This window comes from Urocitellus parryii, chromosome 9 (genome assembly GCF_045843805.1).
Source record: "Urocitellus parryii isolate mUroPar1 chromosome 9, mUroPar1.hap1, whole genome shotgun sequence".
NCBI classification, from domain to species: Eukaryota; Metazoa; Chordata; class Mammalia; order Rodentia; family Sciuridae; genus Urocitellus; species Urocitellus parryii.
The window spans coordinates 21,802,749-21,943,816 of record NC_135539.1 but is presented as its reverse complement, the minus strand read 5'-3'; the positions used below and the strand labels follow the sequence as shown (position 1 = coordinate 21,943,816).

General features: G+C 45.3%; 7 protein-coding genes and 2 pseudogenes across 10 annotated transcripts; 4 read left to right on the top strand and 5 right to left on the bottom strand.

Moving 5' to 3' along the window:
• Positions 1-32,666: 32,666 nt before the first annotated feature.
• Positions 32,667-33,528, top strand: LOC113190834 (uncharacterized; annotated as a pseudogene).
• A 1,523-nt stretch (positions 33,529-35,051) lies between these two features.
• LOC113190835 (forkhead box protein I3 pseudogene) lies at positions 35,052-38,811 on the top strand (annotated as a pseudogene).
• A 5,999-nt stretch (positions 38,812-44,810) lies between these two features.
• On the bottom strand, positions 44,811-53,436 carry Ahsp (alpha hemoglobin stabilizing protein). 3 transcript variants are annotated; one of them, XM_026400389.2, is made up of 4 exons: positions 52,913-53,436; positions 45,606-45,727; positions 45,354-45,432; positions 44,811-45,120 (listed from the first exon to the last, which is right to left on the bottom strand). In XM_026400389.2, the coding sequence occupies exons 3-4, from the start codon at positions 45,426-45,428 to the stop codon at positions 44,887-44,889; spliced, it is 309 nt and encodes a 102-aa protein (XP_026256174.1). In that variant the 5' UTR covers positions 45,429-45,432; positions 45,606-45,727; positions 52,913-53,436; the 3' UTR covers positions 44,811-44,886. The 3 variants fall into 3 exon arrangements, with proteins under 3 accessions (XP_026256174.1, XP_026256173.1, XP_026256175.1); XM_026400388.2 differs by lacking the exon at positions 52,913-53,436 and adding an exon at positions 52,180-52,522; XM_026400390.2 differs by lacking the exons at positions 45,606-45,727; positions 52,913-53,436 and adding an exon at positions 52,180-52,536.
• Rusf1 (RUS family member 1) lies at positions 52,551-64,085 on the top strand. The gene is made up of 13 exons (XM_026400387.2): positions 52,551-52,933; positions 53,356-53,470; positions 57,247-57,292; positions 58,400-58,432; positions 58,523-58,628; positions 59,612-59,713; positions 61,592-61,662; positions 61,742-61,926; positions 62,008-62,065; positions 62,477-62,547; positions 63,172-63,315; positions 63,411-63,488; positions 63,971-64,085. Exons 1-13 carry the CDS (start codon positions 52,637-52,639, stop codon positions 64,066-64,068), a joined length of 1,404 nt encoding a protein of 467 aa, XP_026256172.1. The 5' UTR covers positions 52,551-52,636; the 3' UTR covers positions 64,069-64,085.
• A 310-nt stretch (positions 64,086-64,395) lies between these two features.
• Slc5a2 (solute carrier family 5 member 2) lies at positions 64,396-70,866 on the bottom strand. The gene is made up of 14 exons (XM_077802468.1): positions 70,741-70,866; positions 70,133-70,204; positions 69,948-70,052; positions 68,929-69,093; positions 68,513-68,618; positions 67,676-67,756; positions 67,306-67,535; positions 66,848-66,983; positions 66,508-66,615; positions 66,211-66,361; positions 65,905-66,073; positions 65,617-65,832; positions 64,710-64,839; positions 64,396-64,623 (listed from the first exon to the last, which is right to left on the bottom strand). Exons 1-14 carry the CDS (start codon positions 70,864-70,866, stop codon positions 64,397-64,399), a joined length of 2,022 nt encoding a protein of 673 aa, XP_077658594.1. The 3' UTR covers position 64,396.
• Positions 70,867-74,692: 3,826 nt separating this feature from the next.
• Positions 74,693-80,267, bottom strand: Tgfb1i1 (transforming growth factor beta 1 induced transcript 1). Its single transcript, XM_026400443.2, has 11 exons — positions 80,203-80,267; positions 78,837-78,952; positions 78,671-78,723; positions 78,420-78,562; positions 78,168-78,255; positions 77,946-78,051; positions 77,641-77,835; positions 76,300-76,473; positions 75,940-76,021; positions 75,541-75,689; positions 74,693-75,366 (listed from the first exon to the last, which is right to left on the bottom strand). The coding sequence occupies exons 1-11, from the start codon at positions 80,213-80,215 to the stop codon at positions 75,100-75,102; spliced, it is 1,386 nt and encodes a 461-aa protein (XP_026256228.2). The 5' UTR covers positions 80,216-80,267; the 3' UTR covers positions 74,693-75,099.
• Positions 80,268-82,135: 1,868 nt separating this feature from the next.
• Positions 82,136-88,886, bottom strand: Armc5 (armadillo repeat containing 5). Its single transcript, XM_026400424.2, has 6 exons — positions 88,045-88,886; positions 86,582-86,689; positions 85,695-86,481; positions 84,112-84,611; positions 83,286-83,418; positions 82,136-83,185 (listed from the first exon to the last, which is right to left on the bottom strand). Exons 1-6 carry the CDS (start codon positions 88,511-88,513, stop codon positions 82,387-82,389), a joined length of 2,796 nt encoding a protein of 931 aa, XP_026256209.1. The 5' UTR covers positions 88,514-88,886; the 3' UTR covers positions 82,136-82,386.
• Positions 88,887-107,931: 19,045 nt separating this feature from the next.
• Positions 107,932-111,160, top strand: Cox6a2 (cytochrome c oxidase subunit 6A2). 2 transcript variants are annotated; one of them, XM_026400378.2, is made up of 4 exons: positions 107,932-108,065; positions 108,283-108,419; positions 108,518-108,630; positions 111,059-111,160. In XM_026400378.2, exons 1-3 carry the CDS (start codon positions 107,993-107,995, stop codon positions 108,596-108,598), a joined length of 291 nt encoding a protein of 96 aa, XP_026256163.1. In that variant the 5' UTR covers positions 107,932-107,992; the 3' UTR covers positions 108,599-108,630; positions 111,059-111,160. The 2 variants fall into 2 exon arrangements, with proteins under 2 accessions (XP_026256163.1, XP_026256162.1); XM_026400377.2 differs by lacking the exon at positions 111,059-111,160 and adding an exon at positions 108,932-109,154.
• Itgad (integrin subunit alpha D) lies at positions 109,253-138,996 on the bottom strand. The gene is made up of 30 exons (XM_026400376.2): positions 138,966-138,996; positions 137,100-137,205; positions 134,427-134,530; positions 134,221-134,291; positions 133,982-134,096; positions 130,862-130,992; positions 129,439-129,584; positions 124,935-125,088; positions 124,699-124,849; positions 124,443-124,516; positions 122,662-122,791; positions 122,431-122,573; positions 122,126-122,266; positions 121,821-122,030; positions 120,864-120,994; positions 120,584-120,741; positions 119,319-119,473; positions 118,972-119,100; positions 117,760-117,833; positions 117,394-117,535; positions 115,188-115,304; positions 114,998-115,077; positions 114,819-114,902; positions 111,802-111,880; positions 111,536-111,643; positions 111,344-111,421; positions 111,023-111,136; positions 110,785-110,886; positions 110,412-110,522; positions 109,253-109,883 (listed from the first exon to the last, which is right to left on the bottom strand). The coding sequence occupies exons 1-30, from the start codon at positions 138,994-138,996 to the stop codon at positions 109,770-109,772; spliced, it is 3,483 nt and encodes a 1,160-aa protein (XP_026256161.2). The 3' UTR covers positions 109,253-109,769.
• Positions 138,997-141,068: the final 2,072 nt, after the last annotated feature.

The window sequence follows — 141,068 nt, the reverse complement described above, 5'->3', positions numbered from 1 at the left end:
TAATTGTGATCAAAACTGTATAATTTTCCTGAACTTACTGCCTTATATATTTTAAATTTACTGGTCAATAGTGTTCATTCAAAATTTTTTTTGTAACATTTTTTTCTAGAAACTTTGTATCACATAAAAAGTAAGTTCATTTTTCCTCCAAACAAGTACTCCTTTGTCTCACCTTTTTATCTCTGATGCCATTCCTTTTGGTCAGTATATTTGGCTACAGTAGATATCTCTCATAAGTAGAATTACCTGGTACTTGTTTTTTATGAATTACTATTTCACTTGATACACTATGCTAAAGTTGATCATTATAAATATTATATAATTTCTTATCTTTGAAAAGTTTGAAAATTTTTCATAGTTCATTCCAAATTGCCTTCATGTAGTCATGTGTGATGACATTTGATTGGCTTGCCACATTCTCATTAAAACAACATTCTATTGAATGTTGTTTTAATGAGAATAGATCTGTAAATATAGTTTGATTTGACCATCAAGTTGAGGGCTAATTAATGTACTTTAAGTTTTATTACTCATGGCTTTCTCAACTACCCTTAAAATCTATTGAATATTGTAGCTTTTATTATTTTTATATCAGAAAGCAGTTTTTATAAAATGTGTATTTATTGATGCACCCAGGATATTCCATAGAATTGTTCAAATAACTTATTTGTTTATACAAAAATAATATTGATTGTATGGTATTACATGAACTTCTTAGATTATTTTGGGTGCTCTAGGATTTTTTTTAACAGAGGTTCTTAACCACTAAGCCACATTGACAGCCCTTTTTTGGGAAGGGTACTAGGGATTGATCTCAGGGGCACTTGCTCACTGAGCTACATCCCAAGCCCCATTTTTTATTTTATGTAAAAACATGGCTTCCTTGATTTGTTAGCACCTTGCTTTTGATGAGGCTGGCTTGGAACTCACAATCCTGCTGTCTCAGACTCCAAAGCTGCTTGAATTACAGGTGCGTGTTACCATGCCTGGCTGGCAGCTGTTTTAATATTTCTTTTTGTGACGGTGTCTATTTAAGTTGCTTAGGGCCTTGCTTAATTGCTGAATTTGGCATTAAACTCATATTCATAAATTTTGAATATGACTTTCACTTTTGCTTTCCAATTTATCATGTTATGTTAGAAAGCAACTTCAATATTTTAATATCTTTAACATTTGTTTTGTGCTTTTAACCTGATCTCATTGGAATAATATTCCATACACTTTAGAGAAGATGCCTCTGTAAACCTAATAATTTTTAATGCTTTTTGAAGTTTTTTTATTCCCTGGATACTAATGCAATGCTATTTTTTTTTCTTTGCATTAATTGGAGATTGATTTCTTCTACTATTACTTTGTTGATTTCTATGATGTTGAATTTTTGGTTTGCTATATATGAAAAATATGATTTGTGTTACAAATATATTCACTATGATTGTATTCCACTGATAGGTCATATTTATCTTTATATAATAATCTACTTTGTCTCTTATTTATATAGTATTATCATCTTTGCAATTTTGAATGTAATATTTGTTATATATTTTTGTTTTTAGTCTTTTTGTGACCTTATATTTAAAGACAATCTTCTGTAGATTTACATCTGAAATAGTTAACAAATTTTTAGATTTAATCTTGTTAGTCACATTGTGTTCTGATTAGTGTTTTTCAAGATAGTTTATTTGTACTTAAATTACTGATGAGGAAGAACTTACTTCTATAGTTTTCAAGTTTTGTTTATTATAATTTTTTCTACTATTAAAAAAGGCCTTAATTTGTAGTTCATAGATTTTTATAGTGATATTTTATTTTTTCCTATTTTTTATCTTTGATGTTTATTTTGTCATTATATGGAATTACATAAAAGTACTTAAAAACAGTATTATAAATTGTAAATAACATTCTTATGTTTTTATGTGAATACACAACCAGTGTAACTCCACAATATTTACCACCACAAGAATAGGTAGTTATACTTTATGAATGCATGATATGTGAAGGTATGTTCTACTGTAATTTTTAAATTTCTACTAAAGAAGAAATTTTAAAAAATAATAAAGTCCTTAGTTTGCACTATGTTTTAAACTGCATTAACTTTGGTTTTCTAAGATAATCAGTCTTTTTACATGTGTTGCCATGATGTGTTATTGATTTCATACCTGCTTTTATAACGTACACAAATTAACAAAGAATTATGATAATTTTTAGGCTTTAGTTTTCCAAATTCTATAGTAGAATGAAATATTTTATGTACAACAATGAAAGTAAAATAAAATATATATTTGTATATATGTTTCTTTTTCACATAAGCTTTCAAATTTTATATCATTTCTGTTGTGCAGATTTATTTAATTAGAAAGATTCCATTGATTATTTCTCTTAGAGCAGGCCAAAAAGTAAAGAAATTTTTGAATATGTATATATCTTGAAAGCCTGTATTTTTCTTAAAGTTTAAAAAATGGTATTGGTGGATAAAGTATTATAGGTTCATTTTTTTCTTTCATCCACATACCTAATATACTCCAGTTCTTTTCTAGAAGCCTTCTGCAAAGAAATCAATGGTTAACCATAAAAGAATATTTTTGTAATTAAAAATTCCCTTTTCCTTAGTCATATCAAAATTTTTTCTTGAAGAATTTTAAAAGTTTAATTATAAATTTATTAACTTGTGTCTTTTATTTATTCATTCATTTTTTTGGTACTGGGGATTTAACTCAGGGACACTCAATCATTGAGCCACACCACCAGCCTATTTTGTATTTTGTTTTGAGACAGGGTCTCACTGAGGTGCTTAGTGCCTCACCATTGCTGAGTCTGTCTTTGAATCATAATCCTCCTGCCTCAGCCTCCCCAGAAGCTGGGATTACAGTCATACACCTCATCGTCCAGCACTACCTGTGTCTTTTAATTAATTCTAGCCTTTAATATATTCTTCAAATTTCTAATATATGAGACTGTGTGTGTGTGTGTGTGTGTGTGTATGGTGCCAGAAATTAAGCCCCACTTTTTGCATGTGAGGCAAACATTCTACCATCTGAGCTGTATCCCCAGCCTGAGACATTGTTTTACAAAAATATTTTTGGTGTATAATTTCTACTTTTTCTGTTGCTAATTTTTTTCTGAATTTCTTTCAACTTTCTTCATTGTAATTTATTTTATTAAATATACTTCAAGTGGTTATTTGGCATTCCTTAGATATTTAACAACATCAAGTTTCTAACTTTTAATTACTAGTGTTATATTCTTTGTTTGCTTGAGTTGATAATAACCTTTACTGTATGAGCTATTATTTTCATTTAAAATTTTATATTTAAAATCTGTTAAACTAGATCATTATAGTCATTTTGAAAAATATTTGAAAGTTACAAACTAAACAAAAACAGTTTATGTGCAATGATATATCAATTTAATTCCATATATCTGGGAAGCTGAGGCAGTGGAATGCCAGTTTGAAATAAATTTCAGCATCATTGTGATAAACTGTCTCAAAAAAATTATAAATATAGAAATGTCTTTGGATATATATTTTAGTGATAGAATACCCCTCTGTTCAATCTTAAAAAACAATCCCCAAAGAGATAAAAAATAAATAAGAAATATTCATTTCCTGCAACATTTGAGTCACATGTGGAGTTTGAATATGTTGAAGTGAAGGGCTGTGATTTGACATTGTTGGGGTAATAGAAGTCAGTTTAAATGTTGTCCTCATTGTGGTGCTATAAATTTTTAAGATAATTTTCAAAGTTTTCACAACTTGTGACAGCATATTGTAGTAGACTCTATATATTTCTTGAGTAACAATGGCTTTGAATCTTACTGTTCTGGCTATCCCCCCCCCCAATTTATAAAGTTTTATATATTTGCAGAATATATTCATCATAGTGTAGTAAGTGGAATAACTTGCTATTTTAATTTTTTCAGGTATGATTTCTAATCAAAACCAAAAATTTTAAGGAGAGCAAGAAATAAAATGTTTTTGGCAAAACTTGATAAAGAGAAGGTAAAATTAAAAGTAAGCAGTTGATGCTTATTTTTAAACAAGGAATAGAAATTGAAAGAGATGGAAGTTCAGAAAATTTGTTTTAATGAAGAAAAAGAATGAAAATTATTTAAACAGCAAATTACACAATCAGCAGTTTATATTATTACAAACATCTCAAGAAGACTGGCTGCTCAACTTGTGCCAGTCACTTTTTCTTCAGTTAAAACTTTTAATTACATTATTGTAATTGTAAAATTTTTACTACTCAGTATTTTGTGTAAAATTACTTACAATACACAATATTTTCAAATGCAAAACATGTATCAAACTACATATATATGTGATATTTACAGGTGATTATGAAGCTGCACCTTAAAAATATCTTCAGGAAAATAAAGATTCAATGAGTTTGATCAGCTTTAGAAATAGAATTAAAGTAGAAATAGGCATTTTAATGAAAAAAAATCAAGACAGTAATAAAATGCTTAAAAATCAGTTTTGTTTTTAAAACTTTTAATAACCTCTACATGAGTGCACATTAGATAAAAGTCTACAGGTCATTAATATAAAGTTGCAGTATTTTAATCTGTCTTATAAAGTAATAAGGAAGTGATTTTCTATACAGTACAAATTGTCTTATCATTTAAGCCTTAACAGATGTACATACTCAGAGAGACCTCTATATTTATGATAAATATTTCAATACCTATAGACATGTCTCTACCCTAGGTAATTTGCAGTATATTTATTTTAATGTAAAACAATATGAATTCTGTAAAACTCATTAAAATTTACTTCTTTTTTAAATCCTAGAAAACACCCATGTGATCATGTAAAATAGCTTTACAATGGTAAAAGTGAGAAAGTTTTTAACTCATGCCCAAAATTTATTTATCCAAGCATTCATAATCAAGAAAAAAATGACAACTATAAGGTATGTGAAAGCACTTTTAATAAAGCAGCAAGCATTCCTGAACACCAGAGAATTAATATTGGAAGGAATCCCTACAAGTTAAAAAATATGTGAAAGCATTTACAGATTCCTCAATTGTATATCAGAGCAATGATAAATCCTCCATAAGTAAAGGATGTGGAAAATATTTTACTCAAAATTCATTCATTACTAAAAACCATAGGCTTTACAGTGAAGATAAGCCTTACAAATATAAGAAATGTGAAAATGTCTTTAAGTGTTGTTCAAACACTTTTAAAGACTACAGTAATTATACTGGAGAGAAAACCTGGAAATATATAGAATGTGGCAAAGCTTTTAATCAAAAATCAAACCCTAGCAAACACCAGAGAATTCATACTGGAGAAAAACCCTACAAATTTAAAGAATGTGGCAAAGCTTTTAATCGAAAACCAAACCTTAGTGCACACCAGAAAATTCATACTGGGGAGAAACCATACAAATGTAAAGAATGTGACAAAGCTTTTAATCAAAAATCAAACCTTAGTAAAATACCGAAGAATTCATACTGGGGAGAAATTATACAAATGTCAATAATGTGGCAATGTTTCTAATTGAAGATCATTCCTTATTCAACCCCAGAGACTTCATATGGGAGAAAATCCATACAAATGCAAATAATGTGGCAAAGCTTTTAATCAAAGATCATGCCTTATTTGACTCCACAGAATTAATACTGGGGAAAAGCCATACAAGTGTAAAGAACATGGCAAAGCTTTTCATCAAAGATCACACATTTCTTAACACCAAAGAATTCATACTGGGGAGAAACCATACAAATGCAAAGAATGTGGCAAAGCTATTTCTGTTAGGAAAAGTCTCATAGTTCACCAAAATGTTCATACTAGATAAGAGCCATATAAATGTAAAGAATGTGGCAAAGTGTTAAGTATGCTTCAAATGTTACCAAGCAACAGATCATTCATACTTGAAACAATCCTCACACATCTCTAGACTGTAAAAGTCATTTGTTGTGAGATCACATGCTGTGCCCCTCCCCTGACTCCGGCAATGGCAAGGCCCTACTGAGGTGGATGGTGCAAGGAGTCCATCCTCTGAAGGAGCACAGTATGTTTCTGGAATGGGCTGGTTTGTTTTTGTATCCTTTAATAAATATAGTTGTGACTTCTCACATGACCATTAAGTATGAAGGAAAAAACATGACTTTCCCAATTAATGCAACTACTTCTAAAGAATAAATCTGTTTGCTCTAAATGCAATGATTCAGCTGTAGAACATAAATTGTTAATGTTTAATGAGAAACCCCCTGTAGGAAAAACAGTCAGGAAGTTTTTGAGAAATTAAATTAAAATCTAGAAAAGAAAAATTAATGTTAAGAAGACAGATTAGTGCTTAGTACTGGAAAATTGTTCTTCTTCTTGTGCACAATGGTTTGGTGCTCTTACTCTTGTTTGATTAAAAGTAGCCTCTCTTTTCAAGTTAACCACTTGCCATAATTGTGGTGCTGGTTCTAGTCAGTAAGTCAAGAAAGAATAGTCAAGGTATAGGCCAATAGTCTGGGACATTTCTAACTAGTATTAAAAGCTAACTAAGCACAAACAGCTCAAAGCAAAACGCGAACTGAAAGGAAAAATGCTTGCTTATGCAGAAGCCAAAATACATTCTTCTTTTCTAATTGTAGCTACATAATATTTTGTTTCTTTGAATAATGATTCCTGTTTTGTAACCATAAAATACTGTGAGCCTGCCAAAATGAAAAGTATATATGATTAACTTCACAAGTAAAGATTGGGATTCAGCACCTTCAATTTTGTGTCTGTGTTGTTTCTCCACCCCCTTTCGCCAACTCCTCACCATCTGTTCCTCTCCTGAGACCTCCTGCCAGAGCTGGACTCCAACATCTGGTGCCCCGAACAGGGAAGATGGGTAAGTCTGTAAGTCTGATACATTCATTTCATTGAGAAGTTTTCAGGTGAGGATAGGATTCTTACCTAGGGCATGAGACCCCTTAGCGAGTGAAGGGTAAGTAATCAGAAAGCTTATTTTGAGAAGTCATGGGCCATAATGAGTCTAAAGAAAGAGGACTCTTTATTGAAATAGCTAAGCATATGCTCCATAAATGGGGCATTTCAGTTTCTTCTAAGCAGTTAAGACATTTTTTCCATTTTGTTCAAGAATGCTCTTCTTGGTTCCCTGAGGAAGGAACCCTAAATTTAGAAACATGGAAAAAACTAGGTAAAGATATGAAGGTCTACTATGATCATCATGGGCCAGAAAAGATTCCTGTCAATGCTTTTGCATTATGGAATGTTTTTAAAGACAGTTTGGATCCGACCCATGAGGCAGTTTGTTTGGCTCGTCAAGTGACCGAGTCTGAACAAACCCCCTTAATTGGGGCTGCTGCTACATCTAGAGATTATAGAACTACATCCTCTCAACATTCTCATTCTGATGATGAACAGGGGGATGAACAGGAGGACGAACGACTTTCTCCTCAAGATCAGGAGGACTTAGAGGGGGCTGCAGCTCAATATCATAACTCTGATTGGCTACCCAATTTGTTAGTTTCTATGTCTCCAGAGCCTCCTTAGAGCTATAAATAAGACAATGGAAACTATGGGAGCCTTACAACTGTGTCTCCCATCTCCTACTGCTATACCTAAAGATCATAACATAGTGGTGATAGACTTATAAGATTGCTTATTTACAATTCCTTTAGCCAAACAGGATTGTAAAGGTTTTGCTTTTAGTCTGCCTTCCCCAAATTTACAAAGACCTTATCAAAGATTTCAATGGAAAGTTTTGCCTCAGGGAATGAAAAATAGCCTCCACCTTATGTCAAAAGTTTGTTGATGCAGCCTTAGTCTTCACAAGAAATAAGTTTCCATTTGTATATATAATTCATTATATGAATGATATTTTATTAGCTTCTGCTGATTATTTGATACTCCAACAAATATTTAATTTTATGATTACAAGTTTACAAGACTGGGGATTAAAAATTGCCCCTGAGGGCTGGGGATGTGGCTCAGCGGTAGCGCGCTCGCCTGGCATGCGTGCGGCCCGGGTTCGATCCTCAGCACCACATACCAACAAAGATGTTGTGTCCGCCGAGAACTAAAAAATAAATATTAAAAATTCTCTCTCCTCTCTCTCTCTCTCTCCCCTCTCACTCTCTCTTTAAAAAATAAAATAAAATAAAATAAAAATAAAAATTGCCCCTGATAAAATTTAAACTCAAGCTTCTTTTTCTCACCTAGGAAGATTAATTAATTCCAACAATATAACTTCTCAAAAAATACAGATTAGGGTTGATTCTTTATGTACTTTAAAGAAATTTCAAAAACTTCTTGGAGATATTAATTGGATTAGGCCTTACTTAGAATTAACCACTGCAGACCTTAAACCTTTATTTGAAATTTTACAGAGAGATTCAAATCCAAATTCACCTAGACAATTATCTCCTGAGGGAAAGAAGGCTTTATCTAAGGTGGAAATTGCTATTTCAGATCATTACTTACAACAAATAGACTATAATAAGCCCTGGATATTAATAATCTTACAGACTTCACACACTCCTACTGGATGCCTATGGCAGGATGATCCTTTAGAATGGATTCATTTGCCTTCTACTCCATCCTCCATTATTATTCCATATAAAAAAAGAACAATTAGATTTCCTATTAAATGGTAATGATGAATGGCCTATAGCATTACAGGGATTCTATGGAGAAATATTGTTTCATTTGCCTAACCACCCATTATTACATTTTGTGACTTAGGTAAATACTATTTTTCCTAAAAACTTTTCTCATGTGCCCCTCAATCAGGCTTCTCTAATTTTTACAGATGGATCCTCTAATGGAATAGCTGTTACTATTATAGATGACCAAGAGCCAATTGTCCAACAAACAACTGAAACCTCTGCTCAAAGGACAGAATTAATTGCTGTTATAACTGCTTTTGAAAAGGTTACACATCTTTTTAATCTTTATACTGATTCCCAATAAATAGTTAATCTCTTTCCTGCCATAGAAACATCTTCCATGTCCTCTCATTCATCAATTGTTAATATATTACCAAAATTACAAAAAACAACATTAGAGAGATCCTATAAATTTTTTATTGAACATATTAGAGGACATTCTAACTTATCTGGACCTTTAGTGGCAGGAAATGCTAGAGCTGATTTATTAACTAGGAGTGTTTATAACATTATTGAACAAGCTACTAAAGATCATCAATTACATCATCAAAATTCTGCTGCTCTTACAGCACAGTTTCATATAACGAGAGAAAAAGACAAATTGTTAAACAATGTCAAATCTGTCCTACTCACTTTCCTTCTCCACAGATGGGTGTCAACCCTAGGGGTTTATTACCCAACAAATTATGGCAGATGGTTGTTACTCATATTCAAGAGTTTGGAAAGTTATCTTTTGTTCATGTTTGTGTGGATACTTTCTCACATGTTATTTTTGCTACAGCCCACACTGGAGAAGCTTATAAGGATATTGCCCAACATCTTTTTGCCTCCTTTGCATATATGGGATTACCTCTTTATATTAAGACAGATGATGCTCCTGCTTATATTTCAAAAACCTTTAAACACCTGTGTCAGACACTTAACATAGTTCATTCCACAGGCATCCCCTATGACCCACAAGGACAAGCCATAGTGAAAAGAGCTCATAGGACCTTAAAATCTCAAATTAATAAATTAAGAGAGGGGGAACTACATTATTCCTCTCCTCATCAAATTCTTCAACATGCTCTATTTGTCATTAATCATTTAAATGTAAATGATTCTAAATTAACTCCAATACAACGAAATTGGTCTGAACAAACAGTAACTCAAAAACCTTTAGTTAAATGGAAAGATCTTCTTACTGGGGCTGGGGGTGTGGCTCAGTTGGTAGAGTGCTTGCTTAGCATGTGTGAGGCACTTGGTTCGATTCTCAACACCACATATAAGTAAATAAATAAAGGTCAATCAACAACTAAAAAAAATTTTAAAAAAAGATTTTCTTACTGGACAATGGAAAGGACCTGATATTCTCTTAACATCGGGCCAAGGATATGCTTGTGTGTTTCCACAGGATGCTACTTCACCTTTGTGGATTCCAGATCAACTCATCAGACATTATGACTCACCCATATCACAGGCAGAGGTTCCTCCTCCAGCCATACCCAAGGACGTCATTGACCAAGGATGAAAAACTTGCTTAAGACATGACTAATCTTCACCTTCATTCTCCTCAACAGGCACGAGCAACATTGACATCAAAATTACCTTCCTGGGGTCAAATAAAACATCTGACCAGTCAGGCATAAAACTTGGTTGTTAGCCAAGGTGCCTTTGCCTCTCCTGAAAAAGTATTTCTTGCTATGCTAGCACTCTTATCCTATCAGGTATCACTGATTTCTGCTAATCAATCTTATTGGACTTATTTTCCTGATCCTCCACTTTTAAGAGTTACTGATTGGGGAAAACTTAATATTAAGGTGTTTACTGATAATTCTGATTTGTTAGGAGGGATTTCTGAATCCCTTATTCCTCATAAGATACCTTATAATATTAACTTAAAGGGTTTAATAGAAGAGACTCCTATTTGCTTTGTTATTGATAATAAATTCATCCCTCAAGGATGTATGCCTATTAATTATAGGCAATATTTTACTGATTGCCCTCCTGGCTTCCCAGACATGTATAATAAAAAGAGGAGCCTTTGGCTCCTTGAAATGATTTCTTTAGGATATTATATAGTTAATGAAACCTATGTTAATAAGACATTACCCAAAGCCATTGATCCATGTAGATTTAAAAAGAACAAAAAATATTTTTATTGGAATAATATGATTCATCCTTGGGAAGAATTTCCTCATTGGTTTCAAAGTGGATTTATGCAAAGGGCACAAGTCTTTAAGCCTATGTCTTCAGATGTTAAGATCTATGATTGGTCTGCTTCTGCCCCTCATTTTGATTATAAAAATTATTTTAAGACTAAGTCTCAAAAATTTAATCATACTGAAGGAATGTATACAAGTTTTCCTATCCATAGATTGTTCTCACCTGGTTGGGTCACTCTCAAGTTTCAAAGTGAGCTCCCTAATGGAAAGGTTTCATACTTCCCAGATCTCTTTAGATTAATTGCAGCTACTAATATGATTCTTTTAACCAGACCTGGTAAAACTCCAGAACCTTTCAATATTCATGCTTGCATTAATGCTCCTCCTGCTATTTTAGTAGGTAATAATAATACCTTGATAATTAATCATAATAATACTGTTTATTTTATTTTCTGTGATCAATGTATGTTAACTAATTGTATACATGCTAATCTTCAAAAAAACTGCACTATTTTTATAATTATACATCAGCCTTCCTATGTAATGATTCCTGTCCTTCTTAATGATGATTGGTATGATGATGAAGGGTCACAAATTCTTAAGAAATTTAACGACCTAAGTGATTTGTTGAGGCATTAATTTTAGGAATTACAGCATTAATAGGAATTATTACTTCTTTAGCTTTATCTACTACAGTTTTAGTTAAAGAAATTCATACTACTCATCATGTTAATGATTTATCTCATAATGTTTCATTAGCATTAGCTATTGAAGAAAAATAGATAAGAAATTAGAGGCCCAAATTAATGCCTTAGAGGAAGCTTTATTATATGTAAGAAACCAGATTCAAAATATAAAAACTCAAATGATAACCAAATGTCATGCTAATTTCAAGTGGATCTGTGTTACTCCCTTAAAATATACTCAAACTAAATATGGATGGAATCAAGTACAAACTCATTTATTAGGGATTTGGAATAAAACTGAAATAGGACCCAATATATAAGATTTATAACAACAAGTAAAATATATAAGTAAGGCTTATTTATCTATTGACTCTACAGCTGATTTTGCTGCAGATTTATACAATAATGTACAAAAAACTATTTTTAATAGTACTTGGTGGTCATATAAGATTAATATTGGTTTTGGCTTTTTATTCATTGTACTTGTTTGTCTCATTCTTCCAGTCCTCTACAGACTTGTCTGGAAATCAATCAGAAGCATCTCCATCCAAATCAAACACCTTAAATTAAAAAATAAAAAAGGGGGAAATGCTGTGCCCCTCCCCTGACTCAGGCAATGGCAAGGCCCTACTGAAGTGGATGGCGCAAGGCATCCATCCTCTGGAGGAGCGCAGTATGTTTCTGGGAATGGGCTGGTTTGTTTTTGTATTCCTTTAATAAGTATAGTTGTGACTTCTCATATGACCATTAAGTATGAAGGAAAAAACATGACTTTCCAATTAATGCAACTACTTCTAAAGAATAGATCTGTTTGCTCTAAATGCAATGATTCAGCTGTGGAGCGTAAATTGTTAATGTTTAATGAAAAACTCCCTGTATTCCTGTCAAGGAAGTTTTTGAGAAATTAAATTAAAATCTAGAGAAGAAGAATTAATGTTAAGAAGACAGATTAGTGCTTAGTACTGAGCAACTTGTTCCTGTGCACAATGGTTTGTGCTCTTACTCTTGTTTGATTAAAATCAATAACCTCTCTTTTCAAGTTAACCACTTGCCATAATCATGGCACCGGTTCCAGTCAGTAAGTCAAGAAAGAATAGTCAAGGTATAGGCCAATAGTCTGGGACATTTCTAACTATTATTAAAAGTTAACTGAGCAGAAACAGCTCAAAGCAAAACATGAACTGAAAGGAAAAACGCTTGCTTATGCATAAGCCAAGAGACATTCTTCTATTCTAATTGTAGCTACGTAATACTTTGTTTCTTTGAATAATGATTCCAGTTTTGTAACCACAAAGTACTATGAGCCTGCCAAAATGAAAAGTATATATGATTAACTTCACAGGTAAAGATTGGGATTCAGCACCTTCACTTTGGTGTCTGTTGTTTCTCCACCTCCTTTCGCTGACTCCTCACCATCCGTTTGTCTCCTGAGACCCCCTGTTGGAGCTGGACTCTGACAGGCAGGGCTATGTTTCCCACTGGGAGCATTCAGGTTGCAGAGACCAGCCGATTCTGCTCCTCTGCCCCAGGTGAGTAGATCCTCAGAGAGGGTTCTGGACCAAAGGAGGGGCAAAACTGGCACTGTGAGGTGATATCTGTGGTACAGCGTTTGGGGTCGAGTCGGTGGGCAGCCAGGACCCATTTGAGAAGCCCAGGCTAGAAAGAAGCGGGAGGAGCAGAGGGTCTGTGCAGTGCCAGGATACCTCAGCATAAGGGGAACAGAGGGGATCACAGCAAAAGGGGCCTGAAACCAAGGGACAGGGACAGGGTCCTCAAGAAGGGCAGCCAGGGGCTCAAGAAAGGAGCTGGGCCCAGTAATGGAGAGCCAAGCGCTAGCACCTGGGCCTGGGTGAATGAAAAGGACATGGTTGTTTGTGGGAGCTCTTATACCTCTGTAACCTCGGTAGAGCAGACTGGCTCCTCCAGGCAAGAGACCCTCCCATCTTGGTGTCCAGACTAGCTTATATTCTGCCTCAGCCGGGGTAGAGGGGACTTGCCACTCCAGGCAAAAGACCCCTCCCACCTGGGTTTGTAGGGGGGGGAGCTCCTATACAGCTGCAGCTGGGGTAACAAGGACTCACCCTTCCAGGTGGGAGACCCCTTTCACCTGGATGTCTGAGGGAATTCACATACCTCCACATGCAGGGTGGAGGGGACTCTCCCCTCCAGGTGGGAGACCCCTCCTTCCTGGGTGTATGGGGGAATTCCTATACCTCCGCAGGCAGGATAGAGGGGACTTGCCCCTCCAGGCAGGAGATGCCTCCCAACTGAGTGTCAGAGGAGCTAGTACACCGCCCCAACCAGGGTAGAGGGTACTCACGCCACGGGGCGGGGGCTGGGGGGGCCCTCCCACCTGGGTGTCTGGGGGATCTTGTATACCGCCACAGCCAGGTTAGGGGGGACTCGCCTCTCCAGGTGAAGACCCCTTCCACCTGGGTGTCGAGAGGAGCTCATATTCCACCACAGCCAGGGTAGAGAGGACTCGCCCCGCCAGGTTGGAGACCCCTCCCACCTAGGTGTTGTGGGGAGACTTGTATATCACTGCAGCCAGGGTTCCAGGGACTCGCCCCTCCAGTCGGGAAATCCCACCCACCTGGGGGTCTGGGGGAGCTCCTATACCTCCCAGCCACCTCGCCCCTCCAGTCAGGAGACGCCTCCCACGTGGGTGTCCTGGGAGCTCTTATATGGCCCCAGCTAAAGTAGAGGGGACTCACCCCTCCAGGTGGGAGAACCCTCCCACCTGGCTGCTGGGGTGAGCTTGTATACCACCAAAGCCAGGGGAGAGGGGACTCGCCACTCCAGCCGGGAGACCTCTCCCACCTGGGTGTCTGAAGAAGCTTGTATACCTCCACAACTAGGGTAGAAGGGATTCGCTGCTCTAGACGGGAGACTCTTCCTACCTGGGTGTCAGGGGGAGCTCCTATACTGCCACAGCCAGGGTAGAGGGGATTCACCCCTCCAGGCGGGATACCTCTCCCACCTGGGAGTCAGAGGGAGGGAGCTCTTTTACTGCCACAGCCAGGGTAGAGGGGATGCGAGCCTCCAGGCAGGAGACCCCTTCCATCTGGGTGTCCAGGGGAACTCCTATATCGTCACAGGAAGGATAGGGGAAACTCGCCACTCCAGGCGGGAGACCTGGGTGGGGGGAGTGGGGGCGGGGAGCTAGTATACTGCCCCAGCCAGGGTAGAGGGGACTCGCCCTCCAGGCGGGAGGCCCCACCCACTGGGTGTCGGTGGGGGAGCTCATGTACCACTATAGCCAGGGTAGTGGGGACTCGCCCCTCCAGGGAGGAGACCCCTCCCACTTGGGTGTCACCGGGAGCTTGCAGAACACCTTAGCCAGGGTAGAGGGGACTCGCCCCTCCTTATTGGAGACCCCTCCCACCTGGGTGTCAGGGGAAGCTCATGTACTGCACCAGCCAGGTAGAGTGGACATGCTCCTCCAGGCAAGAGACTCCTCCCATCTTGGTGCCAGGAGGGAGCTTGTATTCCGCCTTCGCCAGAGTAGCATGACTCGCTCCTCCAGGCAGGAGACCCCTTTCACCTGGTTGTCAGGGGGAGCTCTGATCCCGCCGAAATCATTGTAGAGGGGACTCGACACTCCAGGCAAGAGACCCATCCCACCTGGGTGTCTGAGGAAGCTTGTATACCTCCGCAGCCAGGGTAGAGGGGACTCACTGCTCCAGTCGGAAGACCTTCCCACCTGTGTGTCAGAAGGATCTCCTATACAGCAACAGACAGGGTAGAGGAAACTTGCTCCTCCAGGCGGGAGACCCTTCCCACCTGGGTTTCCTAGGGAGCTCCTATACAACCACAGGCAGTGTAGAGGGGACTCTACCCACCAGGCGGGAGACTCCTCAAACCTGGTTGTCATGGGAACTCCTAAACTGCAGCAGCCTGGGTAGAGGGGACTCGCCCCTACAGGCGGGAGACCCCTCCCACCTGGGTGTGGGGGGCAGCTCCTATACTGCCACAGCAGGGTAGGGGGAACACGCCCCTCCAGGCGGAAGCCCCTCCCACCTGCGTGTACTGGGAGCAGTTATACCGCAAGAGCTAAAATAGAGTGGACTCGCCCATCGAGGCGGGATACCCCTTCCACTTGGGTGTCAGGTGGAGCTCATATACCCCAGAGCCAGGTTAGAGGAGAGTTGCACAGCAGGCGTGAGACACCTCCCACCTGGGAATGGGGGAAACTCCTATACCGCCTTAGCCAGAGTAGAGGGGACCTGCCCCTCCAGGCGGAACACCCCTCCCACCTGGGTGTCAGGTGGAGCTCATATACCCCAGCAGCCAGGGAAGAGACAACTCGCACCTCCAGGCCACAGACACCTTCCACCTGATAATGGGGGTAACTCCTATATCGCCTTAGCCAGGGTACAGGGAGGGACTCGACCCTTCAGGCAGGAGACCCCTCCTATCTGGGTATGGGGAGGGATCTCATATATCACAGCAGCCAGAATAGAGGGGACTCGCCCTTCCAGTCAAGAGACCCCTCTAACCTGGGTGTCGGGAGGAGCTTCTATACCACCTCAGCCAGAGTAGAGGGTACTCGCCCCTCCATGCTTGAGACCCCTCACACCTGGGTTTCTGGGGGAGTTTATACACCGCCAAAGCCAGGGTAGAGGTGACTCACCACTCTAGGCGGGAGACCCCTCCCACCTGGGTGTCAAGGGGAGCTCCTATACTGCTGCTGCCAGGGTAGAGTGGACTCGCTCCTCCAGTGGGAAGACCCCTCCCACGTGGGTGTCTTTTGGAGCTTATGTTCAGCTTGAGCCACCGTAGAGGAGACACGAACCTCCAGGCAAGGGACACCTCCACCTGGGTGTCAAGGGAGCTCATATACTCCAGCAGCCATGGTAGAGGCGAGTCACCCATCCAGGCGACAGACGCCTCCCACCTGGGAATCGGAGGGAACTGGTGCACTGCAGCCGGCTTAGAGACCCCTCCCACCTGGGTGTCCTGTGGTGGGGGCTCCTATACCGCTCCAGCCAGGGTAGCAGGGATTTGCCTCTCCAGGGGAGAGACCCCTCCCACTTGGGTTCGGGGGAGCTCCTATACCTTTGCAGCCAGGGTAGAGGGGATTCGTCCTACAGGCGGGAGACCCCTCCCACCAGGGTGTTGGGGGAAGCTCCTATACTACCAGAGGTGTTCGCCGCTCAGGCGGGAGACACCTCCCACCTGGGTGTCCAGGGAGCTCTTATAGGGCACCAGCCAATGTAGAGGGGACTCCCCCCTCCAGGCGGGAGACCCCTCCCACCTGGGTGTCAGGGGGAGCTTGTATATCACCAAAGCCGGGGTAGAGGGGACTTGCCCCTCATGTCGGAGACTCCTCCCACGTGGGTGTCCGGTGGAGCTCCTATACCACTGCAGCCACCATAGAGGGGACTCCCCTGACCAGGCGGGAGACCCCTCCCACCTAGGTGTCGGGGGAAGTTTGAATTCGGCCAAAACAGGGCAGAGGGGACACCTCTACCTCCAGTCGGGAAACCCCTCCCACCTGGGTGTCCAGTGGAAGCTTGTACACCACTGCAGTCAAAGTAGAGCGGACTTGCCCCTCCAGGAGGGAGACCCTTCCCACCTGGGTGTCAAAGGGAGCTCTTATACTGACAAAGACACTGTAGAGGGGACTCTCCCATCCAGGCGGGAGACCCATTCCACCTGGAGTCCTGGGGAGCTCCTATACCGCTGAAGCCAGGGTACCGGGGACTCGCCCTTCCAGGCGGGAGACCCCTCCCACCTGAATGTCAGGGGGAGTTATTATATTGCCAAAGCCAGGGTAGAGGGGACTAGCCCCTCCAGACGGGATACCCTCCCACCTGGGTATGGGGGGAGGGCTCCTATACAGCTGCAGCCAAGGTAGAAGGGACTCGCCCCTCCAGTTGAGACACCCACCTGGGTGTCGGGGGGAGCTCCTACACCGCCCCAGCCAAGGTAGAGAGGACTCACCAGTCTAGGCAGGAGACCCCTCCCACCTGGGTGTCAGAGGGGGCTTGTATACTACGGCAGCCAGGGTAGCAGGGACTCTCCCCTCCAGAGGAGAGACCCTTCCCCTCCTGGGTGTCTGGGGGAGCTCATACACCGCCAAAGCCAGTAGAAGCTTGTACACCACTGCAGTCAAAGTAGAGGGAACTTGCCCCTCCAGGCGGGGGACCCCTCCCACCTGGGAGTCATGGGAGCTCATATACCCCAGCAGCAATGATAGAGGCAACTCGCCTTTCCAAGCGGGAGACCCCTCCCACCTTCATGGGGTGGGGGGCTCCTATACTGCTGCAACCAGGGTAGCAGGGACTCGCCCCTCCAGGGGAGAGACCCCTTCCACCTGGGTGTTGGGGAAGCTCCTGTACCTCCACAGTCAGGGTAGAGGGGACTTGCCCCTCCAGTCAGTAGAACCCTCCCACCTGGTCGACAAGGGAAGCTAATACCTCCGCAGCCAGCCTAGAGGAAACTCGCCCCTATAGGTGTCTGGGGGAGCTCCTATACTGCGACAGCCAGGAGAGAGGGGTTTGCCCCTGCAGGCGGAAGACCACTCCCACCTGGGTTTCCAGGGAGCCCTTAAAGTCACCAGCCAAAGTAGAGGGGACTCGTCCTTCCAGGCTGGAGACCCCTCCCACCTGGGTGTCAGGGAAAGCTGCAATACTCCTGCAGCCAGGATAGAGGGGACTCACCCCTCCAGTCAAGAGAACCCTCTAACCTGGGTGTGGGGAAGCTCCTATACCGCGCAGTCAGGGTAGAGGGGACTCGCCCATGCAAGCAAAAGACCCCTCCCACCTGTGCTTTGGGGTGGGGCAAGCTTGTATACAGCCTTAGCCAAGGTAGAGGGTACTTGTTGCTCCAGGCCTGAGACCCCTCTCACCTGGGTATCAGGGGAGCTTGTATACCACCTTAGCTAGGGGAGAGGGGACTCGCCCCTCCAGATGGGAGACCCCTCCCACCTGGGTGTTGGGGCAAGCTTGAATACTGTCACAGTCAGAGTAGAGGGTACTCGCCCCTCCAGTCAAGAGACCCCTCTAATCTGGGTATAGGGGGTAGGTCCTATACTGCCTCAGCCAGAATAGAGGGGACTCGCCCATCCATGGGGAGACCCCTCCCACCTGGGTGTCTGGGGGTGATCATACACAGCCACAGCCAGGGTAGAGGGGACTCACCACTGAAGGAGGGAGACCCCTCCCACGTGGGTGTCAGGGGAAGCTTTTATACTGCTGCAGTCAGGGTACAGCGTACTTGCCCTTCCAGGCAGAAGACCCCTTTCACGTGGGTGTCGAGTGGAGCTCTTATACCTCTGAGCCACAGTAGAGGGGACTCGCCCCTCCAGGGAGGGACCCCTCCCACCTGGGTGTCATGGGAGTTTGTGTACCCCAGCAGCCATGGTAGAGGCAACTCGCCTCTCCTGGCGGAATAACCATCCCACCTGGGAATCAGCGGGAACTTCCATACCACCACAGCCAGGGTAGAGGGGACTACCCCTCCAGGCGGGAGACTCCTCCCACCTGATTGTGGGGGGAGCTCGAATACTGCTGCAGCCATGGTAGAGGGGACTCGCCCCTACAGGCGGGAGACCCCTTTCACCAGGGTGTGTGTGGTGGGGGGGAACTCCTATACTGCCACAGCTAGGGTAGAGCAGTTGGCCCCTGCAGGCGGGAGATCCCTCCCACCTGGGTGTCCAGGGAGCTCTTATAGGACACCAGCCAAAGTAGAGAGGACACGCCCCTGCAGGCGGGAGACCCCTCCCACCTGTGGCCCAGGGCGAAGTTGTACATCGCCTTAGCCAGGGTGGAGGGGAATTACGCTTCCATGCGGGAGAACCCTCCCACCTGGTTGTCTGGGGGGAGCTGGAATACCGCCTTAGCCAGGGAGACCCCCCCACACCAGTGTGTCCAGGGAGCTCTTATATGCCACCACCAAAGTAGAGGAAACTCGCCCCTCAAGGCAGGGGACCCCTCCCACCTGGGTGTCCTGGGAGTTCTTATATGGCACCAGCCAAAGTAGAGGAGAATCGCCCCACCAGGCGGTAGACCCCTCCCACCTGGGTGTCTGGGTGAGCTTGTATACCTCCTTATCCATGGTACAGGGGACTCGCGGGAGACCCCTCCCACCTGGGTGTCTCGGGAGAGGGGCGGCGGGGAGCTCTTATACCACTGCAGCTAGGGTTGAGGGGAATCGCCCTTCCAGGAGGGAAACCCCTCCCGCCTGGGTGTTCAGGGGGAGCTCCTTTACCGCCGCAGCCAGTGTGGAGGGGACTCGCCCCTCCAATCAAGAGACCACTCTAACCTGGGTGTCAGGGGAGCTCCTATACTGCAACATGCATGGTAGAAGGGACTCACCACTCTAGGCGGGAAACCCCTCCCATCTGGGTGTAAGGGGGGAGAGGCTCATATACCTCAGCAGCCAGGGTAACAGGGACTCGCCCCTCCATGGGAGATACCCCTCCCACCTGGGTGTCAGGGGAGCTCCTATACCTTCGCAGCCAGGGTAAAGGGGAATCGCCCCTCCAGTTGGGAGACCCTCCCACCAGGGTGCGTGGGGGGGGAGCTCGTATACCACTACATTCATGGCAGAGGGTTTCATCCCTGCAGGCGGGAGACCCCTCCCACCTGGATGTCCAGGGAGCTTTGATAGGGCACCAGCCAAAGTAGAGAGGCTCGCCTTCCAGGCGGGAGACCCCTCCAACCTGGGTTTCCGGGGGTGCTTGTATACCGCCTTAGCCAGCATAGAAGGGACTTGCCCCTCCATGCGGGAGACCCCCTCTTACCTGGTGTCTGGAGGAGCTTGTATATCGTCGCAGCCAGTGTAGAGGGGACTCCTAACATCAGGCCGGAGGCCCCCCCACTTGGTTGTTGATGGAGCTCATATACTGCTGCAGCCAGGGGAGAGGGGATGTGTGCCTCCAGACGGGAGACCCCTCCCACCTGGGTGTTGGGGGAAGCTTGAATACCTCTGCAGCCAGGGTAGAGGGGACTCACCCCCCAGTCAAGAGACCCTTCTAATGTGAGTGTCGGGGGTGCTCCTATACAGCCTCAGCCAGAATAGAGGGGACTTGCCCCTCCACGCGGGAGACCCTCCCACCTGGGTGTCTGGAGGAGCTCATACACAGCTGCATCCAGGGTAGAGGGAACTCGCCCCTCCAGGTGGGAGACCCCTCTCACCTGGGTGTCGGGGAGCTCAATTACCACAGCAGCTAGGGTAAAGGAGACTGGGCTCTCCACGCGGGAGACCCCTTCCACCTGGGTATCAGGGGGAGCTCCTATACCGCTACAGCCAGGGTAGAGCGGACTCCCCGCACCAGGCGAAAGACTCCTCTCACCTGGGTGTTGGGGGAGCTCGATTACCGCCGCAGCCATGGTAGAGGAGACTCACCCCTCCAGGCGGGAGACCCCTCCCACCAGGGTGTCAGGGGGAGCTCTTATACCTCTGCAGCCAGGGTAGAGGGGACTTGCTCCTCTAGGCGAGAGACCCCTCCCACAGTGGTGTCAGGGCGACTTGTATTATGCCTTAGCCAGGGTATAGGTGACTCACCCCTCCAGGCGGGAGACCCCTCCTACCTAGGTGTGTGTGGGGGGGATAGTATACCCTCTCCATGAGGGAGACTCCTCCGACTTGGGTGTCTGGAGGAAGCTCTTACATCCCAGAATCCAGGGTAGGGGGGCTCGCCCCTCTAGGTGGGACACCCCTAGGCGGGACATCCCTCCCAACTGGGTGTCGAGGAGAGCTCATATACCACTGCAGGTAGGTTAGAGTGGACTCGCCCCCCCAGGCGGGAGACCCCTCCCACCTGACTGTCTGGGGGAGCTCCTATACAGCGGCAACCATGGTAAAGGTGCTCGCCCCTCCAGCAAGAGACCCCTCCTACCTGGGTATGGCTGGGTGGGGGGTCGTATACCACAGCAGACAAGATAGAGTGGACATGACCTTCAAGGCGGAAGACCCCTCCCACCTGTGTGTCGTGGGGAGCTTGTATACCACCTCAGCCAGGGTAGAGCCGACTTGCCCCTCCAGATAGGAGATCTCTCCCACCTGGGCGTCAGGGAAAGCTCCTATACTGCAGCAGCCAGGGTACCAGGGACTCGCCCCTCCAGGCGGAGACCCCTCCCACCTGGGTGTCCTGGGGACCCCCAATACTGCTGCAGCAGGGTAGAAGGGATTCTAGCCTCCTGGCGGGAGACTCCTCCCAATTGGGTGTCAGGAGAGCTCCTGTACCACCGCAGCCAGGGTAGAAGGGACTCGTCCCTCCAGGCAGAACACACATCTCACCAGTTTTTCAGGGGGAGCTCTTATACTCCGAAGCCAGGGTAGAAGGAACTCGCCCCTCCAGTCCAGAGACTTCCCACCTGGGTGTCAGAAGGAGGTCCTTTACTGCCACACCAGTGTAGAGGGAACTCATGCCTTCAGGCGGGAGACCCCTCCCACCTGGCTGTCAGGGAAAGCTAGTATAACACTTCAGCCAGGGAAAAGGGGACTGGCCTTTCAGTCGGGAGACCCCTCTCACCTTCGTGTCACAGGGAGCTTGCAGACCACCTTAGCCCGGGTAGAGGTGAATTCGCACCTCCAGGTGGGAGATCCCTCCTTCCTGGGTGCCCTTGAGCTTGATACTGCATTAGCCAGGGTGGAAGGTACTAGCTCCTCCAAGCAGGAGACTCTTCCTATCTTGCTATGGGGGGGGGGAGGGAAGGGGACGAGCTTGTATACCGCTGCAGCCAGGAGAGAGGGGACTCGCCCCACTAGGCAGGAGACCCCTAAACCCTGGTTGTCAGGGGAGCTCATATACCGTAGAGGCAGGGAAAAGGGGACTCACCACTCCAGGCAGGAGAACCCTACCACCTGTGTGTTGGGGGGAGGGAAGCTCTTATACCACTATTGACAGGGTAGTGAGGACTCACTCTCCAGAAAAGAAACCCCTCCCACCTGGGTGTCGTGGGGAGCTTGTATACCACCTTAGCCAGGGTAGAGAGGACTCACCACTCCAGGCGGGAGACCTCTCCCATCAGGATGTCAGGGGGGAGCTCCTATACCGTTGAAGCCATGGTATAGGGTATATGCCACTCCAGGCAAGAGATCCATCCCACCCGGGGGGTTAAAGGGAGCTCTTATATAGCTGCAGCCAGGGTACAAAGGACTAGCCCCTCCAAGCTGGAGACGCCTCCCACTTGGGTGTTGGAGGGGGCTAGTTTACCCCCACAGCCAGGGCAGAGGGAACTCGCCCCTCCAGGCTGGAGAACCCTCCCACCTGGGTGTCAGGGTCGGGGAGCTCTTATACTATTGCAGCCAGGGTAGTGGGGACTCGCCCATCCAGACAGAAAACCCCTCCCACCTGGGTGTCGCGGGGAGCTTGTATTCCACCTTAGCCAGGGTAGAGAAGACTCGTCCCCCCAGGAGGGAGACTCCTCCCTCCAGGGTGTCAGGGAGAGCTCTTAAACCACAGCAGCCAGTGGTGTAGAGGGGAATCGCCTTCCAGGTGGAAGACCCCTCCCACCTGGGTGTTGCAGGGAGCTTGTAAACCAAGTTAGCCAGGGTGGAGGGGACTGGAGGTGCGAATGCCCTCTACCCTGGTTGTGGTGGTATATGAGCTTCCCCAGAAACCGAGGTGAGTGGGGTCTCCCACCTGGTTGTGGCTGTTTTGAATTCCCCCAACACTCAGGTGTAAGGGATCTCCCGCCTATAGGGGAGAGTGCCCTCTACCGTTGCCGTTGAAGTGTAGGAGCTCCCCACAAAACCCAGGTGGGAGGTGTCTCCCGCATAGAGGAGGGAGTCCCTCTACCCTGGCTGCTGGGCTTTAGGAGCTCCCCCGCCCCAAACCTAGGTGGGAGTGGTCTTCTGTCTAGAAGGGCGAGTCCCCTCTCTACTGGCTCAGGCGGTATATAGGGAGAAAGGGAAGTGAGGGGAACGGGTAGTGCAGGAAGAGGAGAGATCATGGCCCAGATTCACTGCAGGGTGTCAGGATTGAAGAGCAGGGCCCAGGCTGAAGGAGGCCAAAGCCGCCAGGAAAGGGTCAATGCTACATTTTCCCAAAGTAAGACTGCAGGGCCAAACATCCCAGTTCCATCTCCTGGCTCTGGTGAGCATCCTGGGAAAGGGATCTAGAAAAGGAACCCAGCAGGGACAAGGACAACAGGAGGGCCAAATGAGGGCACAGCGTGAAGTGCTGGAAGAAGGGTGTTTTGTGGAGTACAGGTCAGGACCAAAAGAAGCCCAGGCTAGGGACCTATGGGGGTCCCAGGCTAGGGGAGAGCAGGGAAGGGCGGGGCCAGATAGGCAGGGGCTGCGCTAGGGTTCTGAGATAGAGGGAAGACAAGGGGAGTGGGGAAGCAGCCCCAGCAAGGCCCACAGTTCAAGCCCAGTGAAGCATGGAGCAAGAAGGACCCCCAGAGGCTCAAGAGAGGAGCCGTCCAGGGAATGGAGAGCCAAGGGTCAGCGCTGGGGCAAGGGGCTCAGGACAGTGGACAGGGCTGGGGAGGGAAGGCAGAGGAGCCAGCAGTGGGGAGGCAGGCTCGAGGCCCAGCGCCACTGCCAGGTGTCAGGGATCCTGGTGCTGCCCCAAGGGCCTAGGGAGAGCAAGTAGCCCAGTTGAGGGTCAGGGTTCTGTTTCCCATAAGGCGCCCTGGCCCAGATGAGGATCAAGGGCCCGGGACCAGGCCAAAGGGCCTGGCAAGGGACAGGGGCCAGGAGGAGTGCGATGTGAGGGCACAGTGGGGGGTCACAGTGGGTGCAGAGAGGGGCAAGAGCCAGGACCCAGTCAAGGAGCCCAGGTAAGGGACTGACCCTACCAAAATTTATTAGGGACCCAATGGTCAGGAAAAAGCGGTAGGAGAAGGAGAGTTAGGATTGGCGCTAGGCTAAGGAGACAGAGGGCTGCGCAAAGGGCACAGATGGGAGCAAGCTTGCAGGCCAAATCAAAGGGCACCCAGGTCAGACACGACAGGAAGAGAGACCACAGAAAGCAACCCAACTCGAGTAATGCAGTAAGGAGCTCAGGCTGGCAGCCAGACCAGGGGACTGTAGGGTGAAGGGTCAGAGTAAGGAATAGCTGGGTTTGCTTAGGGACAACTTGCAAGGCTAGAGGGAAGGAGAGGGAAGGCAGGGGATCGCCCAGGGCAAGGTCATCACTCGGCCCATGTCCACTGCCAGTTGTCAAGTTTGGACAGCAAAGGGGGCCCAGGCGTGGGGCAGGGCTGTATTGCCCATAGGGATCCTTCAAGGCCCAGAGTCCAGCCAATTCCACTCCCCTGCCCCAGGTGAGTAGATCCTCAGAGAGAGACCAGGACCAAAGGAGGGCAATGAGAGGGATACCTTTGGTCCAGTGTTAGAGTCTGTAAACAAGTCAGGATGGCACCTGGCAAATGTTAGAGTTTGTAAACAAGTCCGGATAGCGCCTGGCATTTTGCCAGAGGGAGTGGTTTGTGAAGTTACGCCAGCGAGCCATTAAGTGTGGAGATTCCTTATTGGTTGACTGCTGTATCTAGTTTATGTTAATTAAGATAAGCCGTGTGGAATGTATATATACCCCTCCTGTCCTACAATAAACGGCTCCCACTCCTGCTGTATCAATGTATACAAGTTGTTCGTCACACCCCCCCCCCCCGCCGTTAGTTTGCTGCAGCCAGACTGTGGCAGTCCGGGATTGGGGGGGGGTGTCCGTGGGGAGCCAGCAACCATTGGAGGAGACCAGGCTAGGGAGAAGCAGGGGGAGGGCAGGGTCCTGGTAATGACAAAATATCACACTACAAGGGGAACAGAGGGGAGGGACAGGAGGGGAGGCAAGCAAGGGACCTGAAATCAAGGAACAGGGACAGGGTCCTCAAGAAGGGCGCCTGGGGGCTCCATTCAAGAAGCCAGGCCCAAGAATGGGGAGCCAAGTGCCAGGACCCGGTCCTGGATGCTATGAAAACAGACGGGGCTGGGGAGGGGAGAAAGGGGAGCAAGGGTAGTGGGTGGCGCAGGGAGAGGAGGGCTCAAGGCCAAGGTTCACTGCTGGGTGTCAGGATTGAGGAGCAGGGCCTGGGCAGAGAGAGTCCAAAGTCCCAGGCAAGGGGCACAGCTATGTTTTCCCAAAGGGAGCCCACAGGGCCAAACACCCAGTTCCAGTCCCCTGGCTCTGGTGAGCATCCTGGGAAAGGGATCTTGAAAAGGGGCCCAGCAGGGACAGGGACAACAGGAGGGATGAAGGAGGGTACAGCGTGAAAGGCCAGAGGAAGGGTGCTGATGGGGTGCAGGCCAGGACTCCAGAAAGGAGCCCAGGCTAGGTACCAACAGGAGGGTCCAGGCCAGGAAAGGGCAGGGAAGGGCGGGCCTGGGCAGTCCGGTGACAGTAGGATTCTGATGTTCAGGGAAGCCAAAGGGAGTAGGGTACTGGCCCCAGTGAGGCCCGCAGTCCAAGCCCAGGGAAGCATGGAGCAAGAAGGACCCCCAGAGGCTCAAGCAAAGAGGCAGCCCAGGGAATGGAGATCTAAGGGCCAGGGCTTGGGCAGGGGGCTCAGGGCAGTGGACAAGACTTTGGAGGGATGGCAGGGGATCCGGCAGCGGGCAGGCAGGCTCCTGGCCCACGGCGACTGCCAGGTGTCCGGATTCTGGGTGCAGGACTAAAGGCCCAGAGAGAGCAAGGGGCCCAGGCAAGGGATAGGACTCAGTTTTGCATAAGGCGCTCTGGCCCAGATGAGAATCCAGGGACAGGGACCTGGCAAAGAAGGCCTGGCAAATGAAGGGGGCCAGGAGGAGGGCAATGAAATGGCATGGTGGGGGGTTGTGGAGGGTGCACTGTAGGGAAAGAGCCATGACCCAAGACAGACCCCCAGGCAAGGGACCCACCCAATGGATTGTGATGAGGGACCCAAGGAGCAGGAGACCTGCAAGCGCCAGGAAAAAGCAAAAGGGGAAGGGAGGTAGGGGCTGCGTGAGGACCAGGAGACAGAGGAAGCCCAAGGGGCACCTAGGTGAGCCCGCTGGGGGGGCCCAAGTTAGGGGCCCCCAGGTCAGTTGCAACACGAAGAGACTCCATGCTATGCCAAGGGACATGAGGGACGCAGTCAGGGGCTCAGGCAAGTGCCCAGGCCTGGAGACTGGAGCACAAAGGGTCAGGGTGTGGGTTAGGGAGGGCTGAATTGGGGTAGGGGCAGCATGCAAGGCCAGAGGGCAGGGGAGGGAAGGGAGGGGATCACTCAGGGCTGGGTTGGAGCAAGTCCCATGTTAACTGCCAGGCCTCAAGGTACAGGCAGTGAAGGGGACTCAGGTGACTGGCAGGGCTGTGTTTCCCACAGGGAGAATTCAGGGTGCAGAGACCAGCCAAATCCGCTCCTCTGCCCCAGGTGAGTAGATCCTCAGAGAGGGACCTGGACCAATGGAGGGTAAAAGAGAGTACTGTTTGGGGATACCTGGCTTGTGCAGGTTGGTGGGGGAGCTCTTATATGGCACCAGCCAAAGTAGAGTGGACTCTTGCCCTTCCAGGCGGGAGACCCCTTTCACCTGGGTGTGGGGAGCTTGTATATGGCTGCAGCCAGGATACAGGGGACACGCCTGCAAGGTGAGAGACCCCTCCTACCTGTGTCAGGGTAGCTTGTATATCGCCACAGCCAGGGTAGAGTGGATTCACCCCTTCAGGCGGGAGACCCCCCCACACCTGGGTGTCAGGAGGAGCTCTTATACTGCCTCAGCCAGGGTAGAGGGGACTCGCCCCTCCAGGTGTGAGACTCCTTCCACTTGGGTGTCCGGGCGAGCACCTATACAGCCACAGGCAGGGTAGAGGGGACTCTACCTTCCAGGCCGGAGACTCCTCACACCTGGTTGTCAGGGGAACTCCTATTCCTCAGAAGCCCGGGTAGAGGGGACTCACCCCTCCAGGCGGGAGACCCTTGCCACCTGGATTAAGGGATGAAGCTTTTATACCCCCGCAGCCAGAGTAGTGGGGATTTGCTCCTCCAAGCAGTAGACCCCTCCCACCTGGGTGTCAGGGGGAGATCTTATACCACCGCAGCCATGGTAGAGGGTACTTTCCCCTTCGAGCGGGAGACCCCTCCCACCTGGATGGCTGGGGAGCTCCTATACCACCGCAGGAGGGGTAGAGGGAACTCTCCCCTCCAGATGGGAGACCCCCTTCCATCTGGGTATCCTGGGGAGCTCCTATGACACTGCAGCCAGGGTAAAGCGGACTTGCCCTTCCAGTCGGAAGACCCCTCCCACGTGGGTGTCTGGGTGAGCTCTTATACCTCCGAAGCCAGGGTAGAGGGGACTCGCCCCTCCAATCGCGAGACCCCTCCCACCTGGGTGTCCAGGGGAGCTTGATTACTTCAGCAGCCAGGGTAGAGGGGACTCGCTCCTACAGGCGGAAGACCCCTCCCACCTGGGTGTACTAGGAGCTCTTATATGGCAAGAGCTAAAATAGAGGGACTCGCCGGTCCAGGCGGCATACTCCTCCCACCTAGGTGTCAGGAGAGCTTGTATACCACGAAAGCCAGGGTAGAGGGGACTTGCCTGTCCATGCAGACGACCACTCCCACCTGTGTGTAGGGGGTTGCTTGTACACCACCTTAGCCAAGGTAGAGAAGACTTGCCCCTCCAGGCGGCAGACCCCTCCCACCTGGGTGTCTGGGAGAGCTTGTATACCACTACAGCCAGGGAAGAGGGGACTCATTGCTCCAGGAGGGAGACCCCTCCCACCTGTGTGTAGGGGGGAGCTCCTATACCCCGCAGACAGTGTGGAGGGGACTCGACTCTCCAGTTGGGAGACCCCATATTCTGAGTGTCAGGGGAGCTCCTATACAGCCAGAGCTAAGGAAGTGGGGACTCACTACAGGTGGACGATCCCTTCCTCCTAGTTGTCAGCGGAGTTCATATACTGCCATAGCAGGATAGAGGGGACTCGCCACTGGAGGCAGGAGGGGACCTCCTATACCACTGCAGCCAGGGTAGAGGGGAGACCCTCCCACCTGGATGTCAGGGGGAGAACCAGGGTGGAGAGGACTCGACCTTCCAGGAGAGAGACCCATCCAACCTGGTTATCAGGGAAAGCTAGTAAATCACTACAGCCAGGGTAGAGGGGACTCCCCACTTCAGGCGGGAGACCCCTCACATCCGGTTATGGGGGGAGCTCCTAAACCAAAGCAGCCAGAATAGAGGGAACTCTCCCCTCCAAGCAGAAGACCCCTCCCACCTGGGTGTCTGGGAGAGCTGATACACCGCCTCACCAGGATAGAGGGGAGTCACCCCTCTAGGCAGGAGACCCCTCCCACCTGGGGGTCAGGGGAAGCTCCTTAACTTCTGAAGCCAAGGTAGAGTGGACTCACCCCTCTCCAGGCGGAAGACCCTTCCCACCTGGGTGTCAGGTGGAGCTCATATACCCCAGCAGCCAGGGTAGAGGCAACTCGCACCTCCAGGCCAGTAACACCTCCCACCTGGGAATGGGGATAACTCCTATACCGCCTTAGCCAGGGTAGAGGGGACTCGCCCCTCTAGGCGGAAGACCCCTCCTACATGGGTGTCTGGCAAGGGTGGGTTCTTATACAGCTGCAGCTGGGGTAGCAGTGTCTCGCCCCTCCAGGCAGGAGACCCCTCGGTACTGAGGGTAGGAGGGGGCTCTTATACCCCTGCAGCCAGGGTTGAGGGGACTCGCCCCCTTCAGGCGGGAGACCCTCCCACCTGGGTGTCGCCGGGAACTTGTATACCACCTTAGCCAGGGTAGAGGAGACTCGCCCATCCAGGCAGGAGACTCCTCCCACCTGGGTAATCAGGGGGGAGTTTCTCTACCGCTGCAGCCACTGTAGAATGGACTAGCCCCTCCAATCGGGAGACCCCTCCCACCTGGGTTGGGGGGGGGAAGCTTCTATGCTGCCACAGCCAGAGTAGAGCGAACATGTCCCAGTGCTTGGAAGACCCCTCCCTCCTGGTTGTACTGGGATCTCTTATATAGCAAGAGCTAAAGTAGAGGGGATTCACACTTCCAGGTTCTTCCATTTACAGCACAAGTTTTCTTAACTCTGTATATAAAGTATGTTCACGCCAAATTATGCCATTATACATGCACTCTCTTTTATTTTACATTACAATTCTTAATACACATATATACCACAATTTTTCATATCTCTGTTTGTATATAAGGTATGTTGACACCAACTTCAAATCTTCTTACATATATTTTGTATAATGATGACCATCACTTTCCCCCATCCTTGCTATTCCCCTTCCCTTCCCTTTCCCTCCCACCCCTCTTCCCTATCTAGAAATAATCTTCCTCCCATGCTCTCTCTCCCTACCCCACATTGAGTCTCTCCCCCTTATATTAGAGAAAACATTCAGCATTTGTTTGTTTGTTTGTTTGTTTGTTGGAATTGGCTAACTTCACTTAGCATAATCTTCTCTAACACCATCCATTTACCTGCAAATGCCATGATTTTGTTCTTTTTTAGTGCTGAGTAATATTCCATTGTGTATAAATTCCACGTTTTTTAATCCATTCATCCACTGAAGGATATCTAGGTTGGCTCCACAGTTTAGATCTTATGAATTGTGCTGCTATAAACATTGATGTGGCTGTGTCCTTGTAGTATGCTGTTTTTAGGTCCTTTGGGTATAATCTGAGAAGAGGAATAACTGGGCTTTTTTCACCTGCTTTTTCACTTTGTTTTATCTTTGAAGTGTTAGAATTCATTGGGCTTTTTTTGTTTGTTTGATTTTATACATATAATATTATAATTATATAGTATGTAATAATTATAAATAAGGGCTGGGGATGTGGCTCAAGCGGTAGCGCGCTCTCCTGGCATGCGTGCGGCCCGGGTTCGATCCTCAGCACCACATACCAACAAAGATGTTGTGTCCGCCGAGAACTAAAAAATAAAAAATAAATCAGTTATGAGCTTTTAAAAAAATAATAATTATTATTATTATTATTATAAATAAAATATTATAATGTATAACTATATATTATAATTATAATATTATAATTTACACATATTATAGTATATTATATAATATAGTTATATAATATATATGTTATATATATTATGTTATAATTATATAATTATATTACACGTAAATACATAAATTATATTATGTAAAATTATTATTATATTTATGTAATATGAAATCATTACAAATATACAATCATGCACAATTACATACATAATCATATGTAAATTATAGTTATACATAATATAATTTTATCTAATTATATATTACATATAAAATATATTATGTAATTAGTAATTATTAAATATTACATAATATAACAGTAAATATATAAATTATGCATAATTATATATATATATAACATAATTATATATTAGATTTAGATATAATTGTACATGTAATTATAATATTATATATTATATATAATTATATATAGATAACTTTATATATAATTTTATATATCATTTTTGGTTTTCATCTGTTATTTCACTTTGTTTTATCTTTGAAGGGTTTGGGGTTTTTTATTTATTCAATTTTATGCATATAGATAATAGTATAATTTTATATATATATGTATCTCCAAGAGTCAATCAGCACAGATACACACATAATGGAAAAAAGCAAAGACAAATCTTAATGGAAAACGAAGAGGTTATTTCCTAAGAGGTGGCCAAAACGGTTGATAAGGATGAATATTCACTACCTCTCCCACACCATCTTTCTTTCCCTTTGTTCCTGGACTGTGTACCCCTTAGAGAGAGAGCAAGGGTTGGGGAGTTGTTAAACTGGTCTTCTTACTGCACCAACCTCTTGCTCTTAGTTGGTGTGCCTGGGCCAGGCCTCTGCACTGTTCTTATGCTGACAGTACCTATCCTGGTCCTGAGAAGAAAATCAAGAAGAAAAAACTTTTTTAAATTTGTTTTAATTAGTTACACATGACAGTACAATGATCTTGACATATCATACATTTGAATCAGATGGGGTATAATTTCTCATTTTTCTGAGTGTATGGGTTGCAGAATCACATTGGTCATGCAGTCATGTATATACATACAGCAATAATAATGTCTATTTTATTCTGCTGTCCTTCCTTTCCCCCCTTCCCCTCCCCTCCCCTCCCATCACTTCTCTCTACCCAATCTAATGTGACACACTTTTTTTTTCCCTCACAGCGTCATACATGTATTCTGTATAATGATGAGGGTCTCCTTTCATCTTCCGTGCAATTCCCCTTCTCCCTCCCTTTCCCTCCCACCTCTGTTTCCTATTTAGTGGTAATCTTCTTCTCATGTTCTTCCTCCCTACCCCATTTTGAGTCACCCCCCTAAGAAGAAACTTTTGAATTTAAAAGATTAGAAGGGGCTTGACCTTTACTGGGCATCCCCTCACTATAGGAGATCTGCTATGCAGACAAGATGATTATGGAATTGAGAGAGGTCATGACCCCAATGAAGGTGAAAAAGGAGAAAGGGGAGGACAATTTCCTAAGTCAGACATCCAACCAACAAGCACATTCTGAGAACATCAAAGTTGGGACCCCACAGGAGGGGGCCTCAGACAGGCCTTGATATATCTGAAGAGGAGGAACCGGTATTGAAACTAAGAACCTACAGTTACAGTTTCCAAAATCTGAGATATGTAATAAAACTGAAAACCCCTCACAATATCAGGAAGAATCCAGAAATTTGACACTCAATGACCTGAATTAAGAGAATCATGTGAAACAGGAAATAGGCAAAGAGATGGAAAATAAAGAGGGAGAAGAAAGATTTGAGACTGTTATAGGGAGCTGCTTCAGAAAACATTCAGTCTGAATTTAAAACAACTTAGAGGGCTTTATTGCCTGGCCAGGGATGGTCACCCCTAGAGACAGAAGTTCTGTGGGAGAACAGCAATTTCCTGGCCTGTGTCTTGAGAACTTAAGGATGAAAACTACAGCTCAGGGAGTTTCCTTAGCATCATGTAAGCAAGCCAATCACAGAAGCTAAAACAGTAGTTTTAGCTACTGAGAGCCCTAAGCAGGACTGGAATTTTCCAGTTAGCAAGCAAGCAGATTATAGAAGCTGAAAAAGCAGTTAGCAGAGCAGCTCAGACAACTGCATTTTGGGTCTGAGCACGTGTTAGACAACTCCATCCTGAATTCAAGTAGGGGGGTTATCAGGGGCAAGAATCTATTTGCATTTTGTGGGGTACAAAGTACAGAAAACAATTTTTTTTTAATAAGAAAACAGCTTTTGTTTCAGTTTCTCAGAAATAGATCTTGTAACAGTTTTTTATAGAAGGCAGCAAAATGGCATCTTAGGCCTGGCTATGACAGTTCTGGCATTTTATGTGTAGCATTTGGGGGAAAGACATTAGTCAGAGTGCAAACCTTGTCATGCATCAGCGAATCCACACTGGGGCGAAGCCCTTTGAGTGCCATCAGTGTGGAAAGGCCTTCATTCACAGTGAAAACCTTATTGTGCCTCGGAGAATCCACACTGGACAGAGACCATAAATTTGCACAAAATGTGGGAAGGCTTCCACACTCAGCTCAAATCTGACTGAACACCAAAAATATCCACTCCTTAGAAAAAATCTTTAAGTGCATTGAATATAAAAAAGCCTTCAGTTAGGGCTGACAACTCTCCAAGCACCAGAAAGTCCACATCACAGAAAAGTGCTACATCTACCCTGGGGAGAAGTCCTTTGGTTGTACTGATTGTGGTAAAGCCTTCACCTATAGTGCAAGTCTTATTGTCCATCAGCAAAGCCATACTGGTGAGAAGCCATATGAGTGCAAAGCATGTGGGAAATCCTTCAATTGTTTTTCACACCTTATTGTGCACCAGGGAATTCACACTGCAGAGAAACCTTATGACTGCCATGAATATGGAAAGCCTTCAGTCAGCTCTCTTGCTTTATTGTCCATCAGAGAATTCAGAGAGGAGATCTTCTTTGTGTGTGTAATGAGTGGGGAGGCCTTCATGTGTAGTTCATATCTTCACATGTAGTTCATATCCATCTTCAAATGGATTCATCAGAGAATCCATAATGGGGGAAAATTTTACACATGTAACTAATGTGACAAGGCTTTCATGCAAAGGTCAAGACTTAGTGTGCATCAGAGAATCCACACTGAGGAGAAGCTCTATGACTGTGAGAAGTGTGGTGCAGGTTTTTATTTTATTTCAAACTCAGTCCTCATGTGACACCAAAAAAATTAACATATGAACCCATCTTGTTGCATAATGTTATGGACCAAACTATATGTGCCTTGACAAAACTCCATTTTACCCTGAGACTCCATTTGATATAAGAATTCTTCTCCCGTGAGAAAACCCCACCTCTGCCACCTTTTGCTAAACGCACTCTGTTTCTCAATGCATTGTGGTTGAAAAATGTTTCTTTCATTCTAATACAACGTATTATTAGGAAATGCATTTGTAAGATATTCTCACTTTAATTCCCATTTTTCTTGGGCAGGGGACTGTACCCTGACATGGGTCATTCTGACTCACTTCCTATATCGCCATGTTTTTGACTTACTGGTGACTTATAGTTTGGGGCTATAAAAGTGATATCCTACATTCTGCAAAGGGTCAAGGGGTGCAGAGGTGACTTTCTTGCTGCCCTTTGTCCTGCCAACAAATAAAACTTCCATGTCTTGCTTCAAGACTGACCTGGTGATTTATTTCAAATGCACCACAACAATAAGAAAGGGTGAGGAAGATCTTCAGCTGCTTGTTATAACATACTACCTGCCAAATTAGACACCTCTTTGCAATTTTCTTTCTTCTTTGTGAAAACATGGTACAGTTTTCAGGAAGGCAGCACAAATAAGAATTTCATAGGTTAATTTAAAGAAACTAAGCAAAGGAAAACTAAGCACACAAAGGCACACTAAGCAGTTGTTTTGTCTGAAATGGAATGTGGCTTTCTTAGGAATGGATCATACAAAGACAGTTGAGCCCATTTGGGAAAAGGTCTTTTTTGCTTAATTTTGTTTTTTAAAACTTTGGTAATTGCTTGAGCAATAGGCAAGTTGTTTTTCCTTTTTGAATTCTGGAGCTTTGACCTTTGTATTGTAGTATTCTGAGTTAAGTGATGACTCATTAAGGAAACCATTTGGGGTAGGCATTCAACAGTGACTCATCTATGAATATAAGCTTTACATTCCCTAGGTAATTTTAAAAAAGAAAAGAAAACTATCTACAGCTCCTAAAATGGGCAGAAATATAAAAAAGCCTTTTCCTTTATTGTTTATGCCTCCTGAATCTTGGTATAGTAAAGCTCTGGGGACTTCCTAGGCATCTCTTCTGATCATTTCCCAGGCTGCAAGGCCAGGTGATGGAGACAAGGATTGATGGAGACAATACACCAGCTACATTCATTTGCTAAGGTTGACAATTCCCATCAAACATCTCCACCTGCAATCCCCCCAATTCCCATAGCATTCCTTTTAGGTGAGATGCAACTAGCATGCCCCTTCTCTGATAGAGGAGTCAAAGAATAAAACTCACCTAGAGACATCTTAAAAAAACAAAACAGTCTTATTTGTGTTGCTCATCAATCTGCTGTCTGCAGTAATTGGAATCACAGCTGGTTGTAATAGCACCCCACTTCCCTTCTTACCAGTATAAGGTAGGATAGAATTGGAAGTACTGACAATCACAGTTTTGTCCAGACAGATTAGACTGATGCACTCCCAGGAGAGACTAATGTAGAGTTCTAAATGGGAAGTTCCCAAGACTGGCAGCTGGCAGCTAGCTCTGATCAGAACTTTATAACCTTACCTGGAGGTATGTGCTCCTGAGAGATTTTATCAGCACACTCCAGGGCCAGGAAGATGCAACCTCTGCTGGGTATCTATATCTTAAGACTTCCAAAGAAATCCTTCCACAGGGTGAGGCAACTAACCCTCCACAGATCCACTCCTAGGGTGAGATAACTAACACCCCACAAGTCTCACCTGCTTCAGCACTCACAAATGTGGTCTTTTTTGGATCAGTACCAAATGCAATTGCACACACCGGACCAAATTCTGGGCTCTCCCCAGCTGGTCCCATGTGCTGCCAGACCCAAGGGGAAAGCAAGCCACAATCCCTTCCATATCCCCAACCTGAATCTCCTTGGGCACAATCCCCTCTGTGCCCATTTTTCTTGGGCCCCACCAGAGACACTCTAGGCCCTGCTGCAGGTGCTTACTGGGACTGTCTAGTAAGACTTTTTATGATCTCCTGGGCAGTTTCAGCAGAAAGTGACAGTTCAGCAACTTCAGGATGTCTTCCACCTCAGCCCTACGCTGGGAAGCTGATAAACAGAGATTTTCAAACACCAGCTCACCACACAGCCTCTGATTCATTAAGATTAGACTGCTTTTCTGTTTCACAGGATTACCAAATTTTTTCACTGTGTTTCTCTCCTTTTATGCATGTGTCACCCCTCCTCTCTTCGATAAACTGGAGCCACTGGCACCACTGGCCTGGCTCCAAGTGCTTTTTCTTGTCCTATGTACAATGCAATTAGATTTCTGTGTCTCTTCAATTCTTTTACTGTCTGATGTTGAATTTCAGTGAATCCCCTCCGTCATCCACCTCACTGAGAAGGTGTACTCCTGCTGCATGAATTCTGAGCCATGAAGCAGCTGTAAAATACACCCTTCCTCTGTTCCACCATTTTTCCTTCTCCCTAAATACAAGTTTCTAAAAATATGTCTTTGAGCACTTATATCATTTTTGCTGCTTGATCGAGTCTATTGTTGAGGCCTTTGGCTGAATCTATTTAACTTATTGAGCTCTTGTTTTCAAGATTTCTGTTTGGTTATTTTCCAAAATCTCTTTTTGCTGAATTTCTTTCATTATCTTTCTTCTAATTTCATCTGTTTGTATATATTCTCTAGATCTCATTGAGCTTTTCTAAAATCATTTTACATTGTTTATCAGACATTTCATTCACTTCAATATTTTGGGGACTATTACTAAAGAGTTATGATCTTTCAGAGGTGCTAGGATACCTTGTGGGGAGCCACAATAAATGACCACACCCTTCCAGTCCTGATGCCTCAGATTCTGACCAACCACTGCATTTGCTGTGACTTGGGCAGGGTCTAGCTCGGATAATAAGGGGTCTTCCTTGTGGGTATGCCCCTAAGGTTGAGTTACACTCACCCATTCCTTGTAGTCCTGCCCCTTCTGCCCTTTTTTGGATAGAACTTTCTAAGAACAAGAGTTCCCCCAATAAAAGCTCACTTCTGAACGTGTCCCCTCTCTCTCACCAGCCTCTTGTGATTTTCTCTTGCTCTCCCATTTGGGGAGCCTGAGGCCGAGAGTGGGGAAGCTGTCCTGAAACTTGTGTAAAGGCAAATTGTGTCTGTGTTTTATTTGGTGTCCCTGCAAATTCACAAGAGCGATCTTAAGTTCAGCTGTCCGCATGGGGGCAGCACCTTGTTTTTCCATATTTCTTGCATCCCTACGTTGAGATTTGTGCTTCTGATACAATGGATATTTCTACCATTTTTATAATGGCCTTCTTAGTAAGTAGCTTTCTCCTGAAGTTGTGTCTTAGGGTATTGCAATGTTATGTAATGTTGAGTTTATTTGTAACTGAACACAGTAATATACTATCCCTGTATCTTCCTTGACTGTAATCAGTGAATTTGGACACAATGATTACCATATCAGAATCACAGAGGCCCACTGTCTTTGTGAGTCAACAGTAGTTCAACCCAGAGGTTGAACAGGAGTAAGGTATAGTTGGAGCTGGGCAAGATTTCTCTCAGCTGGTGTTCTCATGGAAGCAAGTAAAAAGCACAAGTCAAAGCTTATCTCCAGACTTTCTTAAGCTGCATACTCTGGGGACATTCCAATAGGCATAGCCACATTATTGCTCAAGACAGCCCCATAATACCCCTACAGGTGGGGGCAGCAGCAGAACCACAGAGTTTATTCCCTGCCTTGTAAGTGACAGGTACCTGGACACAGTGCTGGAAACAGGAGTGAATGGACTAGTGTGGGTAATTGCCCTCAATTCTAGTCACTCTCCTGGTCTTGAAGGGCAGGATCCCCACGCATCCAATTCTTGAGGGTGTCAGCCTCTGTGCCCCTCCCTGTGGCAACACTCATCCACTACAGTGCAGTACTTTCACTGAGTTTGTGTCAGAGTTGTTCTACTAAGCCAAGTGTATTGGTCAGTGTTCTCTAGAGGAACAGAATCAACAGGTAGTATAATTATAAAAAGGGGATTTATTAGGTTGGCTTACACAGTCAGTAGCTGGATAATCCCCAATGGCTGTCTCCAGGCTGGAGATCTGGAAGAACCAGGGACGCGCCCGGGGCTGCCAGGGCGCCCTATGCGCCGCCGCCGACCACCACTGCCAACACCTACTTGTGGCTCCACTGGCCCGACTTTTGCTGCCCGCCTCCGGGGCAGCCGCCTGGGGCAGCGGCCAGACCCTACTTGCAGCCACCGCCCAAAGCGTCCCTTAGCGCAGCCTGCTCCCGACACACCCGGGACGCCTCGAGAGCCGGGCAGGCTGTGCGGTCACTCTACTCAGCCATCGTCGCCATGGCCCTCCAGAGCGCGCCACGGCCATACCAACGCATCGAGGCTGGCCGGCAGAACTTCATTCGCCACAACCTGTCGCTCAAGACTGCTTTAAGATGGTGCCCCGCGATGAGGACGACCCAGGGAAAGGTAACTACTGACTCTGGATCCAAACTTTGAGAAGATGTTTGACAACGGAAACGAAGCGAAAGCGGCGCTTCAAGGCCAGCGGCAACTCTGCGGTGGTTGCAGGGACTTCCAAGTCAGAAGAAGGGCTGTCCTCGGGACTGGGAACCACAGTGGGTTGCACATCGGAGGGAGACAGCCCTTCCGCTATGCTTCTGCCAGCGCAGTCGTTTGAGCCAGAGGGCGCTAAGAGCCCCGTGTCCCCTCCGGGTGGCCCGGTGCTGGCCTCCGCCCCCTGCCTCAGCTCCTTCTTTAGCACCCTAAGCGTGGACTGCAGCGGAAGCATCCAGCACGCTTGCCCCACAGCCTCCACCTGGGGGTCCGGGGCCCTCAGCTGCCCTCCAGCAGCGCCTTCCCTGCCCCCTCCATCTCCGAGGCCTCCGCGGAAACCTTATCGCTGAGCACCAGCAGCGGCAGCAGCCAGCGATCTTTCTACTACAGCCCCTTCCTGGCTGGGGCCAGTGCAGCCATTCAGTAGCCCCTTCTAAAACCTTGGCAAGGTCAAGAACTACCCGCGGGAGGGCTCTGAGGTGAAGGACCTTGCTTCTCAGACTTCCACAGCACACCTGAGTCCCTGGGCTGTGCGGATTCCCAGTCCCTGGTATGGGGTGGCTAAGGTTCTGCATTTCTTTGAGCTCCCGGATGATCCAGTTACTACCGTGGAGGAACCAGGTGGCAGGGAACTCCTAGACCCCAGCAAGTTTTACACATCTTCTAGAGATGAGCCTCTGGGGAGAAGTCCACCTGCATTCCAAAGCAGGTAACCTTAGAGCTCTGTGAGGCAGGGACTGGGTCTATGGGCTTGTCGCTCTATGCCAGGGGGTGGGCTCAAAGGTGCTCAGACAGCTGGAATAAGCCCTGAAGTGGCTAGGTGGTAAAGGTCAGCAGCTGGCACCTGGAGGTAGTGGCTGGACCCACCAGCCAAATGCTCCCCAAGCAGCTGGCTATGTCCAGCAGCTTTCTGGTTTTTCTAGAAAAGCCAGGTAATTTGGCTTTTTATAGGAAATCTCCAACTTTGTGTCCTTGGCCTACAGTTAAAGTTTCTATCAGTGTGCCAGGAAGCACTACAAATCCTTGAGCTGTGCCCAGCTCACTGTGCAGACAGTCCTAGGTACCAAAAATTGTTCTAGACTCAACAGTCATGAGCCCACAGAAACCTTACCTCACAGGAGAGGCAGCAGAGCCTTGCTTTCAATGCAAGGGATTTGGGCTTTTAAGATGAGAGGTGATTTGCCCAAGGTCCCAAAGAACACGTGGTGGAGCTGGGCCTGGCTCCAGAGATGGTGCTGGTAACATGTATCCTGGCTGTTAAACAAACTGCATCATGGGCAGACATAAGTAAGTAGGCATAGCAGGAACTGGATCTCACTTGACCAGAGATTCTGGTTGAAATGGAAGTCCCTGGCAATGCTCCCCCCAGCAGAAAGTGGACCCCACCAGCTCTGCCTCACTCTCTCTGCCCAAATCCAAGGTCTCCGGTGACTGCTGAACCAATTGATGATTGCAGCCTGGCAGCCTGCCCCTCCTAGCCTGTCCCTCTTAGCTCCTGTCCTGGGTGTTTCATTGCCTAACAAAGTATTGTTAGAATTTTATTAAAAATAATTTTAAAGTGGAATTTTATAGTTTTTAATATGATAAAAACGATTTGTGGTCAAAATCTTTAAAACTAATGATTTTATGTATCTTAGCATCCCCTTTCACTTCTCAGAGGCATCTTGCCTTGCATAACTCTTACACTCCCTCTTACATCCAGCAGAGACCTGGTACATAACATGGCAAACACTTGGTCATTATTTGTTGAATAGCAAATTATTTTAAAAGTGCTAATCAAAAATGAATGGTTGTTGGATTCACAGGAACAGCGTTCCATTAATGAGTTGCCTTTCTGTCGTGTTTTTTGAGTTTTACTCTGGGGTTTGAAATTTTCTAGAAACAGGACTACATGCACATTATTAAAAAAAAAACTTTTTTCTGAGTATTCTTTAAGATACAATATTTTTTTAAAATTGTTATTTTGAAATAGAGCAAGTAGGAAAAATTATTAGCTTATGAGGTAAAGATCATGCCACCATTACTTTTTAACCATTATGCAGAAAGACAACAAGAGACTACCTACTCTCTTACTCTGTGTACAGAAAGCCATTTTTATGGATAATTTTGTATGTAAGCAAGCATATGAACTTTTATAAATATTGTTTCTAGCACAATTCTATATTTGTGAATTAATTTATAAAGTGAACCAGGGCAGAAAGAAAAAAATCTTGGGAAAGTAAACTACATGCTAACAAGGATAACAAGAAATAAACTCTAGGGGCTGGGGATGTGGCTCAAGCGGTAGCGCGCTCGCCTGGCATGCGTGAGGCCCAGGTTCGATCCTCAGCACCACATACAAACAAAGATGTTGTGTCTGCCGAAAACTAAAAAAATAAGTAAGTACTTTTAAAAAATTTTTAAAAAAAGAAATAAACTCTAAGTTGGATGGGGGGAAAAACTGAACAAACTACAAAGGATCCAGCTATCCCACTACTGGCTATATACCCAAAGAATATGAAATCTGTATGCTGAAAAGATATCTGAATTCCCATGTTCATTTCAGCATTATTCACAATAGTCAACATATGAAATCAATTTAATTGTCTATCAATGGTTGAATGGATAAGGAAATGTGGTTCTGATACAGAGTAGAATACTATTTAGCCTTAAAAAAAAAAAAAAAGGAAATCTTGCCTTTGGGAACAATGTGAATGAACCCGGAAGACATTATGTATGTGAAATAAGCCCATCCCTGAAAGATGCATGCTAAATGATCTCACTAACACATGGAATCTAAAAAATTCAAACTCACAGACAGAGAGTAAAATACTAGTTACCAGAATCTGGGTGAGAGAGGGTGGTTATTGGTGAGATGTAGGTCAAAGGACATAAAATCCCAGTTAGACCAAAGGAATAAGTTCAAGAGATTTATGATATGCATCATAATGACTATAGTTAACAACTATGTAGTGTATTCTGGAAATTGCTGAGAGTAGATTTTAAATATTCATACCACAAAAAAATTATGTGTGAGGTAATACATATGGTAGTTAGCTTCATTTATCCATTCCACAATGTATACATATTTCAAAATATTTTGTATATGATACTTTTAAATTTTTGTTATAAAAATAAGTTTTTTAAAATAATAGTGTTCAGTGTCAGAATCAGGGTGATACAGTTTCCAAGGTCAGGGTGAGGATAAGAATTAGAATCAAGGTTAAAATGAGCTTTGTGGTCAGAATCAGAGTTTGTGGTCAGGGTAAGTCAGAGTTAAGGTCAGATTAGGACCAGGACTGTAACATAGTGAGGTACAAGAGTATAAAAAACAGAGTTAGGGTCAGTTAAGTCAGAATAAGGAGAAGGGTAAGAACCAGGATAAGAGTCACAGCCAGGGTCATAGTCTGGTGGATTTTCTTTGGAAGGGTCAGTGTTAAAGTTAAAGTTAGAATTATGTTCAGTGTAAGGGACATCCATGAAAGTGAGTGAGCATATGAGTTGGTATCAGGGTCAGGTTGAGGGCCTGAGTGAAAGGTAAGTGTGTTCATCAGATTTTTGTCACTGTGACTAAAACAAGAACAACTTAGAGGAGGAAAAGTGTATTTGGACTTGCAGTTTCAGAGGGTCTCCATCCATGTTTGGCTGGAAGGAAGTGGCAGAGGAAAGCTTCCAGCTCATAGCAGCCAGAAAGCAGAGAGAGAGAGAGAGAGAGAGAGAGAGAGAGAGAGGGAGAGAGAAAATCAGGGACAAAATATAATCCCCAAGGCTATGTCCCCAATGGCCTACTTTCTCCAGCCACATCCCACTGACCTACAATTACAATCCCAGTAACTCATTTAAATTATTAATCGACAAGTGGTTTAATCTTCTGATGATATTACAGACATTCCTACATTTCCTAACATATGAGCTTTTCAGGGGACACCTTATATCCAAATCATAACAGTAACTGGGTGAGAGGGAGAGTCAGGGAAGTATCAGGGTGTGGGTCAGGTTCATGATAAAGTTCAAATCACCAACAAGGTGAATGAAGCTGATGTTCGGGTTTATGGTGTTGCTATGTTGAGCATAAGATTCATGATCAGAGTCAGGTTCTGGAATCAAGATGAGTTATTTGCAGTGTCCTTGCTAGGGTGAGGTTCTGGGTCATGCTCATGGACCAAAGGTCAAGGTAATATTCAGGTAGGTGTCAGGATCACAGTCAGGATTAAAGTTAGGGTCTAGTTCATCATGAGGAGCAGTGTGAGGTTGAAAACAATGTCTATCATGTTCAGGATCATTGAGGGTAAGGTGTCTATCCTGTTCAGGGTTAAGAGCAGGTAGGAAGCAGGGTGTGAGAGTTGAAGGAGAATTAAAAGTGAGTTCAAGTTCAGGGTCAGCCCTAAAGTGAGAATCAACATCAAAATAAGAATAAAGAAGGGTTATGGTTATAATAATTCACCTATTATTTACAATATTATTTCTAGAATTGATTCAGGCACTGCTGTCAAACAAAATAAGCATTATCCTTTTTGCTATTTCTGGTTAATTTTTCGGAAATAATAATGGATTGAGGGTATTCACTGCTTCAGTAACTTTATTTTTATTCTCATGGATCATCAGATCCTGATGATTCATACCACCATTTCTGAAAAGTCAAAATTTTCCAAATTTTAATTCTAAATAGACTTCTAAATAGACAAATAATATGAATGCTAGAATATGCAGAGTCATCAAAAGGTTTTCTGTCAAAAAAGAAACTTTTTTGCAATTTCTCCAATTCACACAGCTTACAAACGGTTGAAATGGAGTTAGATGTTGAATTTTCCACCCGCTGTAAGAATCTTTTGTACCAAACCTTATACTTATGTCACTATAAGAAATATAAAATACAAAATTTCATTCCCAAGCAAAATATTTTCAAATAATAATTTTTTAAAAAAGCATTTCTTACCACATGCCTGTTAATTGGTCATCTTTCTTTGAACACTTGAGGAATGGTCATCTAAATAGTTCCCAAGGTTAGATAGTTCTAAATTTAAGAGCATCTTTGCGAATTGAACCAAAGTAGCTTCCAACTATTCCTTTCAGCTACACTGCACACAGCAACAGTGTAACTCCAATAACTTTTTTCATGTAGTTTCTCCATCACTTTCTTCCACTCATGCACACTAGTCCAAAGGAGAGGATGTTGACTACTGTCCCAGTGAGTGAGCACCAGGTCCCAGTTAACAGACTGAGATTTTTCTGAGGGGTACAGAAGATAGGCACTGGCCCCTGCCTAGGGCACCGGCTCCACCTCAGAGGTGCTGGCAGCCTCTTTCCATTGGAGGCGATTCTGGCAGAGTCTGAGGCCCCCACACATCCACACTTTGGAAGAATGGCTAGGGCCACTGAACTGAGGTCTGGTTCAGGGTAAACCAAACTGCAAAGGAGAAGAAAAAAAAAGAGAGATGGGGGTGCACAGATCCGAGAAAGCCTGCTAGTGACAGGAACTGGGGAACGACGCCTCAGCCCTGAAACTTTCCCCACCCAAGAAGAAACACAGAAAAGCTCTAGGCGGCGCCAAGCGGGATCTGATTGACGTGACCCGCCTCCTCGCCCCGCCCCTCTGCCCCGCGCAGTCCCTAAGGCCTCGGGGCTTTCAGACGAGTTAGCGCTGCGATCCAAAACCTTCATTTCGTATTCGTTTTGTTTTTATTCTTTTTAATTATACACAACATTAGGATTCATTTTGACATAATAATAAAAGCATGGAGTATAATTTGTTCTAATGCAGTCCCCAGTACTTCCCAATTCCCTTTCCCTCCTATCCTCCCTCCCCCTTCCCTTCCCTGTACCTTACTGATCTATTTACTTATAGTTTTGTGACTTTTTAAAAATATTTATTTATTTGTTTGTTATTGGCAGACACAACATCTTTGTTGGTATGTGGTGCTGAGGATCGAACCCGGGCCGCACGCATGCCAGGCGAGCGCGCTACCGCTGGAGCCACATCCCCAGCCCCTGTGACTTTTTTTTTTTTTTTCATTTCGTTTTTCAAAAGTAATGACCCTGACCCAATTGTGGTTTCACCCCAGAGCTCTAATAGGAGTCAGGAGGTCTGAGAGAAAAGAGGAAAGTGACAGAGACGGCTCAAGCAGTGGGAAAGGCTGGCTTCTGATTTTTCCCAGTCCTGGGATCTGGGTCTGAAGGATGGTGGAGCCAAAGGGTAAAGATTTGGCCATCTGAAATATACCAGACGTATTGAATGGTTCCCAATATCCTTTCTAACTCTGAATTCCTGAGATATTTCGGGGAGTACCCTCAAAGGTATTCTGTAGTAGCCTTGGAATCAGAAAATCCTAGAATATTGTTCAAGTAGGAGCTAAGGGCAGGTGATTGAATAATCGTGGCAGTAAACCTGGCTCTGGTTGAACCAAGGAGACTTGCAACAGCTTTCTGCTAGAGTAACATATCACTGGACCATAATTTCTGGAAGGCTTTTATCTCCCTTTTTCTACCACCCACTTCATCCCAGCACTTTCACTTTAGTCCCTGCCTTCCTGGCCCTTAGTTCAGCCTATTTTAGTACTGCCCAGTGGTTACTTAAACCTGCTAACCTCTATTACTAAATTAAGTCTCCAAGATCATATCTAAGAAGGATTGAAGAAAAAGAAACCAACTGCCCTCATAAGCCAGGGCCAGACAATGGAAAAAGAGCCAGGAAGTCCAGTAAAAGCAGTACTGGTATTTATTGGGGTATCATGAAGAAGCACATCCTGAGTACATGATCTACAAAGCCAGAATTTAAGGGCTTCTTGGAGATGAAGGCCTGGATCTCTGGGCTAGAAGGAAGGAAGCTTATGGTTTGGGTGCTCATGGGATTTCAGGAAGTCCTTATATTTAACCAGAAAAGATTTTGCCAGAATGTCCAACTGTTGCTGGAGTTCCTGCAGAGCCCCAACTTGTTCTTGCTGCTCCCCTTTCATATGCTGCTTGTAATAGCTGACATAGAAGTTCACCCAATCATCCACCACAGTCACCATGTCTTCTTCAGAAATAAGAGGATCATTAAAGACCTGGGGAAAGTAGAGAGAGAGTTAGCAAGGAAGAATGTGGTCAGCAATGTGATTCAGGAATACCAGAACAGTCTCACAAACTCTCACATCTCTTTTCTCTGATTTATATTCCATATCTTTAGTTCATTCCATTAACCACCATCACCCTCAAGTTTCAAATTATTCTCCCTTCTCTGTCCTCACCCCAACACACGTACTTCAGGCCTGTCCTTTGAAACAGTGCCTGGGCTTACCTGCTGATTCAGCAGAACATTAAATTCCTTCATTCCCGTAGAAATGAGATCCTTATTAGACTGAAGATGGGCCATCTGCCTGTATAGAGAAAGAGGTAGAATTTAAATATCCCTTTCCCTCACCCTTGGTTATTTCCCTCAGTTCTCTCACTGCCTTTAAAGGTCCCTGGTGCTTTGCAGGTACACCTTCTTTCCAAAACTTTTCAAATCTTGCTCTGCTCTGAAGTCACATTTTTCCCAAGTTGGACTCACCTTCAAGTCTAACAGAGTCCCTATATCCTTTGTGCTGAGCTAGATGCAGGCACGAAGTCAAGTGTTCACTTCAGAAGAAAACCGCCACATATCTAGGTTCTGAGGGAGGGTGATAGGTCAGCCTAGGGTGGAGAAGGAGGGTGAGGCTTCCCTGAAGTTAGAGAGATAGACAGCCCAAGAAAAATAGATAAACGAAGAGACCCAAAAATTGCAAAAACTAAACCAGGAACATATGTTTGCCCTCTGCCCCTCAACCCAATATCCAATATCCCATCCAAGTACTCAAGAAACTAACATTAACTGAGCACTTGTTATGTGACAAGCACCTTTACATCATCAACACAGTGTGAGGGCAATCCTTCTCCCCATCTATAGATGACATACTAATAACAGCTACATTACATTTATTCATTTGTGCCAGGCACTATTTCAAACATGTACTATTTATCTTTATTTTGAGGATCCTTTTAGACATATTTTGCAGATGAGCCATCCATAAGATGTGGATCAGGATATGTTCCACAAAAATGGAGATGTATTTATCTTGTTCTCAGATATATCATCAAGTATTCAATAAAGCAGAAATACTTTTTCTTATTTTTAAATTTTTTCCTAATGTTTTCCATTCTAACAGATTATTTTCAAATTTCAAAATCACTACATACTAATCAAAATAATCAAAGAAATACAAAAGTGTACACTGAAATTTTTGATCATTTTGCTGTCCACACAGAAGTAACCAGCATTAAGGATGTATGTATTTCCTGTTGTAGTTTTTGCCACTCAAACACCAACATTCAGGGGCTGCTGTTGTAGCTTAGTGGTAGAGTGCTTGCCTAGCATGTGTGAGGCACTGGGTTCAATCCTCAGCACCACATAAAAACTAATAAATAAATAAATGCATAAATATTTCTTAAAAAACAACATTCATAGACACTTATATATTCATAGTGACTTGTTAATTTGCTTTTTGATTACAGTATTTTCTTAATAAACATTTAACAATATTGACTTCTTTTTGGTGTACAGTTTATTAATTTTAAGACTTATATAGAGTCACATCACTGTCACCACGATAAGGATATAGAACATTTCCATCACCCAAAAAAACTTCTTTGTGATACTCCTTCACTTTGTAGTCACCTCCATTCCACTCCTGAACCTGGCAATAACTAAACATCCTCCATCACTATCCTCCATCACTACAGTTCAGTCTTTTTAAAGATGTCATGTCAATGGAATCAATCATAAAAAATGCATAACCTTTGAGACCCACTTCTTTCTCCTAGCATAATGACTTTGAGGTTCATCCAAATTGTTACAAGTATCTATAAGTTGTTCTTTTTCATTGCTGAGTGTACGTTGTATGGATGCACCACAATTTATTTATTCAGCCACTGAAGGACATCTCAATTGTTTGCAGTTTTGGCAAATATGAATAGAAATTCTATAAACATTTGTGTACAAGTTTTTGTGTGAATATGTTTTCATTTATCTAGAGCAGAAAATATGTTTACCACTAGGAGGAATAGTTACACTACAACTTAACAAAATACATATATACAGAAACAATAACAAACTCTGACAGTTCAATAATAAAACAAATAACCCAATCTTTCAAATAGTCAAAATATTAGAACACATGTCATAAAGAAAATATACAAAAAGATAATAATCAAATGAAAAAGATGTTCAGTATCATTACTCATCAGGAAAATGCAAATTAAAGCCACAATGTGTTATCACTTCATGCCCCTTTCAATGACTAAAATTAAAAAGACTGGCTAAGTGTTGGTGAGGTTGTGGAACAATTTAGAATTATCATACATTACTGTTGGGAGTGTAAAATGGTACTATCACTTTGAAAAACAGCATACAGCAAAACCACGTGCCTTCTGGTATAGTTCATTAATTTCAACACACATATTAATTCACATAATTACTACCATAATAAGATACAGAGCATTTCCATCACTCCCTCCAAAAAAAAAAAAAAAACCCTCCTTTGTGTTACTCTTTTATAGCTACCACCATTCCCATTTGGCAATTTCCTTTAAAAAGTTCACTTACCACATGACCCAGCAATACCCTCATAGGTATTTTATCCATGATAAATGAATATACATGTCTACAAAATTCTTAAATGCAAATGCAGGTGTTCATAGCACCTTTATTCATCATTGACCTAAATTGGACACAATCTAAATATTCACAAACCAAAGAATGGCTATACAAATTGCAGTATATTCATGCAATTTTTTAAAAGAATAGACTAATGTTTGATAATATGATAATATGAATGAATCTCATAAACATGCTGACCAAAGATGACAACTATAAAACTACATATAGCACACTATAATTCTATTTGTATGCAGTTCTAGAATAGGCAATATTAATCTGTAATGGAAAGAAAGCAAATTTGGTTACATGGAGTCAGAATAAAGTGTGAGAATTAAAATGCAGAAGTGGCTGATTGCCCTTTTTACACACACACACACAAACATCTTGATTATGACAAGCAACTTCATATACTTTTACAAGGAGTATAAATTGGTAAAACTTTTTAAAGGATAATTTTACAATTCTTTGAATTAAAATACATATGTGTTTCAACCCAATGATTCTGCTTTGGATTCTACCTTGGACTCTACTTTTATAACACATAGATATGCTTGTACAAGGAATTTGCCATCCCAGTTTGTACAGATGAAAAGGTAGAAATAATATAAAATTTTATCAATAGAGAGAATCTTGAAAGAAACTATGGCATGATGTGGAGCTAATAAAATAGATGAAAGCCAGACAAAGGCACATGCCTGTGATCCCAGTGACTTGGAAGGATGAGGCAGGAGGATTGCAAGTTCGAGACCAGACTCAGCAAATTATTAAGGCCCTAAGCAACTTATAGAGACCCTGTCCCAAAACAAAAAGGGCTGGGGGTGTGGTTTAGTGATTAAGTGTTCTTGAGGTCAATTCCCCTGTCCCCCAAAAAATAAAAAATAAAATAAAAAAGTGTAGATACATATGTGCTAATATGAAATATCTTTAAGACAATGTTAAATGAACTATAGTTTGAATAAATTAAACCAGGCCAGGATACTGGAGTAGGAATTAATTTCAAAACTATGTGTATAATGATAGACTGTTAACTTCTAGAGAGGGACTGTTATTGGCTGGGAAAATGGAAAGAGGAATTCTTGCAAGGGAGAATTTGACCTTACCTCTCAGTATTATTTGAATTATTTTATAGCAAAAAAATTATCTGTTTTTTTAGGGGCTGGGTTTGTGGCTCAGTGGTAGAGCACTTGCTTAGCATGTGTGAGGCACTGGGTTCAATCCTCAGCAGCACATATAAATAAATTAATAAAACAAAGGTCCATCAACATCTAAAAAAATCTTTAAATTTTTTTTAATTCTTAAAATTAATGTAATTTAAGAAAGTAAAGGAGGGTATTTTAAAAATTGTTCATTTCAGGTTTGAATCCTGCTTCATTTCCTAGCAGATTAATAGCTGTTCACTAAATATTTGTTGAATGAATAAATGAATGGTTTTGCCACTTTTCAGCTCTGTGATGTTGATGAATTCACTTTAAATATATGTGTCAGATTTTATTCTGTAAAGGAAGAATAAAATAATAATATGTCTATTTTATAAGAATTATTGGAAAAAAATTCATTCATTCATTCCACAAGTAGATATTTGGCATCTACCTTGTGCCAGGCACTGATATGAGACAACAAAATATACTGACACCAAAGATAAAGTTCCTGTCTTCTTGGAGCTTACCTCTAGTTGGGGACTTGAAGGAATGAATTATAAGGGGCAAACTGTGAGAGATAAGGCAGGACCCAATCTACAAAGCTTTATGGGCCATCCCAAGAAGTTTGGGTTTATTTTCAAATGTGAAGAAAAGTCATTGAAGAGCTTCAATACCAAAATCTCCTTCCATAAAAATAATGAAAAGCCACTGAAAGATTTTAAGCAAGGGAATTATAAGTTATGAGGTCTTTGGAATATATATATATATATAAATATATATATAAATATATAAATATATATATATATATATATATATATATATATATATATATATATATAGGCAGGAGTAGAATTGGGGAGATCAATGAGAGTAAAACCAATAATATGAGGAGTTTGGACTATTCTGCCCAGGGCATAATATACTACTTGGTGCCAGGAGTTAGGGGCAGGCTACCAAAAGGTAAAGGAAGTGAAATTATTTCTTTTTCAAGTCACTAATCTGCACCCTTGGGTCAGGGGAGGTATATGATAAGTCCTTGTCCTCAAAGACTTAAAGTCCACCTGGGACATGACAGAGATAACTAATAAAATGAAATACAAAGTGGCTTAAGGCAGCATTTTAAGGGCCAAACAGGTATTACAATGAATAAGGACTGCCATGGTCTTTGAGCAGGGATAGGTCAATGTGACATTGATAGTCAGTAAAGCTGAAGAAATCCTATAAATAGTGCGACCATATCAGTTAACTCAGGACAGCTCCACTTTAGACCTGTTATATCAACATAATTACTAATAGTAATTCTTTGATGACACTCTCAAAAGTCCTGGTTTAGACAATAAATTATACAATGAAACTAATTATGAATGTCACTTGGCCTGCCTCACATGAAGCTAAGGGTCTCACATTGAAACACTTAAACAATGGCTAATGCTTAAATAGTATGTACTTTGTGCCATATACAGTTCAAGAGCTTTACACAAATGTGACTCACTTAATCCTCATCTTAACCATATGTTGTAAGCACTAATATTGTTCCCATGTAGAAATGAAGAAACTAAAGAGCAGAAAATGAGTAACTTGTCTAAGATCTCACAGGTACAACCATAGTGGAACAGACCCTGGATTCAAGGTAAGGCCTTTGGATGGAATTCATTCACAGAAGTTGGTCTCAGAGTTAGGTACACTCACAGAAATTAATATTTAAAAATTAATGAAGTATTTACAACCTTTCAATTTTTCACCAGGACACTCAATTTTAAAAAAAAATTAAATACTTGGGTTTATCTCAGCCTCAGAGAGACTCTATGTAGGTGTCAGATAAGGTGAGATGTGGTAGAAAGGTTTCCATGAGAAGGTGGTAGTTTGGGAGAACCAGAAGTTTTAGGGAGAGAATTTTCAACTGGGACCAAACTGGATTGAGGGGAGTCCAAGAATGTCAGGTTAAGGAACCAGGATATTTTATTTTCTGACTTAAAACAAAGAGAATGCTCCTGGCAAATTTCTACTTCTTGGAGAAGACACTGCATTAGAAGATAAAAAAGGGAGCATATAATATGAGTTGGAAGGGAAAGAAACATTCTGTCTTTGGACTTTCCTCCCAATTTCATGGACCTTCTCCCCAAATGAACACACAAAAACTTCCTGTTTATCTTGTTATCTGACACTATTGTTGCAATCCCTTGATATTTTTCATCCCTTCAACTCCTTAGGAGGCTTTCAGAAATAATATTCTCCTAGTCTTAGGGATGTCTGAAGGGCAGAGAATTTCTAGTCAAGTCTAGGTGTTACTGAAGCAAGTTCATCTACTCACTTGAAAAGTCCCTCTAAAAGACTAATGACTTGAAGACAAATTATTGGGACAATGAAAGAGATTTATTTGGAAATCCAGCAAACCCAAGAGAATGGGAGGCTATCTCTAACCAAGACCATCTTACGGAACTCAAGTATGCAAAGAGGCTTTCTAGGGAAGAAAACCAAGGCAAGGGAAGCATTGTTCAAGAAAAACTCATGACTAAAGACTTCTAGGTGCTGCTCCAGTGGCCTGGAACCCAACATTATCTTAGTTACTCTTACCTTGTTGTCTTAAGTCTCAAAGACAAAGAGAAAGATTAGGTAAATTTAGATAAAATCAATCTTGTATTATTGTTCCAGATAAAACATTTCTTAAGTGATTAATATGTCAACATGCAGAGTTGAGCAGAAACATTCTAATCTAAAAGTTAAGGTAGCAAGGAGATATTCAGTATGAAGGCAGAGAAGCCAAGCCTTTTCATCCTATTTTAGTTGCCAGTCGGATATCTGCAGGCCTAAGTGAAAAGTCAATGCCTTCAGCAAAAGCAGCCTCAAGGCCCTGAAGAATAACCTAGGCAAAACTGTTCATCATAACCAACAGGTCTAAAAGTGTTATCTACAGCAAAGTTAGTGGGAGACTAATTATATATTGCTCAGCTACTGTGACGTCCAAATTTTTTTATTTTTAAGAACAATTAAAAGCAAGTAAAGCTAAAGGGCTTATTTAGGTTTTCCCTGAGTTACACAGGGACACCAGAAGAGAGTAGGGCAACTGAGTGGCTCAATAGGGCCTCAGGGATCATCTTGTGAAATTTCTTCTCTTCATGCATTCATTCATTCATTCATAAGTATCTTTTAGCATCTACTGTGAGTTAGGTAGAACTGACAACGAGAGAGAGAGAGAGAGAGAGAGAGAGAGAGAGAGAGAGAGAGAGAGAGAGAGAGAGAATATTGTCCTTACCCTCAGAGAGAGAGAGAGAGAGAGAGAGAGAGAGAGAGAGAGAGAATATTGTCCTTACCCTCATAGCAAAGGAGATCAATTGGAAGGGATTTGAATCTGAAGCCTGTACATCGTTCAAGATGCAGAGAGAGAGAGAGACACTGATTAACCCAAAGCCACACAGCTAAAAATTGTGCAGCCCTACAAAGTCTAACGATTAAAACCGTTTCCCTAGAGATAACTTCTTTCCTTTTCCCCATAAGTGAAAGTTCAGGTCACAAAGAATTAAAATGTCTTTCAAGGCCAAAAGCCCCCATTGCTTCTGTGTCCAAATACAATTTGCTACCTCGCCTCCGGCACTCCCCCCGCCAAAAAAAAAAAAAAAAAAATCCGGATCAATCCTGCAGTATTCAAGTAGGGTTGCAGAAGCCCGCTGCCAATTAGCGAAAGAATGTTGCCCCTCCGCAGCCGCCGTAGCCGAGCCGGAAGTGTAGCCTGGCCGGTCTTCTAGCGAGATTCCAACCAAGAGGGTAGAGATGGCTGACGTGGCGAGTCTTGAAACCCCACTGTGCTCGGAACAGTTTGGCTCCGGAGCTGCACGGGGCTGCCGCGCCGCCCCAGACGGCAGCCTGCAATGGGAAGCGGAGGAAAGGCGCTGGTGGAGGTTCCCCGCCTTCGCGGTGAAACCCACAGGACGAGAAGGGGACGGAGAGGGGTCTCCTGGGCCCGCTTTACTCCCTCTGTCGGGTCTGCAGGCAGTTTTCCTGCCTCAAGGCTTCCCCGATAGCGTCAGCCCCGATTATCTGCCTTACCAGATATGGGACTCCGTGCAGGTCAGCCCAGCCGTCCGGGGCAGATGTTGGCATGTGACTGGAGGTTAGGGAACGGAGCAGGCCACCTCCCTGCTCCTTTATAAACGGGAGACTGGCCGAGCCTTGGAGCACATCTGTAATCCCAGCAGCTCTGGACGCTGAGACTAGAGGATCACGAGTTGAAGCCAGCCTCAGCAATTTAGGGAGCCCTAAGCAACTTAGCGAGCCCATGTCTCTAATAAAATATAAAAAAGGACTGACGATGTGGCTCATTGGTTAAGCCTGGGTTCAATTCCTGATTCCAATAGATAAATAAACGCGAGACTGGATCCCAGATCGTAACTATGACATGTATTAGGCCATACACCAAGAAGAATCCATAATAGAACGTAGACCGCCTTGCTCCTGCGATCACTTCTCACTCCCCTTCTTTTCTTCCTCAGGCCTTTGCTTCCAGCCTGTCCGGCTCCCTGGCCACGCATGCAGTCTTGCTGGGCATAGGTGTGGGGAACGCAAAAGCCTCTGTTTCAGCTGCCACGGCCACCTGGCTTGTGAAAGGTGAGCAGGACCCCTGGAGCCTCACCTGTTGCTCTCAGCCATGCCTTTTCTTTGGCCTCCTTTTCCTCCACTGCAAAACCAGCCCTGCTTTCCCACTTGATCAGTGTTTGGACCTCCAACTCTGGGCTCTGATATGTGTATGCTGCAGGTAGCATACAAAAGCCAAGTATCCCCAGTGCTTAGAACAGCGTTTTATACCTTCATCCCTTACACCAGCCCGGCCCCTGCACTAGTTGCCCATACAAACTGCAGAGTCCCTAAATCATTTGGATCCCAAATCCCCAAATTAACTGCCCCCTCCCCTTTATACCAAGTCTCTGTAGAGATTTGCATGAAAATGTAATTTTTTGAATAAAACCAACCACCTAGGATTGATTTTTTATGGAAATTGGTTAGTTCGTGGGGGGAGAAGGATGTAGTTGGTCCTGAGTAAAAGAAGGTTCTGGAAAGGATAAATGGTATCCTGTATCCTCTAAGATACTAGATGCTGCTGTAAGTGGTAACTATAGTGACCATCTGCTGAGTGTGTACAATTTTTTAAAAAATCACTGAGGGGGGAAAAAAGATATAGTTTGGTACTGTGTCACCTACAAAGTGAAGTATAGAATAAAAGGGAAACTGCCACTTATTCTTCAGGAGTACACATTGGCCACTGTCCTTTGTCCCTCACCTCTATTCCTAATGGATGTTTAAATCAAATCTAAGGGGAAGTGCATTCTCTCCTAGCTTCTGTCTGACCACACCTCTGGTGAGCCTTTCTATATCTTTTGGAGAATCAGGAGGCTTCTGCTGATACCTTATTAATAAGGCTGAGCAAACTGTCCAGATAAGAGTCACCTCTGGAAAACTTTCTCTGACAGTGCATGCTAGTGGAGAGGTGATGGTAATCTGGCTTGTTGTCCTGATTGTCTCTTTGTTTAATGAAAACAAGGATAGTTATGCTAACAGTGCTTACTGTCAGTTTTTGCTGATTCGGTTTTCAAGTAGCTCTGACATACATATAGCCATTATCCCCATTTTATAGATGAGAAACTCATTGCTCACATCCAATTTAAGTGGAGTTAAATACTTAGGTTCAAGTGGTAGGGCATGGACTTGAACCTAAGTGATTTACCTCCAGAGTCTATTTTCATGTTACCATATCCTGCTGAATTTGAATCTTTTCCATTACTTTCCTGTTGGCTAAGTTTTTGGAAAGCAGTTGGAATTTGGGTCAGTAGTTGATTTTTTTTTAATATATCATTTCTTAGCATCCCAGTCTCATCCCCAGTATGTTGCCTATGTATGTCTTCAACTCAGATAAGTTATTAAGAAAAAATAAGACAATTTGAAGGTATGAAAAAAATATCCACTTATTTTACAATCTATTTTCATGTTAAAAGAAGCCCTCTTAATTAGGATTTTACAAGCTTGTTTCCATCAAACATAAGAAATTTGTATGCAGAGGATCATATAAGAAACTCCCTTGTAATTTTTTTTTTTTATATTTATTTTTTTTATTTTTTTTTTTTAGTTCTTGGAGGACACAACATCTTTGTTGGTATGTGGTGCTGGGGATCGAACCCGGGCCGCACGCATGCCAGGCGAGCGCGCTACCGCTTGAGCCACATCCCCAGCCCCCCTTGTAATTTTTTGATGTGAACATTTTCAGCTACAAACCTCATGCAATGAGGTTAATTGTTATAATTAGTAATAGTACTACTACTAGAAGCTAATAACTTTGACAGCCTACTGCAAGCCAGGTGTTTTGCCCACGTACATGTAAATGTGTCTTAATCCCTGCAGCAGCCTTGGATACCATTATTCATTTTTCAGGTTGGAGAAACTGAGGCACATAAAAGTTAAGTAACTTGTCTAAGTTCACTTAGGGCCAGGATTTGGATCCAGGCTGACTGACGCCTGTGTTCCACTCTTCACTATCACACTGTGCCAGTTAGTATTTTAGAGTAGAGTCAAATATAGTTTGCAGACAGCTGATTCCTACTAGACTCAGACATTTCTAGATTTTACAGCTCTGCTAATTGTGAGATGAGGAAGAGTAGGTGGGAATTAAGTTTCCTTTTCTGGTGGATAATATTGACTTTCACATATTAAGGAAGGTATTATTATATTATTAATGCATCCTTATGCCAACCTGCAGGTGCTGATGGGTGCCCTGCAAACTGCCTCAAAGAAAGGTAGAGTAGGCTCCCTTTATGTTAAGTGGCTGAGGAAGATAATACACAATTTGTTGACTGTATAGTCAAAGGAAAGATAAATGGAGTCTGGCCCAGTGGGCTCCCCTCCCTCTCAACCAATAAAAGTGGTTTTGCCATTTTTTAAGTCACTAAATTGATCCAGTATAAGAATTTAACTGGAACAATGAGAATTTTATTTAGAATGTAATGTACTTGAGGGAAGAGGATAAGGTGAGTGACAGAAAAGAGGAAGCCTATAAAGCCATCTTGATGGGTATTACTTCCAAGGTCAGAAAGGGGACAGAAATGAAGTAGAACAGGCTGGATGGGAATGGGTTATATACATGCATCCTCTGAGTGAGGTAGCCACTGCTCAGCCCCAGCTGATTGTGATAGTAAGGGAAGTAAGACCTCAAAGTCTTCCAGAAAATAAGTCATGTCCTCAAAGTCTTCCAGAAAAGCTAGAAATTCAATTTTTCTTATAAAGATATCCCAATTTTGTTCATGAGACTTCTCTGAACTTCAGTGGCTTTGTCTGTGAAAGACAATGATCCCTCCCAAGTTTATAGGATGAGTGAAAATTGATAGGTGTAGGTATGTCAGGTGTCCACCAGAGTGCTTAACAGTCTCCCTCAAGTCCATAGTTGGTGAAGCATGTCCATTAAAAGACCTCAGTGCCCAAGAACAGAAGTTACTGCACATCTGTCTTCATTGTCAGATGAGGAGGATTGGTCTATGTCACCACCTTTGTATATTTTAGGATGCTCCTAACCTTCATTCCCACAACCTAGTTTCCTTTCCCCCTGGATCCTTCTCTTGAGGGTCTATCACCTCAAGCTCAAGCAAATTGGAGTTCTCTGCCTATCCTACCTGTCCTTTCCAGTGCCCACCATGTGAGTACCTCCCAGTTATCTGGTTCTCAAACATTCCTTCCTTGTGATCCCCTTGCTGGGCTTAATGGGTGCTATTTCAGTATAAGATATGACCTGAATTAAAAATATTTTCTATAAAGAGCCAGGTGATAAATATTTTACCCATTGCAGGGTGTGTAGTCATAGCCACTCAGTTCAATCATTGTGTCACAAAAACAATCACGACAATCCATAAACAGACCTTTTGAAGAGTTTTACCAAATAGATATATATTCCTAAGCACTATGTGGTTTTAGTTTTAAAATTCTCTGAAAAATTATCTTGTGCTATCTAGACTTCATGCAAGATTTTAATACTAGTATTCATCTATGTTGATGTGAGGAGTTGGGGTTCATTGTGCATTATTCATATGCCACTGAGTGAACACACCAGAATTTATACATTCTTTTCTCAGTGAGCATTTGCAGTATCCCAGTTTCTTGCTGTTTTTAACAATGCTGCAAAGAATATTTCTTGTCTGTGTCTTTCAGTGTACATGTGTACATAGTTCTCTTGGGCACTTCTGACCACATCAGACAGCTATGTCTGTTCAGAACTTATCATACTACATGCACCTCCTAAGGACAGTGTGACCCAGGGTGAATTAGCCAGTTCCATGCTAGAGTCTGCCAGGCTCTGCAGCTCCTAAATCTCTTCCTTGTTCCTTACCAATGCCTTTCTCCCCCAGATTCAACTGGCATGCTGGGCCGTATCATCTTTGCCTGGTGGAAGGGGTGAGTTTCTCTTCCTAGGCCACAGACCTAAAGCAATACTCCCTAGTTGTGGTAGTCATGATAGTAATAATGTCACCTTCAATGATGATTGCAAAGGTCAATGCAATAGTCTGAATGTGCTTAGCACATTGCATGGCACATAATGAGGACTCAACTGTGTCCCATAAGCACTGTATATATTTCTCGAATCCTTATAACAACTTTATAGGATAGGATTGAATGTGTACATTTTAAAGATGTGAATCATGCCTAGAAGAGGCTTGTTACCTAAGCCATATGATCTGTATTAGTGAAATAGGATTTGAACCCAAAGCGTGTACTCTTTCAATGGTATCAACTGGTTTATTGGGCAGAACCCCCGGTCAGGCACATATATTCAGAAGTTCCACTCTGTACTTGCTGTATACCCTACCCAAGAATGCTCTCCCTTTTCCTCCAGGAGATTTCAAATTAAGGTTTGGGACTAATGCTGTAAATTCTGAACTGGCCTGAGGGCTGCAGCATTTCCTGCCACTGGGATTTTAGAGAAACGGTATCCAGGTGTTTATGCACAGGCCTGGGACACAAGGACAGAAGAGGTAGCCATCTGTGGTGTCATATAACAGAAATATCCTCTATGTATGTTAGACCCCAGCTCTTTTCTTGGCCTTTCTTCCATCTCCACCCACTGTGGATGTGATCCAAGAGAATTTGTATCAGATATCAGTAACATGCAGAATTATACTGAATTTAGTGTTTACCAATTTAAAATATATGGACTTTTTTTCTGGATATCCTCAATGAAGCAGGAAGGAAAGAGGTGAAGAACCCAGGAACAGCCTCACTCAAAGGATGGCAAAGGTTAGGGGTCAGCCACAAAACAGATTTTTCCCTTAGTAAGTCATGGATTAGTAAGGGGAAAACAGTTGCCTGAAGGTTCTCCCACTTAATGGTCACATTTTAGGCAGCAGTGACAAAATATGAGAACAGATGTGTGGCTAGAGGTATGTGTTTTCCCTGAACTCTTTAGATCTTGTCATGGCCTAGGACTCCCCACACTGCCCACAGGATGTTTTTTCTCCTTTTTCTCCTTCATTTTAAATTGCAACAACATTTTATTCCCTGCAGGGGCAAACTGGACTGTAATGCAAAGCAGTGGAGGTGAGGAAAGGTCTGGGACAGAGAGGAGGAGTCGTCTTCTACTATGAAGGTCTCTTGTCTCTGACTTCTAACCTCTGATCCTTCTACCAGGCTTTTTGCTGACATTCTCAACGATTTAGCCATGTTCCTCGAGATTATGGCTCCCATTTACCCAATCTGTTTCACCATGACCGTCAGCACCAGCAACCTGGCCAAGGTATCCACCTCTAGGGCACCCCTTTGCCCAAGATCCATCTGCCTTGGTAGTGCTCTGTGTGGGCTCATCTGGGCCTGTGCTCAAGGTATTTCTAAGAGAATAGAAAGTTAAGATGTTTCTACTCAGACCCAGCCAAGTTTTCTGATCTGTCTCTAGCCAGATAGCCCTACTCAGTCATCAGTCCAAGGCAGGTTCAGAACCACTGGTGAGGGAGCTCTAAGCTGAGGGGAAGTACTAGTCTTCTATCAACATTTGGAGACAAGCTTCCTGGCCATTTTCCATCCTTTGAGTAAAATATCTATTGAGGGCTGGGGTTGTGGCTCAGTGGTAGAGTGCTCACCTAGCACACATGAGGCACTGGGTTCTATCCTCAGCACCACATAAAATAAAATAAAGGTATTGTGTCCACCTACAACTAAAAATATATATATTAAAAAATCTATTGAACATTTGCTGTGTGTTTGGCATCTAAAAGGGGCTAAATATATAGTGAATATAAACATAAAGTGAATGAAGGTGATGAGAGGTCAGGGCCTCCGGTATAGGTTTTGAATTATCCTGAAAGACTAAAGAGGGCTTAACTGGGACAGAAAGAGTTGAGATGTTACAGGCAGGCATAAAGTTGGAAACCAGACTTGTCTTGGTTGCTTAGCAAGATGGAGGATGTAGCCAAAGTAGGAGTTGGAGGTTGGGGAATATCTGAGCCAAGAATGATCTTTAAGCTTCCGTCTTGAAGAAGGAAATTGAGGTTCCTGGGGCCAGGTTCACAGGGAGATATTGGCAGGCAGGACTTTAGTTTTCTCCTAGAATAGTACAGGAAAGGTGTACCTAGGAAGAGTGCAGGGTGAGAACTGGATACCAGGGCAGCCTTCAGTGCTTTGCTGGGGGGTCACTTCAGGATTTGTTTTCTCAAACTGGTATGAGTCATTTACTTGGTTTACCCACAGAAAGGGTGACCTTCATTCTTTCCTTTCCCCACCCAGTGCATTGTGAGTGTGGCTGGTGGGGCCACTCGAGCTGCACTGACTGTGCACCAGGCTCGGAGAAACAACATGGCCGATGTATCAGCCAAGGATAGCAGCCAGGTAAGCAACCAGGATTGGAGGGACTGGGGAGGGCAGGGGAGAAGTCAGACCAGAGCACAAGTTGGGAGTATGGAGAGAAGTACCTGAGTGCCCCTGGGAAGGGAACAGATGGAAGACACCAAGGAAGTGTTGCCTACTGTGACTGTCAGGATACACACACACACACACACACACACACACACACACACAGGTGTGAGGACACCACTCTGGTGTCAACAAAGCCAAACTGATCTCGGCCCTTGCCCATTGCCTTTATGACTAAGATTGAGCCCTCACCCTTGCTTTCTAGGCCATATCCCACCTCAGGAGCTGGATGTTCTGATCACAGGAGGTCCAGCATACAAAGACACTTGGCAAGTCAAAATGTACTCAACATGGGGCTGTTAGGATCACAAACCAGAGACCTCCACTTAGCAGTTTAGCAGGCCCTGACCAACGAAGCCTGGAGAAGGGGGATAGGGACATTCTTAAAACTGAATCCTGTAGGTATTAGATTTTCCCCAAACTCCTGAGTTCAGTGCTCATGTGCATTGTATCATTTAACTCTCAAACACCCTCTAAGGTAGATACTTTTATTATCCCTGTCTTAACAGATGACAAAAATAAGGCCGAGGGAGGCTCCAGAGATGTGAGGTGGTTTTCTTTTGACACTGAAGCAATTTAAGAACTTCTTTTCTATCCAGTCCTACTTTCCTGCCTTCTCCCATATTGTTTTGTTCAATAATACTAACACAAACTAACATGTTTAAAGCACTAATCACATGCCAAGTATTTCCTTTCTAAAAACTCCTTAAATCCTTAGTGTTATTTTGTAGTAAATATTCATTAGGACCATTGTACAGATGAGGAAGTAAAGAATATAGAGGTCCAATCCATGTAAGTGCCCCTAGGCAAGTCCTTTCTCTCAAGAAATGGTTGAACTAGTTCTTCTGTAGGGTCTCTTCCAGTTCTAATTCTACAAGGTTGTTAAAAGTGGAAAAAATAAATATTGGGCCCTTCTCTTTAGGATCACTCAGCTTCTTGACCTGGTCTCTCACTGGCTCCCAGCCCTGCCTCATCCCAAGCAATTTTTTTCCAAGGTTCCAGGGCTTCCTCAGTGAGGCAGTAATACACACGGGCAACATGCACCAGGTTGTAGGTCCACAGCAGACCCTGATTCCTGATGATGTTGTTTTGTTGCCACTCCATGTAGCTACTAGAAATGACTGTTTTGCCTATAAAAGAGGAGTTTCCTCTGTTCCTGTACTCCAAGGGCCCTGATCTCCCATGCACACCCTTCATTCCACAGCCCACACCTTACCAGGAAGTCTAGATAAAAAGAGCCCTCCAGCTTCTGCACCCTTTGTGCCAGGATCAACTCTCCCTGGAACCCCAGCTAGTCAGGAACACCAATCCAGACTCCTCCTCCTCCCTCATGATGATTTGGAGTCAGGCAGTCTGGGATCTTTTCACATATGGTATCCTCCATCTGGCCATCAGCATATTCTGATAACATGAATTCACAAGGGAAGAGGTTTGGGCCCTTTTGTTCCTTTCCTGCAGTGTGGTTTCCTGACCCTTTTGCAGATTTGTCAGTTATCGCATACCAAGAAATTTGAGAGCCTTTTTAAATGACTATTTAAAAGTAGTTCTTCACAAAGCAGGGAGTGCCTAAGTATGGATGATTTGCAAACAAAGAAGACATGTTCCAGGGCAGTTCTAAGGGTATTGAATGTACATGGGCAGAGTAGTAGCTGTTCAGATTTACTCACCAAAAATGTTAGAAATTTACTCAGTACCCCCATCAGAGTAGGAAGGCATGCAGTGAAAGTTACTTAAAACTGGAAGTCTGGCCTGGATGGGAGCCTTCCAACTCCTGACATCTCTGCCATTTTCCAGGAGACGCTGGTGAACCTAGCAGGGCTCCTGGTCAGCCTCTTGATGCTTCCTCTGGTGTCAGATTGCCCTAGGTAAGCCAGGAGCAAGACTGGGGAGCAGATGCCCAACTGGGTCTCTACCCCCATTGGCCTTTTCACTCTGTTGCCCCAGCCTCAGCCTTGGATGTTTCTTCCTCCTCACTACTCTCCACATCTATGCCAACTACCGGGCAGTCCGTGCCCTTGTCATAGAGACTTTGAATGAAAGCCGGCTTCAGCTGGTCCTGAAGCACTTCCTTCAGAGGGGAGAGGTACTTGACCCCACTTCAGCCAATCAGATGGAGCCATTGTGGACAGGTGACCCAACCCTTTGGTCTCAAAATCAGTGTTTCCCAGCCTCTCCCCATGCCTGGGAATACTAACTCCAGCTTCCCGCAGGTTTCTGGCCATCTCTGTCTCTTTCCCTGGGGGTTCCATTGCACCGCCTGATCTCCAGGTGAGTTGCCCAGATATCCCACTCAATGCTGCTTCTTCCCACAATTCCCAGACATGGAATTGCCTCTCCTCATCAGGTTCCACTTTGCTATTCTATGTTTTTCATTTTCACTGAACAGACTTGAGGGTCAGCGTGAGATCTTGGGAGCAGCAGGGTATATAATATAGTATATAAAGGAAATACGGTTTATTGAATGAAGGAAAGCTGGTGGGAAAATGGGTGATTTCATATAGGAAGAAAGGAAGGATGGATCTGGGGTGTATAGGTTATGGCTAAGGAATAGATGGGAAGTGAGTGAAAGACAGATAAAGTGTGGACAGTTATGTGAAGGACCCACCCTTAACAGTTTGACCAGATGAGGACGCCTCCCTTCACTTTCCCCTCCCCCCACTGCATTCCTCTCTCCACCAGTGTCTTTGAGCTGCAGCAGCTGGTTGAGGGGCAACAAGAACCCTACCTCCTTTGCTGGAACCAGTCACGAAGTGAGTGTGCCACATTCTCCTAGCCTTAAACCCACCTTCATTACTCCTCTGTGGACAGTAGAGACAGCCTGTGTCTTTGAGGGCACCCTAAACTAAAACTTTGATGCATTCAATTTATAACTACATGCCCCTATGAAATTAATTTTATCACTCTGTAAAATGGAGCCATAGTAGTTGCCTTATTACCTTTAGCATTTTCCTGAAAGTCAAATAAGGTGATGACATAAAAACACTTTGTATATTGCCATGCACTCAAATAAGTTTATGGTCTTTGGCTATCCCTGGGGAATCATTCTTTCTCCCATCCTGAGTCACCTCTTGGAGAAACAAGTCCTCGAGATTGCTGATATGTTGATATGTGTGTTAAAAGGTGTTAATCCTCACTAGCAAAATAAACCTACTTCAGTGGGCTGCTGTGAAATTGCATTGTGAATTGAGCATTTCAGTTTGACAATTGGGAAGCAACAGGAGATGTAGTCAGATTGGGAAAGGGTGGGAAGAGAGCCTTCCATATTTGGTTAAGGCCTCTGGAGAAACACAGGTGAAGCGTAAGTGGTGTAGGGTTAAGGGCATTTGGGTCGGTGGCCCTTCCCTAATATCCATCTTTCCCCTGGGTCTCTCCAGACCAAGTACAGGTAGTTCTGAGCCAGATGGCAGGCCCTGAGACAATCCTAAGGGCTGCCACACATGGGCTGGTACTTGGAGCCCTTCAAGAAGATGGACCACTTCCTGAAGAGCTGGAAGAGCTAAGAAACCGAGTGCGGGCAGGTAAGCACCTCATGGTCTAGACTACTGATGACTCAGAGAGGGGTGGAACATCTGTCCTGGTAAGGTATGAGAGCTGGTTCTGCATCCCACCCCAGGTGCTGAGAAAGATAGCTGGGTCATCATCAGAGAGACACATCAAGTGTTGAACAAGCTGTTCCCAAAGTTCTTGAAAGGTAACATTGACCCTGTAGCTTCTTAGACCCTAAAGCCCTCTCCTGTGGTGCTTGCCTATCCTTACCCCATGCTTTTTACCTGGGACATAAAAGACCTGACTTCTCTCTGTAATCTTAAATCTGGGAATCGGTTTCCCTATCGATAAGATAAGGAAGTTAGGATGTCTCTGAGGCTGTGTTGATGTCGAATGTCTGTGTAATCCCAGTTGGAATTTAGGAAACAGGGGAGAGAAGAGGGCTCACCTTAACTTATGATGTCCTTTTATCTAGGACTTATTTCATCCTGCCCCTTTTCCATGTGCTGTCTCTGAATTCTGCTGCAACCAGATAAGGTTTCAGCCTCATTTCAACCTCCCCCAGCAGAGGAGCCCAAGTAGTGCATAGAGTCTGCATCTGGCTGTGCCTCTCCTTACCCACCTTCCAAGGGTCAGCCCATATTCTCCTCCCACCATTCGTAGCATCATCCTGTGACCTTTCCCCAGGATTACAGACAGCTGGCTGGAAGACTGAGAAGCACCAGCTAGAAGTGGATGAGTGGAGGGCCACGTGGTTCCTGTCTCCAGAAAAGAAGGTCTTGTGAGCAGTCCAGATGAAGGCCCAGGGCCCAGGACAGGAGCATGGAGCAAGGACACTTAGACCACAACAGGACATAGGAAAGGCAACTTTATTTTTGCTTTAGGTGAATTGCTATGGCAGGTTGGCCAAGGCCTCATAGGAAGTGACTGCCAATCAGATGGACTGGACCCCAGGTAGAGATAAGGCAGGAAGAACGAAGACCTTCCTGCCTTATCTCTTATTTTGCCCCTTCTCCTCCCTTCCCTGGGAACTACTATAGATTCTCCATCCCCAATTATTGTGAGGATGAGCCCTACCCTAGTTATGGCTCATGGTATCCAACACATTTGATGTTATGCATAAAAACCCCAGAAGAATGTGGCCACAGTCATCATAAGAAGGGCATTGAGGTTGACTATACGAGCCCAACTTGGGTCCTCACTGATATCCTCCAGCTGCCTGGCTGCTGCAGCCACCTCCTCCTGGGTAGGGGGTGGAGGACCACCTGCACGACCCCTACTCATTCCACAGAACCAGAGCAGGCACTGGCGGAATAAACCTGGTGCCACGGACTGAGGTTCTAAGAGAAATTGAGGTACTACAGTTAGTTTGAAGGAAATTCGCCCCCCAAGTTCCCAGGGCCCACCTCCCTAGGCAATGCCTTACCCTCCATCTCCACTGCATGCTCTGGACACCCATTCTGTACAGGGGGAGAGGTTGGACCTTCTAGCTCATCAGCATCCAGGTCCTCTCGTTCCTCCTTGCTGTGCCGGAGACTGAAAACCAGGCGATGGAGCTGGGAAGGGGTGGGAACAGAGACCAAGTGGGAGTTTCATTCTCCCACTTCTGTCCCTAAGGCCTCTTGCTACAGTGGCATACCAGCCTTGTCACTGCCCTCCCTCACACACCCTTGTCCAGTCTACATATCTAACCCAGGCTTAGCTCACTCAAACCCTAAGCTGCTCAGCTAGGTACTTAAAACCATTGACCTTGCTCACCCCCTGCTTCTACACGCCAAGTCTCCTGTACCCACCCAGAACTGTAGTACTATAGACTGGTCTTATAGTTCTGTTCACAGTGTTCCTTTCCTATGGGCATTTGCTCACAGTTTTCCTGCTGCTGAGGAAACTTTCCCGTCCTTGCAGGCCCAGCCCTTTTGTCTTGCCTGCCTCAATCAGCCCTGCTCTGGAGTACCTGCCTTGGTTCAGCATAAGACCAAACTCTTACAAGATGATACTCTGTCCCTCTCAGCTACTAGTTGTATTCTGCATTTGAGTTCCAAAGGCCATACCCAGAATTGGCTTTGGGAAACTTTAATTGCCAACCCTCCAAAATGTTTAGCTCACCCTCCCCCCATTACTTCAAATAAATATCATTTAAATTAAAATGTGCTTGCTCTATAAATGCAACTTCAAACTGGTCTCCCAGCCAGCTCCTACTAATCCTTAGCATAGAAATTCAGGTCCTCCCCCACTGGGTATTTCTTGAATCAGACTGACAGATGGGGATGAAGATGGTTCTGGCTCAGACAGTGCAAGTCTGGTCACCCAGCTTTCCAGAGGCCAACACTTACATGCTTTTGAGGAATAGGCTCAGTGCACAGGGAGACTATGAGAATGAGGAGGCCAGAGCAGACGAAGAGCATGATGGCAAAGTACAGGTAGTGCACCCGGCAAATGAGTGCTGGGCATGCTGAGGGTCTCACACAGCTGCCAGACCCAAAGGAGAACTCAGGAATAAGGCGTGCCAGGCCCATCAGCAGGCCTCCAATCAGTCCCCAGAAGGCACCCTGTGGAAGAAACATCATTAGCCTGCTCAGGATGCCCAAGCCCTGCCCCACATTCACAAGTACACTGCTTACCTTCTCATTAACACGGGGCACAAAGAGGGCAAGCACAAAGACTGCAGATACAGGTGGTGCCAAGTAGCTGGAGACTGACTGGATATAATCGAAGAGCTGCCCGCCCTGTGCTGCCTGCACTACTGGTAGCCAGGCCACTGACACTGCCACAATGAACACTACCCAGATCCTGCAGTTGGGAGCCATCAAAAGATTTTTACCCAGTTCCCTCCTGTCTCCCATAACCTTGCAGGTGCTTTATGCCCCCACCCCAGGCTCATTTGTGGGGCAGGAGTTGGGGGAGGGTAGAGGGAACCTAGGCCGCACCGTCCAACTATCAGCAACTCCCCTTCGCCTGCTTGAGGCCGCAAGCGTGTATAGATGTCCATGGTGAAAAGTGTGCTACTGCTGTTAAAGATTGACGCCAGCGAGGACATGAGTGCAGCCAGCATGACAGCCAACATAAGTCCACGAAGACCTGTGCATCAACAGGAGCTGTGAGGATGGGGCTTCCAGGGTGTCGCAAGGTGGGTGCAGGCTTGGCAAGGAGTGACCCTTTACATTGGCAGTCTCCTGGCCTCCCTGCACATGTGGGCAGGGAGCATCCCAGGCACCTGTCCTCACCATTGGGCATGAGTTTCACAACAAGCCGTGGGTAGGCGATGTTGGAGCAGCCCACCTCAGTCCCACATATGCGTTTACACACCTCCGGTACCACACAGGCTACTTCATCTGCAAAAAGAAGTCACAACAGGCTAGGACAGAGAATCTGCCTCCCTAGTAGATACTGGGAATACCAGCAGAGGAGAGAGATGGGGTCCCTGGTGGAAGGTAGGACTGGGATACTGGATTCCCAAAATTTAAAAAAGTAGCAAGAAATAGGACATAGGCACTTGAATCCTTGCATAAGAAGGGAGCTGGATGGGGCACAGACTGTTGGGCAGGGCAGGAATGCAGATATTACCTGGGTAAAGAATGCGACTGATCATGCCTGGCATGACCATGAGAAACATGGGCAAAAGCTTCAGGTAGCCGCATAAGATGCAGCCCCCCTTGATGTGGGTCAGGTTCTTTCCAGCCAAACAGCGCTGCACTATGACCTATGAGAGGTGCATTCAACTACCATGTACTGTCCCCACACCCCACCCCTCAGGCCTTGCCACCCCCTCCCAGCTCTAATTTGCACCCTGCTTCTGGTTCTGAGATGCCCCTTGTAGGTTTCCATCTTCAGATCCTGCCACCTGGTTCTGTCTTAGCTCCACCAGGGCATGGCTCTCACCCCATCAAACCATGCCTTCTACATAATTCCAGGGGCAGAGGTGAGGTGTGAGGGCATGGGGTTAGGCACCACCCATCTCAGCTCTGCTCAGGCATTTAGGATTCTACCCCAAATCCACTTCAGTTCATGCCCTGATCTCACACCTGGTCACTGCACCAGTACCAGCCTGAGACGATGGTAAGCCCCACGAGCAGTGCAGGCCAAGGCAAGTCCCCTGTCACAGGGTCCCGGAGCAGGTGGTAAGAGTCGGGCCGTGGCTGATAGCAGGAGCTGGAGATGTTGCCCACAGCCGGATCCTTGGACACCGTCAACGAAGTCATTGCTCCCAGGTATTTGTCGAAGAGCCCTGAATAGCCACCCACCTCGTGGAAAGCTGTGCAGACAAGGCCATCAGGGGACTAACACCAATACAAATACCATCCTTAGGACCCACATACTAGTGACTTGCAATATCCTGTCCCTGATTCTGGGTTGAGATCTCCATGCCCCTCCCCCATTGGCTGAGCCCCATACCGTAACCTGAGAGAACGATGGCACCCCCCAGAATGACGAAGGTCTGCACAGTATCCGTGTACATCAGTGCTGCCAGTCCTCCTGCAACAGGCCTGAATTAGTGGAGACTGCCCAGCTCCTGATTCCTAGCATATACGGTGTCTTTTTGAGAATTTGACAAGGAACCCCTCTCTGAAGAATATATCTCAAAATGATGGCCCATTCTCCAAGCTCATGCACTAGAGTACAGAGAAGCAGGGCTTGGACCAAGCAGAGGGTGGCTGAGTTTTAGGGCCCACTGATGCACTTCTTGGAAAAGCACCCACATGCAGTATCCCAGCTATAGATCCCTCTTGGCTGTTTTCTTGTTTAGGTAGTAAAAGGGGGTGGTTCTCTAAGGTCTAATTCTGTTCCATCCCATCCCCAGAGATTGCCTGAGAAGCCTGCCTTAGCACCAGACACCACCTACTTTATTCTGTTTCTGACCTTGGTCTCCACCCTGGGATCCTCAGAACTGCACTGAGTTTTGCTAGAGGTATTAAAGAATAGCCAAGCCACTATGTCCATTCAAGAAGAGCAAGAGCTGCAAAATTTTCACTTATCCTCAGTCCCCACTCTTAAGCCCAGCACCAACTAGGCACCCAAACCTCCAGGCCAAATCCAAGGGACAGAAGGGACAGAATATGAGCTTGTTTTCCAAAGAGTTAGTTCCTTCTGACTGGACCACATCACACTTCCAAACCTCTTTGTCCCACTTTCCTCTAGTGGCTTTCCTAAACCCCAACCACAGTTCCCAGCACATTTTAAAGCCAATTCCCAACCCCATGCCCACTCCACCTAAGGCCTTGATGTAACTACCTGTCACAGTGTAAATCATGGTGATACCCAAGAGGGCAATGACAGAAGCATAGATGTTCCAGCCCAGAGCTTGCTGAATGAATACTGCACCGGAGAACATGTCCACCTTGGGGAAGAAGAGCAAGCATACAGGTCAGGACCCAGGGGCAAGAGCAATGACCAAGTTCACCTCCTGCCCAGGCCACTGTTTTATGTGGCCAAACCTTAAAGGTTCCCTCTTTTTTCAAAGCCCCGGCCTTCTCAGGTCCTACCCAGTGTGGTCCCAGCCCCTGAAACCTATTCCTTTCAGACCCCGCCCCTATCATGATTCTTAAAATGATTTCTCCTAGGTCCCGCACCCTCCTGAGATCTGTAAAGACCTCCACTAGGTGGCCCCGCCCTTCTAGGAGCTAGTACTGCCCGCCACGCATGCGCACCGAAATCTTGGTGAAGATGTACAGAAATAGTGACAGCACAGACAGGTAGAGGCGGATACGATGGCCACCGAAGCGCTTGCGCAGATACTGCGGCATCGTAATGACACCTGCGGTCAGGTACACAGGAGCGAAGACCCAGCCGAGCAGCAGCACCACGAACAGCGCCTGTGGGTGCAGCGTGACAGTTAAGGGTGACTCCATGTCTAGCATCCTGTCATGAGTCTCGCCTCGCCCCTAAAGGACCTGAGAGACCTCTTCCAGAACAAGAAGGTCCCAGGAAGGTCTGCACCTGGGGCCCAGAGGACAACTGCAAAAGATGACCTTCGACCCTAGGCATTAAGGAAAGGAATCTTGACACCTTACTGGATCCTTAACTAGAGCCCTTTAGTCCCTCTCAGGCTACCACCACCACCCCCTCCACCCCATGCCCCAGTCAGTCCCTCCCAGGAGGATCCTTATGTTCCTCCATGCCTTCTCAAGCATATGAACCCAAGCACAGAACCTGCAGACTGACCTTAGCATCTTTTAGGCATGGCTGTCTCTCCTCTCTTCTTCACCCACTCAAACTTTTTGTCTGTCCAGCCTCAGCTCAGAGGAAGGAAGCTCTGAGTTCAAAGCCTTAATTTCCCCCAATCCTCTAAGGTCAGCCCTAGTCCCAGAGCTTTGTCTCTTCATCAACTTCAACAAAGGGCTTTAATTTGAACCAGAGATCCTCACAGAGCCCAGCTTCAGAACATGTGCCTCTCTGCCTCTGAGCTGCTTGGGCCACTTCAGAGAGCAGTGTATCAACACCTAGAGAGGGTAGAGGCTGGTACCTGCTCATATATAGAAAGTCAGGAGCAGGACATACCCCTGCTCTGAAAGCGATCATCTTGTGCATCCTCCTACCTCCAAACCAACTTCAACCCGTGACTGGATATCCCACCCCAGTCTCATATGCCCCACTACCAGGAGCTTCCCCAAGGACCCTTCTAGGGGTTACTGCTGAGATGGGGTTATTGTGGAAAATGAAAACTCACGTTCCACTCAAATCCAGCCACAGCCAAGCCGCTTGCAGCACCAGTCCCTGCCAGGCCCACAAAGTGGCCACTGCCAATGTTGCTGGCGAAGAGAGAGGCTCCAACCTTGGTGACCAGAGATGGGGATGAGCCAGGCAGCTTCTCTAGAGTCCCTCCTCCCCATCCCATGGCTGAGCCGCTCTCACCGGCCACCAAATCATGCTTCGTCCTGCCAAGAAGTAGCCACCAATGGTGCCCCTGTTGGTTCTGCACATAGACTGGGGGACAAAAATGGGGGAAACCTGGGTTCAGGGCACATCTTTGGACTTCATTAGCCTCCTCAACACATTCCTCAGCCTTGTTCCAGGCTGAAGATTAACCAGCACTCGGCTCCCCTGTTTGTTCATACCCCCACCCCCAACCTTCTCCCAGGCATCCAGAGTGACCCAGGCCCCAATCCTGGTGTCCAACTACTCAAGCCTGAGTGTGGCTGGATTCTTTAACCTGACTTTTCTGAGGACCTGGGATATGGGCTGATAGTCAGCCATAATGTAGACAAAGGAACAGAGGCCTCAGAGTGCTAAACTTAATGAAAATCCATTGATCCCCCCTCATCTAGCACAATCCGAAGATTGAAAGACAAGGAGTTAATGTTGGCTAGGCATCACTGAGACTTTCAAAAGATTTGATTGCCTTCCCAACCCTGCATTTCTCCCTCAAAGATCCAGGCATCCTTCCCCCACATCTATTCAGGGTATCCAATAAGACCTTTTCCCCCAGGCCCCAGAAACCCAATACCCCTTCAACTTCTCACCCACAAGCCAACACCAATGACCAGCAAGAAATAAGCTGCAATGACCAAGATGTCAGCAGGATTGTCGATTAGGACCCTCTGGTCCCCTAGTCCTTGTTCAGAGCCTGCTTCTATATATTCCTCCATTCTGCCCAGGATCTGCTCCTCAAGGGACCAGTATCTGGATTCCCCTAGGGGAGGGATTAATGGTTACCTCAGGGGCAATGAGCCGACAAGTCTCCTAGGTCTTGTCCCCCCTCTGCAGATTTATTTAGCTGAATCAGGCCATATCAAGGCCGAAGGCTGGTCCTAGGGAGCTGAGCCCTTTCAAGTTCAGAAACACTCCTCTCTGGGCCTTAGCCTCCACCCCCTCCTCAGTGTCCCAGGCTCAAAGTAACCTCATTCACCCCCTAAAAATGTTATCCCCTTCAGCCTAGGAAAACTTGCTGATCCAGGTTCTGTTAATCCAGAGAGATTTTGGGTAGTGGGGGTTACCAAGGATTGAACAGGGGGGTGCTTTACCACTGAGCCACATCCACAGCCCTAAAATTTTTTTTGAGATAGGGTCTCCCTAAGTTGCTTAGGGACTTGCTAAATTGCTGAAGCTGGCCTCAAGCTAGCAATCCTCCTGCCTCAGCCTACAGAGCTGCACCACCATGCCTGGTGAGAGATTATTTTTAACCCAAATCTGTTAGGATCACTCCCCTGCTAAGAAATCCTCCATAGCTCCCCAAGACACTCAGGAGAAGTACAAGCTCCTTGGCTCAATTTTCCAGGTCTGCCAAGCCCTGATTCCTGCCTAGCCCCCTAGCTTCTCCATACCAAAACTTGAATGAAGTCACAATTTCCTTACCACTTGCTTGCCCTATCCAACCCAGACTTTCTTTTATCTTTTTTTTTTCCTCTTTTTATTCCTGAACTGGAAATTTTCATGCCCCTCTAACTTTGCTGTGCCTTCTGCTTAGAGCACCTCCCTGCTTCCCAAATGGCCAGCTCTTCTTCAGCGCTCAGTATCTAGTCTATGACACCTATATAGAAGTCTATAAAGTGCTCTGATTTTTCTGATAGAGTTCTGAGCACATTGTGTGACCCTTGTCCGGGTCTGTCTCCCCAACAAACTAGAGACTCCTCAAGAGCAGGGACTGATCCAATTCATCCCTAGACTCCCATTGCTCAGCATAGGACCAGATGTAAGAAAAGATGGTGGGCTGGGGATGTGGCTCAAGCGGTAGCGCGCTTGCCTGGCATGCGTGCGGCCCGGGTTCGATCCTCAGCACCACATACCAACAAAGATGTTGTGTCCGCCGAGAACTAGAAAATAAATATTAAAAATTCTCTCTCTCTCTCTCTCTCTCTCTCTCTCTCTCTCTCTCTCTCTCAAAAAAAAAAAAAAAAAAAAAAAAAGAAAAGATGGTGATTATTTGCACATCCGCCTTTCTAGGACTGACCAGACTTGGAAGTCAGGAAATGGTGGCGGGGGATTCCTATCTGATTATGGCAACTACAATCATCCTTGCTATGGGAAACAGAGAAAAATATTTTAGGGAACATGATGAATTTGCTTAAGAAATGCTTTAATATGGTTTCCTTCAAAATAAATCCCTCAGATGAGAAAAGTCTGAAACCAAAATAGGCAGAGAATGGGGAGCAAATCACACTTACTTCAAGATACGGAGAGCTGAAGAGGGAGGAATGGAGGTGGGAAGATTCACTGGGTGTAAGGAATTTGGCTGTGGATATGTACAAGGCAGCATTCCTCTGGTGAGAAATCTCCTGGAGGGTAACAGGTGCTCTGATTTGGATATTCTACAGTTTCTCCCTGGAACTAGTAAGATGACTAATATATGCTCAGTGCCTAACTGCTATGGTAATGTCCTTTGGGAGGAGGCTCTGGACTAGAGTCTTATCAGCCTCAACCTTAATCTCAAACACTCAGCTTCTGGGAATAAAGGAACTCTCTTAGACAACACCAATGTGTCACTGCACCTAAACCTGCCCACAGAACAGTAACTTTATACAATGAGCAATATGTACTAATGACATCAATGACCTAATATAACCTATGGATATATATAATATATAAAGCTGGCAGCTCAGAGGAGCAGCCCTTTAACTTTACCCCTGCACCTTGCTTGCTTCTCTCTCTCTCTTTCTCTCTCTCTCTCTCTCTCTCTCTCTCTCTCTCTCTCTCTCTCTCTCTGTTTTTCTTTACAACTGGGGCCCCAGCTTGAGCTCCTGTCCTGGCTTCACCACTATCTGTATAGTCTTGCAGAGGTCACCAGCTTTCCAGCTTGTGGCTTATCTAATATTTGATGTACACTCATCTCTTGATATTTGTGTGGAATTGGTTTCAGGAGGCCCCTGAAGATGCTAAAACTAGAGACAATCAACTCCCTTGGATTAAATGGCATAATATTTGCATATAACCTACTCACATCCTCCCATATACTTTAAATCACCTCTAGATTGTAACACCTAATGCAATGTAAATGCTGTATACATAGTTGTTGTACCTTATTGTTTAAGGAATAATGACATATGGTCAGCCAAACAAACAGGTTGCCTGTTCTCAGGAGCTTTCGTTCCAGATTCAGAAACAGACAAAAACAAGTAACAAACACCTATTCACAAATGATAAATGCTATGAGGAAGCTAGGGAGGTGCCATGAGATGGAAACTGGGGAAGAGCTGACAGGGAAGGTCCTTTTCCTTCATTACACTTGTCACTCGTGTACTTGTTTGTCAGCTGTCTTCCCTACTACATTTTAGTTCCCTGAGGAGAAGGAGCCACATCTGCTGGGTTACCCATTTTCCCTCACCCCCACCCAAGTCTGGCCCAGTAAGGACTCAGTAAAAATTTGGTGGATTAATGAATCAAGACTGGAGATGGCCAATTTGGGCATCCTCAAGAGAGCGAGGTAGTTGACACTAGAGAATGGACAGCATTCCCCAGGGAGGATATGAGGTAGGGAAAAAGCAGAACTGGGAAGAACCAGGAAGACTTGGAAAAGATCAGAAGATCTGCCAGAGGCCAGCATGTATTCCTAGGGGTCTAGGCGCCCTCCCTAAGGAACTGCAGGATCCTAGGTAAAGGTTCTAAGACTCATAAAGGTCTCTGGGATTTGGGGACTTCCGTGGAGTCAGAACTTCATTAGCCTCCTCAACACATTCCTCAGCCTTGTTCCAGGCTGAAGATTAACCAGCACTGATCCCACCCTTTTCTGCTCTGACTTATCTCAGGTAACACTTCCTCCAGGAAGCCCTCATTGACTCCTGGTCTAATTTAGAAGCCTCCTTCCATCTCCCACAGCCCCCAGAGCTTCCCTCAGTCACTCTCCTGGCCACACCATGTGTTATCCATGTCTTCCACCAGCCTGGGAAGTTCTGCCTAGGCATGACTTATCTCTGTGTACTCAGCACCACCCAGCATGCCTGATGGAGTTACTGATGAACCAGCAGGGAAAGTAAATAATGAGTCTGAACGTGCTGACTTCCCTGCCATGTCTACATGACACCTACAGGGGGTAGAACATATGGGGGTGGGGGGAGTTAATACTAGTAAGAGGCAAAGAGCACTGATCCAAATGGTGGATATAACTTGGCACTTATGGAAGGAGCACAATCTCTGAGGTTACTTTAAGGGGATAAAATCTGGAAACCAAAGAAAGAACAGCAATTTCCTTATTTCAAGGATAGAGGAAGCTGAGGAAAGGAGGAATGAGGGCAGAAGATTCAATAGGGCCCCAGGCTGCTGTCCTGGTTCTGCCACTATCTGTACAATCCTGAGCAGGTGGCTGGCCTTTTCAGCCTGGGGCTCAACTGATAATTTGAAATACCCAAGTTAAGATCTGAGGCTGTAGTTCCTGCTCTGGCCACAGGGTTGCGGCCTAGAACTTAACTCCCGACCGAGCTGCACAAGGGGCGGGGACTTCAAGTGATGGCAAGGTTCTGCGGCGCAGAGACACAGCACCAATGAGACGTGGAATGTGTATTTATGTACGTAGAAAAAAGTGCACAGAATGGTGAGGGAGCGGGAAACAGGGATGTCCTGATCTGGCCTCTGATTGGTCGGAATTGCAAGGACGCTTCCTCCAGTCAGGGGGCTGTTTCAAGGGTGGGAACAGAGTGAAGGACTCACTCGGGATCTCTCTTCAGCCTAAGATCCTCTTTGGGCGTGTGGGTTCGGATGGGTGGGGCCTTTTCTGAACTTGGCCACCGGGGGACGTAGTGTACTTTAGGGACGGCTCTCTTCGGCAGGTGGGGCTACAAAGAGCGGGAGTTGGGAACAGCCATAAGTTCAGAAAGCAAGACCTTGGGGTCTGGAGGACTCGCTCTTTTTCTTTGCGGGAGCACGGCCTCACGAACGGGAAGCTCGGCGGATCAACCGAAGAGCTTAAGGAAGCAGGGCTGGCAGTAAGGCTTGCCGGCGCGCTCCTGGAAGGAGCCCTTGGTGAGGGGGCGCAGGCAGAAGGTGCAAGTGAAGTGATCCGGGTGGAAGCGGCGGCCCAGGGCCGAGACGCAGCGGCCAGTCACTGGGAGGCCACACGTGGCGCACAGCGAGCCGCGCCGTGCATGGAAATGGTTTTCGCATAGCGGACGGCCCTCGTGCTCGAAAAAGCTGCCTCCGGAGAAGGGCGCGAAGCATTCCTAGGGAAGGAAGGCCGCGAAAGAATGAGTCAGCAGCCAAAGCCCGGACCAGATAACTAGTTAGTACTGGAATAACTCACCCGTGACCCCCTGCTAAGCCTCGCCCCGCCCCGCCCTCCTAGTCCTGCCTCCCGCTGACCCTTCCCTGCAAAATCCCGTCCCACATCACCGCACCCTGCAGACGAAGCAGTCAGGGTGCCAAAGCGCGCTGAGCGCTGAAATGTAGTTATCCAGAATGGGGCCTTGGCAGCCCTGGCAGCGCGGCGCGAACAGCTGCAGGAAGTCCCGGCGGCAGTAGGGGCGGCCCTCACGCTCGTGGAAACCTAGAAGCAAGAATCGAAAGGACTGGAAAAAAAAATGGTGCGGGCAGGACTGAAGACCTCTAAAGATCTGAGACTGCAGCACCAGCAGAGGGGCAGTGAGAGTGAGTGGTAGGGACTCGGGGATGGGTCTGGTGCGAGAGCAGAATGAGAGGGGATGGGTCCAGGAGAAAAGTCATGGTCCTCGGAAGTCCGGGAGGGGCTAGATAGCCAGTGAATCTACGGGCTGTTAAGGTGGGTGCGCAGCTCTCACCCTCATCTCCGAAGGGCTCCCCGCAGCTCACGCAGCAGAAATGCTCTGGATGCCAATGGGTGCCCAAGGCGGTGACCATCTTCTACGGAGAAGGAAAGGGAATACTCAGCGTGGCCCTCTGTCCCTTTTCCCCTCCTGCTCCCGCCTGGAACCTGGGTGACTGGGCTGAGGAATTAGTCTGAGGTGCATAAGATCTAACACGGAACTCTAGAGTCAAAGAGAGAAGGCCACGGAGGTTGTGGAGTGATAGAGTTGCGGTGGAGGTGCAGGTTAGTAAGTGGAACCAATCAGGGTGACGCCCACCTCATAGGTGCTCTAGATGAGACAAATATGCAATCTAAAGGGCCAGGCGGGGCTTACGTGTCGGATAGGTTGGTTGCAGAAGCCACATCTTGGAGAGAAGCGCTCGAAGTAGCACTCGGGGCAGAAGGGGGCTCCATCTTTCTCGAAGAAACTGCTACCTCCCAGGGTGGTGGAGCAGCCACCGCAAACGAAGTGCTCCGGATGCCAGGCGCGGCCCAGGGCTGTCACCACCTGAGATTCGGGGAGAGGTCTGGGACTGCCATATGCCCATTGAGCACTGGACACTTTACAAGGCACTTTTCAAGTCTTATCTCTGAAAGACTAGGATGAAAAAATCTAACATTCAAGGTCCTGCAACCTGTAATTGATGGAGATTCAACTCAGTTCTTCCAACTTTGCCCCAGGATTGACTTATCCACAAGGTATGCCAGGTACAGTGCATACAGCTCACAATACTTTTAGGGGCCCATGGAAAGGTTTTAATTTCTTTCAAAATCAGAACAACAAAAGATGAACTAAAAGAAAATGATTTAAGGGGCTGAGGTTGTGGCTCAGCAGTAGAGTGCTGGCCTAGCATGTGCAGGGCCCTGCGTTGGATCCTCAGCACCACATAAAAATAAATAAACAAAATAAAGGTATTTATCCATCTACAACAAATATATATATATATATATATATATATATATAAATTAAAAAAGAAATGATTTAATATATAATGTCAATATTTTCATCTTTATACCAACACAGCACAGGCATGATTTTTTTAAATAGCAGAAGGGACCCATAAAGATGAAAATGCCTAGAGCCCAAGAAAGTCAATGCTACCCAACTTTACTGAGACTGGCAATCCTAGGATAGGAATCAAGCACATTATCTATCAGGAGATTCTAGGTCAACCACTGGGCACAGCTGTTGTTAGTGACATCTGCTCAGTCATAAGCCAAGAATCAGAGCTCCCAGACCAGACCAGACTCTAAAGGGGAAAAGAAAGCCTGTGGGTGCCTGAGAGATGCTGGATAAAGCCAATGAGCCTTTTGTGAGATGGGGATTTGAAAGGAGCTAGCACAGTGTCTGGCAGACAGTTAAGACCACAATAGTAACTAGATTGGAATTCTCTACCACTTATTTGCTGTGTGAGTCAGAGATTCAGTTCACCCACAAAACATAAATAGTGGGCTAGGAGTATAGCACAGTGGTAGAATACATGCTTAGCATGTGCAAGGCCCTGGGTTCAATCCCCAGCACCCAAAAAAATCAGAAAAACAAAAATTATAAATAAATAATATCCCCTTTACAATGTTATTTATTTAAAGGGAACAACGGGAAAAACCCTGAACCTGATTCTCAATAAGGATGGGTCTGTGGATATTATCTCCTTTCTCACAGGAATCCACTTACCTGCCCAGCAATAGGTTTACTGCAGGAGCCACAGAGACCCTTGGCCTGGGTGGGAACACCACGGCGGCTGAGGTCAGACTGGAGCAGCCCCAGCATGGTGTCCAGGCTGCCCTTGTTAGTTGGCTCTGGAGGGGATGGGGAACCTTCATTAGTGGAGCTCACCACTGGTGGCTGGGTTGGCCCAGAGGCTGGAAGCTACAGTAGAGAGGACATAAGAGTTGAGTCAACAAGGCAGTAGATGTGGAAGGGTCTAAAATAGGTCAAGGAGTCAAAGTTCACACTAGCCCACATCTGCCCTGACTCACATGGTTCTGGACACGGAAGTCAGAGAGTGAGGCCATCAGTCTATCCAGCTCCAGAGTGGCCGAGGTGGCTGAAGGCTTTGGGAGAACAGGGGATGGGCTGGGAGGACTGCAAAATCATATTTGGTGTCATCTCAGAGCCTCCCAGAGTAATTTCCCTTTAATAACTCAAACATCCAAGACCCATCACTTCTCTTCCAGCTCTCCCAACAATGCCAAACTCACAGGCTGGGTCTTTTCTTGTCTTCAGATTGTTCCTCCTTCTGTTCCCCTGCAGTCATCTTGCTAGATGGGAACTGAGACATTATTTCATCTGGAGAGATAAGAGATAAGTAGTGGGCATGGGGCCATGATCAAGCCACCCTCCCATTCAAAGGTTTGTGTCCCTTTAACTGGACATTTAGAAAGTCTGTGCCCCTTAGTCTCTGCCCTGCCCTGCCCCCATCCCATCAAAGTCTGTTTCAGTAACCCTGGTACCTGTGATGTTGAATTGGGTGGCATTAAGTTCCTGAAGCAAACGGTCTAGCTCACAGAGTCCAGTGCCCAGGACACCACTGGAAGAAGAGAATGGAGGGGCCACGGGGGCCGCAGGCTTTGGCGATCGAGGCTTGCATACCGTGCTGAGAAACAGGGTAGGAGCTTGAGTTTAGGAGTGGGTAATGCAAGCCTCCTCACCTGAGCCTCAAGAGGCTTCCCCTTCTCAGTGCCCTATTTCCTAGGTCCCTCACCTGTATAGATGGTCCTTGTCCCCAGAGGCTCCTGAAGATTCCCCAGACCCTGTCTACAGAGAGAAGAGACACCATGTGTGGAATGACAGGTCTGTGCTTTGCCCCACACAGGCTCAAATTCTCCTAGGCCAGAGTGGCTGCCCCAGACCCCCATATCTTATCTCACCTGCGGCTGGTGGCCATAGGGTGGGGGAGGTGTGAGTGGCTCTGGGGGCCGCTCTTTTGGAGCCCCTGACCTTGGCATGTGTGAGGTGGTGGTCTCCAGGTCAGAGAGCAGGGCATCTGCAGGGAGAGGCCCTCAGGGTGAGAGATTAAGGAGTTAAGGTTAAGGGCAGAGACAGGGCCTTAATTGATTAGAGGATAATAGTTCCAAGTAGGCATTATTTGGAAAGGGCAGAAGCCAATATTAAGAGCAGAGATCAAAACGCATAAACATGGGGCCAGACCAAGGCAGAGAAGTGGAAGGGTAGCAAGGAGTATTTATGAGCAGATATCCAGACTAGCTAACCCAGAGTCCAGCACAAACCCAGCCACCTGCTTCATTTACTCTCCACGTCTTTCCCAGTGCAGTCAAAATTGACTCTTTACTCGAGCCAAATCTGGATCCACTTTAAATTGCTCAATTGGCTGTTTGCCTGGCACCCAACTTCCTGATACTTGCTAATTCCTCCTTCTATCTAAACAGGCCCCCGCCCAGCCTGGTCCCCCTTCCCAGCCCCACTGAGTCCCACCCTAAACTCCTCATTGGTGAATTTGCTGGGACCAGCTTTCTGATTCCTTTCTTCTCCCAGGTACCAATACCAGTTCCCTCTACTGAGGAGCACCCTCTACTGCAGGGTGCCTGAACATCTTGTCTCACATGGAAGACACAGCCTTTCTGCCCCAGTTCAGCAAAGAGAGGACAAGATACCTGGGTCCTTCTTCTTGCCCCCAAACATCCCACACTAGATTCGGGTGCCTTGAACCCTTTCCCTTCCAGAATCTAGAAGCCCCTGGCCCTTCACTCTTCCTCTCTGAACATCTTGCTGGAACCCGTTACTTTTATGTAGCATCTTGGCACTCCTCAATTATTATTCTCTATCCTGCCCCAAGGACTTGACCTTTACATACTTAGGAGCCCTTAACTCTTTCCTTCCCGAAATCCTGGTGCCGGCCCCCTGGTCACTTTTATTTCCAAAATTGATGTCACACACCTCTCTGGTTTCCTTTCCCAGTCCCTGGAACCTAAGGCTCCTTTAACCCCTCCCTTTCCAGCGTCTCTTAGTCCAGGCGCTGCACTTCCCTGACCATCCAAAGTCAGAACTGAAGGAGCCGAGCGAAGGAAAAGGGAGGGAGCGGCCAGCCCAGGAAAGGCAGGAAGGGAGAGGCAGGAAGGGGGACGTGGAGTGGAGTCGGAAAGGAGTCTCGAGCGGACAGAGAAAGAAGCAGGAGTGAGAAGACAGGGATGGGGAGATGTGCGGAGTGCAAGGGTGGGGAAGCGTTTTCAAGGCAGTGGTGAGAAGCTGGGGACCCCGGTTCTGGGCCCCACTCACCCAGATCCTCCATGGCGGGGCGCGGGCAGGCGGCGCGGGGCGAGCAGGGCGGGGGCCGTGTCCGGTGGGGGCGGGGGGCGGGGGGACGTCCGGGAGCTGGAAGCCGGGCCGTGACCATGTAAGGAAGCTGGGACCCGTTGGGATGGGGATGGGGGGAGTGACGAGGAACCGGGGAACCCGGGGTGGGGGCGTGGACGAAAAGGGAGCACCGGGGCCCACCCAAACCCAGCCCGCTGGCCTGCCGCGGAGACGGCCACACCCCGGCACTGGCCTAAACTGAACAGAGAGCCCAGGGCGGCCAGAGCCGGAGCCCGAAGTGGCTCTTCCAGATCAGGCTGTAGAGCCCCTGTCTAATGAAACTCATAACCACAGACTACTCCCGGCCCAAAGCCAGTATTAAGTCCTAGACAGAGGCCCCTCCACCCAGGGCATTCCTGAGAGGCTTGTCAGCTGACAGAATTTTTGAGCTGGGGACAGGAGTGCTGTTCTAAGGATCTGTCAGATCCCAGGTTCAGAGACCTTCCCTTGGAGACCCTGACAGACAATCAAATACAGAGACTCCAAGAGGTATACATTACTAGACCCCCCCCCAAAAAAAAAAATCAGAGACAGAGGACACTGAGCCCAACTAGACTCTAAGGTAGAAACCTGGAAAATGATATACAAATGAACAAGGAAAATGAAACCCAGGCCCAAGCCCCAAACAGACTCAGCACTCCCAGTCAGTCTGCAAGACTAAGCCCTTCCCCAACCCTGAGGTGCCCCAGGCTATTCCAAAGTAGCCCCTTCCCAAGATTCTGATGAAAGAGAAGAAAGCAAGACAGAGACTCCAGCCCCAAACTAACCAAAAGCTTTCCCCTGAGAACTCAAGGTAGAAAAGTGACACTCAGGGCTGGGGATGTGGCTTACTCGGTAGCGCGCTCGCCTGGCATGTGAGTAACCCGGGTTCCTCAGCGCCACATGCAAAGATGTTGTGTCCACCGAAAACTAGAAAATAAATATTAAGAAATTTTCTCTCTCTCTCTCTTAAAAAAAAAAAAAGTGACACTCAGAGATGGGCAAGGACAGCTGTCCTGCAGCCACTCTGGTAGACACACCTGAGAACTGAACTGTGGGTCTTAACCCAGGAGCAAGTCAGAAGCTGGGAAACTTTTTTTTAAAAAAGTACTGATGCCCAGGGCAGCCCTCCAGTACAATTCCATCCGAAAGGGCACAGGCATCATATTTTTTAAAAAAGCTCTCTGCACAGCCTGACAACCAGAGACCTAGACTAACATCCAAAGAGGCAACAGCATGTGCCAACCTTAGTTTCCCCAAAGCAGACCCAGGCAGGCCCAATCCAGAGTTCTCCTGAGTCAGGCTGTCAAGTAATCAAGGATCTGGAAGTCAGATGATAGAGACCTTGGAGACCAAAGCAATGTGAGTACTTCCCTCACCTGAATGCAAGCACAAGGCAATGGCTCTCTCTGGGCATGATTAAAACAGTACCTTGAAATATATGGAACACAGCAGGCCTTCCCTCACGCAGAAAGCATTAAGAAACTTGGTCCAGGAGACAAAAATGGACTCTGAGACTAAGGGCCCAACAGAAAAAAGTGATGCCAAGACATTAAACTCTACCTCACAGCATTCTTTCAGCCCTGACCAAGTTATGTGTCCAGGTGGTTGACTCTAAGCAATGAGATCCTTCCCATGGGGCCCAAAACCACATCCCAGGGAGGAAACTGGCAACTCCACCCTATTTCAGGGCACCAGGAACCACTAGAAAGTTACTTATAAACTTCTACATGCTATGGGTGGCCTGTATCAAGACAAAGAGATCTAGACAAGACCATGCTTGGTGTGTGAAGGGGTGGGAGTCCTCCCACAGGAAAGTAAGCAGAAACACAGACAATAATAATATTCAATTGCAAAGTTTTAATCTCAACCCCATAGTGCTGGGCCAAGTCAGATGCCCGGGTCCCTGGGCTCTTCTCCTTCCTCTGGGCCCCATGCCCAGACCCTGGCCTTGACTTCTCACTCCTGGGTCTTCAGACCATACTGAGGTCCAGGTCCATCCTCTCTTCAGTCCTCGATGATAACTCTGCTCAGGCTTCTCTCGTGATACTCTGAGGGAGGCCTCCTGCACAGCCAATTCATCTTTAGGTCCTCTCCCAAGAGACATCAACAGTCTAGGCTGGGTCCCTAGCCATTTGACTCAATCCCCATCACCACAGCTAGTAAAGCCTCAGTCAAGAGCCCTGCTTCCTCACCTGCTGCCTCCACAAGCCCCACAAGGGCCAGGGCCCGCTTCCTTGGGCACTGCCCTGGCCCCAGTGTCCAGCGTGCACAGTGGGCAGCCAATCGGGGCCGGCCCAGACGGAATACCTCTCCCACTGACTGTGGGCCACCCTGAGGACCCAGATGGATGCGGCCCACAGCCTCTTCCAGCTCCTCCTCCAGCCCAGGCAGCAAGAATCTGCCAGCAGCCTCCAGGGCCTCCTCTGCCTCTGAGCCCAGCAAGGGTTGGCCTGGTGGGGGCACAGGTCCCAGGGCAGCCCCACAGCCCCGGCAACCATGCAAGTGATGCAGGATAGGCCAGGCTGCACTGGGTGACAGCCCTCGCAGTGGCACCAGGTTCATTTGGGCTTCGGCAAAGCTGCCAGACAGCAGGGCCCGGAAGAAAGGGGAGGCCATAGCTGAGGCAGCTCTCTGAGCAGGGAGCTGTAGGCCTGAGTCCAGGAGGAAGTGCAGGTCAGGAGCTGGGACCGGGGCTGGGCCCAGCATAGGTTCATAGAGGCAAGGGGAGGGTGGCTCTAGATCCAAGGGGATTGCAGGTGGAAAGGCTGGGCTCGCAGTGGGAGACACCAGGCCTTGGAGACAGGAAAGGGAGTCCGCAGCAAAGAAGAGGAAGAGTGGATGTGGAGCTGGCCGAGTAAGTGCTGTGAGGAGGAGACGGAGGCCACCCTGGTCCAGAAGTAGCCGGCGCCACAGAGAGGGCTTCCTAAAGGGAGAAAGGGGGTCTTTCAGAAGGTGGACAAGGTTAGGACTTGGAACAGCAACCCTCTTCCCCAACCCCTACAAGACACCCACATCCCCCTCACCGACAGATGAAGGGCAGGGTCAGTGCACAGGCTACACGTTCCTCAGAGCTCCCAGAGAGCAGCAGGTGAGTGAGGGCACCGACTCCAAAGGGCGATTCAGCCTGTACGGTCAGATTCTGAAGCAGCATCTCACCTGCAGGGGCCAGCAGACCAGGTCAGATTGGGAGTTGATGTCAAAGACTGGGGTAGGATGGATGAGACAGGGACTTTGGGCTCTTGAAAGGAAGGGGTAAAACCTCAGGACAAGAAATCGAGGCACAGAAGAGGGGGACGACTTTAGGCCCTGGAGAGAGAGGGTTAAGACACTAGGGATTAGAAATCAAGGGCAAGAACAGAAAAAAGCTTTTCCCTGACCAACAGGGGATGTGATTCTTGGCCCTCAAGGACTAAAAGAATCTACCATAAGGGCACAGAAGACAGGGAACTTCCTGACAGTGTGGAAAATGGTGGCAGGGTCTGGGTTCACAAGTCAGTATGCCCAGGGCAGAAGCAGTCAGGACAACGCAGAACCTATTGAGTAAAGAAATGCAGACAGGCAAGATTCTAGGTTGTTGGGAGCCAAGCCTGAGGTCAGGTTATCTGAGCTCCAAGATTTAAACAGATGGTAGAACAGAACTCTCTCTACATGCTACGGAGCAGAAGGGATAGTCCCAAGACCTCCTGTTCTCTTCAACATCCCCAACACCTGGTGTCTAGGGTTGCTTGGATGGTGGACTAGAGAGGACAGTGAGAGGACCGATGAGCAGTAAAGTCAAGGTACTGGGCCCACAGAAGGCACAGGAGGAAAATGGGGTCACTAATGTAAGCAGAAAGACTGAAGTCATACCCAGTTCCCGGTGCTGGCTTTGGAGTGCAGGCCGGGCACGTGGTGCAGGCCAATCGTCTGGTGCAACACCGAGCACTAGCCAAGCTCGCAGCAGCGCTGCACCGTAGCTGCGCACGAAGGCCTCAAGACAGGCAGGGTTGCAGGTGAGACGTGCCAGGATGCGTAGTGCACGTGGGCTTGGTGGGCCTGGTGCACCTGTCACATAGGCCAGCAAGCCACACAGTGCCGGACCAGTCACAAGTGCACCACTTGGGTCAGGAGCTTGGGAGAAGCGTGACAACAGCAGTAGTGCCGGCCCCTCACGTCCCCAAGGCTCCTCTGCAGCAGAAGCAGCAGGGCTACGACCCTGCATGCGTAGTGTACGTGGTGTCTGCAGCGAGGTCTGGCCAGGGGTGGGACTGACTGGCTCTGCTGGCTCTGGCAATGGACAACGCTCAGGAGACCAGTCTGGAGAAATGTCTCCAGGGCCTGCAGCATAGCCCTCAGAGATCAGCCATGACCTGCAGAGGGCAAAAAGAAAAGCAGACTGAACCCAGAGCCAAGGCAAGGGAATAGAGTCAAAAGAACTGTGAAAAGAAGGTAAAGCCAGTAGGGGAAGAAGAGGGTGTATTAATAATACATAATATAATAATAATAAATCCTCATTCAGTAATTACTGATATTAATCATGTGCCTAGTCCTTTTTAAGTGCGGGGGAGAAGCATTGAATAAAACAAAGTTCTTGCCCTCCTGAAGTTTATGTTCTACTGAAGGGAAACAGACAACCTAAGTAAGTAAACCGTATGGTAGATTAGTGTCATGTTAGTGTGGTGAAGTAATAATAGTGAAAAGAAAAGGTTATTAAAAGATCCAAGGTAGGCAAAAGTTGAAATTTAAAATAGAGTGGTGATGGATCCCCTACAAATGTGGCAAGAGTTGAACAAAGACTTAAAGGTGGTGAGAGATGAAGGCATGCAAGAGGAAAAGTATTCTAAGCAGACAGAACAGCAACCAGAGAGGTCCTCAGATAACATCTTCCTGTCATGTTCAAAAATAAGGAGGAGACCAGTTCTAAGAGTGCAACAGGCACCACGGACAATGATCAGAGATGAATCACAGAATTCACAAGGCTGACATTTACTGAACATTGCTTTGTGCCATTAATCTTTACAATAACCCTGTAGGGTATGTTGTTATCCTCCATTGTATGCACAAAGAATCAGAGACCCAGAGAAGTTAATTAGCCTTCCCCTGATGTCTCAGTTTGTAAGTGATGGTGACAGAATAAGAACTTGTATTCCAGAACATACCACTATAAATAATCAGTGTACGTACTACCTCCCAATGAATTTGTCTGGGGCCCAAAGTTCAAGGTGATGAGATAGAACCAATGTTAAAAAGCAGATCCAAGGGATAGAAGCTGTGTTTAATAGGACTGGAAAGTAGTCATGTCAGGGAACAAGAAGGAATCAGGAGTTAGAAACAACAACAACAAAATCTTACTGAACAGAATGGAGGGTGGAGGTGAAAAGAGGGCCAAAGCAGACAAGCCCCCATCCCAAAATATATCACCCACCCTCCTAGGCCCTGTGGTGAGGACTCACCTGAGGCTTCGGAAGCTTCCAGCCTCAGGCCGCTCAGGGGTCCGTTCCTCAGGGAAGTCCCAAGAAGCCGCTTCTGTTCCCTCCTCTTCCTCATCACCAGCCTCTCCACACAGCTGCCCAGCCAGGAGAGGTACAAGTCCCAGAGCCTGTAGCCGGCCCAGGGCCCCAGTATCATAAAGAAAGCCCACAAGAGCAGCTACAACACGTGGATGCCAGGCACTGGCACGAGGGTCCCGCAGTAGGCCCATGAGCAGCTCTAAACCACCAGCATCCCGAAGCCGGGCACGGTTGATAGCCTCCCGGCACAGAAGGCACACAGCCCGCACCAATGGTTGCTGGGAAGCCGAGCTGGCTCCATTGGTGCTTCGACGCCGCCGGAGCTCACCTAGTAACACCTCCACACCACCAGCATTGCCTAGTGCAGGCCGTACTAGGCCCTGGGCACACAGGTTGGCAAGGATCAGGATGGTTGCTTCACGTACTGCCCGTTTTGGGTGAGAAGTCAGGCTGACAAGTGGGCCCAGTCCCCCACCCAGACTTAGCTGCTCAGCACAGGCTCGGGAACAGCCTCGGCTGAGTTCCAGGAGGGCACGGACTAGGGCTGAGGTTAGCGCAGGGTCTGGGGCAGCAGCCAGGAGCTCAGCCAGTGGGCGTACTGCTCCCTGCTGTGCCAGGGCCAGGCGGTGCTGCGGTGAGTCTGCCAGGTTGCGAAGGGCACGCACCACACTCTGCAGGCACTGTGAGTCCTGGCAAGCTGTCAGGCTCTCAACGAGCAAAGGAACAGCACCTGGAGAGGAAAGGGGAGGACAAAGGGTGAGCAAAGGCGTCTACCTAAGCCCTTATCCCACCCTAATTCCCAGTTAACCCCACCCTCATAGCCTTCTCACCAGCAGAGTGGATATCCCCACAGCTCTCAGGTTCCATGGCTAAGTTCCCCAGAGCACGGGCTGTTCGGTTCTGGATGCTATCTGTCTTCACACACTGAAGAATGGTCACTGAAAAGAGAGTTTAGCCTTTTATTTCTCTATCAGTCACTTCCAGAATATGGCTTGAGAGAGTCAGGGACAGTCTCTGAAAGAAGCTAACACATGAGCTTGGTCTAGAGGGTATTTACTAGAAGGATGGTGGATGGGGATATTACAAGGCATTTTGGGTTTGGAAGCAGCCTTTGCAAGAGCCCAGAGGTAACACCGAGGATCTGTGCCATGATCTAATGAAGGGCCTCAAATGTCAGATCAAGAGCTCAGGACACACAGGAGATACACAGGATTTTAAGAAGGGAAGCAATATAATACAATCTGGCAACCATGGGGGGAACGTATTATAGGAGAAAGGAATAGAGCCTGAGAGTGACAAAGAGACCAGGTGAGAATGGACAGTGGTCTGAACCAAATAAGTTACTGCACTGCTGAGAACAAGCAGTCTCTGATCACATGGTGGAAACACAGGAGGAGATGGATTTCAGAGATACTTAAAATGCAAAATAGTGACTGAATGATGGGAGTGATAACAAATTCTATTGTTTACTGAGGGGCTTATTAATCTTCCAGGCTCTTGTCAAACTCATTATAGTCCACATATGTTTTATGCAAGTTTTAAATATATTAATGCTTCCCTTTATCCAAAAAATTGAGCTTACATCAAAACTGGAATAATTTCAGAAGACAGGCATGACGTGTATAATGCATTTGCATGGTGTACTGTATACAGGTATACTGCGTTTGCATGCCACTAGGAGGCACCAATTTATCTGGTAAACAGAAAAGCTTTTGTTGGGTTCTTTTTTATTGTATGAGTTTTCAATTACTCGAAATACCCTGCCTGTGCATAGAGTCTATGCATTCTACCTTTGCATTAAGTTTTCTCCATACTCCAATTATGCAAGGTGGCTATTATTATTTCATTTTACAAGGAATCCTAGTTTTGGAGGTGTTAGGTGCCTTTATTGGTATAGTTAACTACACCAATTTCTGAACTTCACCTTTTTGCCTGCAGCTCATCCAAGGGGGGTTTCAGTCCATCGCACAAGGTCAGACTATTAATATCATAAATGCAAGACAAGAATCATCTGAAGTATCATTAATAACCCTTTAGTCTCCAACTGCCTAGATGCGGGAGAGGTGCCAACACCTAGATTATGGTTGTAATTATCTGGTCTGAGCTCGAGTATAACCTACAGAAAAAGTAGTGACGTCATGGGAGAGTAGTGACATCTTGAGAGATAGGTGGGCGGCGCCGTCATAAAGCATGTTATTCCAGGGTTTGACACAAAGTACTCAAAACAGTCTAGGACTAGACAAGGGGGAAGCGCGGGTGAAATCATTCTAGGAAATGGAGGCGGAGCACTTACCCAAAGGGAGAATGCCTCCGAGTCTGCGCACTTCAGCCCGGCACTCCCCTTCCGTACAGCAGTTGGCTAGGATGCTGAGCGCCAAGTCCAGCGTCTTGCGCAGGCGCACTGGCGGCGAAGGCGACGACCCAACAGAGTGGGTGGAGTCAGAGGAAGGGGCGGGACCAGAAGCAGCTGACGCAACCGACGAGGGGGCGGAGCCAGGACCTGCCTCGGACGGGGCGGGGTCCGCTGCAGCCGCTCGCCGTAGCAGCGCGAGAAGGGGGCGGAGCCCGCCGCGTGCCCGGAAGCGTTCGATTCCCCCCGCTGCCTTGATGTGGCGCGTGCGGAGAGCTAAGAGCGCGCGGCCCAGGGGTGTCTCGTTGCTAGCTGGGTCCTTTTCCCCACCCTGACCCTCCCCTGCTGCCGCCGTGAGCTGCGCGAGGCAAAACGAGAGCGAGTCCGTAAGGGTTGGTTTCGCAGCCGCCATCTTGGCTCGGGCCTAGGGCTCCGCCCCGCTTCTCGCCGCTTATCTGAGACAGCGGAACTGGAAGAGAGGGGCGTGGCCAGACTACTCCTTGCTGACGCTTCTTAAATAGCGCCGCCGCAGTTATCATGCGAGTCGGAAACCGTAGTTCTCTTTTCCGGAACTCTGGTTCTTGCACAGCCGCAGAAGGCACGTGGGTATGGTAGTTATGTTGTGCGAGTCTAAGAGGCGCGTGAGGTGTATGCTGGGATATGTAGTCAGCACCAAGCTTAACACGCCTCTTTTAAGATGGAAGGGAAACTTTCTTCCTAGGGCCTCGAAGTGTGCTTTGGAGAACCCAGACGTCCGACCATGGAGTCTTTGTGCTGTGCTGCTCTGAATGACTTTGTTAACTCTTCTCCCGATATGTCCTTGGCAGCGACCGCCCTTCTTCCTTTAGCCCTGCTTTGATAGTCGGGGCCCCGAAGTCCGGGCTGATGGACTCCTGGAATCCCGAGCCAGGCCGACAGTGTGACGTTCCTGACAGCGGCTGCGGATGGAAAGCTCTCGCTCGACCAGGTGAATGAGGAGTTAAACCTACCGAGAAGGTTCGCAGCCTCTTCCTAGAGGGGCACAGGCTTGTGGACCTTTCCGTTTCCGGTGCTGGACCCCTATATCTTACCCTTGCTCTGGGTTTGCTTGTGAGCAGAGTAACTGACGTCTAGGAAACGGGCACTCTTCACTCGCGATGGAATTGACGGCGCCTTATGTGGCTAGGGATAATCCGGACGTGGTGGAGCTTCAGGGGAATAGAACATCAGGCTACCGGGGAGCCCTCCGGTTGCCCTTGCGTTGCGAAATTGTGCAGCCTGAACAGCCCTTTCTGGTGTGGCCAGAGCAGCCAGCCGCCCAGGAAATGCTGCTAGGCCTGCAGTACTTATATAGGTCAAGCTCTGCCGCTGGGGAGGAAGAAGCTTCTGCCAAGACCAAATGGTCCTACAATCTCAAAAATCCTCCAATGCCAAAATTGTGGCATTTGAGGCAAAATTCATCATCAAAGCAGTTACAGAGTGACAAATATGGTAAAAGCTTCCGATGTGACTCATATCGGCTTAAGCAACCCTTTTGTATGGCACGGAGGAAGATTGCCCACACAAATCTCTTTCTGCTAGTAAAACTGTGTGTCCTGGAGCCAGGAGGTAGGCTTCTCAAAGCACTCCGGTACTCTGTCCTCAAGCAGAGAGTCCATTTCCTTCTCATAGCTACTAGTGTTCCTGGACTAGGCACAAAATAGCCCTTTTGAAGTTGAGAAGGGTTATCTGTCTTGAGGACCTAATGCCCACTCCTAGAGGATAGTCTTTCTATCATCCCCAGGCCTCTGGACCCCTACCCCCAAATTTTGGCACTTTTAATCAGCTTGCAGCATCTAGTTCTGTGCCCACAAAGAAGAGGCTGGAAGGAAGGAATGTGAAGTGATCCACCCTCAGTTTCTAGCACAGAGGGCCCAGGTTTGCCTCTTCCCTGCTGTATGATCTGTACCTCTTCTGGGCCTCATTTTTTTTCCCCCCCTTAATCTGTAAAGTGGATGATGAGGGCTACCTCACAAGGTTGTAGTGAAGATTCCATGGGTATACCTATCCCCAGTGCATACCTAATAGGCTCTCAATAAATAGTTGCTATGATCTGGTCCTGTTTATACTACTTACTAGTGATCTTTGGGCCTCGGCTTCCTCAGAATAGCACTGAGCAAGTGTCAATGTATTAGCAAGTATTGTAAATGTACCTACATACGGATATTGTGTATGTGGTACAGGGGAGCATGGAAACAGGATTTGTTTACAAAATCCCTTTCAGAGAACTGAAAGCTAATCTCTCACATTAGGGTAAATAGCCCTGGGCCCCCTCTCCTCTCCAGTGGCAGAAAACAGGTCCTGACCAGAAAAGGAAACAGACCTCAGAAGCAGGAGGTACAGCTTAATCCAACAGCATTTATCCAGCATTTACTGTTCCCTGAGCTGGGAGTAGAACCATGTGACCAGTCCTTAGACCACAGATGGCAAATACATCTGTTTGGTCCCTCACTGTGTGTGTGTGTTATTTAAATAACATTTAAATCAGGAGACTTCACAATCTATATTTCTGGGGGAGGGGGTTGTTTCTTTGTGTATTTTTTATTTTAAGTAAAAGATTCAGCAACATTTGATCATAACACATAATCTGTCTAGTTGTGTCTATTCCACACACAGTCCCCACCACTCCTTATATCCCTGACTCAACATATTTCCTTTGTGTTACTCATCTGACCTCTACAGAATACATTTGGGGTTACAGTCCCCAAACCACTATCATGGGTGAGAAAGATCTTCTATCACTTCTTGCTCCCTGTCCTCCTATTTCCTTTCCCCTTCCCCTCACTGCCCCCACCCCCAGTGACAGACTTGAACCTGACTTCCTGCTCCCCATCCATAGTTGTCCCCTAAATTGAGCCCTGTATGGTGATTTCAGTCTATTATTAAAGCTCCTTTCCCAATTTGAAAGATGGCAGAGCAGACTCACGTGCTTTGGTCAGAGGTCAGAGTACTGGGCCCTGTAGGCCTCAAGGAGATGTACCTGCCACATCCCAGACACTCCTCACTGAGTTATTTTGGGAATCAACAAGCAAACAAGTGTGGAAGCACTCTTAAATGCTAAGGCCTGAGTGGAGTGGGGAGGGTTGGGAGTGAGATAACATTGTCTTCCTAGGATGGCTGGTCATCTATCTAGTTCTGGACATAAGAACGATTGTGGTACAATTATAATTCTATTGATCTCATAAAGACCTGGAATCTAGGTTCCCCCATGTGAGTCTAGTGGATCATGCAAAAGCTGGTGTTGTGGGGTTGCACGTGGCCATGGTCTGACAACAGGAGTCCTACTTATCACTAAGCTGAACTGGTAAGGCAGGTACTTTTGGAGTACTAGCGAGTGTTATTGTGATGTTATGGGATGCTGGAGCAGTGCCCCCTTACCCCAGGACAACTCCCTTCTCACTTGGCCATAAACACTCCAGGAGCATAGGGACTGTGTATGCATTGTACCTGCTAAGTCCCAGCATCCATATGGACAGGTACAGAGAGTCCTGAGAAAGGCCTAATTGCTGTCTAGCAGCTTCTCTTCCCTGGGATGTGGGTCTGATGAAGAAAAAGTTAATCCTCCCACTCCCCAATGTCAGCTTCTCTTCAGGGAACCTACCTATAGGATTGTAAATAGGTTTCTCTAGGAGTCTCCCTCTCTTGGAATGTTTATATCCCTGTGGTAGGCTTTCAAGGCCAGATAGGTTCCTTTAAAAAGAGTTGTTTCTTATGTTTTGAAACTTTCTGAACTTTGTAGAATGTAACTCCACACTTAATTGCTATGCCAATTAACTACTGTCTAAACTATAACCTCTTAGGTTTTGTTCTTAGAAATATAGTTCTTAGGGAGATAAACTCAGTCATCTTGAGTTGCTGCTGTCTGTGGTGAAGGCCATATCGCAATAACACTCACTAGTGTTTTACTGTCTTGTTCTACACCTCTGAACTTCTTCTCATAAATTTTCTTTGCATGGTCTTTGGTCTCACAGACCAAGAATTCAAACCCACTAATCTTGTAACAGTTAAGAAATGATGTCAGTTTTCCTATAAAAGCCCCATGTAACCTCAGCTCCAGTCCCAGAACTTAAGAGCACTAGCTCATCTCAGTCCACAGGCAACTCTCTGAGAGGTGCTTGGTCTCTTGCTGAGTGCAATTTCCATAACAAGTCTATTTCCCAAGGGTGTAGAAGATGAGGGGAAGACTGTACCAGGAATGGATGAGCTGGCTTAGGGAAGACCTGCCCACTTCCTACCCCAGCCCAGCCAAAAGGCTGAAGTTCCCAGAGCAGTTAACTTCTGCATGGGGGCCAGGGGAATGCCTAGGAAAGGGCAAAGGGGATCACTTGGAAATAGTATTGTGGGCAAGAGGATTGCTGACCAGATCCAAGGCAAAAGAGGAGTTTGGGGATTTTCTGACCCCTCAGCAACCCATGAAGGGTAGGGGAGAAGTCCTTAGCAAGAAGTCCAGGAATGTGACAACCCCTTCTGACCTAATAAGATGCTTCCCTCTCTACCGTGGCCAAGTTTAATCCTAGGAGTGTGAAGATCTCTGAAAATGTCTAAGGTAAGTCCTGGTTTGGGGGCTGGAATTCAAAAGTTATGACTCTACTTCTGGGAAATGTCCACAAAGCCTCCCCTCCTCTTTCCTTCCACTGCTTCCCCACACTGGCTTCTCCAGATCATGGACATGCTGCCTGTCACCTTCCTTGACTCCCAGACCCACTTCAGCCCTTGTGCTATAGTTGCTCAGAGTTGGAAGGGAGGAGGCAAGAAACAGAAGCTCCAACTGGGGTCATGAGAGTGAAGAACTTGGTGATGAGGACTTTCATGTGTTGAAGCCAGAATTAAAAACAGTCAGTACAGATAGGTAGGTGATCCTGGTTGGGTCTAGAGTGAAGGCCACTTGGGTCTGGCAAGTTGGAGACCACCCCTGAGAAACTGAAATGTTAAAGCCTTGAGAGCTCTTTCTCCACTTTTATCAAAATTACCTGCCCCTGCTCCAACCTGTTGCTAAGGTAACCTGTTCCAGGGATTGTTCCTCCCTATAGAGAGTTGTAAAAGTTGTTAATTAATGCATGGGGACCCCCTTCCTGCCTGGATCACTCTACTTTGGCCCCTCCAACCCATCTGCTTCTCACCTTTTGGCCATTCCATGGGAGCATTTCCTGAACCTAGTATGCTCCTGAGCCTAGTCATGTATACAGGAAGGAGAGAGATAAGAAGGAAGAGAGCAGGAGAACAAAGAAAATCTAGGATATATAAAAGGCAGTATGCTCTCACTTCTTGGGATACCAGCTCTGGCCTCTTCATCCATCCCAGAAGAAGTCTCTTTTTAAATAAACCTTGCTTTGTATGCTTGTCTCTGCATGCTTCTCTAATGTTATACTTAAACACATGAGGAAGCAGAACTTGTCACCAATAACCGGTGATATCAGTGTGACCTCCCCAAGACTTGCCAGCCTTCCCCATCCAGAATCTTGCTAAGCTCCAGGAGTGATGTCAAGGAGGCCTCTGGGAAATAAAAAATCAGAGTTCTCCAAGCACATGTACCCAAACTCATACACTCAACTCCCAGGAAAGATCTTAATCCCATCAAACATTTTGTATTATGAGGGCTGGAGACAACTCAGTTGGTAGAGTACTTGCCTAGCATGCATGAAGCCCTGGTTTCATTCATGCCCAGTCACAACAACAACAACAAAAAACCCTCTTTTTTATGAAAGAGTACCTGTAAAAATGATTAAGAATACAATTAGAACTGAAGTTGTGGCAGTGGGGACTTAAAAGTCTGATGTCATCCCGCTGTCAAAAATCAAGAGGTGGACCTGGGCAGGACTCTGGAAATGTTTCTGGGATCCCTAATAAAATTGCAGTGCAGGGGAGGCACTCTGCCTCTCTTCTGAGAGGATTCACTCTCTCTCCTTGAGAGTGTTCCCTTTAATAAACTCATTTCTGTTACTTTGATCAACATGTCTGAAATCTTTCTGAATTGATTCCAAAAATTGGGGTTTGAAGTGGGGTCTTCATGCTGCCTCAGTTTCCTGGAAGGCCCCAGTTCTGTAACAAAAGTAAAGGTTGAAGGGTTGCACACCCCACTCTCCTTGTGGCTAAGGGCCAAGGAAGTTAAGACTAACAGGTTTCTGATTAACATAGCCTGGCTAAATCTACTTAGGTACATTACCTGACTTCCCCTGGCTCCACAACACCTTTATTCTATTTATTTACTTTTTTGTGTGTGGTGCTGGGGATCGAACCCAGGGCCTCACACATGCTAGGCAAGCATTCTACCACTGAGCTACAGCCCCAGCCCCATTATCTGGTTTTTGTTTCCATTAATTGTAACTGCTGGCAGAGAAGCAATCTAGCTGCTTCTCCCCAGTTTAATCAAACTGCATAAAATTCATTTTTTCCCTTTCCATCCTTTGCCTATTTCCTATGCAGCCATGTGGAGGAATCCAGCCAACTGGAAATCAAGCAAGATTCCTAGGCTAAGCTGCTGATAACAGACTGAGGCTGGTGTGGGGCACAACTGGCCCAAAGTATCTTAGAATGGGTGGCAAAATTCAGACTATCAGAGTGCTGCCCATTTGAAGCCCAATTCCTGCCTGATTCCAGGACCGAGATGTGGCTCCCAGATCTGAGGGTATCTGGCAGAAGCAGGAATAGGGTAAAAGTGAGGCACTAATCTCTAATGCAAAATTTAAGTGGCTGCCAAAATAGCAATCAAGAGAAATAATATTTTAATGCAAAATTTAAACAATCAGCAAACCACAGCCTGTGCACTTGTTTTGGTAAGTAAAATTTATTGGATGTAGGGCCAGCCAGGCATTATAATGAGACCAGTAAGTCAGGGTCATGAAAATGCAGGGTAGAATAGTCTCTTAGAATTTAGGTATTTTATTCATTATTGGGTGTTTTTTTTTTTTTTGCAGTAATTTTTTGAGCTATTGAAATTAAAATGCTGTTTATATTGATTACTAAGTCTCCCTACTCCCAGACTGAGGGACTCCAGGGACACTCCTGGGCTAATCCCCACCACTTTTTATTTTTTGAGACAGTGTCTCACTAAGTTGCCCAGGGTGGCCTCAAACTTGTGATCCTCCTGCCTCAACCTCCCAAGTTGGCCTCAAACTTGTGATCCTCCTGCCTCAACCTCCCAAGTTGTTGGGATTACAGGCATGGGCCTCCTTGCCCACATTAATTACTAAAGCTTTTTTTTTGCGCCTCCTTAAATTCTGTGCCAGAAGTTAACGTGCCAAGTGCCAAAGGTCAATGCCTCATCTTACCAAGAGATTACATTCCAGCAACCCAGTGTTCCCCTTCAACCTGGGCAAACCTTCTCCGATTCCTGGAAGGCTTTTCTGCCTGATGCCTCGCACTTCTCCTGATTCCCTGGTGACTCAACCCTCTAGAAGCTCAGTGGCTGGAGCGCACTCCGGGAGGGGCGGAGCTGTCGCGTGCGCATAGCTCAGACTCCACTCCCCGGCGCCATCACTTGTGTGTGACGCGACCTGCTCAGTGCAGCTGGGAGGATCCCTAACTGACGTGGCCTAAGGTGGTGCGCAGGGATCTAAAATTTTTCCCCGAGGAAAGATAGCTCCTAGTTCTCCCTCTTCTTGTTAGGGGCTGGAACAGGGCGGGTCTTAGGCAGCTCTTCGCGGTGGTGGTGCACGGACTGCCCTGAACACTTCGTCCAACTTGGGAATCCAGTGAGAAAGGAGGGGAAAGTTCTTGGGGGAAAAGAGATGAAAGCAAGGCGGCCGGGAATGGAGCTCCCCTGGCTGGGGCTAACTGAGGATGCTCAGGACCCTCTGTGGGGCTGTGGGGACCTCCACATGGATGGCTTTAAGGCGCCCCGGTCAACCTCCCCCTCCCAGGGCCCTTTGTGGGGACTCCCTTCCCAGTAAGCCCACGAAGGCTGCTGCCAAGGGTCCTTCGCCTCGTTCCCTCCCCTCTTTGCGCTGCTAGGGTGCGGAGCTAGGGTCCGATCCTCTCAGGAGAGAGAGGGTGACTAGCTCCCGCTTGACTGCACCTCCAGGAGGCAGGCAGCCATGGATAAGAGCGAAGGGCAGCTGCCTGGGCTTGATGCCTGCTACCTGAAGAAAGGAGGCATTTGTGAACATGTGCCTTTGCCAAGGCCCCGAGCCCTATCCCGAGAAGGTTTAGAATCTGCGCAAACACATTGGAGTGTTTCAGTTTACCATCTACATGCTCTTCCTGGAGCCCAGTTATCCCATGATCTAACCCGTTCCCCGCTTTAACATATCCTAAATGGTAACCTGCTGCAACGCACCCCGACCTGGCCTTGGAATCACGACCTCCTACTACTGGCCCAAGTCCTTCATGGGATTCAGCCCTTAACCCCACCATTGCCAGCCCCTGCATATATAGAGGCCTAAACGCCCACCTTCTGACACGCGTAGCTTTTTCTCAAAACTTCCACCACATCATTGTGACCAAAAGTTTGTTCCATATGGTAAGGTTAAGTTTTGCCATTATCTTACTGTTGAGTCCAGCCTTAATATCCTGAATCATTTTGCATGATTCCATTTATATGAAATTCAACAATAGGCGAAACTAAATTTACCCTGACGTAAAAAAAGAATAAGCTGTGGAGGTAACTGAGGATGAGCTTAGCCTTTTAACTCAAAATTTCTCAACCTTGGCAATTACTCCTGGTGCATCCTGGGTAAAATAAAATTTTAAAGGTCCTGGGTAAAAATTCTAACTTGCACCCAGGGTTGAGAACCACTGCTTTAATCTTGGTCTGGAAGCAGCCTTAACATCCCAGTGTACTGCTCAAATTGTAACATTTTCTTTGTGTTCCCTGTAGGGAATACAGGAAGCACTAACCTAACAATAACAAACATGTCTGATATCCTGTACAAGATAATTGAGAGAGAAAACAAACCAAAAAAGACCAACTAGAAAACTTGATCATCTAGGAATGAATGGGATAAATAAAGCCTGGTCTAGACCAGTGACAGTGAATGTAGGAAGGGACAGCTATAATAATACAGAAAGAATGACAAGTTATGATGGTTAACTATATCAAAAATTTTGGTAGCCGGTGGCACTTGTAATTGTCACGAAGATTAATGTCACTATCATGTCCCTGCTGGTTTCCACAGAAGAGTTGCCAGGATTACTTTGGTCTTCTTAGGGGCTCTCAAAACCATGAAATGGGTCATGGTCATTGTGCCTAGACCAGTCTTGGGTACTAGCAAACAGACCCGCAGTTCTTACTATTATAAGAGTTTCTGCTTTTCCCTTTCTCATATGGGGCGGCAGCTGCACTCCTGGGAATAATTTCTACACAAAAGATTCAACAAGGGAAAAAAAATGACCTCTTCGCAGTGCCACGAAGATACTAATGACAGCATTCTCTGTGCTAACGATGTATTCCCACAATAATGGAAATGAATAAAATACAATACTTATGTTTGTTGCAGCACAATTCACAATCTCTAAATTATGGAATAAACCTATCAACTGATGAATGGATAAAGAAAATGTGGTGTATATATCCATAATGGAGTTTTACTCAGCCATAAAGAATGAAATTATTACAGAATTATATGTATAAATATGAAAAAACACAATAATCAGAAAATGTTCATAAGTTAAAAAGAAAGAAAGTACACATCATTTTGGAGAGTTGTGAAGTTTGATCAATGTGGAAACTCTTAGAACAGTACCTGGCACATAAGTACTTTATAAGTATTAGTGTTTTAAACTGATGGTTTTATTTATAATTTAATAAAATCTTTTCAAAATAATTGACTAGTCAGCACTGATACTCCTGTCCACTATATATCTCAGAAAAGTTTACCACATCTTTGCTCACAGCTTTAATGAAGTATAAATTTCATATAAAGGGCACCCATTTTGAGTGTATGATTTCATCATTTTGATGAGTATATATACTTGTGTAACCACCATCTCAACTCCTCAAAATAAAGGATATTTCATTATCCATCAAAGTTCTTTTCTGCAGTCCTCTGCTCCCTCCCCGACCCAGCTCTTAGATAACAACCATTGGTCCTGCTTTCTGCCTCTATAAATTTAGTTTTGTCAAATTTCATATAAATGGAATCATTAAAAATAGAACACTGAAATCTGATAACCCCAGTTGATACATTAAAATAAATCTTACAATCAAGAAGCATTGGTTCCCGGTATCTCAGGAGGCTAGCCTCAGAGATTTAGTGAGGCCCTAATAACTTAGTGAGACCCTGTCTCAAAATAGAAATTAAAAAGGGCCTGGAGGTCAGAGCTGGGGATATAGCTCATTTGGTAGAGTGTTTGCCTTGCATGCACAAGACCCTGTGTTCAATCCCCAGCACCAAAAAAAGGAGGCGCTGGGGATGTATCTCAGTGGTTAAGCACCCCTGGGTTCAGTCCCCAGTACCAAAAAAAAAAAAAAAAAAAAAGGCCACATTGATTATATGATTCTGAAAACAAAGCCTCCTTTGCAGCAGCTTTTTTGTTTTGTTGTTTTGGGGTTTTATTGTTGGTTGGAGAGGGCCACTGAGGATTGGTGCTACAGCACTTTTAATTTTTTATTTTGAGATAGAGTCTTGCTAAGTTGCTGAGAGTCATGCTAAATTGCTGAGGCTGTCCTCCAACTGGCTATCATCTTGCCTCAGTCTCCCAAATTGCTGAGATTACAGGCATGCACCACCATGCTCAAATCCGTTGCAGATTTATAGTAAAAATGCCTTGTATAGTTTACTTTCCCTCTCTGAAGAGAATTATAATGAATCTGAAATCTCTATTTTCTTCCAAGGACCTGGAAACAACAATGAGGACAAGCTTATTCATGAGGAAGGACACTGTGATGGAGGATATCAAGGGATTTGCCCAAGAACAGTGTTACCTATTTTGGGGACTCAGTCTCAAGAAACACATTCAGAATCTTAAATTAGGAAAATCTCAAGGCAACCGCTTGGTGCCATAGACTGCCAAAACTTTTGGGGCTGGGTACAACTCCCAGACTGTGAACTCACTGGCCACAGGAAACCTATGCCTGGTGAGAAATGTTATAGCTGCTTTGACTGTAGCAAGAGTTTCCTGAACAGTTACTCTCTAACCCATCATCTTCAAAGTCATGTTTGTGAGAAGCCTTAATCCTGTCCCAACTGTGGAAAACATTTCAGCCAACATTCCAACCTATTTCAGCATCAGCGGATTTGCTAGAGAGATAAGCAGGTCCTATGAGAAAGGTTTTGCTTAGAATGCATCCTTTATCCAGCACAGAAGGGTCTACACTGGCAAAAGGCCCTACCAATGTCCCTAGTGTAGTAAGACTTTCAGTGAAAGCTCCAAACTCATTAAGCACCAGAAAATCCGCTCTGGGGAGAAACCTTATATCTGTGGGGAACATGGCAAGGGCTTCATGGGCAGCTCTTTGCTGCTGGTTCAACAGGGAATGCATACTGGGTTAAAGTCCTATGTCTGTCCCCAGTATGTGAAGGCTTTTAGGGATCAGTTGAAGCTGATATGCCACCAGAGTCTATATAGGTCAATGTATTTTCTACCGCTCCACCTGAGGAGATAGCTTTAGTCAGAAGACCTCCCTCACCCAGCCCATCTGCCTGCATACAGGGGAGAAGCCTTATAAGTGTGGGGAGTGAGAGGAGAGCTTCAGCCTCCATACCAAACTCAACTACCATATTGCTTGGCACCAGCCTCAGGCACCCCCTCACCCCCGCACCAAGGCTCCAGCCATACCAGTCCTCCCCTTGCTCCAGCCCATCAGATGTTCAGGTCCGTCTATTTCTATCTCTTCCTATTCATGCCCCTTTATCCTATCCCCTCAAACACACTGACTGATTCTGCCGCCCACCCTACTCAGTCTCCAACCTCTGATCAGACCCATTTTCCCCAGATTCCTTACCTCACCCCATCCTTACACCTTCACTTATGTACGCATTTCCACTCCCAACATATCAAATTTCCCCCATTCCTCCTCTACTCTCCTTTCCCAGTGCTGCATCTACCCCAGGACTCATGCAGAATCCAGATTCCAAGTTTATCCCTGTGGTGAACCAGAAGCAATGGCTGCCAAGTTTACCTGTTCTCAGTGTGGGAAGAGTTTCCCAGGCAATGCACCCATACAGATGAGCAGCCTTACATCTGCTCTGAGTTCCTTCCTGATGCATCACAGAAAGATGCACTTTAGCTGAAAAACCACATCTTTGTGTGGAGTATGGCTGGAGCTTCAATTCAGCATGTCCTCCTGATCAACCACAGGAACATGAATTCAGGGGAATGGCCTTTTACCTGCCCCAGGTGCCAAGAGTGCTTCCAGGAGGCCTAGAAGTTGACCAGGCACCATCAGACTACCCACCTAGCTACTCAGGAGGCTGAGGGTGATGAGACCCAGAAGCTATACAAGTGTGAAACTTGTGGGAAGTAGTTAGGCAACAGGCTACTCTGAATCAAAACTAGAGGACTCAATGCAGACCAGTCCTATCCATTCTGTGGCTTTAGAGCGCCAAACTCCACCACCATGGAACACACACTAGAGAGAAGTCCTACCAGTGCCTCCAGTGTGGGAAGACTTCCAACCAGCCATCTAACCTTGCCAGACACCAAAGAACCCATGCAGTGCAGGTCTGAGTGAGACCTTGTATAGCTTCTCAGGTACACCTGTGGAACAGCCATACATTTCCTTTCTTCCACCCATACTAGCTTCTAAAAGATTTTCTTTTACATATCAATTGTCCTCAGAAATGCTGGAGGTTTTGTATATTGGTGAGTTTTTTTTTTCTTGTCATTGTTTTTGGGGTTTTCCCCCCTTTGAATTCTTTGCTCTCCTTTTCCTTAAATCTCACAGTCTACAGAGTAAAAGAATTAGGCAGGTGGTAAACAAAGGTATATTATTGAAATATGTTCTTGGTATGGACATGAGTAATATAAAGTGATGTATTAATAATAATGGTTAATATTAAATTATTTCTCTTATTTTCTTTTTTTTTGAGGGGTATAGCAGATTGAACCTAGGGGTACTTTTCCACTGAGCTAAATCCCCAGCCCTTTTTTAATTTTTTGAGACAAGGTCTCTGCTAAGTTGCTGAGGCTGGTCTTGAACTCGTGATCCTCTTGCCTCAGTCTCCCAAGCCACAGAGATTACAGCCACTGTACCCAGCTTCCTTTTGCCTAATTTCTCTGGCTAAAATTTCAAGTACTGTATTGAATAGGAGTGCTGAGAGTAGACATCCGGTCTTGTTCCTGACTTCAGAGGAAATTCTTCCTTTAGTTTTTTTTCATTTGATATGATGTTGGCTTTTGAGTTTGTTATATATAGACTTTGTTATGTTTAGGCAAGTTCCTTCCTACTTCCTTCAGATTTTTTTATATCATAAAGGGTGTTGAATTTTGTCAAAAGCTTTTTCTGTATATTTTAAGATGATCATGTTACTTTTGTCCTTGATTCTACATATGTGATGAATCACATTTATTGATTTGCATATGTTAAACCATCTTTGCATCCCTGGAATTAAACCAACTTGATCATGACATATGATCTTTTTAATGTATTGTTGAATTCAGTTTGCAAGTATTAAGGATTTTTACATCTATGTTCATTAGTAATTTTCTTTCCTTGATGTATAATCATCCAGTTTTAGAATCATCATGATACTGGTTTCATAGAATGAGTTTGGAAGTGCTCCTTCCCCTACTATAACATGGAATAATTTGAGGAGCATTGGTATTAGTTCTTGTAAAAGGTATCTACAAATCCATCTGGTCCTGAGATTTTCTTTGTCAGCAGAGTTTATTTTTTTTAATATTTTTGTTTTAGTTGTAGTTGGACACAATACCTTTATCTTATTTATTTACTTTTATGTGGTGTTGAGGATCAAATCTAGCGCCTCGAATTTACTAGGCAAGTGCTCTACCACCGAGCCACAACCCCAGCCTCTGTCAGGAGACTTTATTATTGTTTTAATTTCACTGCCTATTATTGGCTTGTTTAGATTTTTGTGTAGGTCATAGAAATTTATCCATTTCTTCTGTATTTTTCCAATTTATTAGAATTTAACTTTTCAAAATAGTTCCTAATGATCCTCTGGATTTCAGTTGTGTCTGTTGGTAATATCCCTTTTTGTCTCTAATTATATTAATTAGGGTCTTCTCTCTCTTTTGCTTAGTTTGACCACAGGTTTATCAACCTTGGTTTTATCTTACCTTTTCAAAGAACCAACTCTTTGTTTCATTGGTCCTTAGTGTTGTTCGTTTATACTCTAATTATTTTACCAGGTGGTCAAGTTTGTAAGGATTCTGGCTGTGGATATGTACAAGGCAGCGTTCCTCTAGTGAGAAAACTCCTGGAGGGTAACAGGTGCTCTGTTATCTTCATTTGGATATTCTGCAGTTTCTCCCTGGAACTAGTAAGATGACTAATACATGCTCAGTGCCTAGCTGCTATGGTAATGTCCTTTGGGAGGAGGCTCTGGACTAGGAGGCCTCCACCTTAATCTCAAACACTCAGCTTCTGGGAATAAAGGAACTCTCTTAGACAACACCAATGTGTCACTGCACCTAAACCTGCCCACAGAATAGTAACTTTATACAATGAGCAATATGTACTAATGACGTCAATGATCTAATGAAACCTATAGATATAAATAAAGCTGGCAGCTCAGATGAACAGCCCCTTTTTATTTTGCCCCTGTTTCTTGCTTGCTTCTCTGTCTCTCTTTTTGTTTTTCTCTATACAAATTTTTATGCTAAGATCCAGGTTTTTTTTTATCATTGTTGTCTCCTATGATACAATGTGAACCTACTTAAAAGGTTAACTAAGGTGATCATGAAGGTGATGATACCCAATCTATGTCTTCCTGGTTACCTTGCCTGTCATTCAATGATTCTATGGTTATTCTACAGTGATAATAGAGAAAAGCAACTAAAAACAATGTTCTTTATTTGGGTCAGGTGCATTTCATCCACCAACTTGGAGTAATGAGATTACCACAAATTACCAGATGGTCACATCAAATTTTTAGCAGCATCAGTGATAATAGAAAAAGGCCTTCAAAATATCTCTTTAATAATCAGCACTTGCTAATGTTAAAATACTGGTTTAGAAAATATCTGAGATTAATAAGCCATGATCTCAGGGCCCCTTTTATACTGTCTAATGCACACAGCATATAGAATGTGAGACAAAAGTCTCACAAGGGAACAGCCACTTCAACCTCTGTCCCATGGTTAATTCTAGCTCTGGCTTGAGTTCTACCAGTCATGAGATCAACTGAGCACAAGTGTGCAGATGTGGTCAGCTCAGCCAAAACCCTGTGTCCTCAGCATTAGATATAGATTTGAGGGAAACCAGGTTGTAGCATGTGAATTTATTTTGTAATGTAACATTACACTATTATGAAATGGAAAAAATAAAAGTATAAAGCCTCAGCCATTACATATTTTGCAATTTGGGCTATCTCCCAATGTGTAATTTGTTTGACTAACTTTATTTTAATGAATATTAAATTCCCTCAAGTGCCCATTACATTTAATTCATTAAAGGCATACATACCCCAGAACATTTATCTATCTCCAAAAGAAGGCAAAAAATCCTCAATAAAACATAGATCACAGTACAGGGAACAAATTTGCTGATAAAAGTTTAGAGATATGCTGTAGTTTCACAGACTTTAGCAATAAACTAAGACATAAAACCTCAACTCAAATTTATTTATTTTTGTGGTACTGGGGATTGAACCCAAGAGTGCTCTATCACTGAGCTACATCCCCAGCCCTTTTAAAATTTTATTTTTTTAAAAAAATGTTTTTAGTTATAGATGGACACAATACCTTTACCTTATTTGTTTATTTTTCTTCCTGTGGGTGCTGAGGATCAAACCCAGGGCCTCACTTGTGTTAGGCGAGTGCTCTACCACTGAGCCACAACCCCAGCCCTTAAATTTTATTTTGAGATAGGGTCTTGCTAAGTTGAACAGGCTGGCCTCAAAATTGCAGTTCTCCTGCTTCAACCTCCTGAGTTGCTGGGATTACAGGCAGGCACTCCCATGCCTGACCCCATCTCAAACTGAGTTTTAAAAATGGAAGATTTGTTATTTCACATAACTGAAAATTCAGGGTACAGAAGTTTATAAATTCTGGCACATCTTTATTTAGGACCCAAAAAACAAGGCAAAATCTTTCCCCATCTTTTGGTCTGCTATTAAAAATGGTCTCAATATTGGCTTCAGTCTACTGCTCCAGTCTGAGGTTCCAGCAGCTCCATGTCTCAATAGTATAAGAAAGAAGTCCCAAAATTCATGACCCATAGACTTCAGTTCCTCCCTAAACCAATCACTCATAACCAAGAGAACAGAATATTCTAATTGCCTAGGCCTGGATCATGTGTCCCCTCATAGAGCTTGAGAAGGAAGTCAACCACAAATGGACTGTGAACTTGAAATAAAAGGTAGTAGTTTCACAAAGAGACTCTTTGGTACTATTATCAGAAGAAGAAGACATGGATATGTTAAATACAATAAATAAGAGTCCATTGGCCTGAGACTATTCCATACTTTGAGTTTCTACCCAACAAACTACAATGGAATTTAATATGAAAACTACCAAAATCTAAATTGGGAGTGTTGTTGTTATTTGTCACAGCAAAATCTCAGCCCACCACAAGCAACCCAAATCCAGTCAATCACAGGCAACCAACTGTCAGGCAATGTTGAATAAAGGCAAATGCCTAACTATAACCTGTCAAGTTGTTTCTGTACTTCACTTTGCTATTCAGCCGATGAAAGCTCAAGGCCTACACTGCACAGGAGAGCTCTCAACACCTTTCAGTTTAGAGTGGTGCCCTATTCATGAATCATTCTTTGTTCAAATAAACTCTGTTATGTTTAATTTGTTTAAAGTTTTTCTTTTACAGATATATTGAGCACATGATACAAAATAATAGATGTCCATTATAACATGATTGTAGGCCCTCCCAATGGTAGAGGGAGCTAACAACCCCTCTTGAGGCCTGTAATGTTTACAGCCCAGTTGTGCTAGGGTAGTGGGGTAGGTTGCTGAGAGACCAAAGAAGACACCTAAAGATGGGATGTGAGATATAAGGTTTACTAAGAAACACTTATGGGGAAGATCCAGTGGCAACAGTCTAGGTGCCTGGCCAGAAAGATCAATGGCAATGGGGTGGACAGGTGCTTCCATTTCACAAGGTGCCTCCAGTGCTTCACCATAAAATAGTGCCTCCGACCCCCTTCAACACTTTGTACAGTGAGGGCCAGCTGGACAAGCACTCCTTCTCCACAGCGCTCTGATACCACAAGAAGAGGGGTTGTACATATTATGCTACAGACGTAGTGACATCATCAATTTAGCTTGCTTTTACCTGTGACCAGCATCCCAAGGAACTTGTTGTGAATGCAAAAAAGCCACTTTGTACTGATAACACTAACTTGCCCTAATTCCCAGCATACGAGAGAAAGCCAGTGTCCCTCAGGATAATTTATATCTGGATATTTGAGCCTAGACTCACTCTCATTGTTCCCTTAACCTGGCTAGGTTTTGGGGTGTGGGGAGGGTCCCTTCAGGGACATAGTATTTTATTGTCCTTTTCTTCAAAGATGACACAAGACCCTATCATTCTATTGCCATTATTGATTCTGTCTTGTTTCCAACTCTCTCAACTGTTCATCCTAGTTAACCCATGTTCTGTGTCATCATATAATTGTTTTTGTGGGACATTTCCAATTTCGAGTATTCCATTCTAGGACACCACACACAAAATTTATATTTAATAGATCACAAGTTGTGATTGGTCTTGGCTTTGGAAAATCTAGTCATAGTATGACCCAGGAAGAGGCATAAAAGAAACTGACAGAGTTGTCCCTCTGCCTTCACCACCAGTAGCTGAAGTATGTCTCACAAAGGATGGGAATGCTACTCACTGGGGTCTATTTAACAACTGGAAAGTTTGTTCTTCCCTCTACCTAAAATAAAGAACAAATGAAACCTCTAGAACTTGGAAGCTTTGGCAGAAAACCAATTAATTTATGTGAGAGAGAACTTAAGAAATAATTGTAAGTACAAAGACTGCTGCCTCTCCACAGAGGCAGTTAGGACAGAAGTATGATCAGCCTAGAAAAGCACAAACTAAGTACAAGTCTTTGGGTACTTGGTCAAATGCACCACACGATGGCGACAGCAGCAAAGTAGCAGCCCTTGGGGCATTAACCAAAGGGGTTGGAATTTCCAGTGAAGTGTTTGGTAACGGTCAGCAAACAAACCTGAGGGGCTATTCAGGGAAGAAAGAGAACCTACAAGCCTTCCCATTAAACACACCCCCTTGTCATTTCTGTTTCTTCAGGAGCTACAGTTGGTATATCTGAAGAGAAGGGATTTGATGGGTTGTGAATAGAGGGAGATGCCAGGGAAATTTAAAGTCCCATCTCCACAGCTACTCCAAAGTCACTGGGAAAAGGCAATTGAAAGAATTCTATAGCTCAGTGAGGGCTCAGGAATAACTTAGCCATGCTATGTAACATTTGACCATTCAACAAGATTGAAGAAGAGAAGGGGTGGAGGGAGGGAGGACAAGAAGGAAGAAGGTGGTTCAGCTTAGAACCAACAGGAGGTACAGTTATAGAGCCCCTTCTTGAAATTGTACCTTCTTCATTTTTCTTAAATTCATATTCAGCATATCAGCCTTTGATAAATGTTGGGGGCATCCTGTTAAATTCTGAAAAGACATTTCTATAGGGTTAACCAAAAGAAGATGGTTCAAACATTCATTAAATACATATTTTTGGAACATGTATTTCATGCCAGGTTCCATGCTGGGTGCTGAGGATATGACAATGAACAAAGCAGATCTCATCCCTGCCTGGTCCCGTAGCTTTATGGTGACCTGCCTTGATACAAGCTGCGTGCAGGCCTGCCTATGCTTTCTTTTTTCTCTCCAAAAAAGTCAGAGTGAAATAACACATTTTGCAGAAGACATTGGTTAGATTTGTGGCTACCCAGAATTTTCTGAATAATTTTCCCATTCTTGAGGATTTTCCCCACAGTATAATTCCTGCCTGCCTAAGACAGAAGCCAAGACTCACCTTCCCAGACTTTCTTGCAACTAGATCACAAGCAAAATGACCAGGTATTGCCAATTGGTGCACCCACATGATTTATGGATTAAAAAGAGAGAAACCCGTGGAAACAAACTTCACAAGGAAACCATTTTCAAAACAGGGTGAGGATGGGCAAGTTTAGCTTCCCAAGGCTGTGTAAATGGAAGTTTTTGGCATCCAGGGTTCAGCAGTGGCCTTCAAAACGGTTCATTTCTCACTGTGCAGATTGAGGCCTCTCTGGCTGTACCAGAAATACCCTGAGCTAACTAAGATTGTCAGCTGCTTATCTTTCAAAACGAGTTATGAGTTCTGTTCTTTGCAAGGAACTGTGATTAAAACATATACTAAATGACTGTTTTGTGTCAGACTTTAAACTGGCACACTTCTATTTTACTTAAACTTCATTAGAAAAAATAATTTAAGTACAAATTATAGATTTTACAGTTGGAAAAAAGGATTCAAAAAGACCCTTGATCTATTCTACAAATACTTATTAAAGGCCTACTGTGTGCCAGCCACTGGGAATAAGGAATAAATTAGTTCTCCGCAACTATTTTAAAAACAGCATATTGTACTTTACATGTCCCCTTGTCAAAATAAAAGACACAGTAAACCCACCGCCTGGAGAGGATCTCCTTCCAGTCAGGCCCCATTTTAAATATAGAAGACCCCTAAAAATAGCCACCCAAGTTCCGACTCAACAGGTGATTGGCTCAAAAAAGGGGAGGAGAACGTAAGCCTCAGTGAAGGAGAGTGGAAGGACAGTGCCATTCCCAGCTTCTCTTGCCACAATGGCTCTGCCTCTGAGGTTCTTGAGTAGGGGTTTGGCCAGCACAGCCAAGGGAGACCACGGAGGGGCAGGAGGTGAGTGGAGCCAGCGTGCCTGACCCTCTTGCTTACTGGTTTTGCCCACCTGGTTCCTACACACACACACACACACACACACACACACACACACACACACACACACGCCTAGCCTCCGGGCAACCCCCTACTCGGGCTAAGCGACCCCAGACCTTCCAAGGGCCTCCGCCTGGAGGCCTTGACCTTCTCTCTCACCCTCGCCCTTGCTCTCACCCAGCCAGCACCTGGCGCCTCCTGACCTTCGTGCTGGCGCTCCCCAGTGTAGCTCTGTGCACCGTCAACTGCTGGCTGCACGCAGGCCACCGCGAGCGCCCAGAGTTCATCCCCTACCACCACCTCCGCATTCGCACCAAGGTATGCGGGACCCAGAGGGCGGGCAAAGGGGGTGCGGGGACACCCCCTGGCCCGGGGCCGCTCTGACACTCTCTGTCCCTTCTCGGCTCTCTCTACAGCCCTTCGCCTGGGGGGACGGCAACCACACTCTTTTCCACAATCCCCACTTCAACCCTCTGCCCACGGGCTACGAAGACTGAAGCCCCAGCGGACAATCCCAAGCACAATAAAGGTGTGAAAGTTTTGTGTCCTTAGGCTTTTTGGGGACAGCGGGAGCCGAAGGGTTGGGTGGGGCCCCGCTGGGCTGCACCGATTATCCAGGGCTCGGCCTGTCGGCTCGGCGCATGCGCGGGCTGCGTGGTTGCTCTCGCGTGTTACTCCCAAGTTGCTTATAATGGCAGGTGCTCGAGGGACCTGCGTGAACAGGTAGGCAATCTCCGTCCCCCTCTCTTACCCATTAATATTTAGGTCTCTAGGCTGTACAGGGTTTTCACATAACTGAATCCAGATATCATTTTGTTCCTCTTCTCTAGAGGAGGAACCTAAGATTCTCAGCGACCTCATTGTCTGCAGCTGATCAAAGGTCCGATGGGAACCCAGGAGTGCAGACCTGAAGTAACTCTCCCCTGACACACCCAGGCATCTGTGAATCCTGGCTATCTACAGATAGCCCTAATTTCAAATGTGGGCCCTGCCGTCCTCTGTGTGAGGTGTCATGACCTAATTCTGGATTTGAAATATTTTGGTCATTCTCTATGATGCTTTTCTGTATTAGTCTGGAAATGAGAGAGTCCTTTCTGGAAGCCTGGCTCTCCTGGATTTTGGGGTCCCATTCAAGGGAAACTTGGGTTCAAATGAGCTCTGACTGAACATTCCACCGCCTTTCCCACTTTTCATGACTAAAGATCCTGAAGCCTGTGCATAGCCCATGACAGACCAATATGCTCTGGCACGCGCGCGCGCACACACACACACACACACACTCACACACACACACACTTCCTTTAAATCTCTCTCCTGATACTCCCAGGTATCAGAGAAAGTGAGAGGACATTTTTAATCCCACAATTTGGTTTCTCTACCTATTTCTAGAACCTCATCCCTGGGTTAGAACTCTTCCATACAAGGAAAATGTGATAAACATTCTCAGTTTGTATGATAAATATCCATATGAAAATTTATGCTGGCATCATATCTGATCCTGAAAAAGTCCAAGAGATATGTACAGATATAAAAACCTTTCAACTCCTCAGAAAGGTGGCTTAATACCTGATAGGTTGCTCAGGCAAGTCCGGATCCATGTGAAAGTAGATTCATAGGTAGGGACAAAACTAACTCATGGAAGTAGAGATAAATTTTAAAAGTGGATTATTAAGACAAAGACAAATTTGGTGCCTCATAGGTGAAATTCTCCCCTCCTAATGTAGGAGTATCTTCAGGCTTTCCATCTAACATTTCTTTGTATCGACGTTTAAAGAAGCCAAGCTGTGAAAAGAAATAAATCAGAAATACTGGGTATGAGAATAGGAAGAAACTGAGAGAGAAGAAGAGAACTAAGTAAGCTTATGTTTTTGTGCCAGAACATTTATATGAACAACAGCTATCATATATTGAATATCTAGAATAGAAAAGCATAGATTCTGCAGGCAGGCAGATTTATACATATACCCTGGCCTCATTTCTGCCTAATTTCATGTAATCTATGAGGTAAGCCTTATTATCATTTAAAAAATGAGAAACAAGGGGCTTGGGTTGTAACTTAGTGGTAAAGAGCACTTGCCTAGCATGTATGAGGCACTGGGTTCAATTCTCAGCACCACATATAAATAAATAAAATGAGAAACAGATTCAGAGAGGTTGAGCAACTTGCTAACATACAGTAAATAAATTCTAGAGGCAAAATGTGTGTCTAGTCCTGTCTGGCACTATAGTCAGATTCTCACTCTATTATCCTGTCTGTGACAGGGCTGGGTTTGGCTGCTGGTGGTGTTAGGAGTGGAATAAAGTACTTGCCTTATACAATGTGGCTGTGATAAGAGCCAGCAGCAGCAGACCTCCCACAGAGCTGCCCACGATGAGGGAGATGGGATTATAGACCTCAAATTCTTCTAGCAGTGTCTCCATCTGATTTGGAGATCAGAAAGCATGAGGTTTCATGTTGCCTCAGACTTCCCCAGGGTTCTCCAAACTTTAGCTCCCTTCCCTCCTTCCCTAGGCCCTGCTCCAAGAGGTGAGATCCAGGAACACTCATACTCTTCAGGACCTTTGTCTTGCCCAGGGACTTTCCTCCCTCCTCCCTCTAAGTTTTCAACCCCCCACCAGCAGCACAGATTTAGTATCAGGAGCCTCTTACCAGCCTGGCCACTGCCTACCACACAGTCACTACCTGGGCTCTCAAAAATGCCTCCTGTCCTGGAAGCTGGGCATACACAGATCTATCAAACGTGATTTCAGCCACACTCATGATCAACACCTTCTTCTGCAATGTCTGCAAGACAGTGTTAGGGTGAGGGGAGCTAGGGAATTGTCTCTGAGGGAAACTCAGAGTTCAGCAAATGACCTGGCCTAAGACTTGGTGCAGACCCATCAGATACCATGTGAATCTGGGGGAAGGGCCTACACACCTGGCTGACCCAGCCAAAGCTGATGTTGCCTTTCAGGATGAAGTCAAGCTCCTCCTGGATGCCGAAGGAAGGGATGTCACAGCGGAACCTCATGCAGTCAGCAATGGAACAGTTCTTGAGACAGGAGAGGAAAGAAGTTGAGGAAGATCTTCACTTAGGGTGGAGGGGGGACCATAAAACGAAATAAAGGATGCAGAGTTTGGGTGGAAAATAGATGAAAAATTACAAGATAAATGCATAATTCTATAATCTAGCAATACATTTTTGCTATATCCCCCAATATGGGCTGGTCCGATAATGGGGACTCAGGGTCTTTCTTACCAGCACAGAACTCCTTGGAATCTGGGTCAGGAAGTCAGAATGCTGGGGAGGTTCCCTCTCTGACATGCAGGGGAGACTCTAGTTGAAAAAAAAAAAATTCTTAGCAGCATAAGGATCAACATTTCCCTGATAAGAGGGTGTGCAGTACCTGTGGGATCAGTTCCTGGAGAGAGAGGAAAGACAGGCAAGCACCTGTGAAGGGGCCATCACAGTTACATCCCACACAGGCACATCATTCAGCAAGATGGGAACCCAGAATATTATGCTGATGGCCAGATCCCGCTGACTTAGGTTATTCACCTGCAGAAAATTGAGACCAAATGACATTATAGTCCCTGCCACATACCAAATCCCACTTCTTTCCTAGTGATAGCCCTGGAGTCTTCTGCATCTTTCCCACCAACTTCCAACTCCATGCACACCAGGAAGGACAGACATGAATATGTCCCAGCTCTTACGCGGTATCGATGTTCTGCCTCTTTCCTGCTGCTCTCATCAGAAATAGAAAAGCTGAAGTACTTGGTGGATTCTTCCTGTCTGGAGAGAAAGGGCCTGTTGGTGAAAAAACAGCCCTACCCTCATCCCCAGTTGTGCCCTAGATTGCTGCAGAGAGCAATGTTGGGCCCAGAAAGTGACCTAGGCAAACACTAAGGTCCCACATACCTCTGCAGCTCAGCTTCAGCTTAGTCCCCCCCTCACTGCCTTTTGCCTCTGTCACCCAAAACTACCAGCTCTTCCCTTGATACCTGTGGCTCTTTCACATCCCCATGACTTTGCACAAGTTCTTTCTTCGACCTGGAATGTCCTTACCCACTCCTCTTCTGGAAATTTTCATTTAAACGCTCAATTTGAACATCACCTCTCAGAATATCTAAAATTTTTCCTATAGGAAAAAGGCATTCACATTGCTTTCTCTAGTAGATACAGGACTGGCCTCAGATGATGCTTGCAGAGGCTGCTGCCAGAACAAATAACCCTAAGGGGAATCCAGGGAGTGACAGCTGAAGAAAAAGCGAAATAATGGCTCCTCTGTGATGGCAATGAAGAAGATAAATGTGGTCATCTTGGGGAAGGATAGTAAATGTGAAGGAAGATAGTAAGTGAACTTAAGCCTACAAAAGAGACATAAGTGTTTCAGGCTACAGGAGGATTTCCATCCATCTATCCATCCATCCATCCCTCCACTTATGGCTTCTTTCAGAAAATATTTACCATATACCAGGCTATGTGGATGGCCATGGAGATTCAACAGTTAATCCACAATCTCTGCCTTCTCAGAGCTTTAAGATCTCAGTAGAATCAAACAGTCAAGAATAAAGACCTGCACTTTTCCCTAGCACCCAGAGCACAAAAGCCAAACCAGCTACACAGAAACTTTGTGGGCCCCAGCAGTTTTCCCATTATTACTTGCTAAGTAAGAACACAGGAACTGGGGTTGTAGTCTAGAGTAGAGCAATTGCTTAGCATGTGCAAGGCCCTGAATCCTATCCTCAGAACACAGAGAAGCTGCCTGAGTTCACATCTCAAATTAGCACTTCCTACTCAAGTAACTTGAGGTAAGCAACTTAGCCTCTCTGGAGACCTATAGTTTTTTTTCCTCCTTAAAATAGGGGTGCTTATAATATTGCCTACTTGTAGCAGACTTGTGATGGGGGTTATAGCAGCACCTAGCACCTGTGAGTCCTCCATAACTGTTAGCATTTACTTTTCTCTCATTGTGCTAGCCTTTCTCTTTGCTCCCCTGCCTCCTATGCTTTAGTTTTCTTTTTTTAAATTTTCTTGTTCTAAACTTCTTTTTTTAAATTTAAGCAAATCATCCGACTTTCCTGAGTTTTCAGAGAAGCATATAGCATATGGCCATGGACACAGGCCCTGGAATCAAACCATCTGGGCTCCCTAACTTGTATTAGCCTTCACGAGCAAAAAACCTGTCTCCCAGGGTAACCTTGTAAGGCATCCAATATGATTTACCTGGTGAATGATGGGATCAAGTTATTTAACCTCTTAATTTTTCATTTTTTTTTTAAAGAGAGAGTGAGAGAGGAGAGAGAGAGAGAGAGAGAGAATTTTTTTAATATTTATTTTCTAGTTCTCGGCGGACACAACATCTTTGTTGGTATGTGGTGCTGAGGATCGAACCCGGGCCGCACGCATGCCAGGCGAGCGCGCTACCGCTTGAGCCACATCCCCAGCCCTTAATTTTTCATTGATAAACTGGAGATAACAATACAATTATTGGGAGGATTAAATGAATATAAAAACAATGCAAAAAACCCACAATGATAACAAACAAAATGTTTGTCATAGTATATATAACTGTAAACTTTTATCATAAGTATTTTACTGTGGATAAAAGAGGAAACTGACAAATGTGGTTCATGAGTCCTAGATGGACAATAATAACACTGCTTGATCCCCTTCCCTAGTTCCTCTATAAATTTAACAGCAACAGCAGCAAGCTCTGTCCCATGTCACTATTATAAGCTTCTTAGGCACTTTAACCCTCTGGAGTACAATTCAGTGTGTGGAGTCCCTCACTTTGCTTCCAGCCTGGCTGGCCCCAGCTCCTTCACCCATCTTCAGAACCCATAGCTATGGCCCTACATTTGCCTCTCCTGTGGCCTTCCTTGGCTTTGAGCTTTTAGAGACCTTCCCAACAGTTTCTCACACCTCTACCCTCCTCTCAGTTTTGTAGAAACCTGACCTTTCCTTTCCTCTATGTGGTGACAGACCATATCCTGTTGGTTACCCAATTCAGAGTGCTTATAGTGGTCTCAATCTAGTAGCTTTACTTTAGCATGTTCATGTTTGGCCCAAAGGAAAGGATTGCCTTCATGTTAAAAGAAGCCTGAATTTTTGAGGGAGAGGAGAAAATGGACAGTGTTGATAAGGCGTATGTGTGTCCCACCAGCGGGCCAGTTCATCAGAGAAGAAGCAAGAATTTGTGTGGCCCATCATGTTGTACTATAAACATGGCTGGCCACCCACACAATCATTCTCATAGGAGAAATCAGAGGACATAATTTAGGTACTGCTGTAACTTAGATATGATTTGAGTTCATGCTACAAGAGTTCATGTGTTGGGTCCTTGGGCCTCAGTGTAGCAATGTTGAGATGTGTTGGGACCTTTAAGAGGCAGGTCCCAGTGAGATGTTGTAAGATCGGCCCCTCCCCCTTGCTTAAACTTCCTATCTCATCCTGCCATCTCCTCCTCTGGCACACTTTTTGGTGTTATCTGCCACAATGTAGTCAAGGGGGGTCCTCACCAGAACTGTCAGTACGCTGTTTGGACAATCAGCATCTGAAACTATGAGCTAAATAAACCTCTGGTCTATATAAGTACTCTGCCTCAGATAGCCCATTATAGTAACATGGATTAACACAGATGCCCAACACCAAAAGGCTGACCTGCAGCAGAAGAAACTAGGCTTCAAGGAAGGTTAAAGGTCTAAGGGGAGGGATAGGGATTAAGCACCTGCTGATCATTGTGTACACTGCATATTTCACTGGGATCTCCAGCTGGAAGGTAGTCTTGTTGGTTGTAGGCTTATTATTCTCACTGGAGAAAGAGAGGGGAACCCAATTGGAAAGGAATCCAGGAGAGGAGTCTCCTGCTGACCAGAGAGTGAGGGACATACCGTGGCCTGAGCTCACCTGCTTGCATTGGCCCTCACAAGCAACCTGTCTCCCAGGGTGGCCTTGTAGGAAACATCAAAGGTGATAATGAAGGTGCCCTGAGGGAAGAAGAAAGAAGGAAGAGGGATAGGAAAGGAGCAGGGAGTAAGGGAAGGGAGTGGATCAGGACAAGGAAGAACAGTGATGAGGTTTTGTGGGGAGCACTGACCATAGTACCCTCACGGAAGATGGGGTGGTTGATGCTGCAGCTGCTGCTCCTCAGGCCTTCATTCCCAGTGGGATTTGCCTCACATGCCAGGCGCAGTGGACGCTGATGGGGTTGCTTCTAGGGAAGGAAAATGAATTCTGAAAAGTTACCCATATGCATATACAGTCTTGATATATCACAGTCGTGGCATTGCATAGCAGTAGGAGAAAGAACAGACGTTTCAACAAAAGGTGCTAGGAAAATTGACCTATACCAAAAAAGAGAAAAGGTGGGACTCCTACCTCATTCCATACATTAAAATAAATTACAACTGTATGAAAGACTCAAATGTGAAAAAAAACAAACTAAAGATTTTAAAAGATAATATAGATGACTATTTTTATAACCTTGGGGGTATCAAAGTATTACTTAACACAAAAACATGAAGTACAAAAGAAAAGATTGACACAAATCAACAACAAATTAAGACATTGTTTTTTAAAAGACATTATAAAAGACAGGCAATGGGAAAGGTATTTGAACATATAAAGTTGGAATAGGATTAATAACCAGAATATGTGAAGAGTTTTTATAAATCAATAGGAAAAATACAGGCAACTCACTTGAAGAATAGAATAAAGATGGGAACAGAGACTTTCCAAAAGAAAAGATCCAAATGACAAGGAAATATATGCAAATTTGCTCAACCTCTACAGAATTAAGACTGTCAGGAAAGAGTATTACTCACTCACCAGACTGACAGAAATTTAAAAGTCTGATGATGTCAAGTGTTAAAGAAAGCCACAGGACCTCTCACATACTACTGATGGAAGTGAAAATACTTTAAAAAATGACTTTACTTGTTAATTGAAGATATATATATATAAAAAATACACATTTTATATATATTATAATATATACATTTATATAATATATAAATGTATAATTATATATAATTATTTAATATATTATATATCCATATATTTATATATTTAATGTAAATTATATTTATATAATTATTTTTTAATTTATAAATTTATATAAATTATATAAAATTATATAAATATATATTGTATATTGCATGATATATATTATATAATACATAATGTATATATATAATGCTTGTCATTTTATATATATATATATATATATATATATATATATATATACTCAGTAATTCTGTGTCTTCAAAATATTATGTATAGGTACACCAGGATTTACTCAATTATGGCCAAAATCAGGAAACAATTCAATAGCCATTAATTATAGAATGGAAAAATAAATTGTGATATATTTCATACAAAGAAATTCTGTATAACAATGAAAATGTTCTACCCCCACATGCAACAGCATGGATGGATCTCACAAACATAATATTGGGTAAAGAAGCAAGGCACAAAAGAGTACATATAACTTGTTTTCATTCATATAAAGTTCAGATAGCAGCAAAACTGAAGAATGTTATCTAGGGATACACCCATGGATTGGTAAAATTATTTAAAAATACAAGGAAATTATTATTGCAAAGTTGGAATAGTGATTACTCTTGGGGAAGGGTTGTGATTGTGATAGGATAAGGTACATGGTAAGAAGGCTTTGAGAAAACTAGCAGTGTTTTATTTCTTGACCCAGGTGCTAAATTTATGAACTTTTGCTTAATATAATTTATTAAACTATACATAGGCTTAATGACTTCTCTGTCTCCCTCTATGTGTGTGTGTGTGTGTGTGTGTGTGTGTGTGTGTGTGTGATCACTTAGAAAGTATAGGACAGTGAAGGGGCCTGCTTTGTTTTGGATACAGTTTGAATGTTCCATGCTTTTAAATATAATCTCCATTGTTATGTATTAAGAGTGTGGAAACTTAATCTGACTATGGTATTTAGAGGCAAGGCCTTGGGAAAGCCATTAGGATTAGATAAAATTATTGGGGTGGGGGTCCCACAGTTGCATCCTGGTGACTTTATAGGAAACAGAAGAGAGACTAGACCAACCCACATACACACATTTACTTTCTGTCTCTTGCTATATGATGGCTTGCATTATCTTAGGATTCTTCCAACAAGAAAACCATCACCAGATGTGGCCTCTTGATCATGCACCTCCAAAATAGTGAGCCAAAATAAACAGTTCTTTGTAATTTACCCAGTGTGTGGCATTTTGTTACAGGCAACAGAAAACAGACTAATACAAGACCCCAGTCAGCTAGAGCCCAAGGAAGGTGTTTACCTGTGTTGCTGACACCCGGCGATAGGATAGTCCTGCTGGGTAGTAGAAGTTGACTACAGTTCCATAGGAATCCTCACCCTCATTCCATACAGTCACTATCAGGTTGAGCTCCAGGGAGCTTCCTACCATCAAAGTCTGAAGGCTGAAGGGAAGGACAAGATTGGGAGTATGACTTCTCTGGAAGTAGGTTGTAATTGGATCGAGGGGCAGGAACAGGATTTGGGGAACTCATGAATCATTCACCAATAACATTCCTGTCAGAATCATTTTTGTTAGACAAACACCCGAAGAGAAGCAAAAATCATCCTAGGAGTTTAGTAAACTCAGAAACTTGAATATCTGGATATGAAAGGAGATGGAGCTCACCCTAAGAAGCTAAAGTTGACACGCAGGTCCCCCTCACAGATGTGATCCTGCCCACAGTTCTTCTCAAAGGGAAGCTGCAGAAAATCAGTATATATTCTCTTCTCATTCCATGTTTTAATTTTTCTTCAGCCCCCTCATTAAACATGCTTATCAACATTGACTCTTACTGAACCTCTGCACCCAGTACTCTACTGATACTAGCAAGAGTAGAGATTGGGTGTGGAGGTTAGAATATAAAAAAAGACAAGGGCTGTGGTTCTGGCTCAGTGGTAGAGCACTTGCCTTAGCACACGTGAGGCACAGGGTTCAATCCTCAGCACCACATTAAAATAAATAAATAAAGTTATTGTGTTCATCTACAACTAAACTTTAAAAAAAAAGACAATATCCTTGGCTTCAAGGACAATAAAGTCCAGTTGTATCAAATCAGATTATTCAACAAACATTAAGTGCCAGTAACAGGACAGGCTTGGCAGTTTGGAGGAAATGAAAACTTCAGGCAAATTAGATGTGGTTCTTGTACTCAAGGAACATACAATCCCCAAGACAGATGCAAATGTATATGCAGATGGTTATGATTCCCCTGATGTGTATATTTGGGATGTTTTTGTGATCATGGAGTAATTGGGGGCCAGAGAAGTGAGAACTGTTGAGTGCAGGTTTTCAAAAGAGAATGAGTCTTTGGGCATGGTATCACATGCCTGTAAACCTCAGCTTGAGAGGCTGAGGCAGGAGGATCACAAGTTCAAAGCCAGACTCAGCAACCGCAAGGCACTAAGCAACTCAGTGAGACCCTGTCTTTAAATAAAATACAAAATAGGGCTGGGGATGTGGCTCAGTGGTTGAATGCCCCTGAGTTCAATCCTCAGTAATCACCCTCCCCCCAAAAAAGAGAAGGTGTCAAGATCAGAGCTTTGAGAATTAGAGAAGATCCTTCAGATAGAAGGAGGAAATGTTTTTCAAATTGGGGATAGAATACAAAGTCTGACAGGGAGGGCTGAAAAAAGTTGGGAAGGATCAGTAGAATGGGAACAAGAGAGTTTATGTCATGGTAAAGTAGGTAACCAACTGGGATACGTTTCAGGGTCCAAACGTGGCAGGGTTTTCCTTCGCTGGGTGGAGGCTAGGAAATGTGGTGGGTGGGTTATTGTGGGCTCTTAAGAAAGCCATCACATCTCTGGGACTTCATTGGGACTTCACTGGAAGACTCACAGAAGCAGTGAACAGGTCTTGTGAGCCTGCAGCCAACACAGGGTGAAGATTCGGAGATAAGGTGGAGTCTCTCACCAGGGAGAAGTTGAGGCGCAGGATGATGGGGTTCACCACATCCTCCACACAGTCCTGAAAGAGAATGGGTTTTCAAGAACCCACTATCCTTCCTACTTTCCACCACTGGGGATTTTTCACTGCCATCTAGACAGTAGCCCAACCAAGCTGTGAAGCCAAGTCCTCCCGCCCCAACCTTCCTCTCTCCAGACCCAGTGTCCCCACCCATGGATTCCATAGGCTAGCCTTGGGATCCTCCTCCCTCTCCCTTTTCCAAAACCCAAAGTCCTTACTGGCAAAAGCAACTTCACAGTTTCACAGTGATCCCCAAGCCCCAAGGTTTTTTTTCGAGTCAAAGTCCAGTTCTTGGTCTCATTAAAAATGGCACGAGAAATCAGACGACCCGGATCCAAAGCCAGATCATACCTGACAGAGCTTTGGACATCACCTGAAGTAAAAGAAGTAGAAAAAAGGAAAGGCAGAGAAAACCTACAATGTTCTCTTTTCATTTATTTGTTCATGTGATGAATATTTGCAGAGCACTTTCTATGGGCCATGAACTGTACAAGTGCTGGGGATACACACTGAGAAGAAGATGGATATGACCCTGCCTTCATAAAGTTTATATTCCAGAAAAAGAGCCAAACATATGTCATATGTTGTCATATGGCCATAATATCACAGCATGAGTAGTATCTTGGTCAGGGATGCTGTCCTAGATAGACCATATCTAAGCTACAACCTAGAGGGTGAAGCACAGAGAGGAGAATGTCCCAGACTGTGGCTAGAGTAGCTAAGGCTCCAAGGGAGAGGGAGGCTGGCACATTTACCAAAAATGTATAGAGAAAGAAGGAGTGAGCCAGACGTGGTGGCGCACACCTGTAATCCCAACTGCTCAGGAGACTAAGGAAGGAAGATCACTAGTTCAAAGCCAACCTCAGCAATTTAAGTAGGCCCTAAGCAACTCAGTGAGACCCTGTCATTAAATAAAATATAAGAAGGGCTGGGTATGTTTTTCACCCCTGGGTACAAAAAAAAAAAAAAGAGAGAGAGAGAGAGAGAGAGAGAAAAGTGGAATGAGGTGAGAGAAGATTGAGGGAGGGACCAAGTCAGAGAGAACATTGCAGGGAAGGATTCAGGTCTTTATAGATTCAAGTGGGAGCAATTTGGGGGTCTTAAGAGGTAGGGTTGAGGAGCCCAGATTTGTATATTAGGACCAAATGAGTTCTAATATCCCCTCATCTGTGAAGAATGAGTGAGGGTGCAAAAATAGACAGAGGAACTGCTCAAAGTGTCTTTATTTTGGTGTAGGTGGGAAGGAGAAGATGTGGCTTACAGGAAGGCAGTGGCTAGGGCCAGGAGAAAGAAGTGGGCAGACTCCATACCTACCCTGGGGATGGAACCCCAGGTGGAGGTGTGAGAAGAAGGGAGGGAAAGGACCCAGGTTTCTGACACACAGGTAGCTGAGCAGATACGGGGATGAGATTTGGATTCCTGAGCCCATTCTGTTCTTAGAATAGCCTTGGAGTCCTCTAATGGGAAAGGGACTGGGCCTTACCTAATTGGTCAAGTGAGCTCTTGTGGATAGTGAGACAGACCATGGCCTCCACAGCTTCCAGGAAGGTGGTCACCTCTTCCCAGCACTGGTACGCAGCCTTTGCCACCTCCATGGGTGTGAATCTCACAGTTACTCCCACTTTCAGCACTGGCAGGCTCCTGAGGGGCATAAATAGGTGCTGAGGGTAGGACACTGGCCTCTGAGAGGGGACTAAGGTAGGGGAGAGCACTGGTTAATCACACACACAGCAGGCGAGGGCAGCATGTTGGGGAGTTGTCACCTGAAGAGTAGTACGTGCCCCTGGGCCCCCACAGCCAGGTCCACCAGTCCATCCTGAGTGAGGTCCTGACCACCGCTTAGCGACTGCCCAAAATACTGGAGCCTTAAGGAGAACTGGGAGCCAGTGATCCGCTGGCCATAGAGGGAAAGAAAAAGTGGAATTCAAGGGAGGTGAGTGCAAAGATTTGATAAGCAGATTTGGAAACAGCTTGTAGTGAAAGCAGACCTGAATACAGAAATTGAAAAGGAGAGATAAAGGGGCGGGAGTTGAAAGAAAACAGGGTGAGGACCTCAGGGACCCCCAGATGGAAGGGAGAGCTTTTGGTTCAACTCATCCTGAGGCTACAGGCTAACAATAAAATAGGAGCCTAAAAATAGCAAAATAATCAATTTGCTTATTCATCGTTTGCTATGTTCATTCATAAATATTTGATGAATGGCGTGCTTAGTGCATCCATTGTGTTTTCTTTACAAGAAGCTGGGGGAGTTGGTTTGATGGTTGTCATGTTCCACAGAAGGACACTAAAGCTCCCAGAGGCTAAGCTAGCCACTTGCCTGAGGCCACACAGCTACTGATGGCTGGTAAGGCCAGGAATTTGACATGGGGTCTGACCTCAAAGTCTGATCTCTTACCATTAAGCTGTTCACAATAGATTGAAGGCTATTTGGAACCAAAGACAGATGATTTGTGTTTAGCTGGGTCTGGTGAAATTGCAGAAAATAAACTACTGAGCTGGGGATGTAGCTCAGTGGTAGAATGCTTGCCTGGCATGTGCGAGGTAAACTGAGTTTGAACTGAGTTCAATCCCCCATCCTGCAAAAGAAAAGGAACGAAAGGGCAACCAAAAGAAGAAGGGAAATGACAACTCCTAAGGCCAGTGACAGGAGGCTGTGCTCAGTAAATCCACGTCATAGAAAGGAAGGAGGACCACACAAGGCTGAAAACAGGGGCTCTCACCTGGCTGTGGGAGGGACTGATGTCTAGTCCTGAGGTTCCATGAAATAAGTAGACAGCACCCTGGTTCTCCTCCTCTCCAGGAGCCCCAATGGCCACATCTACCAGATGGTCTCCATTGATATCCCCCAGCACTGTCAGAGCTGCTCCAAAGCGACCCCAGGGATGGCCCTGTTCCGCACGGAGAATGATCTCACACTGCCATCTGCTCCTCTACAGAACAAAAACCAGTGCCAGGTCCAGTCCAGGCAATCCACACCTCACACCCCACATGGGCCCCACCCAGCCCAGGTCCCATCACCACTCACCCCCCTGGGCATGGGGCACACGGACACCTGGCCTCCTCGGGTCTGCTCATAGTAATGGGGGGCCCCAATGAGGACCACATCGGTGCTGCCATCGCTGTCCACATCCACAGAGCAGAGGGAGGCCCCAAAATAGGAGCCAACCTGGGGGGAGAGTCTGAAGTTATCTTGTCTGCCCCTGCCAGAGGCACCTCCTTTCTGGGCCAGGTCCTGCCTCTCCCCAGGTACCAGGACCTGCCCTATCAGCTCCCTGCTCCTAGCCACCCTGCCCGCCCTCATATTCAACCAACATGGTCTTCCACACCAACCTGGGTTCCTGTGACTTCAGCCTTTGGCCTCCATTGCCTGGATATCTGGGTGAAGATGACAACCTTCCCAGTGTGCTGGTAGCGAGGGGCCCCCAAGACCAGGCTGTGTACCCCTTTCCAAAGGGCCAGCTCACTGGAGTAACCTGAGGGGGCCCAGCATCAGCACTAAGGCTTCTCCTCCCCTTCCCACAGCTTGTCACCTACCTGTCCCCCATCACAGCCTTTTCTCACCTAGGTAAGAGTCCCTCATGTCCACATTCTCCTGAGACATGTTGATGAAGGTGGAGTTCATATGTGGGGGGTACAGGAAGGCACCTCCAGACCAGCTAAAGCTCCCCACAGCCCCCAGTACTGGTCCATCCTGGGAGGAAAAGATTCCAGGTCTGAGCAGAACAAAGCAAGAGGGCAGCCTAAGCCAAAGAAATGCCCTCCCCTAACTCCTCTGATCATTTCAAGTTTTCTTCTTTAGAACTCACCAGCACCCTATGTACCCCAACCACTAGTGTGTCTAAGTCCATCCCCACTGCCACTGTTCCCACCTTCACCCCTGCCCTTTCTGCTTCCTACTTTGCTCTTGTCTGCTCTACCTTCTCTTACCCAAGCAATCGACATCCCCAAACCCAAATGTGCAGGCATCATTCTGCTCGAAAACCATTGCCAAGCCCTTAGAATGGCATCTGGGACTCCTTGCAAGCAAACCCTTGAAGTTATTCTCTGTTCTGAACCCCACTAAACTTTTGACCTAGCCACTTCTCTCCCTTATTGTGGGAAGCCATTCTAACATGCGATTGGGTGACTCCCGTTAAGGGTCTGAGGCACTTTGGCTGTGTTGAAGTTTTCCCGGCCCTTTCCTGATGAGAGAGCCCATCCGTGTGGGGGTGTGCCTGACCACTGACCCCGGGGACCCAATCACTGACCCTGACCTTGGAATGCAGCCCCCCCCAACCTTCATTGGATGGAATTCTCCCCTGAATCTCTTGTTCCCCAATAAAAGGCTAGTTGCCTGCGTGTTCACTCTCTCTCTCTCCTGCTAGCCCTGAGTAATCCTTGCTGCCCTGCTGGGCGGCTAGAGGAGCGAACCAGAGAGGGGAGCCATCTCGGACCTAGCAATAGAAATAAGGTAACTGAGTCTGTGTGTTTTATTTCAATCTCTTCTAACTAACTTTATGCCTAGAACCTCATTAATGAAACCATTGCGCAGGCCGCGTGGTAGACCTTATTCTCCGCTCCTCTCTCTCTCCAACCGTCAACCTCAAAACCATCTCCTCTGTGACTAATTCCTCAGCACCCTCAGGAAACAATTCTCATTTTCTCCTCAGTGAACTTAGTTTATTGCTTTTTTGAACTTTTGATTTCATTAACCTCTAATAACCCTGACCTAGCTTCAGTGATCAATTCATGACCAACCTTATTTAATGTCTACCACTCCCTGCTCACTGCAAATTATTCTGAAACCAATCCTTCTGGATAATTTGAACACACATCTATTTTCAGACAAGTCTCGCTGTATTGTCATCTCTCTGGTCTGCCCTGTCTGGTCTTTCCCATTTCTCTAGTCCTCTCCTTGCTTGCTGTCTCTTGTTCCCTCTGCTCCCGCTATGCTGGCCCTTCTGATTGCTCCATCACAGTAACTTTGTCTCTGCCTGAAGACTTTTGCACTTGCTTTTGCCTCTACCTAAAGCAATCTTTCCCCAGATTTTCCATAGGCTTGTTCTTTTTTTTTTTTTAATCATTCAGCCTCTTCTGACCACCCTTCTTTTCCTACCCCAACAGCACAGTCCAAAACTCTTTTGTCTGTATTCTCTGCCCACTAGATTATGCCCTCCAGGAGTACAGAAGCCCCGAATTTCCTCTTCTAGCACCAAATGCACTGCCTGATGTTTCTCCCTGATCTGACAGTGAACTTGAGGACCAGATCTGCTTCTTATTTACTTTTGGGTTCCAGCTCCCAGCCCAGGGCTGGCCCAGAGCTGATGCTTGAGACCTGTTTATCAAGTACACACTGTACCCACCATTGTGAGCACTGAACTGAAGCCTTCTTGTGACATCTCATGCTGAAAGGAGCTACTTGTCCTCGATTGGGTTCCTGTAGGGAAACAGGTTCTTCAAAGCCATGAGATCATGAAGCTTCAAAGCAGAAGGAAGAGATCATAGGCTTGTGACTCAGGTTCTAGGGATTAATTTGGGGTTAGTTGTAAACAGGGATGCACTGTCAAGACTACAGGGGACAATTGGGTAGGGACCCCTTCAACTCCAATGCTCAAGTACCTTCGACTGCAAAGATCTTCTCCTGAAGCTGCTTCTGGATGCTGCTGAGTGCTGCAAAGTTGTCCACCTTAAACACATGTTCCTGAGGGGGTACTGAGGCAATGGTGTTCAGTTCTTGTCTGGCACTGCGATCCTGGAAAGCATCTCCCACCTGCAGCAGAGAGGCAGCTGAGGAGAAGGAACCCACTGGCCTTTACTAGGCTGAGTCTGAGGGAGCAATGTAGAAGAGGCCATACCCCAATGGCATAGCGGATAATGCCAGCTTTCTCTGCCTGGGGAATGACATCACGGTATTCCAGGGGGTCTCTATACTTCTGCCCATCTGTGATGACAATGAGGATCTTCTTGGCACGTTTTCGGGCCCCATTCTTGCTATGAAATAGCTCTGTCCTGTCAGAAAGGAAAGGAAAATGACTCTATTGAGAATGATTGATTATGAAAAGACATCATTTGTAGCACAAAAAGCTCATCTGGAAAAACTGAGGAGTCCTAACCCCAGGACAGCCAGACTCTATTAGGCATGTTAAGAAAATAATTCAGTCTTTTTAAAAAAAAAAAAAAACAAAACATACTGGCAATAATTAGTAAGACCAATATTAAGAGTACTCATATAATTTTTTCTTAAAATTCTATTACTGAACTTCAGTCCCAGCAGGCAGTATGGTTCAAAGTGGAAGCTCTGGAGTCAGACGTGCTTTGAGTAAATTATTGAACCTCTGAACCTCTGCTTCTTTCTGTACCAGAGGAGAGTACAGAACCACAGCTGGTTCTCCTCCCACAGTGAACCTGGCCTGGCCTGTGACTCATTTTGAATAGTAGCATGCAGTAAAAGTAACACTATGACATTGGTGAGCCTAAAAATCCTTCATATCTTTTGCTTTTGCACTTTGGAGAGTCCTGAGCCACAGTGAGAGAAGTCTTGCTACCCTTTTGGAGGCACCTCATGGAGTGGACACAAGGAAGGAGACCACAGAAGCCGCCCCAACTGAGCCCAACTGTCCAGCCAATCCTTCCTAGGCACCAGACATATGAATGAAGCTCTCAAGAGCCCAGTCTTAGAAATCTGACCATAGCCCCACAAGAGACCCTAAACAAGAGCAGCAGAGGAGGCAGCCAGCCTCATCCCTGGGATTGTGAAAAATCATAAAAGTGTTATTACTGAAGCCACTGTATTTGTTAATGTATTGTTAAGCAACAGTAGATAACTGAAGGAAATAGTGTCAGGTTTTTTGGAAGTATAAAGGAGGTCAGCCTTTACAACAGTGAATGGCCTACAGGTAAGCATTAATTAGATAATAGCTATAAAAATGTTAAAAATGTACATATATGTTCATATAGCTTTATAAGCTCAGAACGAACACACCCACACTCACATGCACACACAGGCTAAATAATAAACACATGCCAAATGTAATACTGGAAACCATCTAAATGCCCAACATTAGGGAAAGGATTTAGGAGATCATGACCTAGTTCCTTTTTTGAAAGATAAACATTCTTTTCAAATGAAAACTGTGATAAAATGTGAAATAGGTTACATGACCTGGATTTTTTTAGAGAGAGAGAGAGAATTTTTAATATTTATTTTTTAGTTATCGGCGGACACAACATCTTTGTATGTGGTGCTGAGGATCGAACCCGGGCCGCACGCATGCCAGGCGAGCGTGCTACAGCTTGAGCCACATCCCCAGCCCTGACCTGGATTTTTTTAAAAACAAGATGAAAATAGTTTCTAGGGCTGTGGTTGTGGCTCAGTGGTAGAGCGCTTGCTTTATAAAGGAGGTCAGCCTTTACAAGAGTGTGAGACACTGGGTTTGATTCTCAGGACTACGTATAAATAAATAAATGAAATAAAGGTCCATCAACAACTAAAAAAAAAAAAAGAAGAAAAGAAAATAGTTTCTTCCCTTATTGGAACTAAATAGAAAAATTCTGAATAAAGGCAAGGATGGAAATTACCCTTTGCTAGGCAGGTGGGATTTATTTATTTATTTATCCATCTCATTAAAAAAAAAATAAAAATTTTTAAAAAACTATAAGGTGGTCAACTAGAGGGACTGTGGATAAAAATTCTTTAAAAATTTTTCTTAATCTTATCCTCATTTTGTCTTTTTTGTAATGAAACTTACTCCTTTGTATTTATCCAAAAGAACTAAAATCATCATACTATAGTGACACAGGCACATCAATGTTTACAGTAGTGCAGTTCACAATAGCCAAGTGATGAACCAGCCCGGGTGCCCTTCAACAGGGAAATGCATAAAAAAAAATGGCATTTATATACAATGGAGTTTAACTCAGCCATAAAGAAGAATGAAATTAGGGCATTTGCTGGTAAATGGATGGAACAGGAGAATATCTTACTAAGTGAAATAAACCAGACTCAGAAAGTCAAGCATCAATATTTTCTTTCATATGTAGAAGTTAGACAAAATAAGGGAAAAGTGAGTGATTCAGTAGAGGAAAGGGATTGAAGCACAGGGAGGAGGGATGGGAGAAGGGAGGAACTACAAAATGAAATTAATCAAATTATACTATGTACACATATGAATATACCATAGTGAATTCTACCTTTATGCATATATACAAAGCATCAATTAATAAAACAGTAAGTGAATAGAAAGAATTGCAGTCGAGTAGAAGAAGGAGAACAGGGAGAGGGAGGAGGGGAGGGAAAGAGGAAGACCTGGGAACTGCAATGTAGCAAATCATATTGCATGCATGTGTGATTATATCAAAATGAACCCCACTGTTACGTATAACTATGTCACAGTCATAAGAACATTTTAAAAGATAAAAAATTAAAAGTAGAAATGAAAAATTCTGTTTATAAAGAGTATTGATGGAGATTATATGGAGGAGATTAAACATTTTTAAGAAAAAGCAGAATACAGAAGAGTTTTTAGGATAAATTTTATGTAATAAAATGTGTTTAGCGGGCACGGTGGTGCACACCTGTAATCCCAGTGGCTCAGGAGGCTGAGGCAGGAGGATCACAAGTTCAAAGCCAGCCTCAGCAACTACAAGGCACTAAGCAACTCAGCTAGACCCTGTCTAAATAAAATACAAAATAGGGCTGAGGATGTGGCTCAGTGGTCAAGTGCCCCTGAGTTCAATCCCTGGTACCAAAAAATAAAAAATGTTTTTTAAAAAGACTTTGAAGTTACAACTGTAGCCCTGTCACCTATAAAACTTGTTTTACTTTTCTGAATTTCCATTTTATTATTTGTAAATGGTATTTTTAAAAAATATGAAACTGTCAGGTTTATATGTAGTGTGACTGGTAACAATATAATGTTTCTTTCAGTAAATGGTGTATGGTAAATATGGTGGTAGCATTAATTGCAGTAGTGGTAATATAAAGTTGTTAATATAATACACAGCTATGACCTGAAACAATATCAAAAGGAAATAGACCAAACTTTGACTTTAGATGTCTTTGGTGACACAATTATATTTTTTTATTTCTACCATATTTATAGTTTTCTAGAATGGGCACACATCCTATATTAAAAAGCCTTTGATTTAAAATGTAAATTATGAATAGGAACTATACCATGAGAAAAAATAAAAAATAATCTATTGCTCATTTAAAAAAAAAAAACAGTTAATATCAGGGAGGACCCAGCAGTAGCTGATCCAGCTCTGAGATGGACTTGGCTCTGGGGAGCAGAGAAACTGCTAGGAAATGCAGTGCACTCTGGGACATGAGGAAGAGGGCTGGACTTGGTTAGAACCATGTCACCTCTGCCTCTTTTGCCTTTCCTCCCAGGCCCCACCACTGGAAGAACTTTGAATGTTAAGGAAGGAACTCAGGGAGAGGACTATTCCTGTGTGACTTTAAATTCACAGAAGTTTGCCTCTTGGTTGTCCAGTTCCAAAGGATCAGTGTCCAAGGCAGAAGAACCACCCATAAGCAAAGAGGTTACATTTGTCTGCAGCATATCTTATTTGGGATGATTCCCACCACATTCCAGCACCAAACCCAGCACAGCACTCAGAGGTGTGTAGGAAGCCAAGGACTCAAGACATTCAGACCAGCTCCTTCCCACAAGAACCACATCCTCTTCTTTCTAGCTCCACCTTTTAAGTCATTTTCAACATGGACCACCTGACTCCGAGGTGGGCAGGCACAGAATAAGTGCCCCGTTAACACAGAGGGCATGCATGGATGAGAAGAGAGGAGATGGAAGGAGGTTAGTGGGAAGAAAGATACAAAAAAGACACTTGTCACTGCCTGGTAGGTAAAGAGGGGCGGTGCCATTCTCTGGATTAAAACCTCAGCCATTTATTTAGCACCTCCTTGTATACCCAGGACCAAGCCCCTAACACATAGGATCTCATTTAATTCTTGCAGACAAATTGTGAGTCTACCCTTCTTTAACATTTTCTGGTAGTTAGAGTCAATAACTCCCAGATCAGACAAGTAGCAAGCAAGAGAATCCAGATGTATCTGAATCAAAGCCCATGCCCCTGAATGCCCCAGGTGGGTTGCCAGAGTTCAGCATCTCCAAAACCAGACAAAGGGGAAACTCAGCTATAGAGAAATCTAGTCCCATATCAGGGAAACCTAGCACTGAGGGGCCAGGGGCACTCCAGGGAGGACTCTGCTGCAGCCCCCACACTCCCCTTTAACCTCTTTCTTCAGAGCTTCCCACAAGCCTGAGGTGAGCAGTGCTGTCTCAGCATTAGGAAGTGGTATGGCAGCCACATCCAGGGACAGCAAGGGGGGTTGCTTACACCACTTTCTGGATGCCCGTCGCCGTGAACGTCAGGCCTTTCTTTTGGATGATGGGATCCACCAGGCTCTGAGGGCTCAAACCATTCTGGAATTCAGTGAAGGTGAAGTGAGTCTCCATGAGGTTTGAGTACTGCATCAGAGAAAACTGCAAAGACCAAGGCAGAGGGCCCAGGGATCAGAGCTTGTTGTGTGTTACCGTTGGTGTTATTTTTAGTGAATGACTTTTTATCTTGGAAAAACTTTGGATTTACAAATCGTTCCCATATGTTTTAGGCCCTGCAAATAATGTCATGAAACCCAGGGTAGGGGGACAATTGGTCTAAAGACACAAAAAGAAAACTGGGAAAATCAAAATTAAATAATGCTTCTTTCATGATTTACAAAGAATAGCCATGCCAAAGATAATATTTGTTAAACTTACATTAAAAAATGTATAACACGTGAAATCAATTTACATATTTCCTCTCTTTCTAAGAATTTGTATTTACATACAAATTAGTTACTAGAAAGTAATAAAGAAGTCATGAGTTATACAGAAAACATTATGAAGAAAGCACTACTCACTTGGCTGAGTTACCTTCAGCCAAACTTCACAGCAGAATTACTTTTGTTTTATTTTATTTCCTTTATTTTTACAGTACCAGGGATTGAACTGAGGACTTCTCACATGCTAGGTGATCCCTCTACCTCTGAGCTACATTCCCAGCCCTTTTTCAAGTTTATTTTGAGACAGGGCCTTGCTAAATTGATCAGGCTGGCCTCAAACTTGCCATCCTCCTACCTTAGCCTCCTGAGTAGCTGGGATTATAGACACATACCACCGTGCACAGCTCAAAATTATTATTTTTATGTTCTTTAAATGTTTTTTTTTTCTTGGGTTTTTGTTTGTTTGTTGATACTAGGAATTGAACCCAGAGGTACTTTACTGCTGGACTATATCCCCAGTTGGTTTTCATTTTTTTATTTTTGAGACAGAGTCTCACTAAGTTGTTAAGGATCTTTCTAAGTTGCCAAGTTTGGCCTAGAACTTGTGATCCTCCTGTCTCAGCATCTCAAATCACTGGGATTTCAGACATGCACCACTGTACCCAGCTTCCTTTCAATGATTTTTTTTTCTTTTAAAAAAATTTGTTCTTTTTAGATACACCTGACAGTAGAGTATATTTTGACATATTATACATGTATGGGGTATATCTTATTCTAGTTAGGATCTCATTCTTGTAGTTTTTAAACAACATGTGGTATACAGATACATATTAAATGCCATTGGTCAGACTCAAATTGGCCCTGCACTGGGACCTTGACCCTGGCCCTAGCCTCATCATGACACAGCTCCATGAGCCAACCCACCCCCAGTGATGCCAGGCCCACTTCCCAGGTCTGTCTTGCTCCCCTAATCAGGTCTCAGTGCCCAGTATTTACCAGAGTGTTGGTGCTCTGAAACTGGTCCATCACAGCTCTGACAAAGTCCTTCATCTGGTTAAAGTCACTTTCATGAATGCTACCAGAGCCGTCAATTAGGAAGACAATGTCCATCTCTTGATTTGGACACTCTGAAGAGAGGGAAGAGGAATCAAAGATGCTTGTGCAAGCCCCTTAATCTCCTGGGGCCCAGAATCCCTTCCCACTCAACAGAGTCAGGGGGCTGGGCATGGCATTCCCACCCAGTTCCCAACCCCTCCTCCGAAAAGACCCCAATCTGTTACTCCAGTTTCTTCTCCCCTCAATGGAGCCCCGGTTGCTCCCCTCCTTCCACATGACCTGGAAAAGGGGAGGTAGAGAGGATAGAGCTCCACATTCATTCAGTCAGTAAACACATGCTCTAGGGATGTCATTAGAGAACGTGGGGAGGCAGTTTATCAAAGTGGTTCAAAGTGCACATTCTGGAGCCTCCCTGTCCCTGGGCACCTCCCTGGCCCTGCATCCCAGTTCTCCTGCTTATTAGTAGGTGATTCAGGCAAATTGGTTCATCTCTTTGGGCTTCCAATTTTCCTGTCTGTAAATAGTGCCTATCACATTTGATAATTGCAAGAATAAAACTAATTACTATGTATATAAAGAGCTTAAGATAGGGCCTGGCCCTCTGTAAGTGTTGCTGTTATTACCATCATCACTGTGTGTTGGGCATTTTCAAGGCCTGTTGGATACACTTATGGTGGATCCTGCTGTGTGCCACCCAGGCCCACCCCACTTCAAGACTGAAGCACTCCTTTCCAGCTACAGGGCTGCCAATGCTCTCAGCTGAGGTCCTTCCCAGGAATCACCTGAGCAGAAGGGAATGGCCTTGCCTGGGGTTACACCTTCCTACACTGGGGCAACCCACATCCACACTCTCCAGGAGTGGGCTAAGGCCTCTGTTAGAATTGCATCACTCTCCATCCTGTCTCAACCCAGTCCTTTCACAGGTATTGCTCCAGAACATTCCCAAATGAAACTTAGGAGTCTATTTCTGGGGAAATCTGACCTTGAGATCCTAGTTTAAAAGGCATCATCTAGGCTCTAGTGGAGTTCACACTATAACGGGAAAGACATGCCACACGCAGAGAAACAAATAAGACATTTTAGATTGCCCTGCACTCATGCAGGGGTTCATGTCCTGTGTGTAAGACCCAGTTGGTGCCTCCACCAACACCCACATCCTGTGTCTCTATCGGGTGTTAGAAGAGTGGGCTACCATAGCACTGAGGTGTGAAGCCTGTACCACAGAGCAGCAGTAACTGCCTCCTGCCCTCTACTGTAAAACAGTCTTTTCTTCTCTCCCTGCCCTGCCCCTACCCCACCTGCTCCACTGCCTGTTGCTTTAAGGATGCTGAAGAGAAGTGGAAGATCACTTCCCTTCCTGCTTCTTTGATGACTAGAAAATCTAATCATCCACACAGCAAACTGAGAATCCCTCAGGTGACCCCTCCCTTCACCCATACCTTGCAATCATCACCCTTGTCCTTTATCAAACCAGCAAGCTTTAATCATAATATCTCTCCTGTTTCCTGCTCCTCTTACTATATCCACAGGGCTTCCAACAGCTGGTTGGATGGAGCTGAGCACCTTTTGAAAAAGGTCTAAGGCAGTCAGCAGTGTTGGCTCAAGCTCTGAGCTCTGCCTCTTTCTACTGGTGGGAACTCATCTCTCTGAATCTGTGTTTTTACCTGTTAAATGGGAATCATCCAGTCTACCACCCAGGGATCTTGTAAGGATGTAATAAGATGATGTCTATCAGGCACCATGGACTTCCTGGTACTCTGGTGGTACTCAGTGGACCTCAGTGAACCTTTCCATCTCTACCCAAACCTGCCTTGCTGTGCCAGGTTTCTGATCCTATGTTCATTTTCATTAGGTATCTCACACTATGAGTTCCAGAAACATCTGTGAGAAGACAGCTATTTCCTCATGTTTAAATGCCACATTACCTATCCCTGGCTTCACAGACATCTCAGACTGGACATGGTCCCCCTCCCCAAGGCCCCTGGACAACCCTCTTCCATTCTGTCTCCTGTTTAGATTTTTTTCTCACAATTTGGTTTCAGTATATTTCTTCTGTTGCTTAATTTTTGGTGAAAAGCCCACCACAAAACCATGCCTGGCTTTGTGTTTTCTCTAATCTAAAGTATTGTTCTCAGTCAGCATCCCGAGCAGCCGCTGGAATTCCTAATTGTATCACAGATGAGGAAGTTTATCTGTATCCTCCTCTTAGTCCTAAGATAAGAGTCCTCAGCTTGAAGATGATCATAAGAGCTATTACATATTTATTATGTGCCAGGCAGGGATCTAGGTACCTTATATACATTAAATCCTTTAATCTTTATAATCAACATGATTATTATATTTTAATATTTATTCATTTATTTATTTATGTGGTGCTGAGGATTGAACCCAGTGCCTCATGCATGCTAGGCAAGTGCTCTACCACTGAGCCATGACCTTATCCCTACAATCACCATGATTATTAAGCATCATTTTACCAGTGAGGAAAATGAAGCATAGAAAATTAAACTGTTGCACATGGACGTGGAAAATTTAAACTTGGTTACCACCATTATGCAGACTGACTCTCAGAGAGATGCTGCTGTCATGGCCAAGGTTCCACTCTGTGGAAGACATTGACACTGATAAAATTGTCCATCACACTTCTCAAAACTCTGACATTTGCTCCCCTTACAGGGGAAGAGTTCCTTTGGAGAATCCTGGCCGTGCAGCAGGGAACCACCCAGAACTGCCTCTTCATGGATTTCTCATCCTTACTGCATGTTTTTACCATCTAAGGCCTTTTATCTGAAACCCAAGAAGTGTCCATACACCTGTCGGCAACTGTAAGACCCTCAGACCTCCCACAGTCAATGCATGGGCTTCTCTGCCTTCATTAGACCTTTTCCCCCCTCTACCAGCTGAGGCCTCCCGCCCTCTTGGACCTGCTGAGCCTCTGCTTAGCCACACACAGTCCTCCAGGAGAGGAACATGGGCACAGAGGGCTAAGAAGGCTTCATGCTCTACCCACTCCTCAATGCCAGCATGTCTTCAGAAAATCCCTGTCTCCAAGAGACCTACCTGGCAGGGCAACTGGGACTGTCCGGATGATCTGCATATGGGAGCCCAAAAGGAGGCAGGAGCCTTTTGCATACATGTTCTCCCCACAAGCTCTGTGCACAGTTGGGCCACAGGCCTGGAGATAGAGACCTGTGAGTAGCAGGCCTCCAGTCCCCCTCCTTCTCCCCTCCTCTCTGCCCCAGCCTCCCCCAGCCCCTGCTTCTCCCTTTGTGACCCTCCTGTGACCCAGAGCAACTCACCAGCAGCCAGGAGCCATTACTGGAGGCTGCCAGGGAGAGGCCCAAGGACATGTTCACAGCCTCTGGTGCGACTGAGAGGACAGATATACATGGTTACACTCAACAGCATACCTTCATTTAGGGGGAGAGCCTGGGCTGGAAGCTGCTGAGGGGGGATGCTTGGGCCTAGGAGAGTGGAGGGTCCCGATATCAGGGTCATCACTCACTGTGTAATGAGATGGGTTGGCACGTGCTGTTGACAAACGTACAGTCGTATAACTGTCCTGTTTGGTTAACCGCCACCACCTCCAGCGGGGCTCCTACCACAAGCCTGGAGGTAGAACCATGAAAGAGTAGAAGGAGGTGTGAGAATGGCAGATTGGAAGCAAGGAAGTATCTTGCAAAGAGGAAGTGAGACTTTGTGAGGGAAGTTCTTGGTATTTGCTTCTTGAGCGGCAATTCAAAAATCAGGGCCTGAGTTTAACTACAAATGCTAAGGACCATGCTGGGGTTTTCGTTTGATTTTCAGTATGCACACATAAAAATATTTATGTATTTTGGATATATAAATGTTTTGGACTTTTACAACATTTACTACCTGCCCCCCACCTGCCCCTTGAAAAACTATCTGAAAATAAAACTGACATTTCCCAAATACTGGTAAGTACATTGTGTTCCTGAAATGCTATCATTTTGATCCACTCCCAAAATAATCACCTCAAGTTAAATGGAACAATTTCATGAAGCCACACGTTTTCAAAAAAAAAAAAAAGTTGATTTTTTAAACAATTGAACTAATTTAAACACAACGTAAATAATTTAGATTGGGTGCACAATTTATAGGAGCTATATCAGAATCATATCCACATCTATTATCATATTCATGCAAATATTTTATTTGCAAAATTCCCTAAGAAATTTTTTTTTAAATTTTGGAAACATCACTACCAACAACTTCCCCACCCAGAGGAGAAAACTAGACAAAATACTGGGGTATTTTAATTAGCTGAGCAAGGCTTAGTTAAATGGACAGTTTTAGGGTTCCTTTAGGAGAGCTGTTTCTTCACAGAAAGTCCCAATTCCTTTGCATCATGACTCATTGAATATCTAAAACTTTTCAGATGAAAACCTAACAGATGGCCAGAGGAGTAGCAGCTTTGGATCGGAAGCTGCTGGCATAAACGCAGAACAAGCATTAGTCTAAACTGTCAACCTGCAAGTATTTTCTTTATCCAACCCATTCCTTACAGGTGCACTCAATTTTTTAAATATTTGGATTATAATTCAACAGAAGCCAGGAAGAACAATAACTTTGTAGTAATTAGAATATCATCAACTATTTAATGTTTATTGATATTGTTTGGTAAAAAATAATATTGGTAATTAATATTGGTAAATAATAATCAGTGTTGTAGTCCCTTTTTATTAATAGGGTCTGAAAACAATTTAATGGTGATGAAAGCTGGAACAGTGATTACATTTGTTGAGTGGTTAGGAGGGGCAGGACCAGGGGAAGGCCAGATCTAAGTGGTAATTACCCAAGTATACACAAGCATAAAAATATCATTGAGTTGGGGCCAGGCATGGTGGAGCATGCCAGTAATCCCAGTGGCTCGGGAGGCTAAGGCAGGAGAATCACAAGTTCAAAGCCTGCCTCAGCAACCGCAAGGTTTACTAAGCAACTCAGTGAGACCCTGTCTCTAAATAAAATACAAAATGGGGCTGGGGATGTAGTTCAGTGGTCAAGTGCCCCTGAGTTCAATCCCCAGTATCTCCCGCCCCTCAAAATATCATTGAATTGGAACCTTCAGATTTATGCACTTTGGTGTATGCATCACATCTCTAAGATAGATAGATATCTAGATGAACAAAATCCCTGTACCTAGCACCTGAAACTCGCTTCTATCTCCCCCGCCTTGCGGCTGGGTGAGGAAGTGGGAGGGATGTTCATTTAGAACCCAGTGACCTCTGAAACTCAATCAAAAACCTGTCCTCTCTGGCTCTCAGCCAACACCACCTCCTCTGTGGGCCTCCTGGAATTCCCCTCCTGGGTTTGCTCTCTCCCCTCTTGGCCTTCCCATGCTTTTGTCACACCTGCATCACATGGTGACTTGAACTCCTTGGGTCCCCATCTTTGGAACAAGAGAATGGAAACTCCTGGGGGGCAGGGATAGTACATAATTTATGGGTCCCAATGCAAGATGAAAATGTGGAGCCTCTTGGGGTTGAGAAGAGCTTTGTCCATTTTTCTGTTTCTCTCCCCCACACACCCTTTTCTTCCTCCCTCCCTCTCTGGTACATTCTATTTTCTATTTAGTGTCACACTCCCTCAAGCTCCAGGATATTTACCAGGCGAAGGCACCCAATTCTGACCTTGTCCAGCTCATGCCAGGGGAGAAGGGCACCAGCAGTCACTGAACAGGGGTAGGGGAGCAGGCAGCTGAAATTCCTTCCAAGGAGGTGGTGGAAGACGGGCTGCTCATAAGGTGAGGACCCTAAACCCCTAACACATCTCCACCCTCCCATCAGACTTTACTTAGAAAATATATATCTACAAAAATAAAATCATTAAGAATTTCAAGAGCCTGAGAGCAGATCATCAAACTCCCAGTTTAATGAGTATGGGCACTGTGCAACTACACAGTTTGCCAACCAAGAAGCTGCCCTATCTGGACAGCAGGTTCAAGGCTTTCCTCTCAAGGATGGATCTTTCCTAGGGTTTTGTGGCCCTTCCTGGGATTGTGATAATACATATGGTGGTGTCAGAGGCCTCAGAAGAGACATGGGAAGACTCCTCACCCAGGCCACCCTTCCTCCAGGACAACTCCTAGGATGCCACGGGCAGCCATCTTCCTACAGGACCCAATGGGAATGGTGGTGGGGAAGTGAGCAGGGCTTACCTAGATCCACCAAACTGCACCACGGTCTGCCCAAAGCCAGCTGCATCCTCGCTGAAGACTGTGGGCTCCTCCACATACAGGTTAAATCCATGATAAAAAGCCAGGACTGAGGAATACAAGGAGTAGGGGCTTGGAAGTGTTTCTAAAAGCCTCATCCTCTCTGTCTTCCTGGACTCTTGATACCCCACCCCACTCCAACTTGGTTCTCACCTGCCCAGGAGGACCAAGCCACTCCTTCCACTGTGCCTACTGATTTGTCATCTGCATGGTTCCCATCCCTCTGCCTACCTCAAATATGATCAAACCTCGAAGCAAAGGACAACAATCTGAGGAAATACCCCCTCAAAGTTACTTCAAAGGGTATCCAGGATCTGAAATTGCCAATTGCTTCCTGGTATGTTAGATCACGAATGTCCCTTAAAAATAAGGTGCCCATAAAATTTATTGTCTAAAATGGGACCTTCTGCGAGTAAAAGGGACACCATTAACAACGTGACAGGGACTTCTCCAAGGTATATGGGCACCCTCCATAAAGACTATCCTGTTCCATCTTCTCATTACACAGAGACCCCAAGAACCAGATGGGGAACAGACTTAGAAGTTTGTGATTAATTATTTGTAATTGTGTGTTTCTCATGTCCCCTCTCTCAGTGCCACATGAGGAAAAGATTTTTTTCTTGTTTTTCAGTGTTTGGCATAGTGCCTTTCACAGCTGTCTAATTCCTATTTGTTCACTGATTCTGAACAGCACAAGTCACTGGCACAGCCAGGATCCCAACCTGCTCTCCTGATCCTCAACTGGTCACAATCCCCTTGCTGGTGGTTAAGCTCCAAAGCATCAGGAGATGACCCCTAGATCAAAAAGTTTTTTCTTACTCCCAAGCAGCCATCTTTCTTTCCCATTTTTCTAGAATTTCCATTTGTCTCTGGATTGAGGAGTCAACTCCAATTCCAAGAATAGGGGAATTCTAAGAGGGATAAGTATCTGGAGAGATGGTGACAGAGAGACCTGAACGCTGGGATTCTGGGAAGAGACCAAATGTTTAGGGAGTCAGGACACTACTGTGGCCACATGCAAAGAAGCCTCACATTCCATACCTTCAAGTTATTCTGTTTCTGAGCCTGAAAGAAGTTCTTAATATGTAATAAGTGGGAAGATATCAAGGGACACAGAGTCGAGTGCCTCATGGATTAGGCAGGTAACTTCAGTAGTGAAGTGGGGTAGAAGTGAGCACAAGGGAATAATGATCCTTTAGAGCTTGTGCCTTTTCTAAGGGGGCCAGCCATTACCAGGATTACAAGAACATTACCAGCCATTACAAGAACTTCCAGGCCTTTCAATTTCTAAGGAGAAGATGTAAATCTTGAGTTTTTGTGTGAGATCTCATTTTTAAATGACATATGAATATGGTCCTGACAGTTGTCAAATTGCGTACTATATTGTCAACAGGATAGCATGTCTGAAATCAGGACTTGGGGGAAAATCAGGCCCAGAGAGATAATATCCTGACCACCTCCCTGGTGGTTTCTATGGCCTTTCTCGCCCAGAATTATGCTAGGGAAGACTTCTCTTTCTTACACACCACCCACACCAGGGTCTCCACGAATGGGAAGCAGAAAGGCCTTGGAAAACATGGCTAACTGGAGAGATGTTCATTCTCCACTGAGCATAACTCATAAGCCCATTCCCCCTCACCTTCATTCAGATCATATTTCTCCAAATTCCAAGCAATCCCTCCTCCCAACACCATTCCCTTCGCAACTCATGTGAACTGTAAGAACTGTACGCCAGCCCCCAGCCCGACCTACAGGAGACACATACAGCTCCACAGAGTTTCTCCCCAGTCCTGAAAGCCCCAAACTCACCATTCAGGAGAAGCAAAACTCTGAAAACCATCACTGAGCAGCACATTGACTGGGAAGTGAAGTGCAGGACAACAGAGCACTGAAGGGGTTCAGCCTCCTGGGGGTTGTTAAAATAATGACTCAGGCCCTCAAAGGGGTGGGAGGAGGAGCAAGTGGGGAAGAGGATCTTGGTTAATCATAGAACAGACCTGGGGCAGAGGCCAAAGACATTCTGGGAAAAAATGCCTCTTACTCTCCCCACCACCACCACCACCTACAGGGTTCTGACTTCTTTCTTTCAGAAGACCACCCTCCCCTAGCTCTCTGGGGCTTCCTGGGGCTGCACATAAGTAGAAGGGAAGGAAGCTGGATAGGTAGCAGTAGAGGCCCCAACACAGCGATGGGAGCATGAAGTGTGGGGTACCACCCCAGAGTGTCAAGGGCTTGGGGAGGTGGAGGTAGCCTTCCCCTAGGTCAGGGTGTTGGTTAAAAAGCAGGCCCCCACAAGAGGAGGATGGATAATCAAAATGTTATATAACTTCATACAGTGGACTCAGCAGTAGTAGAAACAGACTAGAGAAGTAGGCAACCACATAAATGAACTCAGTTTCATCTTAAATGAGAGACAGAAGAATGCATAATGAACACCAGGCAAAATTAATCTATGAAGAAGAGCTATTGACTCTGTTGGGATAGGGACTGTTTAACATTTCTTAAACTTATCATTCAACACTTCATATTTTAATATTTGCTTAATTGGGGAGGAGCTTGACAAGTAGATAAATGAGTGGTTGTTATTTATTCTGTATGATTTTATGCCTATTCAAAATATTCTGCAATTAAGCATAAATAAGTAAATATTTCTCAAAAACATGAAAAAAGCATCCTATGTAGGAAAGCCCAGGAACATATGACCCAGAAAATAATACCAAGAATTGATAAATGGGATGGCGTCAAACTTAAAAACTTTTGCACAGCAAAGGAAACAACAGTGCAAAAAGAGAACCTACAGAATGAGAGAAAATCTTTGACAGCTACTCTTGTGGCAGAGGATTACTATCTAGAATATGTAAAAAACTCAAAAGAACTCAACACCAAAAGAAAATTCATTCAATAAATGGGCAAATGAATTAAACAGACACTTCTCAAAAGAATAAGTATAAATAGCCAACAATTATATGAAAAAAATGTTCAACATCTCAACCCATCAGAAAAATCAAACTCCAGTTAGAAATGAGAATCTTGAGGCTGGATTGTGGCTCAGCGGTAAAGTGCTCACCTAGCACGTGTGAGGCACTGGGTTCAATCCTCAGCACCACATAAAAATAAATAAATAAAATAAAGGTATTGTGTCCAACTATAACTAAAAAAAATTTTTTTTTAAAAATGTGAATCACTCCAGTTAGAATGGCAATCATCAAGAAGACAACAGTTAATGCTGGTGAGGCTATGGGGGGAAAGAACACTAATATACTGTTGGTAGGATGATAAATTGTTTCAGCCACTGTGGAGACCAATGGAGGCTCCTCAAAAGATCACACACGAAACCACCTTATGACCATGATACCACTCCTCAGTATTTAACCACAGAATTAAGGTCAACATACATGCACACACAGGTTTATAATAGCACAATTCATAATAGCCAAATCTGGAAAGTGCCCAAGTGTTTTTAAACTGATAAATGGGTAGAGAAAATGTGGTATATATACAAACTGGATCTTTATTCAACCATAAAGAGGAACAAAATTATGTCATTTGCATGAAAATGGTTGAAAGAGGAGAGTACCATATTAAGAAAAATAAGCCAGATTCAGGTCAAGAGTCATATGTTTTCTCACATATGTGGAAACTAGAGATCTTGTAAAAATAGAAAGGAGACCAGTCCAGCAAAGTAAGGGGACCAGAGAAAGGGAGAAGGGGTAGACAAGTGGAGGTAATGGGGATTGAAATTGATCAAACTATATTATGTGCATGTACAAATATGCCATCGTGAAAAACAGTGCATCAACCTGAAAAAAAAAAGCTCAGAAACATACTAAAGATTAAAATATGACAGACCCTGGGTACAATCCCCAGCACAAAAGATTTATTAATTTATTTGTTTATACACGGACACACACA

Bases quoted from the DNA above. Each gene is read 5' to 3' on its own strand.
- Ahsp (XM_026400389.2), bottom strand. From the start codon at position 45,428: ATGGCCCATCTTCAGTCTAATAAGGATCTCATTTCTACGGGAATGAAG. The intron at 45,121-45,353 runs GTAAGCCCAGGC...TACTTTCCCCAG, and splicing joins ATGTTCTGCTGAATCAGCAG to GTCTTTAATGATCCTCTTAT.
- Rusf1 (XM_026400387.2), top strand. From the start codon at position 52,637: ATGGCTGACGTGGCGAGTCTTGAAACCCCACTGTGCTCGGAACAGTTT. The intron at 58,433-58,522 runs GTGAGGAAAGGT...TCCTTCTACCAG, and splicing joins TGTAATGCAAAGCAGTGGAG to GCTTTTTGCTGACATTCTCA. The intron at 58,629-59,611 runs GTATCCACCTCT...TTCCCCACCCAG, and splicing joins GCACCAGCAACCTGGCCAAG to TGCATTGTGAGTGTGGCTGG.
- Slc5a2 (XM_077802468.1), bottom strand. From the start codon at position 70,866: ATGGAGGAATATATAGAAGCAGGCTCTGAACAAGGACTAGGGGACCAG. The intron at 70,205-70,740 runs GTGAGAAGTTGA...TTTGTCCCCCAG, and splicing joins TCATTGGTGTTGGCTTGTGG to TCTATGTGCAGAACCAACAG. The intron at 70,053-70,132 runs GTGAGAGCGGCT...CTGGTCACCAAG, and splicing joins GAAGCATGATTTGGTGGCCG to GTTGGAGCCTCTCTCTTCGC.
- Tgfb1i1 (XM_026400443.2), bottom strand. The intron at 76,022-76,299 runs GTAAGCCCCGCC...CCTTCTCCGTAG, and splicing joins GCAACCAACCTATCCGACAC to AAGATGGTCACCGCCTTGGG. The intron at 75,690-75,939 runs GTGAGAGCTGCG...TCTTGCTTCTAG, and splicing joins GGAGCCCTTCGGAGATGAGG to GTTTCCACGAGCGTGAGGGC.
- Armc5 (XM_026400424.2), bottom strand. From the start codon at position 88,513: ATGGCGGCTGCGAAACCAACCCTTACGGACTCGCTCTCGTTTTGCCTC. The intron at 86,690-88,044 runs GTAAGTGCTCCG...CTCTCTTTTCAG, and splicing joins CGGAGGCATTCTCCCTTTGG to TGACCATTCTTCAGTGTGTG. The intron at 83,186-83,285 runs GTGAGGGGGATG...TTCTCCCTTTAG, and splicing joins ACCCTGCCCTTCATCTGTCG to GAAGCCCTCTCTGTGGCGCC.
- Cox6a2 (XM_026400378.2), top strand. From the start codon at position 107,993: ATGGCTCTGCCTCTGAGGTTCTTGAGTAGGGGTTTGGCCAGCACAGCC. The intron at 108,066-108,282 runs GTGAGTGGAGCC...GCTCTCACCCAG, and splicing joins AGACCACGGAGGGGCAGGAG to CCAGCACCTGGCGCCTCCTG. The intron at 108,420-108,517 runs GTATGCGGGACC...CTCTCTCTACAG, and splicing joins ACCTCCGCATTCGCACCAAG to CCCTTCGCCTGGGGGGACGG.
- Itgad (XM_026400376.2), bottom strand. From the start codon at position 138,996: ATGGTTTTCAGAGTTTTGCTTCTCCTGAATG. The intron at 120,995-121,820 runs GTGAGAGCCCCT...CTCTATGGCCAG, and splicing joins TCAGTCCCTCCCACAGCCAG to CGGATCACTGGCTCCCAGTT. The intron at 111,644-111,801 runs GTAAGAGCTGGG...AATTTTCTGCAG, and splicing joins AGGCAGAACATCGATACCGC to GTGAATAACCTAAGTCAGCG.